Source organism: Chiroxiphia lanceolata, chromosome 11, assembly GCF_009829145.1.
Source record: "Chiroxiphia lanceolata isolate bChiLan1 chromosome 11, bChiLan1.pri, whole genome shotgun sequence".
Lineage (NCBI taxonomy): Eukaryota > Metazoa > Chordata > Aves > Passeriformes > Pipridae > Chiroxiphia > Chiroxiphia lanceolata.
This window is the reverse complement of record NC_045647.1, coordinates 4738548-4879909: the sequence shown is the minus strand read 5'-3', so window position 1 is coordinate 4879909 and position 141362 is coordinate 4738548. Positions and strand designations below refer to the sequence as shown.

At 40.2% G+C, this 141362-nt stretch overlaps 1 protein-coding gene and 1 long non-coding RNA gene across 2 annotated transcripts; one reads left to right on the top strand and one right to left on the bottom strand.

The window, feature by feature from the left end:
- Window positions 1-37006: 37006 nt before the first annotated feature.
- MDFIC2 (MyoD family inhibitor domain containing 2) lies at window positions 37007-80342 on the bottom strand. Its single transcript, XM_032699202.1, has 5 exons — window positions 80243-80342; window positions 79474-79561; window positions 46646-46714; window positions 41469-41690; window positions 37007-37636 (listed from the first exon to the last, which is right to left on the bottom strand). The coding sequence occupies exons 2-5, from the start codon at window positions 79559-79561 to the stop codon at window positions 37377-37379; spliced, it is 639 nt and encodes a 212-aa protein (XP_032555093.1). The 5' UTR covers window positions 80243-80342; the 3' UTR covers window positions 37007-37376.
- LOC116792328 lies at window positions 38279-43728 on the top strand. Its single transcript, XR_004359075.1, has 3 exons — window positions 38279-38420; window positions 42726-42866; window positions 43597-43728. It is a non-coding gene; the product is annotated as an uncharacterized LOC116792328 (long non-coding RNA).
- Window positions 80343-141362: the final 61020 nt, after the last annotated feature.

Genomic DNA, 141362 nt, shown 5'->3' with positions numbered 1-141362 from the left:
GTCCTGCTCCTATGTAATTTCCTCTTCTCAGCTCCTACCACCCTAGATCACCACCTAAAAACCTACTGAAAACAGTAAGCATGAGAACACAGTACAATTGTCCTGTCAAACACCTCTCCTGATTTTTTGGTTGGTGTTGTTTTGTTAGTTTGGTATTGGGTGTTGGCAGAACCTCACTGCAATGACTCTAATCAGACACCCAGATGCTTCAGCTGATTTTGAGTTGGAGGAAGTTTCTGAAAAGCCTGGAGAAAGGAGAAACTTGCCCATAGCAATTGGTAGGCCTTGTTCCTGGAAATGCTTCAGTGCCTGATGGACAAAAAGCCACCCTGGGAAAGCAATGCAGGTTTTGCAGACCTGGCCTCACACATAGGAAGGGTTTGGCTGTGTAAAGATGTCATAGACCAGTAAAAACAACTTTTAACTTTGGGAATGAGGCTGGGAAAACTTTGTGCAATGCAACAATCTAAAGTGTTATCTGCACTGGTCTCAGAAGGAGGCACATGATGCTTTCCAGAGATCCTGGGTCTCCCTGCTTCAGGAGCCAAGAGAACTGTTAGCACTGACAGATGAGAGCTCACACAGAGTACAGCCAAGGATTTTTCATTAGTCTGTGGCCTCTGCTTTAATGACCTCTGATTTAATGTCCTCAGGAGCAGAGAAACTCCTGAAGCTCTTGCTGAGATGATGGGCCTTTGCAGAGATTTGGCTCTTTACTGCTATTCAAGCCTTGGAGGGGTAATTATGCTACAACTGACTCACAAGCAAGAGAAAGCTTGTAGGCTTTCAGCTGTCTTTAATTTTACATTAGACAAAAAGTGATAAAGAACTTGTTTTCTGTAATCTATGGATTTAACTTTGAATAGCAGGTGGTAAATGTTCCAACAAATATGTATATATATATCAAATCTGTGAGTGCCCAAATATTTACATCTTCAGCCAAACAAAGGCTGGAGACTCACGTTGCCTGAGGGGAAGATTGTTTTAGAGAAACAGGTTGAAAGGAAATCAAGAGTGGGAATTACAAATCTTCTTTCAGAGATGAGGGGTTGTGGTAGGGAGGAATCACGTTCCTGATAGATCGCTGGCTTAGAGAGATAAGCCGGCTTGCGAAAAGGGGTGCCCCGTTGTCTTTTGGGCCATGGTCTTGTTTCTTTGAGTACTGTGCACATTTGAATTGAAGTCTGTACAAGGAGCACGCCAGCATTAGTCAAAGTTTGTACCAGCTTTCCCAGCATGGGCTGTCAATCTGGTTATATGGCAAGAGGATGTGATCTGTAGCTGATGTATCTGTGTTAGATGGCAACACTAGTAAGTCTATCAGTTCTCCATTGCTGGGGTGGGAATCCGTAGGAACATCAGTGGATTTAATGATGGCCCATGAGCCCCAGAAGTCTGGGAATTCTCACATTCGTGATGTAAAACCCAACAATAGGGAGACATGAGATTTTTGCTTTTCTCAGTGGTCTGCCATTTACAATCTAAGAATGGCTACAATGATGATGCATTGAGTTTACCAGATGGCTGCTAAGGAGAGCTAAAACTTCTCTGCATAGTGAAATTTCTACAGATGTCCAGTCCCTTCTTGAGTCTCACAAGGTTGTAGGTTTCAAGAACTTTCTACTGCACTTGAAGAAATTGGGAAAATATGAGTAACCATCAGTTTTTAATTTCCCATTTTTAATGTTCCCCTTATGTTTTCAGTCAGGAAGACTGAAAGTCCTAGTCGATCTCTATTACCCACTTCTCTTGTATGCCCTTTTCTTTAAGATAAAAAATCCCAGTCCTTTCCAGCTCTTCACATAAGGATTTTTGCACAGCTTTGATTATTCTATCACTCACAAACTACGTCTGAGTAATTCAGGTGTTCTAGCCCATAATACATGTTCTGATCCATACACTGGAACTGTAATTCACCAAGTTTTGCAGTTTTTTCTCCAAAAGACTGTACATCAATTGCATATGCAGAAGTTCAGTTGGACTTACAGAACTCAGAGACACTGTATTTTATTCCTGAAAACTCAATTTTTTTTAGGTAGTGTTGCATGTCTCTGTTACCAGATTATTGCTGCAGAGGACAAAATTCTGTGTGTGTCTGTGCACTGGTGGGAATTCTTAATCTCCAAGAAGGTTTACTAGAGTGTCAAGAAAAATACCATTAATGTATGAGACACAAGGTTTAAAGACTGCCTTTGGCCTTTGTTTGTGGGCTATTTACAAGGAGCTGGAACAGACTCACACTGTGCTGCCTGAGCAGTGCAAAAATAAGGCAAGTGCAGGATAAATGCCAGGACGAACAGGTACACTGTGCTATGCCTTGGACGTGTTCAGTGACAGATGCTGAAGCTTGGGGGTTTGCATGGGTATGTGTCACCTGTCATGAGCTGCAGATAGATCCAGGCCTTTTTTAAAGAGTTAGGGAAATGCAGGCAAGCACAGTACTCAAAGGCAGAAGGTGAAAAACAGTGAAGAATGTCACTTCTCCTCGCATCAAGCTGAGGTAGCCTCTCCTGTACATCAACACACACTAAATTTCTCTTGTCTCTTTGTCTCCTCTGCTGTTACACCTTTTAGTGCTCTACACAAGCTGCTGATTTTCCTATTCAAGGCTGCTAATGGTCTGTCTTGATCTATGGGTTCATCAGTGGAATTCCGTGATTCCACCAGTAGATAGAGATGGGGCTTTTTTTGCCAATTTGATATAATAATAGAGAGGCTTCCTTGTATGTTGGTTGAACACTGTGTAATATTGTACAAGTCTCCTTTTCTTCTTCCAGATCCTTCCCTTGCTTCCATGCTTGCAAAAATAGTTATGGCTGGAGTTAGGGGTTACCCACCCATTTCCATCCAGGAATTATTGACACAACCCTTACAGTACTGAAACCTGGTGTTTCTTGACTAGTATGCCTGAGGTAATAAGGAATGTATCAATAATCCAGACATAAATTTAGGAGTTTGCATCACATAAAAATGAACTTGGACAGCATTTACTGGCCATGTCACATGGGCAGGATTCTGAATAGCTTGGTAGAAGAAAAAGAGTAGATTGAAAAATGAAATGATTAATTATTGTACATCTCTGAAGTACAGCAAGTAGGAAAAAGCCTGTGAAGTTAAAGGGACACTGATTTTTTTTTTTTTTTGGAATGAGATTCCACTGTATCTGTAATTTGATGAAAAGAAAGATAAAAACATTGTGGAATTCAGCTTTTCAGTTTGCTATATTTTAACATATGATTGAGTTTAAATGTATTGGTGTACTGGATATGTTTTTTCCATTTAAAAAGCTCTTGTAAATGAACTATTTATTTACATGAAAGAAAAGGATTCCCAGTGCAGCCCACAATACTTCTCCCTCCAAGCCTGCCTTGAAAGAAGGTTGTCTTTTCATATTTGGCTCTAGCTTTCCAAGTCCTCAAAATTAAAAAAAAAAAAGTATTCTTAAAACTAAATAAAACATATATATCAGTATTTCTGACTGAATGAATAAGCACTTCCCCTGAACAGACCTATTTGAATGGCTACTCAATGTTTTGTAAGAAAAGTATATTAAAAAGTTGAAACAGCCTGCTGAATGAAGGTGAGGAGAGAAACAAAATATAAAATGTGTCATGTCAAAAAAGAACCCCTTATCCAAGAAGATCTTGGTAAAACTTTAAATGGAAAAGTGACACTCATCAAACGATTCCTATATCATCTGCACTGAATAATTTACTTTTGGGTGAGATTCACTAACATCATTGCAGAGGAAGTGTAATTGAAAATTATGAAAGCTATATCTTTATTGTGTATTACAGCACATGCCTTTGATATGGCGTTATGTCTGCCACAGCGGGAAGTGTTTTTCAGAAAAAGTCAAATCTCTGGGACAGATTCTCAGCGGTGTAAATCAGTGTTACTGCACTGACAGCATCTTATGTGAGCAAGCTTCTGCCTGCTTCTTACATGGTGAGACCTAGGGAGGAGCTCTGCTATTTTGTTTATTTATAATGGACAGCTCCAACTGATTTTAAAATTTCAGAGTCTTCTGCTCAAAATTTATATAAATATCTATTTTTTCCCAGTGAATTTAAGTAAGCCTCGTTAATGATCACTATACAGTGTCACAGGTCCCTGTGGCACCATGTACATCCTCGATCTAAGCAGCCTGTTATTCAAGGTCTTGACCGTGCACTGGCTTTGATAGCACAGACACTTCAGCTTCAAAAGGTGCTTCAGAAGTAGGGTCTGAGTAGGAGCCAGTCTGAATACAGAACTGGTGTCTAAATCAATGCAGATATGCTGTTTAAGGACTTGCTAAATGTCTTTTACAGTGTACATGTCAAGTCCAATGTACTTCTTTAGTTCCTTCAAGAGCATCTGAATGGCTAAGGCTCCATCCCCAAGTGATTTAGAGAAATCCCCCCCCCTTGCCAAGGGCTGGCAGGAAGGGGCAATGTTGGTTTAAGGCACTTAAATGATGTTTGAGCAAAGTGTTTTAGCCTGGCTCTGTGTGCCTGGGTGAGCTCCGGCTGGGCAGAGCCCCAGTGCCCCAGGAGAGTGCCACCAGCTCCTCCAAGCTCAGCTGTTTCCCAAATGACTTGTGCTGGTGGAGAAAGTCTGCCCAAAGTAGAACACCATGAGTGACATTAGCATTCGGAGAGCATCTGTTCACCCATCCCCAGTTAGCGTATGACTGTCAAACTGAGACACACGTCTATTCCCAATCCAACTCCTTAACCCCTGCTTTGCCTAACCCACTGCCACATCTCCCAGGGCTGTTTCTCATGGGAGAGGCAGGCCAGTGCTGTGCTGATCCACAGGCACGCGAATTAATTATGAAGGCCTGACTACCTTATTAGAAAGTATCTTGCTTGCCGTTGCAAAGAGAGGGTGCCTGACCCCCCTGTGGACAGCTCTTTCTTGGCCATATGCCCTATCCTGTTCAGGGTCGTGTTTTTACTGTTCTGAAGGAAAGGTGGGAACGTTGGCAGCCTCGAGAGCTAGGAGGTATTAAATACCATGAGTGAAAATCTGTGAGGGTGGTGTAAGGAGCTGGACTCAATGAGATGCAGATTTCTCCTTGACTTCTTCAGATGAGCCTTGGCTAAAGCAAGGCCAGCAAGCCCTCTCTTAGTCCACGTGAAACAGCGCCTGAAATGGCCCAGGAAGCAGAATAGCACACCAGCATTTCCAGGAGTTACTGGTACTTCACAAAGGGCGGTGGCACAAACCAATTTTTTTAAATGCAGGTTTCCATGTCTCCTTCGTGCAACTTCCTTTTCCATGGCTGAAAGAAACCCTAATCTGTCCTCCTCTCCTGAAGTGTGTATGTATGTGTAGATGAGCAGAATCTGAATGTTAATTAACATTTGCATGGTACTAGAGAGCACCTCATTAGCAATTGTGTCTTTGGAAGAAAGGACAGTATTTTTGTTACTTTTAAAAAGAGTTTGATAGAGGACTTGTCTTACTGGCCCTGTGTCGGAGGTAACTCCAGTGCTGTCATCATTTAACTCTCAACATTTACCAAGAAACACCACGGAGTAACCACAGGTTTTGCTGTGCTACCCACCATGGAGTGCTGGTTTCCCCAGGAACTCAGTGCAGGATCAGGACCTGTGGTATTGATCCAAAGAGGGTTTTGGCTTTCAATATCCTTTCAATGGCAGTCATTGACAGTCCTGTGAGACAGGCATCACACGGCCAGTGAGGATGTTCAATTAGCAGCTGCCTTGTGGTGGAGTATTGGATTGAAACCCTCAGGGGTGCAGGTTTGACTCTCCAAAGGCCTCCCCATGTGACCTTGGGCAAATGCCTTAATCCCTCTGCTCATGTGGCCATCGTCACCCTACCCTGATGTTTGGGGAAGTTCTGGCCCATTTGTGCCCTGATCTTGTTTTCAGCTCTTGCAGTGCCACTGTGACATGAACATCAGTGCTTAGAAGGGTGCATTGAGTGCTTTGCTTCTCTTTTAAAGAGATTTTGAACTTTCTATGAGTTCATTTATTTATTAATACAGAATGTCTTTTTAATCAACTTTGCTACTTAAAACTTTTCAAGCAATTAAGTGGGTTTACTCAACAATGACAAATTATTATTTTCCAAGACTTGTGAAAAATTCCAGTGTGCTTATATTCCGGTCCCTGAGCTGTTAAAAAAACATTCTCATAGGTGTTTTAAATGTAATGCATTTTCAGATACCATTTATAAGTGTCCAGTGGATAGAATTTTATTATTTTTTTTTAATTTCCTTCATCTGATCTAGGTCTTTGATAAACACTACAGACAAACTGAGTGCTGTAGGATCAATCTTGACAGTTCTTCAATAAAAGGCTGTGTGGTTCTTCGTCAGTGTCTTCCTTTCAGTGACAGCTGCTTTGTTCTTTTTCAGTCAGATTTTCTAGTTAACACATCAAAAGTGTATCTGTGTACACGAAGTACTGAGAAAACAGTTCAAAGAGGCAGGAGATTCACTTTTAACTCTTCGCTGCATCTCCCTGCACTTGTCACAGAAGATAGCTTATACAGAAAGCTTCAGAACAAGGTGAGTAGTTCACCAAGGAGCACTGTGAAGTACAGCACATGTGGATTACTCTTAAAACACAAACTGGTCAGTCAATCCACTTACCATCCCAAATCAGCTTTCTTTTGAGCCAAGCCATTAAGTGATAAGAAGTTTTCAGGTTTAGGCAGCAAAAGGCTCACACTGGACACAGATAAAGCCATATGTTTGATCCAGCACTGAAATTCTGTCTGATGGTTCTTACTGTGGTGTCAATACCTTAAAACTAATTAAACTGAGTTCAGTGTTCAGTTTAAACTCATTTCTTTGGAGAGCTACCATCAGCTTCTACACCAAGGTAAATAGTAAGGACAAGCAACTGCTTTGCATATCACTTCTCTTATCTATTGTGCCTGAAAACTTATTTCTGACTGCATTTTTAATTGCCCACGCTTCACCCACCAGCTCAGCAGCGCAGCACACAACTTGGAATGCTCTCTGCTGCTTTACGGCTATTAAGCATTGCTCAGGTAAGGAGCCAGATCAGCAGAGAAAGTGCTAACTCAGGAGAGCATATTCCAAGCATCTCGTCCTAGTCCAAGCAAGGTTTCAAACCTGTGCTACAATCCGGTAATGTTAAGTCTTACAGGAAGATCTGTTTCTGAGTGCCTGTTCTCATGACGTCTCCTGAGTAAGACCAGGGAAAGTAGTTGTGATTAGCAGTGATGGAAGCTTCCTCCAGAATTTCTCACAGCCTTATGGCACTACAACAGTCACAGCTGCAAACTGTTGCTTGTTTGTCCCCTCAGGCAGCCCTGGGTAACTGGAGAGCCTGTTTGGCTCTGGGGCTGTGACTCTCAGGCATCAGTGGAGGCAGCAGGATAATTCCAGTAAGTACTTGTGTCTGGTGGTGGGAATTATTCACCCATCGTGATGCTCCACTTCAAGCCCCGTTGATGGGATGGCTGCGCCACTGAGTCTCTGCCTCCAGTTTGGAGACCAAGTCCTGCCTTGGCAGGCAGGGGTGGCAGTGACACCCTGTAGTGTGGGCTCAGCAAAGGGACCCACTTCATGGCTTCCTTGCCAATACCCAGGGAGCGAGCACATCCCCTAACAGCTCAAGCTTCTCCTTTTTCTTTTATTGTTCCCTTCACTTTTCCTATTTCCCTCTTTCATCCTTGTATTAATTGTTCAACAGTTTGGAGCACCCATGTGCCTTTGTACTTAAAAGCTACTCTTTGTATCTTAAGCAAGAGGATGTGCCACACATTGGTGGGAAGCAAGAGATCTCACTGTCCCGGCAGTGCCAGGATGCAGAAGGTGAGCAGAGACCCCACCCTTCCCTCCCCATCCTTCACCCAGCACTGTTCCATTCCCCTGGGTGGTCTGTGCTGCAGGTACGGGCAACAGCGTCTGGTGGGGAAATTTCCTGTCCTAGCCAGACCTTGCCTGTGAAGTGTAAGCTGCTAAAGGCACACAGGAGCTGTGTTTGTTCAGAGGCAGCTCTGTTCTCCCTAGCTCAGCACTCCCCATCAGCTCGCTATGACATGTCCTCTGTTTGACTCCTGCAGATAATGGAGACCAGAAACACGCGTCTTCCTGGAACGAGCCCCACCAGACAAGCTCTCCTCAGGCTGCCCTTGTTGTACCCTCCTGTGGGATGTACAGCCTCAGACACGAGGCGACAGAGTGTGTGGGAAGACAACATCAAAGCCGGTGCTTGTTACAGACCCTTCCTCGGGTCCTGTCATCTCAGGAGCGGGCTGGATATCCCGGTGGCAAAACCACCACATTTCCACAGGATGGGATTTATGTAGTCTGGGGATTTGTGTAGCAGGTCTGGAAGAAACCATCAAAGGAAGGACAACTGGTTATAGGAAGAACAAATAAGGAGGTATGTACCACAGAGGAAGGATTCTTCCAGGAAAACAAGGGGGGTGCTGGTGATTTATGTGTGGTGGAAATTAGTCGTCATTAAAACAGATGGGTTGCAGGAATGAGAGGGTGGAGTCCTGGGAGGTGGAGAGTGAGTCCAGCAGACACATTCTCCAGGAGAAACATAAAACTGTTCTGGGCTCCTCTTGGGTGCAAAGGAAGCAGAAACATGTGCAGAAGAGGTCCTCTGGATCTTAGCACATGGGAACCTCCATTTGCTCTGCAAACACTAGAGAGCAAAGCACCACTGCCTCAGCAAGTCTTTATCCCGGTTTCTGATGGGACATAGAGCTTTAATCAAGGAGACAACACTTAAATGACTGGAAGATAAAGATGGCCACATCTAAAATGTTATGTGGACATGTTTTCTTTACAGAGGAAGAGTAACACAGTGAAAATCGTTATAATTAAAGAGAAGAGGTGAAGAAAACACTAGTGAATGGTACAGAGCCTCTGGTACAGAGGATATATTTTCTATCAAAGGGATAATTTTTAACTTAATGTTTCTGGAACACATTCAAGCAGGTGACCAGAAATCATTATTTGTGGAAACTAGGCTTCTCCCTCTCATCTATGCTGTATCACCAAACGTTAGATGAAATTTGCCTAAACCCAACAAAATTTAGGGAGGAAAATGAGGCACTGAACAGATGTTATAATTGATTTTAATATTTAGAAATGCCCAATCGAAGACTACCTTTGGGTAGCTGGATATTTTTTTATGTATATTTGTTTTGCAGAAAGATGACTTGGCAACTGAGGAAATACCTGAGGAGTAGCTGAAGGAGATACAGTAATGGGCAGTCCCTTCCAGAGAAGACATGTGAGTGCAACAAAGAGGTGCTGGAGCAACCAGGTCTGTCACTTTGTCCTCCCTTCACCAATTCTGTGTGCTCACATTTCCCAACAGCTGGGAATTGTCCAGAAGGTTGCATCTCCTTAGTTGGTTCCTTACACCTCCACCCCCATCTTGCCTTCACTATATCTCATCACACTGGCTGAAATATAAAATCTTCAGTGCTGGCCCCATTTTAAACAAATTCCTGAATTCTTTTCCCACAGTGAAAAACGCTGGTGGGGACAGCCCCATTAATTTCAGTGGTCCTCTGCCTTCAGCTGGCATTAACAATGGTGAGTGAAGGATTTGGAAAAATGTTTTTATATGCTGTCAGCTAGGTAGAAAGGTGGCAAAAGGAGTGCATTAAAAAAATCTGCATTTATTTGTCAATATCAGAGTGTGCACTGTCAGTAACCTCTGGCTTACATTGTTTTATCATGTCAATATTTCATAGCATCATAATGCTATTATACGGCTGACTAATGGGAATGGCTATTAGCAGTGTTGATGTAGTTTGAAAATAGCAATCCATATTTTATGGACCAGAAAGAGACCAAGCCTTTACCTTAGACCTTAGCAAGCATAAAAAGGGAGATAATGTAAATGAAATTTACCTTCTCATTTCCATCTTCTCCCAATTAGTTCATAATTCACATATTGTCTGTCTGCTTTCATGCTTTGAATGCACTTACACAAATTAAAATATCCTGAGGAGGTCTGTTGAAAACTCATCCTTTTCTAGCTTGAGGTAACACAGACAGCTCTGCTCTGCAGCCTTACTAAATCACAGCTGTCCTTTATGTTGTGGGCTAGGCAGTATTTTGAATGATTTATTAAAGTCACCAACTGAGTATATGGACTGTTGCTGCGGGATGTCTTGGCAGGGAAGAACATGGGACTGCGATTCTCCAAGGTCTCAGCTGCTGACCATAATATCTGTGACCACAGTCAGGCTTGGGGCAGATGGAATAGTCTAAATGTGAATGCACGTGACCCAGACCTTATTTACACATCACGCATTGCATTGGATGTAGCGTTTACTTTCACACACTGGCCCTGTTTACCTGCCTGAGTATCCAAATATATTCAATACTTTGGTGCCTAGCAGAGAAACACATAGTTCTGCCCAAAATCCCAGTTTCTCTTACCTGAAAATCCAACTCCCCCTTAACTTGGAGGACAGGAGGAGACAGACACATTACTGCTCTGAATCTGTGCTGGCTTCTAATACATCCACTGGAGGGGCCAAGAAAAAAACCCCTATTAGGCTGTAATCGTCCATCTTCTGCACTAACCTGCACTAGACTTTCATGAAGTTATATCTATGACATTAAAGAGAAGAGAAATGAACATTGCAAATGGCCTGTGAATAGCCTGACTCTGAAAAGCTGCCATAATGCGGTTTTACACAGGCCAACTAAATATACTTTAATAGTAACCTAATGGTGGAGTTAGAAATTAAATAGATGGTGTGTTAATTAGGTATTGGTTAATGCTATTATTTCACTTCATTATTCCATGTTCCACCTCTGAAAACTGGAGTCCACCCTAGTGCTGAGACACTGAAATTGTCCCAGGCAGTGCAGAGATGAAGAGGATCCCATACATGTGTCTCTTACACCCTATTGAATCTTTTGGTGTGCAACATAAGTGCATTTACTCAGTGAGAAAAACTGCAATAACACATCTGAACTTTGCTACTTCAACAATTAACAGCATATTATTAGTACATTGTGAACTTGTTTCTAAGAAAAAAGAAATCTCCCCAAGCTAGAAGATCATTAGTAAAGTATTTAGAGAAGGTGATGGGAAGCTTTCATCAAGACATTCCATTAAAATGTTTTACATTTTTTACCTTGGCCTTTATTGTCCTCATTACACAGTATGCATTATTTATTAAAAATGCTGGCCACACAGTAGTGGGCAGCAAATTGCCCTTTAAGCTAAGTATTAATGAACAAGTGTTAAAACTTCCTGAGAAGGGGAGGATTTGGAAAGCCGGTGGTCAGCCTGCTGCATCCCAGAGAGCCAGATGACCTGTCAAAATTCATTTTACATGATGGCCACGCTTCATGTGAATACGGTGGGTGGCCAGTGTTGAGATAATCTTGTTGGAAAGAGGGGTAAAGCAGCTTAAATTAGTAAAACTGAATTTGTCCCAAGGCTTCTTAAAACTTCTCTGTCATGAATGTTTCCCTTTGGATCAAGGCGCTGACCACACACAGCATTTTCCTTTGGTACAGTCATTGATGGTCCAGTAATGGCCAAGATTTGCACTGCATTGTCACAACAGTCAATTCTAGAGACAAAAGGAGAGGAATGTAAAAGACAGTGAGGTTTTCCCAGGGAAAAAAAGAAAAAAAAGTCTTAAGCTATTTGAGTCAGCATTATGTGCACTCAAAGAGTAGGTCGTTTTCTAGTGGGATTTTGCAAAAAAAGTCCACATTTTCTTTTTTTTGCCCTAAAATCAGATATCTTTATTGTTCTGATTATGACCAAAACTAGTGTCTTTCTTTTGTTTCTTCTTTTTTTTTTTCAGTAGTCATGTCCTGTTTAAAAGCCTACACTTTCAAAAACAATTGGCGTGCCTTCACCTGTCCCTTGGGACATTTTATTAGCTCCTGATTCACAGTCAGCCTGAGCCTTTGCTCTCTGGCAATCAATTCTCTTGGGCAGCCACCCAAAAAGAGCAACTAAACCCAGCAATCTTGTTCTGAAATCCAGAGTGATGTGCTGCTCGTACCATCAGCTGTGCTGGGGAGGATTTTAGCATTACTCTGGCGCCCATGTGGAGGAGCTGCCTCCTCTCATGGGCTAACGTGGAGTCCAGTACCAGGGGACAGGCCTCCCCAAATTCAGTGACATGATTTTTAACTCCTCTGGGATCTGACCCAGCCTGAACAATTGCAGATGTAAATTTGCAGGATAGGATGGCCAGATTATTTTCTTCCTTGACTGTTTTGCTAATAATCCCACTTAAGTGTTTTGTTCCACGCAATCCATGTGACTGGAGTCTATATTCTTTCTTAAACTTTGTAAAAACATCCTTTGTGTACGTTAAACTTTTAGTACTTCTAGGTAAGTTAGTTTTCAGTCTTTGCTTTGTTAGTCCTGGTTTATCATTTCCCGTCTCCTGCCCTGACACAGCTACAAATCCTCTGATTCAAAGTCTGCACCATCAGAGACCAACAGCAGCTTATCCGAGCAAGAAGGAAAAGAACCTCGTCTTCAGTAATTATTGCAGGAACCACCAGATCATATGAGACCCCAGGCTATAAAGGCATAATTCTGCAGGTAAAAATTACCTGAAAGAGCTGCCCTGGAGCTAAATGTAGTTATCTTTACAGTAGGTCAGAATGAAAGAGCAGGCCAAAGGAAATGCCTCCTCCTTGCCTCACTTTCTTTACAGGCTGGCACATGTCTTACATTTTAAGACATTTCAAACCCTTTCTGCTCTAATTATGTACAATGGTCACTCCCTCCCCTATTAAAATTTTGCTAAGATCTGCCTTTCAAGAGGATCTTTCTGTTGGCAAAGGGCTCTGTCAGCTGCCAACTGTGCAACATTCCTGTTTTGTCTATTCCAAACTAGTGTTGCTCTATTAACACAACTCTATTGCTTTTCATCCCTCTCAACTAGCTGGGTTGAAGTGCTGAAGGAACAGTCTCGAGTGAGCTTTAAAACCATATGATTTAATCTAGAAAATTTGAATGAAAATATTTTAAGGCAATGTTTTCACTTCTTCTGGTAGTTGAAAGGAACTGGAAAATGTTATCTTGAAGAACAGAGTGCAAATAAAGCATTTGTACAACATAGACAAATTATTATTACTCCAGTCCACTGAAACAGAAATCATAAGTTGTTGGGGGTTTTTTAAAGGAAATTGTAAATATGGATTTGTAATCCAATATTTATTGGCCTGGATTTCTTCAAAATATATAGTTTCTAAATCTGAATTTAAATATTTATGCAGTAGCACATATTTCTGATATAGCTAATATAAGTAATATATTTATCTTTCAAGGCAGCAATATTTTTTCACTCAACCTTGACTTTTAGGTTTAAATATGCGGATAGGAAGTGGTGCTATCTGGAAATTGTTGTCAGTTATGTCTCTGTACAAATCAAGATAATTCTGACTGCTTTTTTAAGAGATAGCATTATTTATTTCTATGCTCCATCTGATCAAGCAGGTTATGATGGTTTATTATTAGTTTTTATTTTTCTACCTTGAGTTATACAGATTTTTGTATGTACCTTCCAAAATGAGGAGGTGAATTTCCACAGCCAGTGGAACTGCTGGGAAAAAGTTTAATGATAAATTATGCTTTTCCCTGTAAAAATCCAGGAAAAGGTTTTCATACATGTGAAGTCTGTCTTGCATCATTCTCACACTTTAAAGGGCATATGATGGGTATATATTTAGAAGAACATGAGAGGGATTTAGGGTAACTGAGACTCTTGTCCATATCTCTGAGTAGGTGGAAACATCTGTTTTTGTAGGACATTTTTGATAGATCCCTGACATATTCTTGTTTGGTATTAAATCCTGTACATTTATATCCATTTACCACTGCTGAGAAGTGATCCCAAGACCCTCCACTTCTTGTGTTTCCAGTCCTAAGTTTTGCTTTGGCATTGAATTTTCTTTTTATCAGACGTAATACCTAGATACAATAAATTTTGCTTTATTGTCCTACTGCTTGACGAATAACTTTCTCCCTAGAGAGGCCTTTCTTCCATGAGTTTTTCTTCCTCTTCTTTGTCTCTCACCCAGTTGTACAGCAAAAGCAGGTGGCAATGGAGTATTTTTCTCCCCCTCTTGAATAGGCCACTTTCGCCTGCATTGGTATCTTGATGACCAAGGGACCATGTCATCCCTGCCTAGGGAAGGGTTGGATCTGTGCTACAGCAGATTCACTGGGTACATGGGGAAGGAACATGCCAAATGTCATCCTTGTCCTGGAAAGCAGCTTTGTCCTTTCTTGGGACTTGAAGATGTTGGGTTTTTTTCTTTTCTGCTGAGGAGGTTTGAGCTGGCTCTGGCAAATACCACAGTTAGTTCTTAAAGAAACGTGGTTCCAAAATTGATCTTTGTCCTTATCACCATGTAGCAGAACATGTATGAAGTCTCATGTTCAGAGGTGCTGATTTGTAGGGGGAACTCACACTGGTTTTCACTGAATCTTTGAATGTGCAACCCACCAATTAGTCCAAAAAGAATTTCATGAGCTGAAGACTCTGTGGCTGCACCTCATTCACTGTATCTTGAGCTCTTCATCCAGTAGGGCAGCACTGAAGAGTCCTCCCTTCCCCCTTCCCAAAATGGAAAGTCTCTCCTTCAGCAGCGTTGCAAAAGAAGTATTATTCTGTCAATACAGTGGCCCTTGGGATGTCAGTGCTAAAAGTTAAAAAAACCCAAGTCAAGAGAAAAGCCTAATATGGTTGCACTGACTTTGCATACACTTTGAATGAGCCATCACTGTGTCAATCAAGTGTCTAAGACAGAGCAATCTCACAATGTCAGTGCAAGCTCTGTTCTAAAATCAATGGCAGAGTTCCTATTAATATTTGGAATTTCTATTTTCTTAGACTCTTAAAGCTATTTTCATATCTTTTGAATATTCAGTAATGCATGTGAGAAATGTTGCTGCTCTTCAGCAGTCTTCTTGTTTTCTGCATTAGAAGTTGTGTGACAGTAAAGGTTTTTTTATGCACCCACTTGCTGTCTCCTTTTTGTACAAGGATGCCTTGAAAAGATCTCTGCTCAGCTCTGTGCACATATGCTAAAAGAACAAAATGTTCCCTATGTGGTGAAACTCTCTGTGGTCTCTAAACCTGCCATCGCTATCCCTTGCAAGCAAGAGTCCAAGCAACCTTAGAGAAGATTTAATTTGTGAAGGCTTGAGTGTTGGTGCAGTCAGGCTTCTTTCTGCTCCACTACAGATGACAGCCCTGACCTAAATGCCTGCAAGAAATCAGTGCATAAATCCAACCACCTGTAGATACCTGACTTCTCACGTAATTTTGTAAACTATGGGGAGACTTATGAATGGCTTTAAAATCATTACCCAATGCCCCATCAAATCTCCTTGCAGCTGAGTTATAAGATGGGAAATAAGAGACAGCAAGTAGAGAAAATCATTCCTTGGCGTGGTAGAGCCACCTACTATACCAAGAGAGCAGAAGGAGAAGCAACACTGGATTTCTGGAGATAGTGCCGGCACATGAGCATTAGGCAATAATGGAGAATGTATTCCTCATCCTTCTTCTCCCCCAGACAGCTAGAGGTGATATATCTTTTGGCGCTGTCAGCCTAATCTAGGTCAGTCCTATTGTCAGGCTCCTCAAATAGTACCTGTCCACAGTTAAAATTTATGTTGGAAAAGCATTAATGCAAGCTTTTAATAAGATGAAGAATTTAACAGTATGCTGCTATCTGGAGATGATATATTTTATATACAGGAGACATATTTAATTAGCTTTCGAATAGTCGAAGTGTCTCATGCAGAGGCAGGCATGGCTGTACTTCCACCCCTTCCCTCTTGTAATTAGTGACTGCAAATGCAAAGCACATATTAACTTTTCTGGTGGCTGAGCTGCCTTGCGTAGACCTTCACACACACTGCTGCTCAAATATAAATTAGCCCTTGCGAAGTACAGTCACTGGATAAATAAAAAGGAGGAAAAGGACTCCTTGAAGCTTCACTGTTAGGTAGCCACAGCAAGGGAGGAGCCAGGAGCTGCACAACCTGTGGGCAGCTCAGGTCCTGCAGGGAGGAGGGTGACCCGAAGAGGAGGGTGAAATGCTCTGGGTTCAAGGCCCTCACTGCACTCAGGGACACCTCTACAGGTAAACTCTTCTCAGACATCACTTGATGTTGTGAGCCTGGTGGGAATGCAGGGAGCTGGGCTGTCCCCATCCTTGGTGCACTTTCCATTGCCTCCTGCTCAGCCTGTTTCAGAGGAATGATGTACAGGCACTCATCAGAAGTGAGTGGGTCACCTCTCTCCTGCCTGGGAGGTGCTCTGGAGTCACCAGTGTGGGTGAAGCCAACACCGCCATTGATTGGAGCTACCATTGATGGTCCCGAGCAGGTCATTACAAGCACAACTTCAGCTGATCCCAATTCTCTCTCAGCCCTCCTCTCTTCCTCTCTGTGCATGCCAAACCCTGTCAGGAAAATGCACATTTCACTGCCATGTGTCTCCAGAGGCCCCATGCAGAGCGGTGGCCAAGGGCATCCTTGAAACCCTGTGAGCATTTCTCCTTGTCACAGACAGCCCACACCAAGGTTTTGCTCTGGACCGTGGCCCACCTGTGCATCAAAATGAAGTCCACACAATTAAGAAGGTTGCAGGGGTGTGATGCTAAATGATCCCACACTTGGCTTCTCTTCCCTTATCTTTTCCTTCCTGGGAGACGGTAGATATCCTTTCTTTGAGCCACATCCAGCCCACTCACCCCACATGCATATCCCAGGCCTCAAGGTGCTCTGGGCCACCATGGATGGAGTCACATCTGGCATCTGATGGCTGAGGGACTACTGCCTTGGGACCCCACAGCAGTGTGACAGCCAAGGTAAGCACAGCTCTGCTGAGATCTTTATCTTTGGACAGATTCCTGAGAAGACTAAACACTCTGTGAGGGACAACTTATTTATTTTTTAATACCAAAACACTTTTTAAGGACTGATGATAGCTAGCAAGTCTGTTTCAGAGGAGACACGTTTATTAATGCATAGCAGCAAAATATCTGTGAAAAGTCTGGAAAAATACTTTAGTCCTCTTATAATGATGATACATATGAGGTTAAATAGACAAATACGTTTTATAAATATAGTCTTCTAGGCTATTAAAGCTTTTCTCCTGGCTGAAAAGATATAAGAAATCACCATAAACTAACTAAATTTAAATGGCTTCTGTTTGAAAAAAACAGTTCGCTATTAATAAGTTGTTGAATAACAGGCATTTAAAGAAAGGCATAACTATGATATTAAATAGATAAATGTAAAATAATCTGTGTGCATTTAAATGTGAAGATCGCATTAGGAGTAGAAAATTACAAAAATTTAAATACTGTAGGAGGTTGTTATGTAGGTAGTCTATAAAAAACAGGCAATTTGGAATTCCTCTAAAGAACATAAACCCTAGATAGAGCTGCTAGTTCCTTTGATAAAGACAGGTCTCAAGCTGAAGGTTTGATGTTTAAAACCCCCAAAAGGTGTCTGAGCTATCTTTTTCTAAGGGATTATATAAGATAAAAGCTTGCACTGTGAGTCCCTATTTTAAGAAACAGAGTTGCTAGGAAGTTGCTAATACGAAAAGGCTAATTGTGCATGCAATGAAAGTACTGCTCCATTCACAAAATAAAGTGCTAACGATTTAATAAGGGTTGAAAATTGTCTGCTCAGGAGCTTCTACAGGGTGTGTGTCACTCAGGGGCTGCTGCCTCATTCCCCTGGCACTCCTGGCTCCTAGTCCAGGTTCAGCACTGGCATGTACCATGGACATCATGGAAGTGCTGTTGTCACTTAGAGCAGTGTTGAGGGAATAAGAGGGATATCTAGGTTTTGTACAGCTCAGTCTTCCCAAACTGTCCACATCTCAATTGCCTACTTCTTTTATTCACTTCATCACGTTTTCTTCCCCTTTCACCTCCAGCTTCTCCCCAGAGTTCAGATTTACCTGCATCAATTAGCTGGTTTGCCCTGGAATATTTTCCCTTTCAGATATTGGGACACAGCTGTCCAAGATACAATCAGCATTCTCTTTACTATCAGTGAAACGAGGTTTTCACCCCTCATTTAATGTTTCATATCTAGAAAGGGCTGCATCCCCATCTGGCTGTGCCCACCTCGTGGATTAGGAGCGCAGACCTGGACTGTTAATTTAAGCACTACCATTATTTTAATTTCTACTGTTTGTTGAACTTCATGTATGCTTCAGGGGCTGAATCCAAAGCTGGGGTGCAATGTCATTCCTCCATTGGATTTGCTGATTAATGTAGGTTAGATCCAGGAAGAGACATGTATTTTGTGGTGATGCACTGGCGCAGGTTGCTCAGAAAAGCTGTGAATGCCCCATCACTGGAGGTGTTCAAGGTCAGGTTGGACAAGGCTTTGAGCAACCTGGCCTGTATCCCTGCCCATGACAGGGGGTTGGAACTAGATGATCTTTAGGGTCCCTTCTAATCCAAACCATTCTATGATTCTATGGTTTTAATGTGGGATGGAGGAAAAAAAGAGCTTAGCATGACTGGAATAATGGGAACTCTACATGCAGAGCCACCAAATGACCTCGTGGCACAGGACAGACCCCTCTCCCTTCCCTTCCTTTTCCTGGGATGATGAGCACATCTGGTTCAGACCCCGCAGTCATGCATTCCCACCCATGGCATTTAAAGGGCTCATTTGAGTCATCGAGGTCTTTTATTCCTGGTGATGCAACAAGTTGTCTCTGTGTGTAAAAACTTGTATCAGAATCAGGAACTAGATCCTCAGCTGATGTAAATCAGCATCACTTCATTAATATGGCTACCTCCGTGCTATCAGTGTAGCTGGGTTGATGTACAGCAGCTGAAAACCAGGCCCCAGACCTTCCTTTTATTAAAACATTCTTTATCTGTAAAATAAAGTTGTGAATAAGATGATGGTGACAGAAGGGGATAGCCTGCTTTGTAGTCCCTTGTTCACTAACATTATAAATGGTATGGAAATTCAGTTGATGTTTTCCCTTTAAAATATTAGTTAAATCATTCTGTCAACACATATTTTTAATACATATCCTCCCTGTCAGATTTTACACTTAATCTTGGAGTCTGTAGACAGCTCAAGAGCATCGCTTTCTGCAGTGACTCCTGCATCAAGGTCTCCTTTTCTGTTATATTCAGCTTGCATCTGTTTAAACACAAGATACGAGATAAATGATAGTGCCAAGCTTAAACATACATCATCAGGACTCTGATGTGAGGCTCTGGAAATGGCAGGCCAGATGGTGGAACACAAAACTCAGACATCACAGTTTGTCATGCCGTGCTCCAGTCCAGCGGACTAAAAATGGACTTCCCTGTGCACTTAGTCAATCATCTCTCCAGTGACCAGAAAGCAGGGGTCAAAGCAAGAGATGGTATGAAACAAAGGTTGTGGTCCTGCTCGGCAGCTGTTCAGCCCTCCAAATCTGGCCATTGTCCTTTCTGGCTGCAGAGATGGAATTAATAGTGGAAGGAGATTATTCCAGATGATATTATTGGGTCAGAACAATCACTCTAACTTTTTTATTAATTGACATAAAAGAAAATGTGCTTACTAATTTTGTAGGACAGAGTCAAGAATATAAGAACCTGTTTGAAATAATGTTGTATTAGGGAACTCTTTTTTGAAGGACACCAGAGATCAACAGAGAAATAAGTTACTGTGATGTTTGCTGAAAGGGAACTATGTAAATGCCATTCAGAGGAAAAAAATAGCAACTACCTCACTATATTTAGGTGAAAAACATTAATCAGAGAGAGGAGAGGCAGAGCCAAAAGACACTAATTTGAATGAAAGTGGTAGGTATTAATTTTGATTTATGATATACAACCACTTTTGAAATGTGGCCACACTTTACATTTTTTACATGCTGACCTCAAGACTATATTTAGAAGCTACTCCTGCTGCTGAGCAGGACTCAAGGTGGTATATAAGGAACTGCTAGGAGTAATTGTACTTCATACCCATTAATAATCAAAATACTTCTATTTGGAGATTTATTCATCACCACCTTACTTCAGTTTTTGGTGTGTGCAATTTCAGTGAAGCTTCACACTTCAATTCTTTTGAAATAATTTGAAAACCACCAGTGCAGGTGCTTTGTCCCAGTTGTGTAGCAGTGCAAATCCTGGAATAACATGGCAGTGAACTGAGCTTGTGGTGCTAAAGGCAAGGAAAGGAAAGGAACCACAACTTTCATCAACAGAACAAAGACCTCCCAGTCACAACAAATTTGAAATGTTGCTCCTAGTTACTAGAAAAGTATTTGTTATATTATACAGGGCAGGTTTGTTTGCTAAACTCTGTCAGCTGGGGAAAAACATTGTATGGGAATTTGCTTGATTTAGCAAGGTAAGTTACTTGCACTGTTACACTTTGCTGCAGAAGAGAAGATTTCTTTGCTCATAAAATGCTCATTGCTGTGAGATTTTGCTTTATCAAGCATCAACTTCAATATGAGTGTGAGGAGTGGGAAAGATACAAATAAAATAGACTGGTGTTTTAAAATATTTTCTTCAATTTACTATTCTTATATTTTCAAACTGCCATGAGCAAAATCAAGGCTGAATAAGAGGCCAATGTACCTCAAAGCTTGTTTGCTAACATTGATTTGTGTACTGTGAAATCCAGTTTAACAAAAAATAAGACTACAAAAAAGTTAAATGCTTTATCAGACTCCTGCTATCACCACACAGAGGTTATACTCATTCAGCTGTGTATGTCCTTTGAACAAGGTAAAGGATGCACTGGGGCAGCAAAGTTCTGGAAAAAAAATCCCCCAGCAGATTCAGAGTTATTCCCTGAATACAGGTAAGTGGAACTGGTTTTTATTCTTTATTTTATGAAGAACAGATCATTATTTGTTGCCTAAAAAGATATTTTTGGAAGTATCCATTGCTGATACAGTTAACTTGTTGGAAGAGGCCAATAAATGTAGAAACAGCCTGTTTCAAAAGCGTAGAGTTGAGCTGAATTGTATTTATGGGAGCAAACCACTGAGAGCCCATTGGTATTTTACAGAGCTTTGATTTGATAGGTTATTGATTTTGGCTTCGGGGGATATAGCCCCTGTTGAGAAAGTATCAAACTCACACTGAGTAAAATTGTCAAAAGCCTTAAAACCAGTAGTGAGGGACTGGCTAGTTCTCACTGCAGCGTTTCAAATGGAGTGGGGAAGATATGCCTTATTGCCTTCAGACCTCTGGAAGCAGTTATATGTATTAAATACTGGAATAACTTGATATTTTAAAAGCTTATACATTCATCCAAGTAAAATGGGTTTAGAAGACTGCTGGGAGTTCCATTATTTTATGACTAAATCGATACCCAGATTTATGCCTTTTGGACACAGAAACTTGAATTTAATTGAGAAAATGGATCTAATGAGGATAGACATTTTTTACACAGGTGCCCTTGTTTAAAAACACACATGCACACAGTTCTGTAACACATGAAAAATGAAAAAAGAGCAACTTAGTTTTAAGAGTTGAATAGACCCACCAAAGAGAGTGACACACCCTGAATATTAGAAAATAGGCAAAGGCAAAGAAACAAAGGTACTTCTGAACTCCTGAGAATCCAAAGGACTTTTTCTTTTTTGATCCTTGAGTCAAAATTAATTAGTTAACGCAGAAAAGCAGATTATTTGCCAACATACCAGAGAAATTAATGGCCAAATGGCAATAACCTGGCCATCAAAATCAGCACTACTCCTGACTCAAGTGCAGTGTCAATATTTCCTAGTTGCCCGTTCTCTGGCAAATGTGTGATATTTATGGCACACTTTTCCTAATACAAGCTATTATCTGTAGTGATGAAAATCAGAAGGAAACTATATTCAATATATTTAGCTAAATTCTGCTCCCTGTATGGAATCAATTTAAAAGAAAAAAGCCCCAGACAAGTATGTATGCGTGTGCTTAATTTTATTCCCGTCTCCAAGACCAACTTTAGACCACATGCTTTGCCAAATCGAAATCAAAATGCAGAGTAACCCCATTGACTTCAGTGAAATAACTTGTGATTCAGTTCCATATATTTGTCTCAGTATGTGTTTCATTGGCTATAATAGGCAGAAACTATTTATGACACAAATTTCCTGGACTTTTACAGGCACAATTAGCACTCTGAAGGACAGAAGAAAACTAGTAGGAAAAGCTAACAAGTAAAGAAACAGAGATGGAGAACTCATTAACATTTCATTTCTTCTATAGATGTACTCACACACACACACACACACAAAAATGGCTCTCCACTGGGAATGTACACATCCTGAGAATCTAAATTACACACTGAGAATAGGTTTATGTTGCAATGTACTGCAAGAAATTTTCAAGTTTATAGTTGGCAAGAAATTAGCATTTACTATATAGAGAGACAACATGATGGAGTATATTTTGCTCTTTATGCTAAACTTCCATTGATTGCCATGGGAATATTCTGTGTGTGGAAAGGCAGTAGGAGCTGTGCCTTTAACAGTAAACAACAATGATAGTCAGAGATGTTTCTGTCTGCAGTGAAATGAAGTGCTAATAAAAAAAATCTGTGTTCTTATTGTTTAAAATCCACAGTCGATAGGTTTTTATTTTCCCTACTGACTTGAACAGTAAACTTCTATAAACAAAATGTGACGTACCTACCTTATTACATGTAATTTAAATGAGTACTTGGAAAAAAAACCAAAAGATACCTTCAGTGAAAAGATTCAAGGATGGGACTTGGAAAGTATCAACTGGCTCTACTTTTCCTATGTAATTTCAGGTATGGTCCTTGAGTTCTCTGTTCCCTGCAGAAATATCGTGGAGCCGTGTTCACATGGCTTACTTGGGACAATGAGGACAAGTTTTGATGGGGCTTGGCATGGTGCCCATTGGGGCTGCTGTGGTTGTGGGTCCCATGCATTGGTGACCTGGACCCAAACCAGGTTTGACCCATAAAAACACCCCCCAGAAGATCAGGATTGGTGCCTCCTCCTTCCCCTGAACAACCCTACATACCAATCCATGCCTATTTTCCTTCCAACCAGCTGGGAATCTTAATGGCCAGTAATGGGATTGATGCTTAGGCTTCAAGGGTGATGCAGCCATGGCACAGGGTGTGACCTCCACCCACCCAGCTCAGCAGACCTGACATCACTTTATTTGGCAGCCAAACTTGTCCTTGAAGTTACTGGAAGGGTTTGGGTGCAGGTACAAGCCTGCACATAACACACAGAGCACAGGCTGCAGCAGATGATGATGGGGAGAGGAGCCAGTGTGACTCAGCGGCGCTCGGGATCGCGCCTGGGGATGGGCTCCATGGTCCAGGCTGCTCTGAACATCCACAAATGTGCAGCTGCAGATATTTCTGTAAATAGCTCCCAATAAAACTAAATTTCCAGAGTGAATAACTGCAGGCTGTGCACTTTGTATCTGTTGCTGCTCACTGCACTGATAGAAATTGCCTGGCAAGTCCCTCTTGTTTTATTCCAGCGAGCAGGTTTCTGTTTGAGTTAATGGCATGACTGTCATGTACACTGAGCTGGATTTGGGCAGCGTTTTGCCCCAAGTGATTTTATAGGCAAGTTGCATCCCATGATGTCCTGCACAATGATATAGCTTTGTCCCGTGACTCCTGTGAAAGACTGTTGCTAACTAATTCTTCAAGTGTAGTGTGCTCAGGAGGAATTAGCTGCTTTTTAAAAATAGATTATTTCCTGTCACATCCCAGTATTTTTTACTGAGTGTTTTTCACACTAGTTTTCTGGTTTTCTGTGTCTTGCTGGTACTGACATTTCTGAAGATTTTTTTTTTCTTTTTAATAAACAACATACCATTAGGAAGAGAAAAAAAAACAACCCTGGAAGCAAATCTGTAAGGATAGAGCCAAGGAGCTGTGGAGTACTGGTAGTATGAATGTTTTTCTGCATTGATGCAGGTTTTAATGGATCTCATTTTCCTGAATTTTCTGCATGAATCTGGAACATCTGTGGAGAGAACTGACTGTAATGACTATTAAAATCTTCAAAGTTGGTTGCACCTGTATGATGTGCTGCAAGGACCAACTCAGCATCTCCGTGTCAGAGACAATTCTGGGGCAGAGCAGCATCTCCCAATGAAGGCCAACTTCTATGCAGGGGATAAAGGACCAGCCCAAATTCTAAACTCCTGCTGTAACATCACCTTAGCAAACCCACTCACAGGGATAATGGGATGTAAACCATATATTGGAAGACAAAGGATACACTTTTGCCTGTTAGTGGGATACTCAGAATAACTCTGATAGTCCCATCCTTTCTCCCCTACGAAGAACACCCAAATGAGGGCTATTCATCTTGCCTCTCCTCAGAGAAGGAAGAGGCTTTCAGCTTCATGATTAAATCTATCTAAAATGCTTGAAAAAGAGTCTGCACTTTCATGTTAGAGTAATTTGCATTAGGTTTTTGCCAAGAATTTTTTTTAAGGCATGTTTTTTTGCTTTATTCTGTACATGAATAGCGTCCAGGTAAAATATTTTTAATTCATTTCAGGCTGGATTAGTTATTGGAAAAAAAGAGATATTTTTTTTCCTTGTTGTTACTTGATTTAATTAGTGCTCTGTTTTTAAAGTAGCAAGCAAAGCTTTGCCAAGTCTGGCTCTCTGACTCATGCTAACAGGGTTTTATAGCCCCACCTGCACCTAAAGAAGGAAAAAAGCCTCAAACCTTTATTTTTAACTCCACATCCATACCTTGTCCGTTCCATTAAAACACACAAATGCCAATGCTGGTCTGTGGGGGGTTGAATTGGAGCCCCCAAAACCCACGGCATGTGGGGTCTGTGGGAGATGGGGCAGCCAAGAAAGCTCCTTGATGTGCTGTGTCTGCTATGGACAATGTGTAAGAGAGCTTGAGGGAGAGAGAGCTTTAATTTTGCATTATTAATTTTGTATTTTCTTCTTCTCTTAGAGTTACTTGCACCCTCCAGCAGATGAGCACTGTCAGGATGGAACTGGGGCTGCCTGCAGTGGGTGACACACAGTCTGAATTACTTACCCAACACCCAGGTGAGGTCTGTGAAAGAGAAAAGATGCACCTGAAATTACCTTTTTTCTCTTTTATCTTTTCCCTTTCCCAACCCAGATGCACCCTTGCACTCCTGGACCACGTGCAGATGCTGATGGAGGCTGTGGGAGTGAGGATGCAGTCCACTTCCCACCTCACTGACCCTCAGGCAGCTCTCCTTCAATTCACCAGAAAACTGGGTTTGAACCTTTATTCCCATTGGAAAAATGTATTTAACATTGCTGAGGTTTTTTGCAGGAGGGGCCATTGTGGTGTATATCTTCAGTTTGAAAAGTTTTGGGGTAAAAAAAAGGTTTTTTAAAATATGGAACCTATCTACGTTTTGACTTTTAAATTTTTCATTTTTCTTTGAAACTGTCATTGCTTTCCTCTTTAGGTTAAAAATAGTAAGAAATCTGTAAGGCAAAAAACTGAAGAAAAGGTTTCAAAATGATCAAAACTAGTGATTTGTTTAACTATGCTTTTTTCCAAGCAGAGAAATTTTTTTTTTACAGTCCCTTCTTTCTTCATCCTGAACAGAGGCAAAAAAACCCACCAAGAGGTCAAAACTCCTGACAAGGTGGGAGAACCCCATCTTCCCAGGCTCTTCATGGAACAACCCTCCCGTGAAGGTCTCAGGGTCTTGTCCTGCCGAGAGTCTCAAACCTCTGTGCTGGAGGACAGGGGATGTAGAAGTATGCTCCTGAAAGTGGATGATTCCTTCCTTCTGCATCTCTCAGGGCCAGAATAAGCTGGCACAGGGTTTGCTTGTCCACTCACCCACCACTTTGCCTCACCCTCTTGGCCTGTGACAGCCCCAATCCTGCTCTTCCCAACGCCGCTGGCAACCCCTCTACTGGCTTTGGCAGGAATGGGCCTTTTGCTGTTGATTTTTTTTTTCCCTGTCAATCAGTTACTTTGACATCTAAATGTCAAATGACACCACATGGCATTTTTTTTTCCTTCCTCTTTTTTTTTTTTTTGGTGCTTGTAATTTAATTGCAAGTGCAAAATGGTGGGATCGGCGCGAAGGGTTTCGAGAGAATGTATCATTAGCAAATTCAATTAGCTGGCACTTGTGTTTGCTGGCATGGAGGGCTCTGATGGTGCCAGGGAGGCTGCTGTCACGCAGAGGGGGCCATGGCAGAGAGGCAGCATTCCCAGGATTCCTGGCTCACCTTTTCTCCCCACCCTCCGGGAGCAGGAGAGACATCCCTCCTAAACAGCTCAGGATAAGAGGCTGTATAGTCAAATTCTCCCTCTGCAATGATAATAATACAAGAGCCTCTCCTGCTTCCAGGAATTGTCTTACTGTACCAGCAAATCAGCATTTCTTCAATTGTAACATCATTCCTGGAAATAGTGTTACATGACATGCCCTCACTGCCTGTCTCACTGTGAATGAGAATACAGCAAAGCTCATGTTTTCCATTGTTGAAATACGAGCATAAATCTTTCACTAATGCACTGCTGTCTTTTATTATAACAGTCACTGCAGCAGAAAAAGGTACGTCAAATCTCTCCTTGTTGGTACAGTCAGTTGTTGGCATTGCCCTGACATGTTGTTTCTTTCCTTAAAATGGTTTTGTAAAGGGACTAAAATGAGTTGCTCAGCCTCTGGCAGCACCTTTGCATGTTTTGACAAATCTGAGGCTTCAATGTTGTACGTAAGAAAGTTCAAAACAGTGGGGAAACAGAGTTGTAGTGATAGGTTTTGACAAAAGTCAGCCCCATGTCAGAAGTGATGGTTCTGGATCTCGTTATCGGGGCAGATTCTGTACTCGTGCCTGCACAAAGCAAGGGAGGTGATGTGAAGGATGAGGGCAGGCACTTGGGAAGGGATAACCCGTGGGATGGCTGAGACCATCTGTCCTGTGCCTTCAGGGTGTCCATCCTCTGCTTCACCTGTGGATGTGAAGGACCAAGTCCACCCTGGCAGTTGTTAGCAGGAACCCTCACTTCAGCTTGAGGATGACACCTTGCAGGAGCTAAGGCACAGCTGCCTAACTCAAAATCAGCTGCCCTTTGCAAAGAACAGATTTGGGCTGACCTGTGAGGGTCTGATGTCCCCTGCAGAAGACTGCAAAGCATTTGTCCTAAGTGGGAGGAAGCAGAAAGCATTTGGCAAAGCTCCTTGGCATTTTTTAGCTTTTTTCCCTGCTCTGCACAAGATATTTTCCAGCCTCTGTGAGTCCATAGAGAGGCTGGTTTTTGGCATGGGGTGTGCTGGAGGCTGTAGGCTGTGCTGGAGCCTTGGGAGTGCAGCTGGTCTTTAAAACCAGCTTTATAGGAAGGAGATTCTTTGGTCCCGCTGGAAGGAGGTACAGTCTTGTGACACTTAGTGGAAATAGAGCAGGTTTAGTTTGGTCAAATGGAGAGTATTTCCAAGGAAACATAAGGCTTTTTGGAGTGTCCCAAAGCTAAGGCAAGTCCAAAACTTTTCAGTCCAATTGTCTTGCTTTCCCAGGCTAATTTTATGAGGAGGCCCTAAAATGTGAATGAGGAGTGATCTTGTTCAGCCTGAAAAATAAAATTAACACCAGTATGAAAAGGGCTAAAGCCCAGAGAACTGCAAGTGTCTTATTTTTTTTAATGGAAGGATACAAAGGCTCAGCTCAAGATGTAGCTGAGGGGCATTTGGAATAAAGTATTTTATACTTGTCTATGGATCCAAGCCCTTTTTTGGTGCAAGGAAGGAGAATAGTGATGCTCTTTCTCTTCCTTCCCTTGTAGGACTTTCTACTCCATCCTAGGTCATTTTCCCTCAAACCTGCCATTTATAGCTCTTTTATGTAAGAAACTCCATCCCTCACAAGTCAGCCTGTCCTTCTTTTTCTTTCCATTTTGTGCTTGGCACCATTACAGTTCTCAGACAAAGTTCAACCAAAAGCTGTATCCCACTAGCCAGGAACAAGCCTGGACTGTACCACCTCCCTCCTCGTGACTGCTGGTAATATTTCTCTTCCTTGCCAGCAACTTTGGAGTTCATCTTGTGTCTCTGCACTTTTTGTTTGTGCCTTATATGCATTTTGATCCCCTCTCTCAATATTTCCCACACCAGCCCCACACGCTCTGGCTGTAGGCATTCCTGGTACGTCACCTCTGGGCTTCCAGAGGGATTGTTAAAGAGCAGTGATGACAAAACCTGGCTAACCTGGGTTGTGATGGATGGTAGCAGTGGCTGCCAGCAGCAGCTGCTGTAGGTAAACCAGAGCCCTGATATTTATACCATTTAAGTTGCCTCACTCCCCTGAGTGAATCTCCACAGAGTTGCTTTTCTAGGTGTGACTGTTTAGGGTACAGTCCTCCCTGTAAGTTAGATACTCTGCCATAAAACAGACTTCAGCAACTTCATTCAACTTCTATATATAAAGTTTCCCTCAAACCTTTTTCAAACTAAGTCCTGTCTCCTCCCTAGGAAGCATCTGCTCCCCATTGCCAAACTCTTCTGCGTTCCTGTCCCTTTGGTCGTGTTTTCTTTGAATCCTTTAAAAAATGTGCATTTTGGCTGTGCGGTCATGCCAAGGAGTGTGAGAGTTTGCACATTTCAAGCAGGGATTGGCCCGTCTCGAATTGGTGCATCCAGAGAACCTGTCACAAGTTCCTTGAAGCACTTCTGCCTTCTGTTGCGCTGGCACGGAGCTGACGGGCGCTCATTTTGCATGTCTCGGCTCTGCGCTTGGCTGGGGAGGATATTTGCAAGGCTGGATATTTCTGGTTCTACTCCACGGAAGCCTTAAATGGAGTATTTGCTGTGCCCTGCCTTATGAAAAGGAGCCTCATAATAAAACTTTGGAGGCTCCTGTTCAAAACCCTGATGTCAGACCTGCCTGGGTGGTGGTATGTCTCTCTCCTGTTTGCTGAAGGAGTTCCTGAATTTTTTGGCTGTTGCCACACTCCCTGAGCTCCCCTGCAGTTCTCCTTGCTTTGCCTTACCAAAGGCTTTCACAGGGTTTATTAATATAATTTCTTCATATACTGCTCAAGCCCTTTTTCCCCTCATGGATTCAAAGATTTGGAAGTGGCTTGCAAGGCCGTTTGGACTATTTGCCATTGTGCACTGATGCTGTTCCCTACACCTTGAACCACCCCATAGGGCCCACAGCTGAAAGTGTTCATGGTCTGAAACCCTAGAGCAAGTCCTTTTCCATGAAATGATGTCTTTGGAACCTTAAAAGCTACATTTCTGTTCATCCCCTTGGGACTTTTCCATCAGGGGCAGAGGAGAAGCTGTGCTGACTGATTAGCAAACACCAGCAGCTGTAGATCACTATCGTGCAGCGTGAGCCACATCCCTTGAGGTTACCAAACTAGCAGAGATAGCATAAGGATGCAGGTCTATCACCTGTCTCATCTGTCAGTGGTGACTTAATTATCTGGCACCTGGAATCCTCTTACTTACAGGAGTAAGAGGGAGGAATGACTGATTTAAAACCTCCTCTCTCCAAGTAGATGCCAATCTTATGTTGCCAGGTAGTTTTGCTGGTGCCTTCTGACCTTAAGAGAGATGGATTTAAGTTAAATATCAGGCGTTTGGATCTTGGCAAAGTTCAGATTGCCAAAATGAAGAAATACAAATAGCTAGAAAGGCGATGCTGCGCCTTCCCTGGATGGCTGAACAAGTGCCATTAGCGCTTGAGTATATTCCCAACTAGATATAAAAGGAATCGAGAGTGTTAAGGAAAAACAGAGTAAAGTGAATGCCTCTTACAGCTGTCGCAATAGGAAAGTTGCAACATTTGCTTGTAGGAAAAGATGCAGAAGCACACAGAGTACCTGTTAGTGCGAGCGGAGCCAGACTTGGGCAGGATTTCAAGTGTTACAGACACAATCCTGAAGGCTATATGCAGAGCAGCATGACTTTTCCATGATGCTGGTTAAGAAGACGTGCCATTGCAAAATTTTTTTTTTTTTCAGGCTGCTTAAGTTTTCTTGGGCCTTTATAGAGCAGATGTAGCTTAGGAGTGTTGAGTGTGCTGGGGGACTGAACCGAGGGAACGGCATCCTTGGCTGTGTTATAAACACGGCTTGTCCCTTGGCCTCCCTTGCTGCAGATCAGATTTCTAGCTGGAGAAATAAAGTTCTCAGAGGGAAAAAATCTGTCCTTGGTCCCTTTGTTCTGTTTTCCTGTGGCAGACTGTACAGTCCTGTAGTACTCCCTCTTTTGTCTTTAATATTAGGAGCTCTCTATGTCATACTTCCCGTGCCTACAAAACACTGGTTGTGATGGGGACATTGCACTTAAGGGGGTTTTATTCCGTCAGAGATACTGGAGTTTGAGTTAAAATACTGATTCAGATAGGTTTTAGGAAATGGAAAAACTCATGTAGAAGGACTGGCAAAGAAAATTCTTTCTGGAAAAAAATGAAAGGTTTCAGTTCTAGTTCTCGCTTTATATTTTAATGAAATGGAACAGAGGTTTGACCTGCATCTCCAGGACTTCTCAGGATCTCAGGCAAGTCCCTGGTCAATCCTCTTTCTCTGGACTGCCAAAGCCCTCCAGGGAAATGAGCAGTTGCCAACGCTACCTTGTCCATGACGCTGCAAGATTTACTTTAGCAAGTGATCCCTCTGCCATGAACAACTGTTTCACTGGAAAATTTCTCCTCAGCCTTAGATGGGATAATTATATAGCTTCTAAGGGTATTAGCAAATAATGTTGATTCTGGCTTTGTCTTAAGAAGGTTTGTACCACAATTAATCTTTGCCTACTCTCCATCCTTTCTTGTTTCTTGGAACACAGAGACATTGCTATAAATATATCTGAGAGTCTAAATGTGGATTTCTATGCACACGTATAGACCCAAGTGCACAAATGGACATTTTATCATATCATATCATGCTGTGTCATAGTATTAAATATAATATTGTCTGTCTGTAATGAGAAGACATATTTTTCTGTCCTGATTAGTCAAAGTGAAGTGTCAAAGGTTAATTTCTTTCTGTCTGAAATTTGTATGAAGCAAGTTAGTTCTGACTTTACTGTGCCACGATAAACTTCGCATAGTATATCTTGTATAAAGGTAAAATACATTTTCAATGACTTAAACCTTTGTGGATCAGTGCTATGCTAAGGGCAATTTGATTTAACATCCCTGGAAGCTCCAAAGGCATTTTAAAGGACTCACTCTTTTGTTCCAACTTTAGCACTCAGAGAGACTGAGACATTTTTGGAATAGGTTTTGATGGACTTATATGAAAATTTATATGACTAAGAATTGGATTTGTTCCTCTGGAATATTATGGATTATTTTTATGTTGGAATTACATAAGTGTGCAGAGCTGCATGCAGTTGGCTTAATGTAGCTAAAAATACATATTCTGAGTTCCATTTGGAAAGGTAGCTGGATTTTTCCAGCTTCCCCTCTCAGCAATGACTTTATAGTGTGTACAGGTTATATATTACAGGAAAAATTGAAATGCAGAGTAAAATCAAGGGGTTTAAATGGATTAATATTTGATTATATCTTTGAGAAGATGAATACTGATGTGCATCCTTCTCCACTCCTGATTTTGAACTATGGTGAAATCCCTAACAAATGAAACTTCTACCAGAGAGACCATCTGGATGTAAACAAGGACAGGAGTGGGCAGTGAGTGAGGAAACAGAAATCTCCAGGAGCTGGGGCAAAGGCTCATTCTGCTTTCATCCCATGGGTCATTTTCCTCTGGAGAAATCACAAAAATTACCCTGACAGGAGAAAACTGTTCCTCGGAACAATCACAGATGACAATGTAGGAACAATTGCTATCAGTTACATTACCCAAAGCTACCTCACCTCTTTCTGCTTCTTAATCTTTTACCTCTCTGATTCTCTCTCTCTCTATATATATATATACATGCAGTAGACCTAGTTAGACATGGTACTATCCAAAAAATGCTTCTTGGAGAAAGATTTTTCCAGCTATATTTTTGATGAAAAGTCTCATGAAGTGGAGGCCGAGCTCTCCCGTTCCAAAAGATAACAGATTAGAAAACCTGATCCTTTTATTTTAAACAATTGACTGTCCCATTTAACACCAACCTTTGGTACACTTTGTTTCACCCTCTCTGTAATGTGTCTTACGTTACAACACCCCAAAGGTTTTTAGGAGGTGGAATTATGGTTCTGTGGGCAGCTTTGCTGTTTCAGTAAAGAGTTTGTGATGACTGCATCAAGTGATACAGCACATTGACTCTCTGAGGGGATGAATGATGCAAATACACTGCAATAGAGATGAACAAAGGGTGTTGTTCTAAATTATCTGCACATCTGTGACTTACCTAGAACAAGTACAGTATAAAATTGAGGAGCTGACAGGATGCTTCCATCAGGTTTTTAAATGCTGTTAATATGGAATGTGTCTTACAGCATAAAACCAAAATTCTACTTTTGTTTTGCTTCTTCTGTATGTTTTCTAAAACGGACATGTCAGTTTGGCTGTACAGTCTTATCATATTTAGGTTTGATTTAAATCCTGTCTTTTCTCAGCTGTGCTTGCTAATGGAATCATTCATGCTTTTTATACATTTGATCTAATAATATTTTCTTCACTGCTCTCTGGCATTATTTTTTGCTTTGTAGAAATCATGGCAAAGCTGGCAATATAAATTGAGTCTGCATTTTAATGATATTGATAGTGATTTTCTTGAGTATTTGTATAAAGCAGGGGTTTTTTCCCCTCTTTGTACTGTGGTCACTTCTATATACTGTGGTATGAGCATGTGGATGACTGTTTGATTTGTAAGATTCTCTAATAAGGCTTTTCCTATATTACTTTGTCACTTAAACTGCTTTTCTCAGGAAGGCCATCAAACAAATATCCATGAGATAACTTCATTTTTCTCTTTTCTTTTTTTGAGCAAGATTGTCAAGTAACTTGTGAACTGGTCTGTTGGAAGTCCCTGTCCCATACAAGGGGAACAATGGCTTACCACTGGAAAGCACTGGGAGATGGTAAGTCAGTGACTTGCAGCATTTTCTGATTTGCAGATTTCTCAGACTTCAAATGAGGTTTCTTTTAGTGACAACATATTTTTTCTGGATACACTCAGAAAGAGGACAAATTATGTACTGTGACAATGACCATCTCTGCTCCATTTTATATTTGCACAATCTTCATGACGACTTTAACGATTGTGGCATCAGTGTGAGCCTTAGAGTGAATTTTGTCCTTATTTATACAGAGGATCCAAGATGCCAACTGCTACCTCAGGAGAGTGAAGTCCTTTACAGAGGCAACAGATGCAGTTCAGCATTGCTCTTTCTGTTGTGCTTCAACTCTGACCACAGAAGAGTGAGCTCTTGGGACAGAAAGTGCTCTGTTTACGCTCAGACCTTGGCATTTTTCCTGAGGGAACCAATTATAATGGTGTTTTTTGTGATATGGGCACACACCCATTATGAACTGGCTTGCACTCACCAACACGTTTTGCACAGGCCATGGAACATCCATCAGATGGCAATGATTCCCATTTGTGTGCAATATTAAGGAAATCTAGATCATTACCAGCAGAATAAAGAATTCCATAGAATTGTTCCATTGTGCAATTATATGAACTATGCTAAGACAAAGTGCAGTTTCTCAATAATTCCCTCCTTTTTTTTTTTTAAGCCACGGGAATGATAGGTTATTAATCATGATTAATACTCAGTTACAGTGAATTATAGTGGAGCAGTGCCTGGAAATCCCAGTCTGCTTGGTAAACTCATTTTCTTGCATAATAGAAAACTTACCTTGCATTTAAGAGAATCCAAATAGATGAAGATGAAAGCAATGGAATCACCCATTTCATGTAATTAAAAGAGAAATTTAATAGATACATACATTCTTAGTCCAACATTATTGAACTTTTTTTGATACTGTACAAGCACAGTAGGAGAAATACAATTGCAAACATTTTGATTGTTCTTGTACTTTGCTTTCTTCCTGAGAACCAAAGTCTTCTAGAGCTCAGCTGTAGCAGTCATCCTGAATCCCTAAGCAGCACTGGAGTTAAGGCAGAGTTGTGCATTGTCTTGACATTTGGAAGATGTTGATTGTTCTAGCTGATGATTACTTGAGAGAGTATGGATCATTAAAATGCTTTAGGAAGCAGAGGAAAGTTAAATGAGGTAATATAATATGCTCCAGCCCTATATTTGGGGGTGTACCTAGAATAATTTTTTTCAGCCCCTCATTTAGTGTGCATGAAGGGTAAGGCACCAGAACGAAATTATAGAAGGGCTCATGGCCAGTCAGAGAATTTAATTTCCTTAGGGATAACTCATCTTTAATCTTTTGGAAGCACCCTGAGGCCTTTCCCGTATTTAGCAAACGTCAATTTCCCTAAAGTTTACATCCCAATCTGTGTTGTGTTCTGAGAACACAGGGAAAGGAGGTGAAAAGACATGTTCCCCTCAAGGGTGAGACTGCTGGGTCATTTCCAAGAGGAGATCCTTAGAGAGCATCCCATGGGCCCCTCCTGTAGAAGGTAGCAATACAGCTCTTCGTTATTATCTCTGTCTCTCTCTTCCCCCAGCCAATCTGTCGGCGCATTCCTGGTGCTGAGGAGGGAGAGGCGTCGTGTCGGAGCGATGTTCCCGTTTGCAAAATGGTAACTTCTATTTGTTGTTCTGAGGAGCTGGTTTCACACACTGACATCTCCTGGGAGCACAGCTGAGTCCAACATGTTCCGAACAGCCATCCACCCAAACGCCTCCTACTCAGGCGCTCAGACCTTCCTTCCCAGTAAACAGAAAATACAGAGAGAGCCTTGAATTGTTCCAAATGTTTCTGTTTCACTGGAATGTCTACCCATGTTCAAATCTGATAAATGGGTATTTTTCTGCCCTAGGAATTCGGCTTAGTGTGGGAATAGGATGGCTGTTCAGAGAGGAAACCCAGTTTCTGGAATAGTTAATGGAAATGTCGGACTGACTTTCTCTGGTGTCAATATATTAAAATGTTCCTATATGTCATGAAAACACAATGTTGCAACTGACAATTTTATGACAGAAAAGAAAGTCATCATAAGCTGCTGCTTCTGCTGCATTGTATGAAATAACACATTTTTCAAGGTTTCATTGTTCATACAGAAGGTCTCTAAAAATCTACTTCCTACAGCAGGAAACTGAGCAATGTGCCATTGTACATTTTAGGCAAGGAAATATTGCTGCATTATTTAAAATACCACCATTCACTACAACAGCAGCCCTCAATATATCCCACAGTGTGGTTCCATTCATATTGTTGGGACATCCTGTCTACCCATCCTGTCTATGACCCCTGTAATTCTGTCTTTGACCTTACCCATGCCCTATAGTAGACATGACTTCAGTATCCCAACCTATGGGTTACAACATGATAAAAAAAGATCTTTTGAAGAATAATTCCTAGGAAAAGAGGTGAAAAAAACTCCGCATTTGTGCCAGTAGTCCTTAATTCAGCTCCACAGCTGAATGGAGACCTCAGTTGCTAAGGGTGATGCCTGTGTGGTCAATGCTTATTGCCTTGAAGGCTCAAAACTGAAACAAGACATCCTGGCTTGCAAGACAAGCTCTCCATCTCTAGGTCCCACACTGATAATATTTTGGGGTATGCCACCACCTGTTTTCCTGTCTTGGGTTCCTTCCAGCCATTGCACATAAAATCTCCCCTTTTGGGCAGCTGCCTCAAGAGCAAGGACTGCCAACGGGTGTCTCTATTGGTGCTTCTCTAAGAAATGGTATGTGGGCCAAATTTTCCCCTTTTCTTAATCTTAAGTGCCTTGGGTTGATGTTTTTATTCATACACACCCACATGCCACTTTGCCAAGGATAACCTGTGATAGAAAGGATAGAATGATCCAAGGCTCTGTGGCCTGATACGTTGCACTGAGAGTTTAGTTATGAGGCTCAGTACTGGAAAATTTAACATCAAAAATCTATGGGAGAATGGAAACTGGGCCATTGAAACTCAACATTGCCCAGCCCAGAGTGGGTGTCCCAAACCAGCGCCTCCTAAATGGCAGTGGGCAGTTCTTTGGGGTTTGGATCCAGACCCAGCCAGCAGGTAATTCACATGAATTTTTTTTCCCATTAAATATTTGTCTCTCAGGATTACTCTGATTAATAAACAAGAGGCTTCAATGATTTCAGCCATGCTCAGCATCCCAGCATCTTGCTCAGGATCTTTCCTTGGGATTCTCCAGGCACTTCTGCACTGGGATCAGTGGGGTTTTGGGGAGAAATTTTAGTGCCTGTGCAAAGCAAACACTGGTTTCTGGTGGTAGTCTATAAATATCTAATATGAGCAAGCAACTCTATGTTTTCCTCTGTGCTTAACACCTGTGTTCTGCACCCTCAGGCAGCTGAATTTATGTGCTTTTGTTGTCATACGTGTAATGTGCAATATGTATTTCCTTTTTATTAATCAGACCTGCCATCAGAAAAGAGATAGAGGGAGTTTGAAAGCACAGCCAGGATAGATACTGTCATTTTGTAATCCTTTGTGCACAGGTGGAGATGTCTGTTTGCACTAAAATAGGTGGTAATATTCTGCTGCTTGCAGAAATCTCACAAATGAAAATAAAGCAAAGGAGTTTACTGGCTATCCACAGTGTAATTCTCCTCTGGAAGCATGCAGTCAATTCCCATTTAGGCTAATTACACTTAAGGAGCCCTTTCCTATAACTAATGAACAATAGGCATAACCTGTTATTACATAACCATAGGCACACACATTAATACACTGTCGAATGGCACTACCCTGTGAAAATGCTTCCTCCACAAAATTCACTGGAGATTTTAGCAACATTTGCTGTAATTACCACTAGCATGGCTTCTAATTCATTTAATTTTCTTTTCTATCTAAACTGTGCATATAAGTGTGTTCTAAGAGATTGAATAAATAAATTTTTGATTACAAAATGATGCTATATCATAAATTATTTATAATAACCAACAATGTGTAGTACATATTTAGGTATGAATCCATTAGGAAGATGAAGTAATATATATATCAGTCCTAAAATAATGTCCTAATTTGTCCTGTGTTTATGAATGGGGAAACCTGTGATTAAAGGAACTACAGGTTTATAAAAGCCTTGGATTGACAGTGGGTAAAGCATGTGGCACACTTGGCACTTAGGAATTCTGTTGTCATCTATGGCAAAGGAGAAGACCCTTTTTTGTCCTTTATTGGTTTCAGCAGCTTGTGAAATCACACAACCAGGATGGTACAGATATACAGACCTCCAGGGAGGGAGCAGCAAGATGCTCACAGTCCTCATTGGCAAAATCTCTGGTTATTATTAATATCTTAAAAAAAAGAAAAAAATCTCCTTTGTAATCTGTCAGTTCACTTTCAGGTAGTTTTGAGGAATTTTGTCAATTGTTTTCCTCTTAGCGATAGCAGACCTCAGAAATTTCCATGGCAAGTTCCAGGCATTCCCCAGTCTCATGGCAGGACTCTAAAAGGCTGCAATCAATGTCACAGTCACAGTTGCAGTCGTTGTTGCCGTGGTCTTCGTCAGAGGTCTGGTAATATCTATTGGATGGACAACAGGTATCTGTCAGCCAATGTTCACAGGTATCAGGCAGCATTACAAGAAAGTCCCAAAATTGGCAGAACAAGCAGGCCAGGATAAGAGTTGCACATTCATCTAAGAGAGAGGAAAAGCAGGGAGACATGAGAACAAGGGCATGCTGGATTACCCAGGTTTAGGCTTGTGCAGCTACACAGAAATGAGATGCAAAAGAGCACACAGGGTGGGCTAAAAATACATTGATGATAACTACTTCCATAGAGACAAATGAAAAGTTTATTTTCTATGATATTTGTGTCTGGAAAAACAACAGCTGCATGAAAATAATTTGAATGGAAACATTCTACGGCAGTGAAGTTCAGAGGAATAAGCACTTTGAACCAAATTTATGATTGGACTTGATGATCTTAAAGGTCATTTTCAACCTAAATGATTCCATGATTCTATACTCTTAAAGTGTTTGAGCTGTAAGCTTCAGGCATCAGGGATGCTCTGAGGGGGGTTTGCAGCCTTTCAGGAGTTTGGAAATGCTGCTGCTTGGTGATGCCACATGTTCTACCTGACCAACTGTCCTGGTTTCAGCTGGGATAGAGTTAATTTTAGCTGGTACAGTGCTATGTTTTGGATTTAGGATGAGAAAAATGTTGATATAGCACACTGATTTTTTAGATGTTGCTAAGCAGAGTTTATACCAAGTCAAGGACTTTCCAGCTTTGCATGTCCAGGCAGCAAGGAGGCTGGAGAGGCACAAGAAGCTGGGAGGGGACACAGCTGGGACAGCTGACCCCAACCGGCCAGAGGGATGTTCCAGTCTATATGGCATCATGCTCAGTATATAAATTAGGGAGAAAATGATCAGGAGATGCTGCTCAGGAACTGACTGGACATCAGTCGGCGAGTGGTGAGCAACTGCCATGTGTATCACTTGCTTTGTATATTCTAATTCTTTTTTCATTATTATTTTTCTTCCTTTTCTGTTCCATTAAACTATATAATGAGCTCTCTCACTTGTACCATTCTGATTCCCCCATTCTACAGCAGGGCCGTGAATGAGCCTCTGCGTGGGGCTGAGTTGCAGCCTGGGACAAAACCACCACACCAGCTCATGTGACACTGGAGTTTATTTTCATGTTCACAAGAATTTGCACTAAAAATGCTTAATGACTAGCCAAGGACAGGGAGGTAGAGCAGGTCTGGAGAAGAACATTCACAGAGGGCAGCGTGATCATCAAGTCTCAGCCCAGAGTCCTCCTACCTCCCCACCAAAATGGGGTTCTCACCTTTTCATTCACAAATGTCAATTTTTCGAAGGAGGAGAAAGTTTGGAAAATAGGTCATCTAGGTTGTGTGTCTGTAACCAGCGAATATTCCTGAAAACTTGGTCACTATGAGTCAAAGCTTCGTGTTTTGTTTGTTCCCTTCAAAAATCAATGAATTGACTCCCCACTGCTCAGCCTCCAGCATCTGGGGAGGCTGCTCGGGTGCAGCAGGTGTGAGATTCCGACTGTGTGAATCCAGTTGGAGCGCAAAGACCCAGACCTTTCCTTTTTTTTTTTTTTTTCTTTCCCCCCCCCCCCCTTCTTGTTTTTGGAAGGGAAAAATGCCTTCAACAATATGAATGTCTTTTCATTGGTTCTTTCGGGAAAGCATATGGTTAGAACCACATTTCTTGCCCTGGGATGACTAACTGTGAACTCATTCAACTGCATTGGTTCTGTTGTGGCATTTTCTCTCTCACGTAACATTAAGTTCACTGCCAGGAAGTTTCCGGAATTATGCTCTTTTTTTTTTTTTTTTTTTAAAAAAAAAGCTTTCTTGCTGAAAAACAAAATTTAAAAAAATCTAGCTTCTTTATTTAAAAAAAAAGCAGTTAAGGTAGGTAGCAAGAATAAATAGCATATGATTGAACTTCTTTCTAAGTGTCATATCATCACCAATGTTATCAATTCTAATACTTATTTAAATATGTCAAGATCTATTTATGTTCAGACAAGCACAACTAACTTCTAAGTCAGTTCTGTCGAATAAGAATGACTAGATTTCGGTGATACTTGGTAAATTCATGCTTATGTTTTTTTTCAAACTAAATGAACTGAAATAATTATAAAATTGAAACATTTAATAAGATGACACCGCTGCATTTAATTGTACGAAATTTACACTGTAGGAAATGTAATGATTTTATTCAGCAGTCCTTGGTGTAATTAAGACTATTCTTTTTAGTTCTTTATGTTTATGAAATTTCCTATACATAGATGTGAGAGACAGAATTCAAAATTATGTATTAATTAAGGATTTTAAAAATTTTTTTTCCCTCTCCAAAGATCTGTTTTCTAATAACAGGTTTTTTCCCTTGAATGTGTTAACCATAAAGGTACTTATGTAATCTGGAGAGAATAGATATGATTCTGAGGGCTTCATCCAGGAAAGAGAGCACAAAAAAAGCACAAAATTTTAATAATAAAGTAATGTTTCAGCACAGACTCTGTGATGTGCAGTAAAGATGCTTTTAAATTCCCATCAGAGCACACACCATGAACTGTGATAATGGATGTAACACATTTCGAAAAATCTGCATGTGTGAGGCTTTTTGGTCCTGTTTTAAGTGGGGTAATGTATATAAATAATAGATATTAGCAATTAAACATCCATTCCTATGCATTCATTTATATATTTGAAAATAAATTAGCCACAAACTGCATAAAAGAAGATGCAATCTCCTGTTTTCCCCTCTGTTTTCCCTGCTGTTTGCCAAACAGCGTTACCGCGTTTATCTCAGTGAGAACAATGACCTCAGCTCTCATTCTCTACATTAGTAGATTAATTAGCACAAAAGAAGAATTTCTAATAATTTTTCTAGCATGCCTCATCTCTAATTTTTTCTACTCTTGTTTGGTGGCATCTGCTTATAGAGATGATGCTCTGAACAGCCGTGGTCCAACGCTCACTGAGGCCACACTGGCCACACTTAGTGACACTCATGTGGATCTGCTCCTCCCTGAGTGCACAGAACAATATAATCATCAATTTCCTCACCTATTCCTCTGCTTTCAGGGGTTCTCCATGCACCAGAAAACAGGATTGGGCCTCATGTATGTAGAATAAACAGTAAGTTGTCAGAGTAGAGTGAGCTGAGTATGCAGTGACAACCACAAATCTGGCTTCCTTTGGTTTTCTTGGCTTCCATCCAGCCCTTAACATTATTAATTGAGCACAGATTGGGGTTTTTTTGTTGTTAATTTCTTTCACTTTTAGCTTTCTTAAGGAGTATGAAATCTGTTATTTGCATCACATGGTACACACCTGTGTGCCAGTAATGGTTGAGATAGTCAGCAAACTCAGAAAATAGGGAGTGTCTGGACTAGAGGACAAGTCCTCTAAATAAAATAAATCCTTCAGATCCTTCGTTAAAATTAAGTACATTCTAATAGATGTATCAGATACATCAGCGATAAAATAGAGATGTCAATGATTCCTGGAGAGCATGGCATTTTATTGTGCTGATATATATTTAGACATTCTTAATTTAGGAATTGTTAAATGATATACAGGATATAACACACTAATCCATTATTGCAAAGGGTACACATAAGAAACTTCTAAAATACTTCACAGAGCCTTTTTTCACATCCACTGGAGTAATCAGGAATAGCATTTATTTGATACTGACACTGGTACCTCTGTGCAAACACTCATTACTGAAGTACAAATACTTTATGGCACAATAAGCTCTACACTCCTCTTGTATGACTTTAATATCACTGACAATTTAAGATCATCTTCTAGAGAATCTCATCTACCACACAAATGTCTGCAGGGCAAGTTAACATTGCTTTTGGCAATGTTCTTGAACCTCCTGTTCAACATGTGATTTCAAGTTGGATACACACAGTTCTTTTGCAATGGGCATTATTTAGAAATCAAATGTGATCTGTTTTATAAAACGTACCGTCACTGTCCCTCTGATGTACTGATGCGTCATCTTCAATGTAAGTGAATTCTCTGCATTTCTCCAGGGAAGCAATGGATGATCTGCTCGCATCTGACAATTTCTTCTCATTTTTGGTGCCCTTTGATGAAGCGTCTGTGATGCTGAATTCTGCGACAGAACTCATAACAATGCCTTTCATAGGCTTTTCATCTGTGTGTTTTTCATTTGTAAGCTGGTTGTCTGGTGGGATTAGGAAAAAAAAAATAGACTGTGATACCAAGATAGAGATCTGAAAGAATAACATATGCAGAATTTCCAAGCCTACAGTTGTTTACTTCCAAGGCCTAACCCTTCTTACCTAATGATTTCAGTCTCTTTACAGAGGTCTATTCATAGTATGGCATTTGTGAACTTGCCTTCTAAGGTTTTGTCTTAAACCCAGTGGACTTAGAGGCTAAGTAATAATTTACTTCCACTGGGTGAGATCAGGTTTTGAGAGAGAAAAGAACTATTGCCTCAGTTATCACCTATTTTGAGTATCCTATCATAACTTCAATTTGTGGTATAAAAGAATGTAAAACAATTAACTTGTTATTTTTCAACAGTAACTCTCTTTCCCTAAATTTACAGCCAACAATGTACACATAGGGGGTACCTTGATGCAGATGTGCCAGCTCACCATGGCTCATAATCTTGTAGCAAAGAAAGCCAGATGGTCTCTGTTTAACATCCAGATTCCTTATTTCATAACTTCATCCCCACTTGTGGTGTTGGCCTGGAAGTCAGCTAGGAGATGGGATACTTCACATGCTGTCAGCGTGCCAGAGAGGCAGCTCAAAAACCAGAGGGAGAGCTTAATTTTAAGCCCCAACTAGGGGAAAGGTTAAGAAGAGTTCTGAGTTCAATTTATTCTTGAAGAACTTCTCAGGCACAGATAAACATGGGCTGATATATAGTTTCACTCACTCTCTGAAGTGATCAAGAGGCCAAGAAACACAGTCATTCTCTCTATGGCGGGGATGATAAAACCTCATCAGTTCTTATCTACAGCTGATTAACTCCTGCACCTCACATCAAGCACAGCGTCACTTTTTATCTTACTTAAATCTTGTGATATGCTTGCTCTTGAGCTACATACAGAAAATCAATCTTTACAAACAACTCAGTTTTGCAAATACTACTTTCTGAGAGGAACAGTAAGTGCTCTAAAGTGGTTAGTTTGCACTTGACTGCAAGGACCCCGAAGAGAGACCCTGCATATCTCTTGTTTTTTAGGTACCTTTGACCTCTGACATATACTGAAGAAAAGCCAAGGAAAGGCTGGTAGAGAGTGAAACCTTGATGAGACTGCAGTTGTTCCACCAGTATCCTTGCAGCCAAGAGGAGGAAATGTGGATGGAATGGATGAATTACAAGGTAAGTGAAAAACCACTGGGTCCATAAGGCTTGAAGTGGGGACAAAAAAGGATTCGAGGTCTAAGTGGTGCCTGGAGCAAGTCCAGAGAAGGCCACTGAAGATGTGAAGGGTCTGGAAGAACTTCTGTATGAGCAGAGGCTGAGGGAGCTGGGCTTTCTTATCCTGGAGGAGAGAAGGCAAAGAACGGCGCTGGATGCTGTGTTCTACTTCATAGCCAGGGTAATGGAGAAGCCAGAACTCAGCTCCTCCCAGCAGTGCAGAAGGACAAGAGGCCACTGTCACAAGCTGCAGCAAGGGCAATTAGGATTGCACAGGGAACAAATTCCTCATCATGGGAGGTGTAAAGCACCAGAGCAGTCCCCGGAAAAGATAGGGAAATGTGTAGAGCTCAGCTGGGCATGGGCCCCAGCAACCTGCTCTTACTGCAGTTAACACTGGTTTGTGGCACAAGCAGATGAGCTGACTTCTAGAAGCCCCTTCTGAGCTCGTTCTTCTGGGATTTCTATGATTCTATTTATGCATAGAATGAGTGAGCAATTCATTTAAATTTCTGCTCACTGTCTCATTGTAAATTTCATGCCATTTTAGGCCATTTTTACATGGTGAAATATGTAGAAAGGTAAAGGTTAGTAGAGTAAGACCTTGTGAGAGGATATGCAGAAATACTAAGCTATCATTTTAATTTTCATTTTACATTTAAATCACTGCTTTAAAATTGTGTGTTGGCAGATGTATTGGCTTGATTTTGAACTTGTAATAATGACGTCTACTATGAAGAAAATGTGGAATTACCCTGTCCTGGAGAGCTTACAGGTTGGCCCTAGACAGGGAGAGAACGATGGGGTGGAGAGAAATAGAGGAAAAGAGACAGTAAGACAGCAGTGGCACAGAGAGAAGTCTCAGAAACCTATAACTGTCAGGTTTTATGAGTGTTATGATGAAGAAAAGCCACAGGCAAGACTTGGGAAGGGCAGGAGAGATGGTGGCTCCACTGGGTGTGACCCAGCAGTGCAAAGCACAGCATTTCTTCCCTGCAGGCTGTGCCCTTGGTTGTAGGAAACCAGCATGTCAGACTGTGCATATCTGGTTTTGCCCATCTGTGGTGATTTGTTGATGGTTTTCCCACCAAAGTAAGTAAAAGCTCTGTTTTTTCCTTCTCTGTCTTCTTGGCCAGCCTCTTCAGTCCAAAATGTGAAAACTCATGCATTTTGGATGTACTTACATGTGCAGTAATCACTATTTTCCAGTGTTTATAAATCAGTGACACACCACAAGTTTTCCTGCACTTTCATTCAATAACAAACCACCTCCAGGAAAAGTTGTGCTAATTGAAACAGCAGAGCTCTAGAGGAAGCAATGTCCTGCTTTTGCATTGGATTTATTGGATAATAGTTGATTTGTGAGTCCAAAAGACACATGCCCCACCTGCTATTCAGGTGCCAATCTTACACATGGATCCTGTTTGTCCAGACTGAGAGCTGCACACAAGCTGAGCCGCTGAGCACACATGGATCAGATCCAAAGGCGTAGGCAAGAATGACTATAATTTTCCACTTTCATAATTGGCCCAAAAATCCAAACTAGATATGTTTTACTTCACAATATATCTGTTGACTTCCCCAGTTCTGCAACAACACAATGGCCCATGGAATGCATTTAAGGATTCAACAAGCGAGATAGAAAAAAAATCAGACAGAAGTAATCAGAAAATGCCAGACTAACATTTACTGTATCCACCGACTTCTACTATTCATACTTCGAGTCAATTTTTATTCTTGAAGTGCTGTTGAAGAGAAATCAAAACCAGAAATAGAAAGGCATAGACATAACCTGAATTTTTCAATACAGCACCATCAAACAAAAGGATAACAAAAGCTGTCACTCAAGGACTCTTCTGTTTGTTAAAGCATACCACATCTTGGAAAATACAGTACATTTTAGTGTCAGACTCTTAGTTTGAAAAGCTCCCTTTCAGTAATGTTATACTTGTCTTGTACAGCTAGATCAAGTCTTCATGCAATCACCGTAACAAGCAACTTGCTATGACAAGTGAGATCCTTGCTTCCAGAAAACACTGCGGGAGAGGCTAAAGCACTGTACAATTATAGGTCTCCATTTCATTTGTATGCAATTACCTTCAGTTCAGCTGTGGGTCCATCTACATTATGTCTTTTATCAATTTAATGTTTGCACAAAGTGTCTGAAGAAATAAAGATTATGCTAGACCAGCATAAAAAAAAAAGGTGGTTAGCACTTTTTTTTCCCCCCTTATTATAGTTTGTTGCTGGATGGAACAGTAGTAGATTGAGAGTTTGGAACAAGTAAGTGCAGCAAAATAAACTTTAAAAATATGAACAACTGATATTATTTATTATTACTGCTAATTGAGAATTTAAAAAATTAAATTACAATGAAAGACGGGCAGAGGGTCAAGCCTTGCTGCTTCTTTTACGAGCTTGTGTTCAGCTTCAGCTGTCTGCAAATTTCTGTGTTTTTAACATGTAGATATCATCCACTGAAGTGAATTTAAAAGAAAAATAAATACATCACGATGAAGAAATCTCAGACTATTCCGTGTTAGACTGTTAGGCAGAGGCAGCTAAAGGTACACCCCCACAATGTGCCATTTTTAAATAGTATCATGAAGTAGCAACTTTCTTCCTCATATGGGGAAGCTGGGACTTGCCTTGGCTGTTGCAGTAGAAGACTGGGATTGTCCACCCATGTTTGTATTAAAGATATATTCTCAATACTCACAAGTGTCTAAATTCATGACAGCACAAAGTAAACCACTTATTTTCCACTGAAGCCAGTCTCAGATCCCTCTGGTTAACAGGGAGGAGCAGTGATACCAAGACTGGCATTTGCAGGAGGTCCCCTGACTTCTATTTTTCTTCATAGGCTTTGGACACAAACCAGTGTCTTGCAGTCCTGGAGAACAGGAGGTTGGGGGTTCCTAGCATGCTTTTGAAATTAGATTTTCTATAGAGGTGTATAAAGAGTCTGGTTTTGATGAGAGACAGGGGGAATAAGTGGTACTCTGTTCTGCTGGATAGGGACTGTAGCAATGTGTCTAATCCAAATAGGTCTTGGAGAAACTGGTTAGGGGAAGATGCCACTGAAAGAGAAGGAGAATTGATCTGTCACGATCGTGGGGCTCCTCCACATCTTACAAGCAAAAGACAAGGGAGCCTGTGGCTCTACCTTCCAGTGGCATTTGTTCCCAGTCTATCCTGGCAATGGCCCTTTGCCTCACACGCCTGTGGCAAGGAGTCCCAAGGGTTAATGCTAAACTGTGTGGAAAACTCTAGCAGTTTAGGACATGTAGCTTTTTAATTTCACCGTGAGGCATCTTGGTGTATCAGTGCAGCAAAAGAACCGAAGGAATGCCTGGTTGCTACCCCTGCCATTTGTTATCCCATGCACTGCTGTCACTACCTGTCTGTTTAATATACCACATGCTCATCACTGGAAGAGTTGTGTGCCATGTCCACTCAATCCTGAGATGAAGCGGGCAGAGCTACATCAGACCTGATGGATGATAACTTGTAAGTATAATGGCTTGATCTGAACTCACTCGGTTTGAAAAGACTCATAGTAAAATGAAACCCAAGCCTCAGGTTTCGATGGGCAGGTTTAAAAAAAGAAAAAGTAAAAAGAAAAACAAAATACTTTTTCTTGCTAGTTTAAAGGACATAATTGTCTTCCAGCAGCAATGGGAGGGAATGCCAGGGGTATCTCTGCACAATGTGACACATGCACGGGGCCAACAGCTTACCTGGATGGTCCTCACTGCTCGGCGTCACCCCAGGGAGTGCCAGGAGAGGCAGGGAGCTGGTACGGCTGTCTTGGGGGAGAAAAGAAAAAAATGGCAGAGGGATAAATGTAGGTAAATGTGTTTTGGCACAGCTATCATCCTCAACCACTTAGTGACAATCATTGACTTGGGGAGTTGGTGCTTTGAAGTCAAACAGAAGCAAGTGTGCTTCCTTGCAGGGGGAGATTACATGGGATGGTTCACTGTTTCTGTTATCTTCTGTGTCATTTCTGGAAAGGAAGACAAATTAAAACAAATTGCTAAGAGAGTAGGTTTCATCTGAGAAGAGGTGAAGAGGATCACCAGCAAACGCAACAGTTCAGGTAGGACTAAACAATTTGAGTGCTGGGAGGTATGCGATGAAATGTGGGGCATCATCCACACCCAAACACCGCAGAAGCCTTACATGAGATTCCAAAACCATCAGCAAATGAGGAGAGAGGAAATTTCAGCCCATGCTCCAACCTCCATGGCTTAGCAGTCTTGGTGGACAAGATGGCAAGATCCCCATGGTGGTAAGCCCAGATGCCCACATGGGTGCTGAGCTCCTCCACCTGGGCTGCCCTTGCCACACCACACATTCCATGCCTAGGGCTTGGAGGCTTAAACATTCTCTCCTTCTCTCTCCAACTGTCAGGGAGGCAAAACAGGAGGACATGTGGGACTATCCCTACAGTGAGTGCAGCAGATGGAGCAAACTCCATGGGAATTGCTCTTATCCACGTGGGAGAGGCCAGAGGGAGAGCAGGCGCCGCAGCAGTGAGCTGCTCCAGACCAATACATCACGGGTGCTTTCATAGTTCTGTGCCCATTACACTTTGCTGAGCTCAGGCATAAGGATGCAGGGGATTTAGAGACTGTTTATTTTTGTCATAAGGAAACAGGAAATAGTACACAAGGCTATAAATATATCTTGGGCTTCATATGACATCATGAACTCGTGCAAGTGCTTCGCTTCTGATTTACGATGATGGACTGGTAATTCACAGGAGCTTTGGGTTTACTTTATTTTGCTGTTGAAGTAACAAAGCTAATGGTGCAATCCCGGGAGGGGGTATTTTATCAATAGTGAATTTTTGACCTCATTGCATACATTTTAACTTCATGAATTAGTGACCCAGCTAACTGTAAAGCCTTCTATAGGCTTATTATAAATCTATCACAGGACTGGCAAAAACTTTTGGCCCAGATCCTAAGCTCTGACAGGCATGTGTTGATGGACTGCATAGCAAGCACTTCCACTAATATTTCTCACTAATTATACCATATATTAAGAAAAAATGAATGAAGCCAATGTTTATATGCAGCTTTAACTGCTTTTCATATAAGAAAGCAACACAATTCCTAATAAATTTTCACCTTCAACATTTCTATTCATTATAATTTTTACCATGATGAATGAAGTTAGAACTGGAGAGGGAGGGGGTTCATCTTGAAATCTGTTCAGTGAATGACTGAATTTACTTCCCTTCCCCAACTTGTGTCGAGGAAGGAGGGAACAGATGGACACAGGAAGAAGAGGGAGGCGAGTGCGGAACGAAGGAGATGGGTGAGGAACAGATGGAGTTGGGGGAAAGTGGAGAGGAGAGTCAGCAAGGATGGTAGGAAAGTTTTCCACTTGACCTTGAGTTGAAGTGAAGATCTGCATACAGCATGGGACAGCTAGATTTTTGGGATGCATCCTTTTTTCTCTCTGTGGCACTTATGCTGCAAAGATTTTTGGGCCATCCCAGCAGCCCAGTCCATCCCAGGGGACCTGCAGAGCCAGGACTTAAATTTTTTCAGGGGGTCAGTTGCAGAAAGGCCCCTGCACTGTGTTAAAGTTCCATAATGGTAATGGCAGGGGAGAAGTGTGTGCAAACAGGACCCAAAATGAGTTGGGATGTCATAAGTCTCTCACGCATCCCAGATGCCAGAAATTGGAGCTTATGGCTTTGAAAAGGTATCCTACACCCAGTTTGTTAGGATCCAATGGCCAAAATACTGAGTAATTTATGATTTTACCTGCCTAAAGTAAGGCATTCGAGATGGCCTGATTTTCGGAATATGCTGAGCATCTGCGTTTTGAGGTGTATTGAATTATATATCCCAAGTCACTAGTAAGTCCTGGAAAATCTTGATTATATTCTTAATTCTATTAAATTGCCTGCATATACTCCATTGGTTCTGGCTTTGCTAGCTGAAGAATGGAAGAGGTGAAAGTTAAATATTGGCCATGTGTGTCATTCCCTTTGAAGAAAATGGGAGCCATGTGCACTCACCTAACAGCAATGTTTGGCCCCAGCTATGATTTCACAGCTGGGCCCTAACTTCAGGAATGCCAAAGCACTAAATGACTCAATTGGAGTAATCTGATCAATGCTGTATTTTTGCTGTGGATTTAAATTGCACACACAGCAAGAGCAGAGTTAGTTTTCTTCTCTCTCAAAATCACTTTTCTCTGCAGATTTGATAGCATAAATATGAAGTATTGCTCTCATCACACAACTAAGTGAAATGGCAGAAAACGTATGTCAAATAAAATGCACAACATTACGTCCTTTTTAGTTTTTGGAGGCTGTTTCAGAAAACGGCTTCATTAATTTTGACTGAATAAAAGGTTCCTTTAAGGGATTTCAATAAGTGACATGAAAAATGTTAATACGAATGATCAAGACAATGGAGGTTAAAACTGTTTTGAAAATATGTTTCTTTTATAGATCTCAGATGTTGGAAGAGTTACAGAATAAATATACGGTAGTGCTGACATTCAGTGCTGTTTCATCTTAGCGAAAGAGTTTTTAATAAAGAAAATTCTTTCCAAGGAATGCTTTCTGCAGCCAGTCTTCAAAAAGAGGTTTTCTCCCCTCCTAGTTTAATAAAAATTAAAGTAATTTATGTCATATTGATATGTCGATATGTTTTTCAATAAACTTTTTCACAGAGATTTTTTTTTAAATTCTCTTCACTTTAAAAATTATAATTATATGTCTTCCTCCCACTTTGAAAATGGCACAAGGTGCTCATTTGCAGAGCTCTACTGTTCAAATCTTCCCTGAGAATAGAAATGTCATGACTCAGTTAACAATGCTTTATTATTCACATTGATCTTTTTTTATAGTGTTCTTTATCTCAAAAACATTGTAAATCAGATATCTTCCTCCCACTCTTTTGTTCATTTGCAAATTTTTATTATTCTAGTTTAAAAAAGCAATGGAGTGTCAAGAGTCAGTGTATATTGTTTATGTTCTTTTTGCTTTAAAATTACTTTTAACTATAAAAAGTAAGATGTATAGCAGGGAGAAAAAAAGCTGTATTTAAGGATGCTTAAAAAAGAATCGAAGGGATCAGTGTGAATTTTATGCTGTTCGCTTACACCTTGGAGTTGTAACGACTTTGCAAGAAGGGGGACCAAGCACTTTATGGAAAGGGTTTTATGTGCTAATTCAAAAGTCCCTGTTGCATCAGACATCATCGTCCACATTGAACACTGGACATAATTCACCCCCTAAATGAACACAAGAGCAAAATTCACAACTGGTTTTGCCACGTGTTCCCTGGGTGGTTTACAGGCGCCTGCCCAGAGCCCTGCACTCCCATTGCTCCCTGTCAGAGCCTGGCGTCAGGTCCTCGGGAGCCCTTGGCTGATAAACACCGTGATGAATCACGGAATTCTCACAGGAACCTCACAGCTTTGGTATCAAGTGTTAGCTGCAGCAGAAACATAACCTCAGCTGAGCAACAGGCAAGGCAATCCCTGAAACCCATGGGCGCAGGATACAGCCGTGCATCCTTTGGGAGAGCCACGCTGGGGAACCCCAGGCCTTGTTTCTAGATTGGATCTCCCAAATTCTCCTTCAGCCACTGTTTTCTTTCCCTATCATGTTTTTCTTTAGATCTCTATTTCTGTCCTGACTGCTGTGACTGTATGAAACGGCTTCCATGAAATAAATCCATTACAGGAATCAGGGTTAGTCCAGAGAGCAGCAGGATCTGGTGGTATTTCACATGCTACTTGTTGTTAGATCATTTTTTTTTCTTTTGCCTGTTTTAAATTTTCTGATCAGAACATCCTGGCACCCCATTGTTATTTCAGCAGCTCTTGAAAGAGATCCTGCTCTCTGGGAGTCTCTGAGAATGAGTGGTTATTCCTGAAGTTTTCTTTAAGCCCCAGATTGGATTTTTTTGATCTTATGGAATCACAGAGTAGTTTGGGCTGGAAGGGACCTGAAAGACCATTTAGTTCCAACCACCCACCATGGGCAGGAACACCTTCCACTAGATCAGGTTGCTCCAAACCCCATCCAACCTGGCCCTTGAACACTTCCAGGGATGGGGAGGATCTTGTAGGTGGTGTGGTGGCTCTATCATATGAAACAGCCATAAAAAGTTTTTTAAAGGAAACTATAGTTTGCTTTCCATATTCTTTTGTTTCTTCTTTTTGTTTCAATGCTGCACTCTGCTGATATTTTGCTAAAAGGGATAATTAAAAACCTCAGAGCAGGTAAGTCTCAAACTGAACCTGAACTGAAAACACACAGCCCTGTCCTTCCCTCTTCAGGTGGAGGCCTTGGTTTTATTAATGTCACCCCAGACACCATAGGGCCATGCCAGTCCTTGTTCCCTCCTTGGGCTGCAGGGATTTGGGATGCACAGCACCACACAGAGCACTCAAAGCTGCAAGGACACCCTGCACTGGGTGCTGGAGCAAGTCCATCCCAGAGCTCATGGGCAAGTGTTTGTTTTGCAGGGTTAATTCAAACCTCTCAAATTCTCTTTGTTCTTCACTGCAGAATGTGAAACTGGAGGTTTTGATGTGTTGTCTTATCTGAATTGATCTTATTTTCAAAGTAAAGAAAAAACAAACATTATTATCATTGTTATTATTATTATTATTGTCCTTGCCTTGACAGCACTGCTGCATTAATTCTCTTTTCCTTCCTTCCTCTCATGGTTAATGACTCACCACACAATGTGGTTAAGACTGTCTGCAAATATGATCAAGTTTCAGAAACAAAATCCTAACCAGAGCAGAGTAGCCAGAAGTGGACAAGGCTTTGTTTAATACACTAGCACAGTAACTAAAGGTGGGTCCCACTCATGGACATCCTTGTGTAATTGTTTGCTGTTCAGTTTGGGAAATTTATAGATAATGTAAAACAGAAAATGCTGACTTTATTACAAAAAAAAAAAATTACATGTAAATCCCTGTGTCATTACATTTGGAAAGCACTTAAAATGCTGTTTTATTTTTGGTGAGCACCATCTACTGAAAAGTGAAAATATCAGAGGGATCTCTAGGCAGAATTTGTGAACTTTCCAGTGAAAAGATAGCACAGTGTCTTCCTTTCATGTCCCAAGGTCTTTGTCAGCTGTGCCACTTTCTGTATGACACCGAAGTTTTGTGCCAAGAGTTTATTCCCAAAGCAGATATTACACACAGTTATGGACACAAAGATATCCCTGCACAGCATTAATGCCAGAGGAACTTCGAAGTTGTCAGCATTTTGATTTGGCGGAGGGATACACCATCAAAAGCACGTATATTAACACCATCAAACCCATACATATTCTTAAAATATATCCAAACACTTCAAACACCAGGAAATAGAGCTGCAAATCACAGAAGATGCAGCATTTCTCACAGATAGTCCTTAAAGCTCTACTTGTGGTAAATTGGCACATGATAACATATGACTACAAACCCCATGGCTTCTAATAAGTTATAAAGCTTTTCTTTGATTTGAACCCAATGGTGAGTGACAATCTTTGAGAGTCTTATGTGTTCTAGAGACTCTCCTTGCAAATGCTTCCTTTTGTTTCTCTCTAATCTGCATGCCATGCTGGAACACAACTGGGAGCTGGACTTGTCCAATATAACAAACATTATTAATCTTATTGCCAACTGAGAACCTTCCCAGGTGTTGCAGAACAGCCTGTGCTGCACTGCACTGGAAAACCACTTATTTGTCTTCCCCAGGGCTTGATCTGGTATAATCAGATGTCAATGAAAAGAATTCCAGGGAACTCAACAGATGAGGCTCCAAACCAGCCTCCAGTATGGTAGCCTTGTCAGGGTTTCTTTGCTCTTTTCCTCAGGAAAAGTCATAGGCAAAGCAATTAGTGATATCTGAAGCAGAAGATGTCTCATGCTGTGCATCTTATCACAAATCAGTTTTTTCCCTGCACCGAAGATGCAGAATACCTATTCTGGGGGCAGACAGATGACATCCACTGTTACTTATGTATGTAATAAGTACTCTTAAAACAGTGTAGTCTTGCCTGCTCTGGCAAAGGCAAACATGGTAACTGTTCTGCTCACAGCATTAAACACACTTCTCTCGCTGTGCAGTGGAAGAATGTGTTTAAACTCGCAGTCTATCACTATTCCTGGATAGTGTAGGAGAGTCAGGAACACTCAAGATGTCTTTTCCTGTGTATATTAACTTGTTCAGAAGAAAATAGTGTTCTTAGAAAACATGAATCTTACAGCAGAAGAAAGTTTCCTTCATGAATGCGTTACAAAGGTTTCCGAACAGCTGCTTGTTCCTTTGGGCGCATGAAATATGAGGTTCAGCCTGCTCAGAAGTGCAAACACGTAATTTCTTCTCACTGTGGCACCTTCGCTGTGGTCATTTCCACCTGGCCTTGTGATGTTGGCAAGCACAGTACTAGCACAATGCCTTCATTGTACAAGCTTTTGGAGGAGGACTGTAGAACTCCACAGCTCCAGTGAAATGTCAGTGTCTCCCCAGGGCTGGCTGTTCATCCTGCTTCACCAGGAACTGTGCTCCCAAGGAGTTTTGTCAGAGTCTGATGTGAGCAGTGAACACAAGAGGTTTCAGGTGTTGGTAGATGGTAGGGTAGCACACTCCCACCAGTCTGTGAACCATGCACAAGGATCAAAGGGTTATTGGGCAACTTTCAGCAGACTGGGATTGCCAAAGCCCCAGGAGTGTCACCCCTTGTCTGTCCCTCTCAGGGCTGCCTGGGCACGGGGATGAGTGAGAGCCCAACCCTCTCCTCTAAGCTCGCTCACACTAAAACCTTCACTGGAGCTTTTGCACGAGACTCAGGTGTACAACCCCTCTCAAGCAAGGAGGTCACAGCCCAGGCCCTGAGAGGAAGAAGTGGGTATCAATGAAATGGAAGAGATATCACTGCTTTAACACAGATTAGCAAAATCTAACCCCCATTAATCCTTCAGAGCAGGGCCGCCGGTTTGTTCTTTTTTCAATCTGTTCTGTATTCAAAGCAAGTACTTTTTTTTCTGTCACTATACCACTATTGTTAACAACTATAAATGTATTAAAAACACAGGGGCATTTTAGTATGTGTATTGTGCATAAGAAATATTGTTACATGACAAGCTCCAATTGGCAAGTGAAAAGAGGTTTTATTGAAGGAAATAGCAGTAGCAAACAGTGAACTATGCAGAATAATGGTAATTGTTCCTTTAACATTGGCAGCGCACGTTCACTTAATATGACTGCTCCTCTGTCTCTGCCTCATCCAGACCCAGAGGACCTGTTAGACAAGCAGGCAGCCACCTCTCTCTGGGATCAAGCTGTCAATGCAAACTTGCTTTCTTTCTATTTCTCGGAGCTAAGCTGTACCCCCAGAGCTCCTGAAGCTTCTCCTGAGTGAAAGCTTTAAAAAAGCTCCACTCTAAATTACATCACACGAGCTGTTCTCTTCAGACTGACAGAACAAAAGCAGGGGGGAGAAACGCCAGAAGTACCATCTGAATGAATTCTGAGGTGCACAGGATGATTTACCTCCTCATGCTTTATCAGAGGAGATTAATGTTGTCTTGACCTTGCCTACCAAAGCCCAGCAGTGTCCTCTAACTAGCAAAGAAAGTTTGCATCATGTGTGTTTGCACAGTACTAATAGAATCATAGAACCATAGAAAGGTTTGGGTTGGAAGGGACCCTAAAGATCATGTTCCAGATGGGACTCTCCAAATGCCATTATCAGAAATAATTGGAGCAGGTGAGCATTACCCACTTCTCCAATGGCTGGGTAGAAAGTAGATAAATTGGCATATCTCCCCTTTCTAAAGGCTTTCAGGTGGTATGAATTGGTGTGAGAACCCTCACTTAGGAAAACATCCTCAGCTGGGAAGGGAGGGGGCTATGGGCCTTGCCCCTTATTTAGCAGATAAACAGAGAGAAGGGGAAAGGGTAGCATCATGGCAGTTTTCCAGGTAAGGTGCAGGTTTAGCAGCTCTGGAAAGGTGGTCGTTTGGGGGCTGCCTGATACCAAAGCAGTTCACTGAGATCTTGCAAAAGGAAATAAGCAGGTCTCATGTGGCTCCTAGGCTGACCTTATTGGGGTTCCTTCTCAGTTTTCATTAGAAGAGGGCAGTGAGGTGAAGAATTTGTTCTCCCACTCAAAAGCTTCTAGGCTTAGCCCCCTGTACAGCACTTCTGTGCTTGTTCTGCTGCTTTGAGCAAACCTTAAAATGTTTCTTTAGAGTCATTAATACAAACAATATTCTCATTTTAAAGATGGGCTGAAGGCTGAAACAGGTGAAGAGTAAGTATTAATTAAAAAGTGCTGCTTATATCCCCCAAGGAAATTAGACCTATTAAGCTAATTTTTTGCATGGAATGTGCCACTTCAGTAGTTGAAATGATGTGGTGCCATGCCCTATGTGCTGTAGGGAGAAGGAGCTGGGAAGTTGAAGACCTTACTGGAGTTTTCAAGGGGCTGCCCAGTTTGAGAAAATAAGAATGGGAAAGGAAGGTTTCACTAAGCAGGAAAAGCTCCTCAGCTGAGGAAGTGCCTTTGTTATCCAACATACGTGTTTTGTAAACACCTCCAAACTATACTATTAAGAGAGAAAAGTTAAGCTATTGGGGCTGAAGACTTAGTCCCTTAAGTGACTTCACAAGTATGGAAAAAACCAGTTCTTAATAGGAATTGGAGATACTCCTTCCTTTTAAGAATCTAGTGTCCTCTGGTCTCTCACTGAGATGGTCTTGGCAGTGTTTTCCAACCTAAATCATTCTGTAATTCTGTATTTTCCACAGGGGACACAGGGTGTTTTTGTACAGTCAACACTTGTCCCAGCCAGGAGAACAGACACTACTCGAGGATCCTGACTCAGTGATGCAGCATTCAACCCTGAGCTTCTGAGTGAGTGAAGTTTGGTTTTTGTTCTCTTTTTGGTGGCTCAAGTCCGAGTTGTCTTCATGCACCTGGCCAGAGAAATGACTCTGCCTCAAGCTGTGAGGGACCATCCTAATGCTTATCAAAGGTGATGGAGGTGTTTGGCTACAGGGTATACCATATCAAGTGTTGTATCTGCTTTCTGTGGCACAATGAAAATCTTAATTGGGCAAAATCTGCAGTGAAATGATCACAACTGAGGCAAACACTGGTAGTGAGCCTGAATACAGACCTTATCACAGTAGGCTTCATCACATCCCCTGTCCTACCAATGGTACAGATGAAGGTGCTGGACTTGCAGGTGTTAAAGCCAGCAGGTTTAAGTTATTAAACATAACACTAGTCTAGTTCTCTGAACCATGGATTTAGAATATGTTGAAGGTTCAAGTTTAGCTCACCTACCTTTATTTTTCTGTTTCATCGTAGTGATGCTTCCTACTTTTTTAGGTATATTAGGGTTTTGCACTGGCTTTCACCACCATGGTATCTGAGTGTCTCAAAATCAAAAATGATGGCAAAACAGAAATCTTGATGGTGTCTGTAGCACTATGCATTTCTCCTCTGCTTGGAGGGGAAGGCGTAGATCTTATCTATGACTGAATACTTAAGTGTTATTCTGGTCCCACTGGATGTGGGATTTTGTACCACACAGGGGTCACTCAAAGAAATAATGTTTTGCAGTTTCTTTGGTACACCTGGATTTGAAAACAAGTTGTGGAAAATACTAGTCTACCTTGAGGTTTACAAGTTGTGCTTGTAATAGTGGCAACCAGAAGCTGTCTTGCTTTAAGAAAATGAGGAAAATATGATTTGGAAATAATTTTTAGACAACAGACAGGGTACCACGATCCTGTTCCCCAGGCTCTTGATTGAAGCGTAGTTGGCCTTTCCTCGGGAGAGCAGTGAAGCTTCTTTATGGCATGGGGACAAGTGTGTTTGTAGGTGAAGACTTGTGAATCTCTGACACTGCACCACAAGCAAGACCTGGAGTCCCTTGGGAACCGTGTGTCTGTGAAGAGATTAATTTGCCTGTGCACTATGCAGACCACACTACCCTCTGCTCCCATCCCTTGGTGATTCACATCCTGTGTTGCTCTGTCTGGTACACTACTAGCTGCAGGCTTTGGGGAGAGAGTGAATTCCTTGCTCTCATCTGGAGTGAGAGTTAGAAAGTTTACTTGAAAATCTGTAGATAACATTTCTCCCTTTAATTCTCCAAGAATGTGTAAACCGAGCTTTATGCTGTCTTTGAACTTCATTAAAAGAGAACAGAAATGCCTGCTTTTATTTCCCATGCATTTATTTCAAGCCATGATTCTTCTGTTTGTCTTTCTATAACAAATGACAATGGTTCAAGCTGCATCTCTGTCAACCTTTTTCTAAGTGGTTTCAAGTAGTTTACTTAGAGGGATTATTTCATCTGCCACAGAATGTGAGGCAGGTCTGAGGTAGTGTCTAGTTTGCAAAGAACAAGACCATGGAACATTAAGGCAGGAAATTTAAGGTTCAGTAGACAGTAGGATCACAAGAGGATGGAGTGATGGTTTGCAAGTGTGCTGCATTTGGGGGAAAAAATAATTTGACTTTTCCTCTCCTGGTGGTATCAGAAACACTGGGAAAGGTTTGTGATATTGAATGTGGCAACTGCTTAAATTCTGACTGTCACTTAATGAGAGCTTATACTACTTAATTATTGTGTGGTTTAACCCTCTATAAAGTGGGAATGTGTATAGCTCCTAAGCATACATGATTGGGTGCTGAAGTTGTTCTATAAATTAATATTTAAGCTTTGTAAATGTCATTGTCAGTGTCTTGTGGTTGCCTTGCTGAGCCTCAGAAAGAATCTTAAATTTCTATGCAGCAAACTTCTCCAGCTCTGAGAGCTTATGGTCACTAGTTAGCTACAGCAGGAGGGTCAGACTTTGGAGACTGTAGCTTCTTTCCAGCCTGCAGGTTTCCTCCCCCTTCAAGTCTGTTTTCTACTCTTGCCAGTACCCTGCCTTCTGTTTAAAAGCATTAGTAATACCAAATAAAGCTAAAGATGCTTGTTATAACAACTAAGTTGTTTCCATTTTAATCAGAGCACATGCTGATGCCAGGTTTGGCATGAAGAATCTGTGTAAGTGTCTGGTTCAGGGCACAGTAAGCTGATCATTTGTTAGAAGACTAGTGCATTACATATAATTTTGGTTTCAGTTGTACAATTTACTGGGAGGTTGGTGCGAACAAGGGTAATATAATTTTTGCTTGGTTGGAGGTGAATGAACCATAAAGAATGGGAAATAAGGCTATTGCCATGTGTGCTGAATTGTGGTTTGGTAGCAGCAGTTGTCTGTAGCTAAGTGGCCATCAAAACCTTTCTTGGGGTGGCAATAAATTATAAAAAAACCCTTCAGAAAATATATCAGTTTTCAAAGAGTAAAGAAAGATGCAGCAATTATTGTGACACAGGTCTGCAGTCTGTTTCTGATTATCCTTTTGGCTGGAGAGTTGGGGTTTCTAATTGTAAGGTTAAGGAATCCTTTTTATCTATCTCTTGCCTCCTAATCCTATGCTAGACAGTATTGATTTCTGTGCCTTTTGTCTTCTGGGGAAGGAGACAATCTCTGGCTCATGTGAACATCTTGTTAGAGTCTGCTGAGGATTAGGGGGTGTGACAGTTTTCTTGCTGAGCCTTTTTATTGGGGATTTTTATGCCTGCTTTTCTGGGAGGTCTTTGAAATGTCTTTTATGTAGCAATCATTTCACTCTTTCTTTGTTGTCTCAAATGTTGAGGCTGTATTCTTCTCATCTGTTCCTGTTTATATTCCATACTAGCTGGTCATAACAGTTTAGCTTGAAACTATCATCACACCGTGTGCTTCTGAATCACAGGAGTGTTGCTAACTGCTCTAGGAGGACTGCAAATTTGAGCTCTTTTTAGGGCATCTGAAGTTTTAGCATGGTAGTTTAGTCTGAAACACTGATAAAAAGGTTCCAGATGAAAAACAGTCTGGGAGCTGGACTTCTGAAGCATCCACAGCTAGGTATAGGCAAATAAAAATGCTCCTGCTATAAATGTGATAGGTCCCCCTTAGGGTGGTGGTCATGGTAGCATCTGTGCCTGGCAGGTATAGTAGGTGTTCAGTCTGGCCTAAATGTCTACAAAAATCGATGAAAGACAAGCCCATCCTGCAGGCAAGTCATCCCACCTTGATTGAAGAGTTCAAGCCAGAAGAAAATTGCATTTTGAAAGTCTGGTTTTATCCCTGTTCTCACCCCCTTCTCCTGGCAGCTGATTACAGATAATTATGCAGACCAGAAACCCAACTCCTCAGTGACTAAAACTAGATGATAGAAAGACTAACCTTGGACAAAGAAATTAAGGAATTTAGCTTTTCGCAAGAAATTTGGTAATTTCACATCTCAGTTTCAGAAAATGTTGCAGTCAGTCAATGTACTTCAATACCGGTGAATCACAAGGTTTTGTTGCCTGAAATTTTTATTAAATCAGTGCTTCTATGTCTTGAGTAGTTATCTTAAAACATATGGACTTCTCATATCTTTTTAAATAGGAGAGTATTCCTGACAGTGTCTAAGTTCAGGTACCAGCTGGGGAGATCCCAGATTCAAGGTTAGGCAAGGTGCCAGGGTTATGTAGTCTTGTGATAATGAAGGCATCAGAGATAGGTTTCCAAGACATTCATATGGGAAAACTGGTTGCATCACCTTTGTCTTTGAGAAGACTGAGGTAAAAACTTTGGGTTTGGAATTCATTACTAAAACTGAGTGACTAATGTCCATAAGATGCTTTCTCAATTTTTTAATCTAACTAAACAGTGTATCATACCTTTATGGAGGAAAAAGCTATGTGCATAGATGCTTGTCTTTTACTGCAATAAATACCTTCCTAAAAGCTCCCTATCAAAAACTTGCCCTGTATAACACTGCCTTTCCACCTGCTTTTGCTTACTGCCTCTCCAGCCTAATTTTTAGTGTCTAAAGCCATATTTAATATCATTCAATTTCACACTTAACCACAAACCCCACTCTTCCAGATATGACCTCAGTTTATTTTATATCACACATCTTTTTCTTAAAGTATTTTATACATAGCATAATATGCAATGATACGGCACTGATGTTTATCAAAATTGTTTCACACTGTACTTATTTCTATTTCTGTCTTTTGGATCAAGTACAGTACAGCTGCAGATTAATACCACCTTTTAAAATAGGCTTAATGTGTTTATTTTCTTACCACATTCACTCCATCCACTAACTCGTTCTATGGATTATATTTAATGGGAATCTTGTGGGACTACCAAAGGGCATTTATTTTCTATTGAAATAACAATTAAGATAACACTCAAACTAATATAGTAATCAAATAAACCTGACAAATAACAAAAACTTTTTTAAAGCTGCAGAGGCATGCTAACAAATCTATTTGATCAATATATGGGATGTGAAAAAAGAGGAGACAAGATTGACTGATGAATAAAATGGAACTGACACAAATAGGCTGACAGCCAGTCGCAAGTCTCTTTAGGGCAAATGCAATTAACTTAGAATAATAGACTCAAATTTGATGGTTAGAAATGCATTTTTATTAACAATCACAGCCTGAATCATTATGTGCTCTTATGAATAAAATTGTAGTTATACTGGAAGTCTGTGTATACATGTATGCACGTGCCTACAAAAAAGCCTTGTTGAAGGAGAGCTTTATTTTTGTGACAGAATAGCTATGTGGGATTTAAAATATAAAGCATACACAAGTATAAATCTAAATATTCAAACCAGTGATATAAAAATCACATATGTGGTATGTTAGTGTTAATGGTAAAGGCAATAAGCATCAGTCCCAGGACTGCTTGTTCTTTTGGGATGTGAAATTGCAATCAGGGATTTACAGATTTCATTCTGAGGCAGAGAAGTCATTACTAGAAACATAAGCTCATTCTCTTTACTTTAATAGCTATTTTAAATCATTCATTTAGAAAATACATTAACTATTTATTGTATAGGCAGTACATTTCTATTGGCATTCCATTTTCATGCTTTTTTATAATCCTTTTTAACAAATTATTTTATTAAAAGAAGATTAGAATTAGCAAAGGATCCTACCAATTTTTGAAAATGCTACTCTTGAAGAAGGATATTTTCCATTATTAACAGGTATGCAGTATTAAAACTTTAAAGGGAGGGAAGATATTCAATTGCTAATGTGTCCTTTTTCTTTTGACCTTCGTTGCAGTGGCTGATTGCTATTTGTAAATTGCTTTCAAAATTATTAATCTCATTTAATTTCTGAATAAATACATAATTTTTTTTCCCCAAAAAAAATCCTTGGGTTCAGATATGAATAGAGCTGCTTGTAGGATATGTTATGGTGCAGGGGTCTCTTATTTGTGGGGGACAGATTAAAAAAAACCCCACCATTTAATGCAGAGAAACTCTACCTGGTCTTAACAAAGTATAATGCGAACGTGAAACCATGATACCTGCAGTGTTTGGTGCTTAAGTATCCTGAGAAAAAGGTGTAATGGAAGGAAGCAAAACTGCACTAGGAATGATTTAAATCCAGTGTTCTCCAGGTTAGTGTTTGTAATGGGCAACTGACTGGAGAGGGACAGGATAGGAGCAAAACATGATGCTCTGTGATTGTCTGAAGCATGAAGAACCTGGTGAAAAACATCACTGTGGCTCTCAGACAGTTTCTGGCGCTGCTGAGATGGATTCAAGAAGCATCCATACTTGGTTTCTCTGCTCTGAAGGTGATTTTAGTCTTCCTCAATTCTCAGAAGTGAAAAGTGCACAGACATACTGGGAAGGCAAAACGCCTCCTGTCTGGTGGGGAGAGGCTCATGGAAACCATTGAGAACAGGGACGATGTCTGGCTGGGGAACAGATTTTTCTGGCAAACACCTGGTGTCTGGGGAATTTGTAGGCTACCATTTTGGTTTTCTGCCTCTAATTAGCCTTAAAGTCATTGCCATGAGGAAAAAACCTCGTTGGGAACTCCAACGGTTGCTGGAGACATTCCAGCCATTTCTTTCGCTCATGTTCTACTCTAGATAGTCACAGCAGCCCACCACAACACTTCCTGAGCTGGCTGCTTGAATGGCTGGCATTGCCTGTTCTTAGAGATAAGATGGATGGATCACATGTTGTTCTAGCACCACCAAACCTGGTGCGTGCCTAAAATCGCAATAATCCTGTCAGTTCTGGCACAGTTGTTTTACTTTGACGCAGAAATCATTGCAAAATACTCCAAGACTTGGATTGCTGAAGGTTTCTCACAGATCTGCATTTGGTGCAGAGGGAGTTTGAGTAGTCAAATTTACATTATCTATTTAATGTCTCCTTACCATCCCTGTAGACATGTCACTGGAACTTTATGGAAAAAAGTTACTTTTTTGAATGTGATGCCAGAGAAATAATGTGTTCTTTGACCACAGTTACTTCACACTTTAAATGAGAAATAGGTCTTACTAAAACTTTTGTGTAAGCTAGTTTAGGTAAACAGACTGAGGAAAAAAGACCAGATGATCTGTTGATTTAAATGGGACAGAACTGTGGGGCTGTGGGCTCAGTTCTGCTGTCTTGTTTGTTTTAGGCTACTGAAATACCACACAATATTTCCTGATGGATGCTGATGTAAGAGAAAGGAGGCTCAGGCCCTGCATGATGATAGACTAATTCTCCACTGATATAATCATCCAACCAGAACAGGAATGACTCATTCCATCCATAAATATCTTGAGGCCTTTGTATGATCATTTAAACTCGTTCACACCAACCTCATCTCGTTTGCTTGAATGGCCTTACTCCTGAGTTAGAATGATACATGTAAGAGAAAATCCAAGCCCTTAAAAATAAAATCATAATTAGTTTTTCTTAATAGCTGCTCTATTAAAAAAAAATCAGATCTTTCAAAATTGTATTGGAAAGCAAAAGACAATGCTTCTGAGTACAGGTTTTTTCCTAACTCAGCAGCCGTAGGCTTGTTGGTGATGTATCATACTTGCAATATGTTTCTATTGACATTCATGTTCCATATATTGTATATTCCCTTTTCAGAAGTTATTTTGTTAAAAGAAGATTAGAACTAACCAAATGTAACCACCAGGTCTTGAAAATACTTATCCTGAAAAGAATATTTCCCCCTAGCACCTGCTGTGTTTGCTCTGCTCCCTCTTAAACCTGTTCTAGTTAAGAACTCTGATTTCACGATTTCGTGCTCCCGAAATATTAAAAGATTACAGTCCCCATTGGTTTATGCTTTCCTCAGTTTTTATCTTCTGCAAATATGGCTTGGCCATAAATGTTCTTGATGAAATAAAAATACTTTTGCTTTGCTTTCTGTTCACCTCATCCTCGAGCAGGTGCCAGGCAATCTGCGGCAGCTCTTCTGCTACCTGGGAAGTGCTCATATATAGAAACACTGGGCCAGCCTCTGTTGTCACGGCATGGAAAGCCAAAAATAGATGACATGAGAACATATTTCTTCCAATGAAAACTTTTTGCAGCTACGCAGAGTCTTTCAGATAAGCAGGTTTTAGTGTTGGAAGAGAAGAATAGTGATGGAATGAAGAATCTAGACTGCACATTTATAATATAAAAATAGTCTCTATAATACATGCTTAATTAGATAAGGATAGACATATTTGAATATTCCTACTTCCCACAGTGATGAACAGTTGTGGCAACAACTGGTCCTCCATGTCAGGTGTATGATGTTTCCTCCTATTATTATGGTTGGAAAGCCACAAGAAAGTAAATATCTTACAAAAGCCATATTTTTAACTTATTTAATTTGCACTTCACAGGTTTGCTGTGTGATTAAGGGCTATCCTGAAGGCTGGGTTGCACCAGACGTCGTGTTGTGTTAGAGCCCCTGGTATGGGGGAAGATGGTATATTTTAAAGCCAAGGGATGGTGCCAAAAAGAATTAGAGGTTATTCGCCTGCAGAGGACCTCCTAGTTCAGCAGTCTCAGTCTCCATGACATAAAAATCTCTGTGGGCTAAACCCTTAGGTGTTTTCCCTCTCATTTCTTCTTAAACATCATCAAGTGACAGTGCCTGAAACACTTCCTGAGGCAGACCATTGCCTAATCATCCTTGCTTGGAAAATATTTCCCTACCATTAAAGCTACATTTTATTCCTCCCACAAATCAGCATAAGGGCAGGTGTCCCATTGTGAAAGTGGAAAGTTTTATAACGGGGTGAGTAATTCCAAGTAGAATAAAGCAGTCAGCACTGCAGGTTCTTCAAAACTTGATATTTCTGCAATAATGTATTTCTTCCTGGTCTTGGTGGAGAAGCTTATTTATGCTTTTCTTCACAGTAAAGGGTCACATTTTGTTCTCTTGTGTGGTTTTCTTTTAAATCAAATTACTCTTAAGGACACCCAAGGCAATTACCATTTCAGTTGGGATCTAAATATGCTAAGGCTCAATGGAAATTTTATTTATACTGGGCAGTGTCAGGGACACTAGAACAAGGGGTTGATTCTGCTTTAGCTTTTATGACAGTGCGAATAAAGTTCTCTGGTTCCCAGATAACATATAACAGGCCCACTACTGCAGTGCAAAATTATGGTTAAGGCTCAGCTGGTGGTTATTGTCCAGTAAATGTTCAACATATTTCAGTAGTGCATTAGTACATAGTTACTGTAGTGACTGGTGATTTCTGCCTTGGCCAGGAATCTGTCAAACTAAATGCTCAGTGCAGATACAGGTGAAGTGTTTCTGTCCCTGAAAACCTGAGATGATAAGCTGCAGTGTGGACACAGATTTATTTTTTTCTGAAGAACACAATAAGCAACCTAGGGAACTGTCAGGTACAAAACTATGCTCACTTGAGTGCTAAATGGATAATGAAAAGCATATTTTTCTCCAGTTTTAAATAGTCTTAGTTATAACCTTTATTCTTTATGTTTCTTAAAAATTCTTGTTTCATTTTCTGCTGTCATCACGGAGAGGACCATGTTGATTCACCTTCTAGGTGGCTTTCCAGATGTTTATGGTGTATATTTTTAATTCCTTTAGGTTCAGTTTGAATTGTTCATAGAACACTTACGTAATTTCAGTGAAAGTTCTAATGTTCTCCCAAGAGAAGGTGAATTCGTGAGGGTTGTCATTATGCTTCTTTTCAAACAATCTCTCCCAAAACCTTTAGGAAGGAAAACCACAAAATTGCACTAAAATGGTAAAAAAACCCCCACCTATAGAAAAATGTTGCTTTCTTGTGAAAATAAGCAAAAGAACTGTAACTACCCTGGAATTCAGAGCAATCTGTAGAGTTTTGTGGTTTTGGGGAGCAGGCTAACCCAGCACAATTATCCTCTCTGACTGGGGCTCATAAAACCATCCTCAGTAACTTTTTTCTTTCAGAGGCATTTATGCTTTGCTGCATTGATGAACACAGTCACAACCCAGCACATATCACCAGAGACTCCTGTGTCTAAATCTGGGTGCTGCTCCCTAAAAGCCAAAGGGAGTTTTGCCATTGACTTTGAAATAGGAACAAGCCCTTCATTTGTAACTTAAAGCAAGTAGGTTGGAATTATGAAGAATGACTATTTAAAATAGCAATGATGTAATATCAGTGTCAATTCCATTATTTTAACAGATGTAAATTTGCTCTGCTCTTGAACTCTGGTGAATTTTAATGGCAATATTAAAGAGATACTATTAAGACTACTTAAAAGAACTATTTGTAAAAAGTGTCTCCAGTTAGGGGGGGAAAAAGTTTAAATTGCTTTTTTATTCAGTCTGCACAATTATTTATTGAATGGTTTTGTATATTACAAATTAATATGCATTAGAAGCTGAAAAGATCACATAATAATTCCAGTAGTCATTGAATATGGGAGAGCTTGCACTGTTTAGACAAAGCAAATAGACTCTTTATCCAGCTGTAGTTTGAGTAGTCTTCACCATAGAGAAAATAAGGATTTTGTGATGTACAATATGGACAACATAGATGAAGAAAGGAGTTGAAAATCACTGCCTGAGTAACTTTAGGGTAACTTTACATACGTTTCAGGGCACAATCCTTGTCAGCTCCAGTGTTGTACCTAGATAATGAATGACTAGTCTATCTTTCTAATTTTACACAATTCCACTGTTCCAGTGGAACAGTGATGGAAAAAGGAGGTCACAGTGACCAGTACTGGAGAGAGACCTCTTAAAACTTATGTACAAGGCTGGTAGCCTCTGCTGTCTCAAAAATGTTTATATTCTGGAGGGAAAGCTTAGTTTTAAAATCAATTCTATGGCTCCAATTCAGAGCTCATAAAATCAACTGAAAGATTTTGGACAGGCTGGTATTGCACAAACACAGGCCAGAAAAGTAGGTGTTGGCACAAATATTAGAATATGAAGCTGAGAAACAGGGAATGCCAGATTCTAACAATTCAGTACTGGTGTTTTTATTAAGGGCTCCTTTCTCTCAGTAAAAGCAATGTCAGTCCTCTGTGGTTTTTACATCATCTACAGCTATTAATTTTGGGTGCTAAAGTTATTTGTTTATTTCTTGGAAATACGCAGAGCTCATCTTTATTAAGAAGTGCTGGCCTCTGGCAACTGCAGTCAAAGGTCTCAGCTACACATAAAGTCAGATATTTAGTATATCTCAGAATTACATATACCTAAAGTAATCACACTTCTAAGTAATTGCTTCACCTCCACTCCTATTAATCACCTTCATGGAGCAAATAGTGTTAGTGCTTAATGGCTGAAAAGGATTTGAGACCTCAAGAGAAAAGTAAAAAATTTGTCAATTGTTTTTTACCAGATAAGGAAAAATACAGTGCCTGAGCAGAGCTGGATGTTGTGAATCATTTGACCTCACAACTGTTTTTCCTGAGTACAGTCTGGGAATGCATTCTTGGAAGAATTCAGCTTTGATCCAAGAAGAAATGCCTCTTTCCATTAGTTTTTATTTCCTCTTCTTGCTGCAGACAAACCTGAATATTACAAAGGGCAAATCCATGAAGCTTTCTCCAACTTTCCCTCGGGGGGGTAAACCAGGCTTTTTCATCTTCAAGCGACAGTCTTTCAGTTGTGCAAAAAATGCCTTTCATTTCAGTAAAAGCCACCACATGGGAAGCTCTAGGCTGACCTGCTGTGGCAGAAGAGAAGGTGAGGATGTATTTGACTGTGTCTTACTGTGGTAAACTCACATACAGATAGATTTAGACATTACTGAATATAAATACAATCTCTGAGTGGAAAGAGCTTTTTTTTCTGTTGATGGAAGCACACTATGACTAACACTTTTTTTTGCTGTTCTGTCTGGATCTAACAAGGTTTTCTATATTGTGCAACAAACCATAATGGTCAGCTGCTCAAAGTGCATCTCCTTGGCCACCAGGTCACTGTGATTTTGTCACAGCAGAGTACTCGTGCAGTTTTTGTAGCACAGTTGACCCAAGCAGCTACAGCTCAGCATAAAGTTTTAAAGCAGAGCCAAATGCAGCCTAACAGGCAGGTTTGGAAGAGACCTCCTGCCAGAACTCAAGCCCTGTGCTGCCAGTTTGCTTGTAACTTACTGGTATGGTCCACACAGTGTTCTTGAGATTAATAAATATATAATCCCATATCCCATTACCACACAGTGTTTGAAACATTTCCCATTAACAAAATACAGAACATGCAGGTGAAAATATCAATGCATCTCATTAGAGGGAGAAAAATGGAAAATATGTATTATATTAAAGCCAAGTTTTGGGCTCTTGGGAAAAGCTGGGGAGGGGGGAGGAGGAATGTATTTCTCCAGGTGGTCTCAAGTGGAAGGAAGGATCCAGTTTCTTGGCTACGCCAGCAATTAGAAACAGGGCAACACTATAGCCAAGATGTGGCCTCTAATTCTTCATCTTCCTATTCTGTCAGAGGCAGGTTCAGCAACAGGCCCAAGAACAAGCCTAAGAACTTCAGGCAATCCTGGTGACTTTGCTCTTGAAATCCTGGTCTAAAGAATCATATCTGATGTTTGCTTTAGGCCAGCATTTGCATAGGTTGTTTCAGGTTGCACAGCAACCTGTAGAGTCCTGTGCTCTGATTTTCTTCAGCAATAAAAAAACCCCTTGAGTGTAACAGAGATGAAGGTGGAGCTAAAGTATGGGGGGATTGAACCCTTGGGGAAAAATAATACAGGAAAACTGTATGTGATGAAATCATACATTGCAGATCTGTGACCTGAAAATCAAACAGACCAAACCACTCAAATCTTTGAGTGACAAAACCTTTTTCTACCGCTTTATAGGAAAGCTGGGGACTGAAGTCAGCACTGCAAAATACTGTTAGGGGGAATGGAAGAGGAGCATTGATATTATTAATTTCAGTGAACAGCTTATGTTCTCTAGGTCTTGATGGCTGGACCAGCTGTTGAGCCAGCTATGCCTGGGCAGGTGTTCAATTTGTGTCCTGGGTCTGGGAGGGACCTTTGTAGTTGCTGAACTCTGTCTGAAAGAGGAGATTCAAATGGACCAAAGTCCTTTTATTCTTGTAAGTTGGATGGAACAACCTGGTGTAATGAAAGGTGTCCCTGCCCATGGCAGGGAGTTGGAACAAGATGATCTTTTTTAAGGTCCCTTCCATCTCAAAGTAATCTATGATTCTAAGTAGATAAACAGCTCTCACCTACTCGTTCCTTCCTGAGGTTGAAATAATCAAACCCATAATTCAGTGGGAATATTTTAAGGGAAGCAGCTCTATTTAGTGTAGGCTTAGAGAACCGACTGCCCCATTTCTTGGATAAACACAAGCACACAGTAAATCCTAACAGGTTTCCCACCATGCTTTAGGGTACCTTAGGCAAAACCTGGTGTATCAATTTTTACCTGAGGTCTTCCTACCTTGCTGTTAATGTAGTGTTTCTTGGGGGGGGGGGGGGGGGGGGGGGAAGGCAGCCAAAGAAATCACGAGCTTGGAGTAGGAGGTCTGTTGGTTTTCTGCTCACATAAATTGCCTGCTAACCACACGTGGCCCTTAAAGGGCAGTGTTGGGGGGGATAATTCCCCTGGCAGTGCAGACCACATGTTCCTGCTGGTCCATGCACTCCATGCAGCTGTACAACATATCACATAACACGGTCAACTGCAGGCATGCTGCCCTGCCATTCCAGGGGGGACCCAAAACCGTAAATAGAAGGGGCAAAGAAACTCCTGGAGATGTAGCACTAGCTAGGGGAACAGGAATGCTTGAGCCAACTGCTCAAGGTTTGTAGTCAAGGTCACTTGTCAGGGGACCAGGCCTGGCCCAGGGTGCTCAACTTGTCCCAGGCTCTTGCCATGGTTGCATGTCCTGGTCTTGCTGACATTGCACTGAAAAAACCTCTTAATGGAGAGAAGGAGCATGCAGCGTTGTGCAGCTAAGATTTTGTTGTCAGTCTAGTTAATATTTTATCAGTCCAAATTCTCTAATTGAGAAAAGCCTTTACTACACAGTCAAATTGTTGTACCAACCTTTTCAGTACCTGCCCTCTTACGTGGTGTTGTGCTCACCCTTTCCACGTGTGACATCCCATCCCACGTGGTGTCCTGAAGCTCCTGCTGTGTTTCTACCTTGACCATCTTCTTACCTTGTCTCTGGGTAGCCTACTCAAGGGGCTCCAAAACAAACAAGGGTACTAAGGAGCCAGCAGGGATACCTGGCTGTGGGAGATGTGACCTTGACTAACACACCTGCAAGACTCTTCAAGCTATGGGGCAGGAGGGAAGGGAGAAGCCATGTCTGGCAGACAGGATGGGAGCCAAGGGAAGGGTAGGTTAGATGTGGCCCAAAAGTCACTACTAAACATGTGCACAATTTGTTTTCCCAAAACTGATGAGGATACATCATTACAGTTCAATCATCCAGTGCTCAGTTATCTGATAAGTTTTTTGTTTTTTGAAAATGTTCACAGATTAAAAAAAAAAAAAAAAAACAACAAAAAAACCCCAAAAAAACCCCAACAACTTGGGAAAACTATGGTATTTTACATATAAATCTGTTTTATTTTGTGTGAAATTTAACTGAAATGATCTTAATGATTTATGTGAAGTGAAATATTGGGGTTTCCTTTTTCTTTCTCTTTTAGACCTGGTCTCACACAGGCATATTAATGATTATTTGTCAAAGTCACACTGTTTGCTTACAAGGTATGAAGGCTTTTTAGACACTATAATGACAGCTTTTGATTCACTTGATAATATTTAGAATAAGCCATAAAAGCCAATCTCTGAACAAACAGACCGCTTTTATTGGCTTTTAGTGCTATTACTGCTATCATAAGTGGTAAATTGGCCTAATGCAAGTAATACTGCTGTGTCATACTGTAAAAACCACTGCTTAGTTTTATATTTTATTTATTTTTTTTATGAAAAAAATTTAAGGCACGGGGACTCTACTATCCTTCTACAACTCTTGGTGATTCCCTCCAAATTAGAGCTGGTGAAGCTTCCACTGCTCTTTGGAATTTCTTTGCTTGGTGATTACCGCCTCTAATGGAACAGGACTGATCATAAAATTAGGAACCAAGAGTGTGAGTGAATACCTTGCTGAAGCTCGTAGGCTGTTTATTTATTTAAATCATAAATTAACTAGAAAAAAAAAGATCATTGCTTAGCTGGAAGCTGAATTGGACATATTTCAAATCCTTTATGCTACATTTTTATACGGCTTGTTTTATAATAGCAATAGTATTTTTTTAAATAGTAAGCACTTAAAATATCTGCTGACAATAAATTTGGTCACTACGTCATCCAGCCAGAATGACTACCAGGTACCATAATTGCTTTTTCCTATGATTCTTTTGGCTTTCTTCCCCTACTTCTCACCATGTCTTCTATTGTTTTGCCTACTCTTGGAATAGAAGCATGGATTTCAGAGACTTAAAATTCCAATAACATACAATTTTTTCTTTTAATCGGGGAAAAAAAGAGTTTATAATAGAATTTTATGTTTTTCTTAGTGTTTATAAATAAGGAAAATAGTTGAGAAAGTGAAACTGAAGATATTTGAATTGACTTTTGAGTTTCTGTTCTTTTATCTTTCTCTTTCTTTGCCTCAAAGTGGACACTTTTCAGCAGTTCTTGTTTGGAAAGGAAAAGTGTAGTGTGTTTTAAACTTAGTTAAAACTTGAATATTCTAAAGTCAAATATAACTTTATCATGATATACTCTGTGGCCATTAAAAAATTAGTCTAATGATAGAGAAAAGTCTATCCTAGTAATAATCACTAATTTAACTTGAACGCATGCTTGAAATAATCATTCACATTCAATATGCTGTGGGAACAGGAAGAATCATATTCCAACTTTAATTTTGGCATCTAAGTATTTGTGGATACATGATAGCATTTTGGCACATGTGTTAGTTGCCCTGGGTGCGTAACAAAACAACTTGATGCTAAAAGTGCTTAACTTCTTTTTAAGACACCTATCCTGACAAGGATCACACAGAAAAAAAAATTCTTCCCTAATTCTGATATCTGAGTTTTCTTCAGTTGAAAGATACTGATTTGACCTGTATTTTACTCTGAAGAACTCAAGTGGTCTTAATGACCCAAAATCTACACTCCTTTTAAATTCCAAATGTCGTGACATAAGCCAAATAATGTTCCCATCTGCATCTCTGCTGCAGTAACATCTTCTTTCTTTTGAAACTGTTTGTAGACATATTTCAGTAAGGAGAACATAATCTGTCAGTAATCAGTTCTTTGATGCCTCAACACTATTGTGGCAATGTTTGTTTTTCTGTAGAGCACAGCAGTGAGAGGTGCATCTATTCCTCTATCTCTGGAGCCTGCTGACGTATTCAGGCACAAGTTTTTCTTCCTGTGCATATTTCTGTGCTGTGTATATTCATTTGTGTGTGAGAGAAGAAAACATTATCATGTTTAACTGCTGCAATCATAAGCACATTAAGTAGACAGATAATAAACAATCCGTCTGAATTTATGATTAAGTTAATTGTGTCTGTGTTTTTCTAACGTGTTTATTCAGATTAAAGACTGAAATTAGAATGAGACTATATAATCAAGAGACCCTGAGAGACTGTTTGACTCCTACAAAATAAAAATTAATTTAGTTTAGGGGATAACAAAGATCTCTGTAGCACTTAAATATCACTTAGGTGGTAAAGAGGTCTTGTGCATCTCTTTGAAGAGATGAATCTCAGTAGTAGTAAGAGTTATTAAGGAACTCAGCTGACACTGAGGGCTTCACAACCTAATTTTTGTATATACCCTTCTGCCCAGCAGGCACCAGACTCACAGATTCAATTTCTGTACAGCATATGCAGGGGATCAGGTGACTGGGAGCACCAAGCTGATGGCAGAGGCGAGGAAACAAGGCATTAAAATAGGAAAAGCACTGGAAGGAATGGGGAGAAGGACCAGCCAAATTTACTTAGTGTTGCTCCACCTGCATTGGGCTCCTTCACCAGTCACTGCTCCTGAGGCTGTGCGGGAGGAGATGCTCTAGTCCCTTCCCACCTGCTCACATCCACGATTATCCTGCCTTCAAGCTTAGGGTAAAAGTAAATCAGGTCTGAATAGTTGTTGTTTTGATGGGACTTCTATCAAGGAATTAAGCTCTATAAACTAACTAAATGCTCATAAATAGATTTGAAATATCTAGGTTTCATGGCATTTAGACATCTAATACCCACTTATATTGAAACGTCTTACTGTCTCCCTCCAGGGGAAAATGGTAATAACACCAAGTTCATTTGTGTTACTACTCCAGATGAGAAGGAATACAAATAATAATTAATTTTTGAGCTTTCAGAAAAAAAGTTGACCAAAGTAAGCAACACTGGGCTTCACTTTTACCTTGAAGAGAAGCAATCCACTCTTGTGAGGGTGGTGCATGTATTGAATCTAAGGCCAACAACAATCCTGACAGAGAGCAGTTATACAAACAGATGCTATAAATTACGAAGCTTCTAAAATACTAAGTGCTTTTATTAGTTCTGTATTTTCTTTATCAGGTTACTAAATTCTGTTTAGTACAGGCATCTTTCTGCCTTGTAGTGCCTTAGATCTAGGAGACTAGTTTGGCATTTGACCCTTCCCTCTATGACTTGAAGCGGTACAATGAGACATGGTTTCATTCCTCCTGCTGCAATGATGCTCTAAGATGATTAGAGGGATCTGTCTTAAACACACTGGGACAGATCAAATCTTTTGCAAGCCAGTGCAGCTCTGTTGCTTTACTGGAATTACTCATTGCTTTGACACTGACCCTTAGGCTAAGATTTTCCATGCACCAATTTGCCATCTTAAATAGGAAGTGCTATTGAGGCCCTTGGATATGTGGATTTTGCTTTAACATCTGTATTGCTGAGAAACTCAACAACTAAGGAGTGTCTGTATCGTTATTTTATGTTTTGCTCTACTTATACCACTGAGAGCAAAATTCTGAATATTTTGCCCAAGTACAGCAAAGAATAGAACTGGTCTGGAAAACTTCCAGGAGTGAATGAAACAATATCTTCAGGTCTTCCCCAGAATTGGCAGTTGAATGAAATAGAATTTTCCTTTGTTGAACAAATTTACTTAAGGCAATCAAACCTAAATAAACCTTCACTTATATTTTTGCAATCAATATCCAGCATAGGAGTGTGACTTTAAACTTAACCCTATGACCCAGGGAAGTATTTCTGTCGTTACTGTACATCCAAAGTCTTACATCTCCAAGGATCTGCCAGCTCAAAGATCAAGGACCCCTCAGTTTATAACACTGTAATTAGAAGTGGTGAACTGGGACCATTGCGGATTTCATATACTCCCTTGCCATTGGAAGAGTCTTTAAATCTGCTGGTTTACAACTTAAAGCAAGAGTTGTCTTCATTAATTCATCTGGTCATAGTCCTGAAGCTGACAAGGCATCTTCCAGGAATTTGAGCCCCCTGGGATCCTTGTCATCAGTTTTTAAATGTGCTTTTTCTTGTGTGTGTGTGTGTGGTGTTCTTATCTGGAAACAGTCTGCTTGGATTACAGCATTCATCTTAGAAGCATTTGGCATTTTCTGTTACACGAAACTGAGAAGTCTTTCTTTGCTATCAGTCTCCTATAAAGCTTTTCAATGCAATGACTTAATTCAGGCTGAAAGAAGAGAGTGAAAAAAGCTTCTGGACCAAAGTCAGCAAGATTCAGGAAACAAGTGTCCAAGCGTGTATGTAAAATTGCATTCACTGACTTCTGAGACTTTAAAAAGAAATTCTAAAAATGTCATTTAGCTCCCTAAACACAGGGATGAAAGTCAGATCAAAACACTCTACTGAGAATAGTCTCAGCAAAGGTACAAGCCTTGTACTTTTATTCCAGCCCCCGTAAACCAGGTATAAAACTGGAAGGTGATGAAAGAATTGGGAAAATCCCTGAGTGTCTCCAGGACAACTCTCCTTCTGTAAAACTAGTCTTATGGTGTTATGTCATCCTTCCTGCTTTATCACTGCTTGTAAAAGTCTCTCAAAGCCCCTGGGTAACAGAGAGAGGTGTGTTCCAAGGAAAAGGCATTTTTGAGTGCTGCCATGTAGAAAACTTTTGCTCTTACCCCCAGGAATACAACCTCAGGGCCAGGCTGTTGGGATGTTTAGGTGTGGTACAGTAAGGAATAGTCTGCTGGGATGTACCACTCTTAGAAATGTGGCCCAATCTCACCCAATGGGATTAATATTGGAATAAAGTGTTATTTGAATAATGTCACTACAGCCAGGTCCATGATATGAGTAAATCTCCCTTTTCATATGAAATGTAGTCCTTTTAAGGGGTGAAATATAATCCTGAACAGAGACTCTATTTACCACTTAAGCCCTATTTTATGGTTTAAGTGTTGACCTTGCACTGACCCTCAGCACAGGGCTGAATTTCACCCTACAGCGAAAATCTGCTGGTTAGAGCAGTGGATTAGAGAAATTGGGGCTAGACATTTTACTATTTGCAAGACAATGAAAACAGGCTTATTTTAGACAAAAATGTTTCTGATTTATGAGAATTTTAGTGCAGAAAGGGGCTATTTTGGAGAAAGTCTTGAGATTAGAATTTCAGTTATATTTTTGGCAGGAGAGCAAGGAAGCCATTTCATTAACTTTTCACTGGAAGTTATATATGGAGGGCATTTGTGTACACAGCTGGGCAGCATAAAACAGGAGGGCTTTGTGTGAAAATATCCTGAAATGAAATTTCATTTCTGTATGAGTTGGATCTGCGTTCCTGGGCTGCCGTGGCCAGTTTTGGATGAAACCATGGGAGGGCAGTGTGAGGCCCTCATACATTTTCCCTTGCGTTTGCAATGGACGTAGAAATAGTGAACAGACCACTGTGGTCTCTGTGCAAAATCAGTGTCACCTTTTACAGCTTTATGTCAGTAGATAAGCTCCTGCCTGCTCCCACGTATCCATATGGCTGTAATCATCAAGTGATACCAAGAGATTTGTTTGTAAAGAACTCCAAAAGCCACATGCTGAGGCTGGTGTGAATTTAGCTCTGCTTTGACCTCCCTCCTTTTCCACCAGATGGCTGCTAATCTGGCACTAAATCACTGCCATGGTGGAAAGAGCCCCTGGTCCATGTGGAAGAGGCTGTGGCTGTGCTGTGCAAAGTGGGATCATCCCTGAGTCAGCCCTTGGGAGTATTGCTCATTCTTGAGTATGACCCTACTAAAGAGCATATCTTGTGTAGCTTCCAGATTTTCCTCTAATAACTGTGCTTGATTAGGAGCCCATGCTCTTGCTTGGGGTGTGATGATCTGCTCGTTGCACATCTTATCACAGAATCATAGAGTGGTTTGAGTTGAAAGGGTCCTCTAAGGTCATCTTGTTCCAACTCCCTGCCCATGGGCTGCTCCAAGCCCCGTCCAACCTGGCCTTGGACACTCCCAGGGATGGGACAGCCACAGCTTCTCTAGGTAACTTGTTCCAGGGCCTCACCATCCTCATAGGGAAGAATTTCTTTCTAGTGTCTCATCTAAATATCTCCTCTTTTAGTTTAAAACCCTTCCCACTTTTCCTGTGACCATCTGCCTGTGTGATCTTGTAGGGACATGAAGCAGGGAAGACAGAAGCCCCTGCAGAGGACTCTTCTCTAATATTACCTCCAAGTTACATTGGTCGTCCTTTTCTTACCCATGCATATTCATATTCCATACACTGTCATTTATGTTATTTTGTGCTTTTCAGGACAAAATGCAAATAAGTAGGAATAACACATGCACTGAGGATTCCTGCTCTAGTTTCTCGTGGCAGATGACTTTGCAACTGCTTCTTTGCAAATGAACTCGTGTTCCCTTCTGCCCAGAGGTTTTACAGGTACTGGCATGGGAAACTCTATATCTCTGCCCAAAACTGCCTCCCATCTCCAGCAATAAGCTCTCCCTCATGGGAGGAAGCAAGAAGACATAACTACCTCCACTCCTACACAAAATAGGAGTCGTTGTCTGCTTTTGCTCCTGTGTCCCAGGCTTTCCTTGGGTTGGTTCTCATCAGTCAGTGCTAAGGTCAGACAAGCAGAACTGCCTTTTCTCAGTGCTCATTCATACTGATTCTGGTGGATTCGCGTGTGATGGTCTGATGCATAACCTCCAAATGCAGGGTTTCTCATCTTTAGAAATAACAGTCTGAAGAATATTCCATACTATCAGAAAACACTGCTGGTGTATATATTCTTTACCCTGAGACATCTTGGTATAGAACTGTGATCATTTCACTGTCCTTGTTCTCACTTTCAAGCCAGGGAGTCTCTCATGTTATCTACATGTAGACTTAAGTGCTAAGTGCCTCAAGAGGTACAGAGATGGTTTAGGACTTCCTTAAACTCTAAGCAAACATAGAGCATGCGTTTACCAGTCTGCTCCCCCATGTACATTTTGATTATTATTTGATTCTGTGATCTGCTAGGTCCTGTAGACTATCCTTCACCAAAAAAAAAAGGCTTGTAGGACAAGCAAGAAACAGCAGGAGAAGGCAAATATGGTATTATCCTCTTAAAAAAAATTCCAACTGGGGCCATGATTATGTACATGTTTCTCTCCAAGACTGTGCAGACTTGTGCAACATTATTTTTTTCCCTGTATCATCTTTAACTCTCATCAATACAATCCTATATTCCCAAACTACTGTTTTTCTGTACTTTTCACGAGAATGGTTTGGTTTCTCTTTTCCTTTGGGGAAGAACTTTTCCCTCAGAATGAGGTTTTGATTTCTGCTTTTAGATGCTTCAAGACAGAAGCAAACTATCTTCATCCAAGAAAAAGGAGATGATAAATAACTGACAGCCAGATTAAAATCCCACCCCACCCTGATTAAGCAGTTTGTGATGTTGAAAAACAACCAAAAAAAGTTATAAGTTCCTTATTTTGGTGTTGACCCACTGTACTACCAGTCCATAAGCTTTTACTTTACAAAGCATTAGGAAAAATTGAAGTCTAGGAAAGACACTAAAGCCACAGCCTAGTCTATATATTTTTGTTTATTTCTGATACTATGTGGTTCATGATTGTTTCTTTTAGAAGGAACAAATAATCAATACAAAGCCATGAATAAAAATAACTTTTCTTTAACACTGGATGCTAAAAGAACATATAGTCTTCTTACTGTGCCCGATGGAAACAGTACAAGTCTGTTCTCCACAATTCGTTGTTTATTGGAATGCCTGAAATCTATACATGAGGTATTTTTAAAACATTTAAACATAGAAGTTAATCTTCTGCTCCAGACAATTTGTTTCACCATATTCTAAAAACCCGGTGCATACCACAGAAGTGCTTAAAGCAAAGAAACAACAATTTTTTTAAAAGTAAACTTCAATATTAGATAAAATAATCTCCATATTCTCATCTCAAGGAAAACTTGCTTTCGTCATGAGACAAGTTCAGTTACTTACTGACTCAGCTGCTGTACAAGACCCTCAGGGCCCCAATTCTCTCTGTGGCACTATGGAAAGATGTACCTATAGTCAACACTTGGCTCTTTCTGAAAGATTATAGCTCTTCCAAGTACAGAACAATCAAAAGGTTAGTCATGATCTAGAAACTTTGGATGGTGTCTCTCCTTATGAAACGGAGAAATAAACCATTGTGAAGTAGTGTCACTCAGTGAAATGAACTCAGGAATGTGCAGGTCTGGAGCAGAGGATAAATAACAATATGGGACTGTGAGAGCCCCTGCTCAGAGATGTGGACCAGTCACGGTCCTCTGTACCTTTTTACCCCTTTGTAAAGCTGCAAATATCTTGTGTTCTACTTTCCCGTGATGGAATAAATACTCAATTCAGTTGCATGTTTGCTGTTTGCAGGGTAAAGTCCAGTGCTATCTTGTAGGCTTAGACCCCGACCTCACTCAGCTGTGTCTCTCTCTCTGATGCTCAAACTACAAAGCTTCTGCTTGCAGAGTTTTTATTGAAGTTATCTGACCCCTTGCAAGCAGAGGATTTTGGGTGTCCAGCCAAGCAAAACTTCATCTTGGTCAATCAGCTCGGCTTCATTTCTGCAGAAACGCTGCATAAACAAGGAAAGCTGCAAGGCAGGGACATTATTTCAGGCCTACTGTATTGCAAACTCCCTTGCAGCTAAAATATCTAATGTACAATTAACTGCATGAGCTTAAAATAGTGATGCATGTTTCACAGATGACAGTGGCTAAAAATGAGCCTTTTCCCCAATATCCCCACAGTTAATGTTTCAAAATATGAGGTCACTTGTTGAGTCTTTCCAAAATACTTTTGTTAGGATTAGAATATAACTGTTCTAATTAAAAACCATAATTTGCACCACACTATGAATATTTAATTTCTTTCTTGGGTATCTTGAGAGTGTCTGCTTTGAAATTCTATTTAATTAGAATTCTACTTGTCTGTATGACATACAATAAACTGATTCTTCTATGATCAACAAACATACATAAACACATAATAAGCCATGTCCTAACTTGGCAAATCAATTTTTTCAGCAAGAAAGTATCCTAAGGAACTTCCCTCTTTATGTGTACAGGAATATGAAATATGAAAATCTTTACAATTTTATATCTTTTCCTTCTTAAGTAGTTTAACAAACAAAATGTAGCACTTGAAATACTGGTATTTGTTGCAAATGAGTTACTCAACTCCTGCTATTTTTCGACCTTCAAAACTGGAAAGGTCCCCATACTTGTCTTTCATGACTTCTCCACTTTTGAGACTCTATATTTCTATACATACAAACCACTGACAACTGATGCTACTTTTTTCTCAGATAACACACTGCCAAATCCAAAGAATCAGGCTTAACCTTTGCTTGTATTTGAGAAAATCAAATTAATATTAATCTAATTCAGTAACAATTTAAGTGACTAAAAACCTTTCGTCAGAATTAAGATGATGATCCATACTTCTTACTGGCTTACAGTTCAGGTCAAATAAAATTTTCCCAGGAATGTGAGGGTATTAGTAAAATGAGCTTTCAGGTTACTTTAAAATTTGGTAATTTAGGCCTTTCTGCAGCATAAAAAATTATATGCGCATGTCGCGTAGAAGTCAAGTGATGGAATTTGTATGGTAGAAATTTCTGGTCATGTTTAAGCCTATAGGGCATTTTTTTGCATTTTTCTTTCAAAAAATAAATTAATAAACGCAAAACATCTCTGAACACAAACCAGTAGCTAATAACTCAGTGAAACTTACCTTTTTTCAGCCAAGAAATATTTTGCTTCTCATGTTCAAAACTTTCTGCTGATTTGATTTTTACCTTGTCTGTCTTGTCTTCTGACATCTGTGGGGGAGAAAAGAATTTTGGGGTGTCAAGTTCTCTTAACAGAAGTTTGACAGAGAAAGATGTTCTCTGTTTATGTTCCTGCCATAATAAATTGTGCTTGCTCACACAGACACTTTTTTTCCTGCAGATTATCAATACTTTATAATATCTGAACCATTAAATTTATGTTCTGTTCCTAAATGCTTTATCAATATTACATAGTTGCTGTTTGTAGAGGGACGCTTTTGTAATGTAACTATAAATTACATTGTGAAATAAATTATAAGCTCACAGCATGGTGGTAATAGATAAACATATAACACAGGGTAGATACAGTCTGGCTAAAAAGGAGGCACCCAGGCTGCCTGTTTGTTCTGGTTCAAAGTTACTGTAAAGCCTACTGTCAGAGAGGTATAATTATACAAATAATAATAATAAATATTTATAAAGGCAACTTGAACAAAGTGTACCCAAAAAAAAAAAAATCTTCACTGCACTTGCAACAATTTATTTGCTGTAACGCAAACGATCACAAACAGTCACGGTACCTGAGGGCATTGTGTGCACAGGAGCTCTCAGCCCAGGCACTGTGGTTTACTTCCACTGCCCGCTAGGAATAAGATTAGGCTGCCCAGGCTTCTCCTGACTGCTTTATATTTTCACTGAATCCAGTTAGGTAAAGCATTTCTCTATTTTTACCTGTATCTTCCGAGCGGGGGGGGAGCAGTAGGGCTCAGTCACAGGAGCAGCGCTTGCGGCCGAATCCCTCGCTGTGTGTGGATGTCCAGCATTCCCATACACCGACAAACCGAAAGGATGAGCAGTGCAACTCCCTGCCTGCCTGCTGTGTGGTGCCAGATTTGTCTTGCTGCCAGAATCAGTCAACTTATTGCTGAGGGTTTGTTTTTGTTTGTTGGGTTTTTTTCCCCCCCCTTGCTTTTTGTTTGCATGCACTTCTAGAGCTGAGTAGGGTAGGGAAGGAGGGGGCTAATCAGCACCCCAGCACTAGTGGAGTGATAATAAAATATCAGAAGCTTTTCAAAAAGGAAAAATTGGTTTGGAAATGTTATTACTGCAGTTCATAACCCAGTGAATCTGCAAGAGGAGGAGGAAAATAGAAAGGGAACCAGGAAATTAATAGTGACAAATCAGATAAACGTGTCAGTTTTTTTGGCTAAATATAAGTTAAGATACGGAAGGATGTAGAAATCAGACATTAAAAGTCTATTTACAGCTGTCACTTTGGCAAAGAAATGGTCTAAGCTGCTGGGGAGCTGGGCGCTGTGACCCTCCCCAGCTCAGGAGGGTGAAATCCATCCTTATCCCAGTGGGAAGGTCAGCCCTCACATCCACTGCCACAGGGCTGAGTGGTCCCTCTGGGAACAGCACAAGGGCTGGGTGGGCTTGACAGCAGCACAGGGCAGGGAACAGCCTAGACTACCCCATACCTTGAAGGCACAACAAAGTTAAGGTTCTTAGGTGGCTTTAAAAATTCTCTTGACTTAATTGCCAGCAATATTGCTCTAATGTCAGTAGGAGCAGGGTGAAACCTAAAGAGAACAACAAGATTTTAGGATGTTCAGATGTTTAATCTTTTCTATAGGACAAAAAAACCAAGCCACTCTGCTTCCCACAACTGAATTTTAAAAGTGTTGGTTTTGGAGTAGATGCAGAATTACTCAGTTATCTTACTTTTTAAGCAATATTTACAAAATTTCAAGCAGCATTTGTCACCAGATACTATAATCCAGGATCCCAGTGCTTAAGTGTGGCCAATAAATAATAACATATTCCCTTTGTTATGACAATTATCTTCCTCTACTCTCCCATCACATGTCATTCTTGCAAGAAAAAAAATGTTTTCTTTCTTTTTTTTTTTAAATCTCCTGTGCCAACATGACTGAGATTCTTCTACCATCTTTAGCTAATTGTGAATTGCATGGTAAGTGCCTACTTACCTCTCCAAATTGAAATGATTAGTCTTGCATGGTTTGAAAACCTATTTTAAGCAGGGTACTTTGGAAATAATTGCAACCACAGGGGGGAAACATCTAGGGGTAATATTTTAAGATCTTTGTTCCATTCCCTTTGGAAGCAGCTTTGAGAATTATGTATTTTCAATTGCAGTTTCTCTCTCTTCCAGAAACACTTGCCTATTTTTCCATGTTGTTGCATCTGCAATGCTTTAAATTTATCAGTGGTGCTGGTTCTTCAGCTGGATTTGTCAGGACAGTCTATGGAGCTCCTGGTGGGTCCTGATAAAATCAACTGGGCTCCACACAGAGCAGTCTAGACCTCTCTGATTGCAACTTGGACCTGATGCTACTGTGCATTTCAGAAGCGCTGTTCAAAATGAAGATATGGGTTGTTTCCAAAACAAACTAGAGAGAAAATTCTCTAGTTCATCTGGCATACCCTCATTGCTTTTCTAGAGGTTTTGTCAAAATCCCAATGCCTCCCAAAGAAAGCAAAACAGATGAGAAAAAGCCCCTCTAAAACCACAGCACTGAAAGCTGCTGTTGCTCGATATAACAGCCCCTGAAATCTTGTCCTTAAGGGTTTTTCTCTCTTAAGCTTTCCTTGAAACTAGCAGGAGCTAGAACTGAGCCCAGGCTCAACCTCCTGGTGTGTAAGAAGCCAGGGTGCTTCACTGCTCAAAGGCAGCCCATTGCTAAATGTACCCTCCACAGCATGACAGTACCAGTTTGACAAAACCGAGCAAACACAAACCTGACTGGAAATCAGATTTTACATCTTAATATCTGACCTTATACCTGACTTTGAGCTTCAGCAAAGATAAGGCAGATTAGTGCTCTGAGATGTTCTCTTCACCTGCTGTCCTCAGCTAAGGTGCCCTGAAGGACCCCTGGGTGTTGGTGGCATGCAGACCTACAGAGGCTAGTGAACCCAAACCTCAGGAAACATCCCACCAGTGAATTAAGAAAACATTAAATAACTGTCCTGTTCTGAGTATTGTCCCTTACTGACATTTGATTAATGGTCCTAATGTTTTCAATCCAGGAGTATTAAATGCAACCTTTCTTAATCTTGGTCAACTCCAGTTTTCTACTGAGACATGTTCCCGTGTGCTATTTTTGGCTTTATTTAATTAAGTTATTCTGGATAAATGCATCAATATTTCTGTTTCCTAATCAATCTTAAAGTAGTTAGAGGAAAGGCAAGCTTGCCGTGCATCCTCAGTAATGCCAGGTTTTACAAAGGAAGAAAAAAACATTATGAGAGAAGGTTATTAAAATATTGAGTAAACTTGTTTCTGTTAAAGCTGTAATTGAATTTTTAAAGCCCTGGCCCATTTTAAACACTGAACTTTAGTTTATGGTTTGATAATTCATTTCACTTTCATTTTATAGGCTTTATTTTATAGCTACTAAATATCTATGGGCCATCCCTTGTTCTTTTTCCTTTCAGATTGTGAAATAGGGCATTTAAATGGAGGATTAAAAATAAAAATCATAATGCCAAAATAGATGTGATATCAATCGGTTCCCAGATAAATGTACTGTATCAAGTGCTTGTTGAGATTTAGGAGTATATTTTTCTGGTCTGCTCAACTGGGAGTGCAATCAAGTCTTTGCAGAGTTGGAGAATAGGAAACTTTAATAGGTTGTAATAACCATCAAAGCAGAGGAAAAAGCTCACTGTTGGTCCTAGCAGGAATCAGACCTCTTGGTTTCCTTAATGTTAGGTCAGGAGTCTGGTGCTGGATCCTGTCCTGAGTCCGAGGGTGGATGTGTAGCCATAGTCAGGAGAGTTTTTGGTTGCATCCATGGGTGCAACACTTAGAATATTTAATTTCACTACCTTTGACTTTTTGCTGGAGGATATGAACTGTGTGCCTAAAAGCTGATTTTTCCATGTGAATTTTACACAGCCTAGCATGAAATTAAGCAGTTACTTTTTTCTTGCACAATCCATGTAAAATATAGCCACTTGTCCACGGGCAAGTGGCGCTCTGTAGCTTTGGAATACCCCACACTGTAGTAAATGTGGCTTATTAAAAAAAAAAAGTGTGATGAAACTCTGTCTTTGCTCCCTTTTGCACCCTGAGGTGATCATTTCCAATAATAAAGTGAGTATAATGTGATGTGCCCTGTCAAAGTTAAGGAATCTCTTCTTGATCATGCATCTGTAAGTAGAATATTAAGTTGTGGAAACACAAAATACAGCCAAATTATCCTGGTGATTACATGTAAAATGCACAGTTTTTTAGCCAAACCATCATGTCCTGTGAGTGCTTCAAATGCAAAACAGGCTGTTTATAGAGACTACCTCAAACTGGCACTGACAAATGATCTGTATGCTGCAGAGGCTCAGAGCAGTTCAAAGACAGGATTTTACTCCCCATCACTCTGCCTTGTAGACACTCCAGATAATTTTTCAATAATTCTGTGTCCTACAAGAGGAGACACAGGGTTTTATTTCACTTTTTCACTCAGTGCCACTGTAGGTCAGTGAAAGTCTGGGAATATGTTTAGACTGGAGGATGGAATAAAAGCTTGAAAAGAGTTGCAAAGACAGGTTAGCATAGAGGTCACTAACATGGAGAAAGCCCAAACCCATGAGATTGAGAATGCTTTACTGAACAGTAAAGAAAAGAGATAGATTGCGTGTCTTTCATTGTCCAAGAGGGCAGGAGGGAGGTTACTTGGTGTTCATGTGAGAAAGTGATGATGGGGACACTGCTGGGAGAAGAGGATGAAGGTCAAGTGTGAAACAAAGTTGAGAGGATGATAGAGTGGAACCGGGATGGGGAAGGCAGAGAGACCCTGGAGCTGTGAAAGGCCCGTCCAAGTTGGGAAAGGGTCTGTGAATGCAGCAGGGAAACACTCTCACTGTTTTCTCCCCTATCAGAGGCCCCAGTGAAATTAAAGCCCAGAGTTTATAACATACAAGCTATGTGTGCCTTTGTATATCCTGTCCTTAAGCAGAAAATCCTCCCATGCTGTGTCATGTTTTGTCCATCACAGGCCATGTTCTCCATGACCTCTGTATGTGCTGTTCTGCATTGCCCTGTCATTTGAGTAAAAAGTATCTTAAACCCAACAGATTTTCAAAACACTGATATATAGTGTTTTATGGGGTTATTTGACCTTTTAAAGGCTCAGTGGTGCATTTGGAGAGGCAGGTGAAACAGCTCCCTAGTGTCCCTGGGCCTGGAAGGATCCATCCCTGCTACGGGAGACTTTTCCGGACAAATATTTAAAAGTCTCTTGGGCATTACAGCAAAAATTGAGAAGGTTTGTTATGATGAAGTGGAAAAAAGCTGAATAATTGCTGCTATATCACAATGTATGCTGTTATAAGGGAGACAGGAATATGACCATCTCATGGAGGCATTGTATCCTTTGGCAGATGAGTGTAACCAACAGAAGTTAGGAGGCTTTCATGTCAGGTGTAACAGGTGCAAAAAATGGTTATATTTTCATTGCAGCAGTTCATTACTACTGTCTAGGAATTGGCTATCTTGGATTACTGCAAGGCCCCTGGCTGAATGTTTTTACAGGATTTTTAAAGGCAATGATCTCCTTCTTTAGCTCAATGCAGGATTGATTTGTGTCTCCTTGCCAATGCTCAGACAACCTGTTCTTGAAGTCCCATGAAGACACACAGGTACATGCCCTTTCCAGGTAGTCCAGCACTTTTGTTTCCTGATAACAAATACATAAACTTATCATGATGTCTAACCTAACTCTTCCTTCACTGTAGATTCAACCCCCTAACTTTCATCATTTCTCTTATGCTTGTGCAAAGCTGAGTTCCTTTTCCCTTTGTAAAAATCCTTACAGCAAATAAAGGAACACTATCACGTGTTCCCTCAGCTGTTTTCGACACTTACATTTAGATAACGTTCTATAGCCTATGATCAGTGTCATGATCTTTGTTGGAGTGTCACCTTTCTGGTAATGAGGTGTCTAACAGTGGTCACGTTCCTCCTAAGGCTTTGCCCACATTGGATAGAGCATTGAGGTTACTGGCATGTTTTACAAGATTTCCTGCTGTTTGCACATCATGAAATTTGTTTCTTTCATGACAGTATGAAATTATTAACTTATGTTTGGGTTTATCCTGTTCCCCAGCCTCCCTTCTGCAGCATAGCAACGTAAGCAGTTGTTTTCCTTTTCAGTGCAGCTGTTTACTCCTACCTAAGCATAGACTTGTGCAGCAGTGCCTCCTGAATGTCACCCTAATCTTCTCCATACTGTTTTATTGGTATGTGAAGATCATTTTGAACTCTCATCCTGTCCTTTAAAGTGCTTGTTAGCCCTGACCTGTTGTGGTCCACCATCAGGCTGGTGAATGCTTGCAGAATTCCTGTGGAAAACACTTACTTCTGCAATATATGTGCTTGGAGTAGGTCAGAAATGAAGCTTTATGTTTCCCAAACAGCACTTTAATGGATGGCTCCTGTGCCCCCACAGTTTATTCCCTTACAGAAATCCATGAATATCTCTTATTCTCTGGCTCTTCATGGTTTGATAAACTACAGAGGCAGCTTCTTGAGTACTGGTATGACACATGTGGGGCCACAGAGAAAAATCCTTCATGTTTTCAGCAAGTGCATACTGGGATCCTGACAGGCAGATCACGCTGCCTTGAACATTATTTGTGAGCCAGGTACGAACAGCAGTGACTTGTTACATGTTGCATCATATGTAACAAGCCAGTGGCAAGTATTTTCTAATGAAGAGGAATCTGAGCACTTACGGACTCCTTTGCTGACTGGCAAAGCTTGACAGCACCTCCCTAAATAGCACTACCCCAGACAAGATGTCAGTGAAATCATTGTGCTTTTTAAACAGAGAGAAAACTGACTTAAGTGTTTTCCCCTCATGCTTTTAAATAAGCTGATTCCCAACAGTGGTTGAAATGTGGTCGCTTCTCGGAGGTGCTGAGTAGAGCTGAGAAGAAGGAGTTTTTGTCTAAATTACTCTTACAAGAAAAAGACAAAATTAGATCTCTACCTTATTTCAGGAAGCTGTCAAAGGAACTTGTAGCCGTCTTGAAGTCAGCACTGTTATTTCTCAGCTAACCGCTACTGAAATGAGTTTCTTGGCTTTTCTCTAAGTTTGTTTTGTTTAAATTCTGATCAGGCCAGATAGAAGGCAGCAGCAATGAGAAATCAGCAACCTGGTGAACTCTTAGGTTCAGGTTTATGCTCTGGGGTATAAGAAACCTCAGGTCAAGCTCCCTCTGCACAGTTGTTTTCTTCCAGCTGGATCAAAACAGGTTTGACAGGAGAGATTAAAAACTTGTCCTAAAGGAACCAATAGGTTGCTGGTCATGGGGGTTACCTGGGATCTTTCCTGCTAATGCTTCTATGAGATACTTTGTGAAAATCCGTAATTTGGACTGGCGAAATGTTGGTCTGGAAGTGTTCAAGGCCTGGTTGAACAGGGTTCTGAGCAACCTAGTGGGAGATGTCCCTGGTTGTGGAAGAGGAGTTGAAACCAGATGGTCTTTAAGGTTCCTTCTGACCCAAATCATTCTATGATTGTATGAAATGAGAAAAATTGTGAAGTCTCAAAACTCTGTAAGAGGGAACGTGTTTCCTGCCCGAGCACATGCAACTGCAACCAAAGAAAACGTGAGATCTGGGAGTTCAGTGCCCTGAAAATAAGACCTGATGTCTAACTGAAATTGAACTTCAAAAAGAAAAGTAGTTTTCTGGCCCTTTTGGAGCCAAAACAAAGAAGTATTTATTCTATTTGATCAGCTATTCACAAATGATGCCTTTGTATCTTTAAAATAACTACAAACCAAATTTAGAACTGGAAGCTCTCATCTTTGATGTTATCTGCAGATAAGATACAGCTTTGAAGCACTAACAGAGGCTAATTGGAACAGAATACCAATACAACTGAAAATTAATGGAAAACACAAGAACTGTTTGGAGCACTGTCACTCTAAACTGGGACTGTTTCTTTTCAAATCCTATAGAATTTCAGGAAAAAAGTGCAGTTTTCTGGACTGTAGATGAAAGAGGAGAATTGTCCTATTCAATGTACAATGATACTTCAAAACTAATTGTAGACTTTAGTTACTTGTATGTATTCATTGTATTTTTAAGTATCAAAATATTTTCCATTATGTAAGAGGCTGTAGGATGTGGGGAAAGGTGTGCCATAGGTGAAGTAGTATCAAGTGATATTTTTATTTGGAACAGGTCTTTTTTTTCCTGTTTTGTTTTGAGTACAGCATTTCTTTCCATCCTGAGCTTGAAAAGAATTTGTTAAAGTTGCTGGAAGGAAAAGAAATAAAAATAAAATTAGTGCTATATATAGGAAAGTATGCAGATGAGAAGAGAGCAAAATTATATCTGCAATCAACCCTAGACCTGATAATAAATTGCCATCAGTCCTAACAGTGGCACAAAGGAGACTAAAATTTACCCTGGAGTTTCAATTTATCTCTCTTAGGCCAAGGCTGTTCTGATTCTCTCTGAGATTCAGTCGACTCCTGATGAGAGAATCCAGGGAAGAGCAGAGCACAGTGGAAAGGGGGCTTGGGACTATTTTGGGGAACAACTTGCCCCAGTGCATGTTCAGGCAGCACCTTGGATATGCTGCTTTGCCCTGTGGACAACCTCAGACCCCAATCTGGGATGATCCTTTCAATGTCTGCCAGCAGTGGTAGTAAGATGTGTATGTTTGAATCCTTACATCTGCAGCGTAAGTAGGCAACGTGCTCTCTAGATTTGTCCAAGAAACCCACTCAGTAGTAAAAGAAAATTATTTCTGTTGCTTAGCCAAATACTCTGATATTAAGCAATGCCAGAACTGAGGTTGCTCAGGCAACCTTATTTGTACTCCCTCATTCATTAACATATTAACTGATCATATGATTGAAGCTACTAATTTTTATTTCAAGCCATATCTTGGATTCAGACAAAGTTTTGTGCAAGGCAACTTGTCCTGCCATTGAAAGTCTTAGGACAGGGTCTCAGAGTTTTTCAAATACTTCACATGCTTTGCTGAAACTGTGAGGAGCAGGAGGTATGTGGTCATTCTGAAAAAAAATAAATCTGTCAAATGTTAGTGAAATCTCCTTTGAGGAAAACTGTTTGTCTGTGAGGTCCCAGCATGGAGACCCTGTACCTTCTTGGGGGGCACCCCTTCACCCTCTGCTTTCCTGCTCTCTCAAGGGTCATCCAGGCAGAAAAGCCTCTGTACCCACAGCCCCATCTGCCCATTTCTTTTAGCTGTGATTCTCACATTAGGCAGCATCTTTCTGACCAGATAGGTATCCACTGACTTCTGGGGAGCAGTCAGCTCTTTGTCTTGGGTCTGTTGTAAAGCACCATCTATCCTTGCCAAAACCGCAATTGAAAATACTGTTGATGTCATTGCCTGCAGTGTTTCAAACCACTCACCATGGCTGTTCTATTTCCACAACTGGTTTGCTGCCTCAATAGTCATTAGTTGTTAGCTAATCCAACAGTGACTCTATTTTCAAATATTACCTAGGTGGTAAAACTTAGGATTTATGTATTTTTGCAAAGATTTCCTTCTGTTGTGCAGTTTGGATGACAAAGCACTCTAAAACTATGCTTAGTTTTCTTCTTGAAAGCAGAAGATATCTCTTTTATCTGTAACAGTGAGAAGTTGTACAGTATCAGCAGCTTTTGTTTTAATGCCTATTGCTTTTCCTTCTTGAGAACTTGGAATTTTGCAATCCTGTTAAGTGTCTGTATTCTCCAATAAATATTCTGCATTGTTGCTATACTTCAGTTGTTAGGTTTCTCAGGGGAAAAAGGCAGTTAAGAAAGAAAATGAATAAATAAACAGCTCAAGGCCTTGAGTGTCCAAAAATATTGCAGTATCTTGATTTGAATAATCGAAAATTGCGACACTTTATTTGGGTGCATTTCAGCACATTGGAAGCTTTGCACGCAAATCCAAACTCTGCCATTCCCTCCAATTCTTTTGAATATTTTCATTGCTCATTTTTTCCTAATTTGTCTGTTCCAACAAAAATTACAAGCCTATTTGTTATTTTCAAATAAAGTTAACAACTCTTGTATTAAATGAAAAAAATTGCCCACCAAATAGAATGGGAGGTTTATCTTCCCACAAGTTCACAATGACTAAAAATCCCTTGATTTTCTTCTTTTATTTAACTGCAGGAGTACAAGAGATGCCTACACAGGATGCAGATCTATTTCAGAATATTTTAAACCGTACTTTTCTTAGTCTTAGCTGGAAAGACTGGAAATCTAAGTAAAAACAGCAACAAGACCCCTGCTCCAAACACTTTGTTTGGAAGCTGGACTTAGAGAGGACTTAATGCTGTAATCCCAAGTGAGAGCGCTTTAATGGAATTTTGTTTCTACTTAAAATCCAAAACAAAGCCATATATCAGCAACATCTGACTTCTCTCAACATCTGAGAATGCCAGGAGGGTTCATTCAAACTACATCTTTGGTCCAGATCTGTTCTTTTCCATGTCTGATCACAAAACCAAGGAAAACATCACAGGCAAACTTGAAGAATGAGGGGAAGGGTCTCATTCCCGCCTCTGGCCAGACCGTGATTCTTCAGACAAGCTATCCCCATAGGCTCACTGTGCCTAATCCTTTATTTCACACCTCCACCTCCTTTACTCTAAAACTCTGCTGACCCAGAGTACAGGAGAACCCAGGACCAATTCTGGACATCTTCAGATACACCTGTTTTCTGTCCAGGTCTGTCCCAAACACAGGGAAAAGAGACCCAAACCCATTGTTTGGATGGGGCAGTGACATGCACAACCAGGACCTGACCAGGTCCAGGGCTGTGCTGAACCTGACCCAGCCCTCAGAGGTGGTGGTGGCTGATGTGAGGACATTGCCATGGGGAGGCTCCAAGGGCTCTCATTGCCTGGCCCAGCCTCTTTGACAGTACTTAATTTTTAACATGTGGAAATTTCTGAAATATGAATCTTGAAATATCTGCTTAGCTTGCCTAGAAAGCTTTAATAATTAATGGAAATTCAGACTTGAGGTATAGTAATGATTCATATGGGGAACTGTCTTTACACAATCTGCTCTCAAAGCTTTCTCCCATATTACTCTTAGTGTCTAATTAACTTCCGAAGAGTGATACTGCTACTTTCACTACACTGATTGATCAAGGGCTTAACTGCAAGTCATATTTTCCAAGTGATTCCCCAGTGTTTTCTCAGCTCTTAGGAGTTCTTACTGAGGAATAGACCTGTCTTGGACATCAAGAACTACTTTCAAGTTTTCAGATACTACATCTTACTCATCAGGGTGTTCCTGTTGCTGCTTTGCCCATATAGCCATTGCACAGAAATTTCTAGTCTTTAGATACAGTTTTGAGTTGTGTGGTCTAAAAATCTTTCTCTTCTCCTGTAGCAGTTCTTCCTGGTACATCTTTTGGAGCATGTTCCTTTCACTCTTTGAGACTCATGATGATAAAGATACACTAATATACTCAAAGACACTAAAAATTCAAGTAACTAATAATGATTTAGGGATAAGATGTGGCATTGAAAGTACCAGCTAAGGGGGTTGAAAATAGAGGTTCACTCCCTTGTTTTGCCATTTGCATAGTGAGGGATCTGTGTAAATCATCTATAGAGTCCCCAGGACTATCATAATTAGTACCATGTCTGCTTTCATGCTGTTGAGTATTTGTTTAAATCACAGCTGTGTGAGAGTGAAAAGAAAAACTGACAGGACAGTGAACAGCAGAGAAGGTCTCATGCACCTCAGTGTTTGTTCTTCTGTCACTAAATTTGACTGTCTTGGGTAATGCAAAACCTTAGAGCCATGGACATAGGAAACATAAAGTGCAGCACAGTTCTTTCCTTTTTGTTTTTTTTTTTTTTTTTGAACAGTCCCTTCCCAAAATCATTTTTAGGGTTACCAGAGGATGTTGGGGGTAAAGAAAAAGCATATTTGCTCAGCAGTTAATTATCTGTTTAAGGCCTGTTTGTCCCACCCTTCCCTGTTCCTTGCTTGTGATATCAATGAATCTCTTAGCTGCTGGCAGAAGTTGCCTCATTATAGGTAAACAATATGTTTTATAAATATTTTCTCACCCGTAGCTACAGTTATATTTGATGTTGGCAGCTCACGGTCAGCTGATGCAGAGACCTCAAGGGGGGGCAGTTCTTGGGCCACAGGCAGACTCTCCTGACCCCAGGAGATCATGCCACTGGTACCTTTCTTCAACTATATCACCACCTACAATCTGCTACTTTCTTAACCACTTTCCTCATTATTTGTGGTGATAAAAGTCTTCTCCAGCGTAGGTTGCTCTTACAGCAGTCCTGGATATGCCATGTATTCCCAGGATAATTTTTTTCATGTATTTTATCCTTTATAAAATCCTTTTCACAAAGACTTTGCCTTCACCTTGCGCTGAGGGATTTGCAGTGATCCACCAGCTTCAGAGGCCATGTGTTCAGGCTCATCTGTAACTGACAGCCACCAGCTTGAGAGCATCTACTTCCTTGGGATCCAAATATTCCTCTGATGGGATTAATGGCCCCACCTTTTAAGAAATTAGCTATACCTCCATTTCCTCCTTCCATCCAAACAGCATTTCTGATACTAATAACACCAGCCAGAGCAAAAGAGGAGATAAAAGCACTGGTGGCAGAGTTCCATGTGTGAAGGAAGGTGTCATAAAGTCTTGGAGGGCTCATCCAGAGTTTGTACCAAAATTAATGACTGGCTTTGTCATTTAAATCAGCCTGGAACCCGAATATATTTATTCTGAAACATCACCAAAAAAAAGTGAGTCTGAGAGTCCTACATTGGAATTTCTTAGAGTATTTAATTTCTCTGGAGCTAAAATCAAGATACTTAGTGTATCTTCGTAAGTTACAAGCAGAGGCTGATAACTGAATTCAGGAATTTTGTGGGGTTTTTTCATTCTTTCTTATATGGAATTGTGTTGTTCAATTTTCAGCTCATTCTGTTCAGGTATGAGTAAGTTTGGGAGCTGCTTTGACAAATGCCTTATGCTGGAATTCCCCAAGGAGAGCTACATAAGGACAGATGAACCTGTTGGTTCAGCATTTCTTCCAAACTAAAGCATTAAGACTTCAGGCAAACTATATCAGGGTTCCTATGGACATACTTCTACTAAATTCTAATCTACTTTACCAATAGGAGAGAATACATGGAAAGAATCTAAAGAAGAAATAAGGATCTTCCACACCAATTTGTCCTGTTAAAAAAAAATGGAAAGTATATAATTTTGACATCTGAGTATCAATGTTTTGTGCTCCCATTTGTATCATTCCTTTCAGAAAGAAGAATTTTGCCATGATAAAAGATGTGCTTGGTATAGGTGGAACGTAAATGTAATGCATTGTAGATGATAACGCTTTGTCCAACTAGGAAAGTGTAACACTGGAATTATCTAGTGTTTTGTATTAGCATAGTCCTGATCCCAAGGAAGGATAAAACTAGGGTTAAGTTTTCTGCTGGTTTGTAAAGCTAATCTCTTGTGAAAATCTCACTGAAAATCAATTGCAGAATTAGTGCCATGTACTCAAAGAATTATAGGTATATTTCTTATATGCCATCTCTTAGCAGTATTGGTAGAAAATCTTTCAATGTCATCTCTTAGCAGTATTGGTAGAAAATCTTTCAGTGTCTGTATCCTAAATCAAAAGTTTCCAAAATATGTCATGCCAGCAATGCCAAGTAGGCACACAGTTTGGTATGTCCCACTTGCTGGTTCTGGTGCTACTTCCAACTTCTGAGTGACTACTGAGGAAAAAAAATTGTGATTCCCTGTGCAAAAATAAGCATTTTCAGGATAAGAGTAAATATTAGGCCATGTAAGAAAGTGATGTTTCGATACAAATACCTGTACCTCCTACTACAGATGTCTTGTTTATCAGCCTGCCTCCCTCCTCAAGGTACAGCAGAGGCTTAGAAACAAAAAAGGTGGGAGGAAAATCCTTACAATTCCAGGCATAGAGTTGTCTTAGTGCACCTATGAATCACTTTGAAATGCTCACATTCCTATTACAGCAATTTTAATAACAAAATACATTGCCCAGACAGCCTGATGTTAAATGTGTGCAGCTCTTTAGAGGAGAAGGGCTGCAAACAGCAACATTTAAATTGAGGGGCTTCTTCAGGGTGAAGCTACACAAGAGCTGATCAGTAAAGCAAGAAATCACTGCTCTAGTGTGTGCAAGGGAAGGAGGTAATAGGGATGCTGCTACCTGAGAAAAAGGGCAAGTCCTCTCACAGATAAGGGAAGAGAGATCTGTAAGGGGGGGGAAACTATGTAAGGAAAGATTAGAATTTTTTAAAATGGGGAAAATTGTTTAACATTGAAGTCGTATCTCAAGCCAGTCCTGTCTATCCCAAGACCACTGCACGTTTGTAACCTCAACTTTGCAGACCACACTGTTTCTCCCAGATAACAGGGATATGCAGATAGTAAGAGGCACAAAAATAAATTAGAAAAGGATTTCTTTAATGCTTCTAATAATGTATTTGGCCATGATTATCATAATGAATCTTGTAAAAGGAATTCACTGTTTCCCCTTTTGTATGATGTATTTCTGACCTTCACCCACTGGATATGCGATTCCTATTCAGCAAAGGTGCCCATAATAGAGGGGCAAGAAGCATGATCAGAGTTCAAACAATAGGGTAAGAAATGCAGAGTAGTGGGAAAAAGCTTCCATTTTCCCATAAGCTGGGGCATACAAGATACTGCAGCCTCAGCTCTACAGTATCTTATGAACAAACAAATTATGCATGAGTTTGCTCAGGGGACTACTCAGCTACTCAACAATAATGGGTAATTGCCCTCACAAACTTATCCTCATATCACTCATACACACCAACACTTATACTGAAAAGAAAAGACGCGAAGAACAAATTTCAATATAAAACACATTATTATTATGAAAATGACACATTTCCATTTAACCCTTTTCTAACAAAAAGAACTCACTGTGTTTCAAAGAAAATGGGGCTAGGGAATTTTAAACGTTAGTCTCAGTATTTTCCCTTGGAAGGCACACTCAAGATTGTTTTACTTGGCACATTCTGTACTCTTCATTGTAGCAAAGGCTTGCGGGTATCTAATGACACAATCACAGAATGCCATAGAAATTTGGAACAAAATCCCCATCTTCGATACAATTCAGCAGATTCACGCCATATGGAAATCCTGCTGTTTAATGTAACACCATTAAAAGCCACATATTGCTAAATTCATCTCTCAAAGATTTTTGCAAAAGTTGCAGGAACAATATTATTTCTGAGTTTTTAACCTTTATTCAGCTTCCAGCATTCTTAGGAGTCAAACGCATGTTTCATAACTGGAAATTCAGCTACTTCATATGCTGGTGATATTTTGATTTCTCAAACATACGTAGTAATATAATGGTCTTGTCTCCTTCATAAAGAACTACTAAGTTACAACCTGATCAATAACTGGGAAAGAGATGAACCATAGCTAGAGCTTGGGGTCCTGAAATATGGTAGATTAATTTAAATTTATTCAATACATCTTCACCCTGAGCATCTTACTCATTCCTTTTCTTTACTATATACTATCAGTTCTATGTGGCAAATTCCCTGGGTCTGAGATTGTATGATAATATTTTGATTTGCAAAGCTCTTTGGTATTTCTGGACTATAAATGAAATCATTGATAAATCTGTTTGCACAGCCACTCTTATGCATTTTCAGTCCACCCCTTTTGGAAAACCTACTGAAGGCAGTGTTAAGGACATGGAATATGAGTAGACAGAAGGTAGTTCTGGCTGCTGTGTAGATGCTTTACCCAACATTTTCAACCAACCTGCACAGATCTCAGCTCTCCTTACTGGACTGCTCATAGGTGCAAGGATTTCCCTGCTTGCAGGAATTGCATCAGAAAGGACACAGAAAGTGGTAAAGAATCCAGCCACTTGTTACAGTGTGTTTTCCTAAATTCCTGCTGAAACCTGAAGCAATGTTTCTACCCAATGTGATAATGTGACTAGGGAGACATCATGAAAATGGAGTATCTTTTAACTCAGAAGTACCTTGTGTAAGATCTCTGTACCAGGGAGCTTACAGGCACCTGAGAGGAGTCCTACACCAGCTGTGAGCTGCCTTTTCAATCCTAACCTCTTTCAGATTTATCAGTTTTCTTTTCCATGTCTAAAACTGGGGTAGGGATTATCACAAGAGGTTGAGGTCAGCATCTCCAGGCAGGGCAGTTGCAGCCAGACTCCCAAAGAGCCAACCTTTCTGGATGTTGAGCCCTCCTGAACACATGGTGACCACAGGTGTCTAGAAAAGGATCAACATCTTTCATAAAATATAATTCAGGAAGGATCCAAAATCTCTTCGAAGTCAGCAAGAATAATGGCAGATGACTTGAAGCTTGAGAGGTTTTGCAGTCTTCTGTTATTTATATGACTGTGTCAGGGATGAGCAAGATGAGTTGGGTCCAACACCTCCAGGAGATGACAGAGGGGTTTAGAGAGGAGTGAATGGATCTAAACTAGGAAGGGAGAGGAAACATGGATAGCTTTTGTTTGTAAATTCATGGTTTATGAGAATAATGCCCTTGATCCCAGGGGCCAAAGTTCTGGTAAATTTTCAGAAATTGTTGGCAGTCTTGTAAGTCCAAGATTTCCACTCCAGATTTGCAACAAGACAATTGCTCTCACTTTGTCAATATGATCCTATCAATTTCTGCATCTCTTTAGGGAAAACTAGCACAGTAGCAAACAGCTGTAAAGGGAAGAATAGCTCTTTTAATAAGATCAAAACACGCTGAGTAAGAAATTAGCTGGGTAAGAGAGGAGCACCAGTCCTAGGAACCCTCCTGGATTTTGGCTGGTGCACTTCTAGCAAGTAACGATGTGTCTCTGTAGCAGGAACTGGTGAAGCTGTATTTGAGGGCTGTGATGACATTTGTATGTCCCTAATATATTTATAACTTAGGACAGAGTACCTGTGTGTATGCCTCACATTTTTTTCCTGGTAGATATGCAGAGATTTAAGCAGGTGAAAATGTGTCCACAAAGGACCATAAAGAAGAAAAGGAGTTATAAGGTAATGCAGCAAGAGCGCTGATGCATGGTTATTGAAAGTAAAAATGGTTAACATGTGGAAAGAGGTATATAAGTGACTGCAAGCCACTTTTTCAAATGTCTTTCCCTGTTGCTCTCAGCAATATCACTGAATATGATCAAATCATTTTTCCGCTCCTTTGGCACAGTACCTTTCCCAAGTTAACAGCCACCTTAAAAAGAGGGCACGGGGTCCACCACAGATAACTCACGTTCTGTTGTGTGATTCCCAAATGCTGTTAGGGCTCTTCATGGGGGAGATTAAAGCTGCTCACCACTGGTTTGCCCCTGCTCCCACTGGTGTCAATGTGAGGATCCTGGGGGCCATGCACAGGCTCCCAGCCCTGCTGATGTGGAGACTGCAGGATGAGGCCCTTGGCTGCAGGTTTAGCAGCACCCAGTGTGCGTCAGTTCCCCATGTGCAAGCACTGGTATAGTTTTAATTTATTTTTAAGAACACAAAGATACATGATTTAAATATTGTGAAATCCTGTATATATTTTGGCTCAGTCAGTCATATGCCTGTTTACTCACAGATTCCCCAAAATCTGCATTTCCTCAGGCATTCATGTCTTTCAGATTCTTTATGCTGTTTTTCTGCCTCAGTTATTTCTTAACACCGTGCTGCCTGCTTTTCCCTAAATCCAGTGAGACGTGGCCTTTTTGGTTAGGCTTGGTTTTACCACACACAGTCAAGTGACTGCTGCTTGATTCCCTCAATGCAGAGCCAACATACTTATAGTCAAAGTGGGAAACACCTTTCTGCCCTCTGTCTGCCTCCATCCCTCTCTGTGCAAAAAAATAACTTAACAAAATGTAATTGTGAGCAGCATCATAACCACAAGACAAAGAATGACAAAGGAGCCCTGCTTGGTAACTGGCTGCAGCTGAGTGATGCAGGCTGTGTTCTCCCAAGCCGGGAGCAGGCCCAGAGCTTTCTCACATGCTGGACAAGTACTGTTTAACTAAAATATGTGGTTAAATTTAAAATGGCATCGGGAAATGTCTCCCTCCTTGGGTCTTTGTGTACAGCAGGTTTAGGATGCTGGATTTTGGATTGTGTTTTGCTTAGAAGTACCAGACCAGGAGCACAGATCCATTGCTGAAGTATTGGGTTTCCCTTCTATGGGACAAGCCCACCTCCCAGCCTTGGTCTCAGTCTCTCTGTGCCTCTCTTTCCTCGCTGCAATTTGGAAAAGTCTCTCCCTTTCCTTTCTCTTTCTGTGGATGGGACCCTGTGCCTGTGCTGCACTTCATGTAATGGGCTTCTGCTTTGGGTTGGAACATCTTAATGTTAATAAATTAAGAAGGTTGAATGCTTTTGTTTCCCTGGGCAAAGTGGACTGCAGGAACAAGCACACATGTCATTGAGAAATCTGTCATTGAATTCCCCTTTCCCTCTCTTACCAGGAGGAGTTTTATTTTTATTTTAATAAGAGTTTAGGGTACTTGCATCATCAAAGAGTTTGCAATCCTGATTAGGAAATCTATTTAACCTGGTGTCAATTGGCCTCCTTGATGTGAAAATACACCTGAATCCTGGGAGAGAGGGCAGGCAGTGCCCCAGTCAAACTTTCCACAGGAATAGCTAGTTTTAGGAAGAAGCAGAGAAAAGTAAAGCCATGCCAAACAGTCAAAAAGTGAGTGGAATGTCACAGTGAAGCATTTAAGGGAGTAGATGCTCATGCTGGTGATGAGATTTTGTTTTAATCATAGTGATGAACCTTTTAATTTTGGTGCACAGTAGCAGCAGCTTTAAAAATGAAATAAAGGGGTTGTGACTAGTGAGAGTCCTGGGTGCTGCTTCCAGAGCATTGCTTGGGCTGTTATTAAAGCCCTGCCAATGGTTTCAAGTGGAACAGCTAATGTTTCAAGTGTTCATAAATAATTGTTTAATGTTCCAAGCACTTTAGGAGCAGGTTTTCAAAACTAGCCTTGCACTGATTATTTCCACTGCTGTAAAAACATTCTTTTGACAGTACCTTTGTCTGCTGCTTAGAGCTTTCTGTGAAAAAAAGAAAACAACCACCATCCTCTCTGTGCCGATAGGGGATGCACCTAGTGATGGACCTGTAAAATAACCTAAAAGATATTATCTCCAAAATTTGCCAAAATTTGGAATAACTTTGTGGTGCTGCAAGACCAGGGTCACATCCAAGGCTGGTACTTGAGGGGTGATAATGGCCCGTCTCTGCTTTGGGGGATGCAGGAGGGGTGTGTGTGGGTCCCTGTTTGTGGCCACTGTGCCCAGGGAGATTGTGGATCACCTTAATTTACCCATTTCTATAGGTGACATTTTAAAGCAGGGTTAGAGGTGAGACTTTGTTCCCAAAAAACCCTTAGTGCCTTTAAAGACAGCCAAAGTGGAGCCAAAGACTGGACCTGGTTGTCTAAAGAAAAAAAAATTACGTGATAAAACCCCAGGGCCAGAAGCCTGGGAAGCAGAAATCTTGGAAAGAGATGGAGGTTGTTTGCTGAGGCTGTACTCAAACCAAGGCAACTCATCATGGGGCACATTCTGGTTCTCCTTCCCTGGATGGGGGCGGTGAGGAAAAGGAACAGGAGAACAGGAGGTCCAGCAGCATCCCTGTTGTCACTCCCATGCTCTCAAGGTTTATAATCAGGAGGAAATTGGGATGGGGAGGGAGTAAAATGTCCAACTTAAAGTGATTTATTTTGTCAAGGTTTGCACTTCTAATTAATGGGTTTGGTTGCTCAAACTAAGACTTTTTTTCTTTTTTTTTTTTTACTTCTTTTATTTTGAAGCTGGAGAAGAGAGTAAGAAACTTTCATAAGCAATCATCTCATTCAAGTAAAATAGGTTGGAAGACACACTGACTTCTTCTAACTATGCTGAAAATTTCCAGTAGTTTAGAGAGAGCCTTTCAGCTTGTTCCCTGTAACTTCTTATGAGTTTTCTGAATGCTTTCCCCCAAGATAGGTGATGTTTCAGTGTTGTTTTGCTGTTGTGTATGTCACATTAATTTCTGAATGGCTGAAATCCTGTTTCAAATATGATTTTTCCTTAAAAAGGGAAAAAAATTCCTTAAAAGGATCTATACAAACACGCACACAAATTTTAAGGAATTAGAAATTTCTATTTAGGAAGTAGGATTAAGAAATTTTGTGTGTATATAAGTATGTTTGTTTATAAATATCTGTAGAACCATATCCCCGTGTAACTTCATGAAGGATGGTCACAGAAACCTCAATCTTTCTGTGCATGAGTGTTTTCAAGATCGAGTCCTAGCTCTTAGCCCTCCTGAGAGGATTTAACTACCACTACTTCTGCTGCAAAAGCACATTCCCCTTTGTTTGCTGTTATAATTTGAAGATAAAAAACATGACTTTATTCCTGCAGTTCGTTAGAACAACATCACACAGTAGAACTGGAAGCTTGTGCAAACACCAGTTACAGCTCCAGTGGTCGATTTTTCAGGGTGGATGTTAGTAGGGGGTTTCTTCCCTCTAGTAAATCTGTCTTTTAAATATCTCATTAGTTATCTGGGAAGTGCAGTGCCTCTTCTTCTGCTGTAGAGAGCTGGTTAAGGAAGCAGTGAGCTGCCCTGCCAAGGATGTGCGCGTCGGGAAGGAGGGAGGGGAGAGGAAAAAAAAGGGGGGGGATAGAAAAAAAAAAAAGGTTTTGAGGCCAATTGTTTGATCTGAGAAATACCTAGAGCCAGTATCCCTGCTCGGCTGGGATTATTCCTGCTTGGCTGCCCTCTGCCGGCATCGCCGATCGGTGCAGAGCGGCTGGGAACGGGCTCCGCGCCCCGCGCAGCGCCCCGGGGACCGGCTGCGGTGATTACGCATAAAAAATAAGCAGCGTTTGTATGGACCAAAGAAAACAATTAAGCGGAATGGTTGACCAGAAAACAATTGGCTGTTATTGAATGAGAGGATTGCTCTAATTAATCCAAAAGATATCCGCACTGCTAAATGAGGTGAGGAAAGAGCGCAGGGATAGATTTAACTCCGGAGCAGAATATAGCTGAGGCAAGGGGGCAGTTTATGACTCAACACGGTAGAATTTCTGCTTGTAAATGGGATCGCAAACGTTTTTTTTCCCCCCAGCCACAATTTTCCTAACTTGCAAATGAATCTGAAATATCTAGAAATAATAGTGTCTGTCGTGTAAAATGAATGCGGGCTTTTCTTCTTTAAGGTTTTATTTTTAACTGTCTCTAGTAAAAGTGCGTTAGTCATATTTATCTCACTCATGACAGAACCTCTTTCTGTAACTTGTTTTAGATTTAACCCCTTTAAGGTTACCTACTGTGTCAGCATGCTGTCTGCTTTAGGACATCAGCGTCTGTCCCTGACCCTTTATGGATGTTTTATTGACATTTGGGAGGCCATGCTGTGTTAAGGAACAGCAGAATATCGCCACCGTCCTGTTTGTGGTCAGGCAACCTCATCAATGCAGAGGGAAAATTAAGGCTGAGGAGGGAGTGCTGCTTTCTCCTCCTTTCTCCTGCATTTCCTTTCCCCTCCTCACTGTTCCATTTCCTCTTATATTTCCCACTTTAAAAGATGGACGATCAGTACCTGTGACCCTTAAATATCTTACTCTCTGTTACATTTACAAGGAGAAGATTATTAAATCTGCAGATAGAATTAGAAGCCAAACTAAATTCTTTTGTATTGATATAATCATGGGGGTTATTTTAAATGTGATGGATGTAACCTGAGAGCAGAGAACGTCCAGGATGTCTAAAAGGCAGACACTGTATAAGTATTTCTGAAAAAATCTGTGTGCTCTTAAGATGTCACACATAATCCGCACTGTGTGTCTCTTCAGTGTCACAAGCACATTTACATAGATTGTCATGAATTTCAAATTGCACCTCAAATCAATGCCAGAGTAAAATTACCTTCGAGCACAATGCAGCCTTCCTTTAAGAGTTAATCATACAGGTCTCCCTCTGTTCAGAGGCAGTGCTGGCCCTGCAGTGACACTCACAGCTCACCACTAACGTCAGGTACCCCAACACATTCATGGCACCTCCATGGGACCGAATGCCACCGGTGTCTGGTGCCACCTCATGCACTCTACAGAACATGAAGTGTGAAAACAGCATATTACAGATGCAGCCATCACCTTAACTGGTGCCAGCCGTGTCTCCCAATGGTACCACGTACATGCTTAGGGCTCTGTTTTGATGAACCGTCCGTAAACATCTAATGGGGACTTTGCTCCAACAGGTATGAGAGCTATGATCAAGCATTTTCCCAATGCTGTAATGCTGCTGCCGTCATCTAATTGCATATGCCTCATTGTGGGGAAAGATGCCTTAAGTATGCTATTCTCTGGTTCAGTCTCACCATAAAAGGCTAAATACAGCCTTGCTCCAGCTCCATTGGTTGCCCACATCTAAATGGGATTGAGGCTTAGGCAGCAAGACCTTCTGGCTGTGGGGAGACAATAGGAACTGGGGATTTTACAAGGACCAGCTCAGGCTGACACCATGGCACAAGGTAGGAACAGTTGAGTTGTCTGATCCCAGGTTTCTTGCCATGTCCCAGAGTGTGTTGCATCCCTCCAGAGAGGATAAATGCTTCCACTATGACCAGAAACAGCATTTAGCTGGTGTAATGAGTTTATTTCTGGAGAGAGACCATATGGCTGAAGCGGTTCCTTATGGCAGATCACCAGTTGCAAGTGCTGCAAATCATGGCACATCCCATATTTTTGCCATGGGGTCTCTCTACCACAGGCCACCCTTCTACTCTGCAAATCACTGTACCCAGAAGCAGGCCTCCAGCAAGCAGGGTCGTTCAATCCAGAGGCTGGAATTACCACATGAACGGGGGGGCACGACCCTCCTTGACTGCTGCCACCACTCGGAAACCCGAAGGGAAGGGAAGGAGGAGTGTCTGGGCCGATGGCATCGCAGCAAGGAGGCTTGTAAATGCCAGCAATGCTATTTAGCATTTCTCAAGGAAGAGAATGGGCCAGCAGATACATCGTGGAGCCTCGCCAAGCATGTAGGGGGACATGTTGTTAACTTGCTGGTGGCTGCTGTAGCCAAGAAACCGAGTAGCCATGTAGGGACTGTGGCGGGCGGGAGAGAGAGAGAGAGAGAGAGCACATGTAGAAATAAGGCTTCTCACTCAACAAATTCTGCTGTTTGCATGCAGAAAAAGAGGTATTTTTGCAAGCGGGGACTTAGGAACAAGATGAAATCTTCCCACTTTTATCAGCAAGGCAGTTAGTGACAAGCACATGGTGAAAGGCTCAAATTCTGGTGCAAATTATCATGAAAATAACTGAACACACGGAAAATTCGGAATTGCAAATATCAGGAAGGCATGGCTTTGTGGACTGACAAGATGGAAAAGACATTAAGGGTATTGAGGTGTAATTTAGTCCTCTGGGCACTATCCTCACTTCATGGTTTTGCTGCAGGTTGAGACATCACTAAGAGAGACAACTGGTATTTTATGTACATAGAAAACATAATAATCCCTGGCACTTGGGACATCTAGCCAAGTATGGAAACAGTAACCAGGACCGGGGTGTGCTGTCCTGGAGATCAGCCCCCTGTGTACTGAACTGCTCACCTGAAACGATGGAGAATTTCTTTACCCTTTCCAATCCCACTTTAAAAGATGCAGAGAGCTGAAAGCAAGTGTTTTGTTCTATCCCTAAGGTAGCCACAGTTTGGTGGTAGGTGAAGTAATGACTATATATAGTCACTAAAAGGCCTTTGGATAGTTCTGGAGAACAACTGCTGTATAAATTTAAGGTATTATTATGATTAAGGTATTATTATCCCAAGTTTACCGCAAGTTGCAACGAGACTGCAAGAATTACCTGTGAGCACCTAATACTGGCACAGTTGCAGAGTTTAAAGTTCTCTTTCTGTCAATATTGTGTTAATTTTATCAGGTGCTTTTGATTAAACAAACTAACCTGGAACAATTTCAGTAACTGATTTTCTAAATAGAAAAGGTACTAATAAGTGAACATCAAATTGCACCCCTCTGGCATCCAGAGAAAGGAAAATCCTTTATGAACAAATCAGATGTGGTCACACTGAGTCCTAAACACTGTTCAACTACCATCATGCTGATTTAATCAATCCTCATGAGGTAAAAGAGGTAGAAAGTAGAGAATAATACCTCTGATGATGAGATATTTTAATGAAATACTTTGGGATAATTTAGTGGGGAATGAAAGTACTATGGATAAAAGAGAGTCAGAAAGCATGAAAAAACACCAGACGGATCAGAACACGAATATAATATCAAACAAGGGTTGAACATCCTAAATCTGCACTTCACAGGTCAAGGGATGAATTAGGGGTGATTTGGCTATGAGTCAGTGGGGTCAGGGAGGAGGTGGCGTAGGACTTAAATGATGGCTGTGGTCTGGGAATCAATTGGAATAGGTCTTTTAGGGTTCTGTGGTTGCTGTGTCTCACTGGTCCATTAGAAATCTTGCAGGGTGAGCTCCTGGAGCAGGGAGATGTGTGGAGCTGATGTTCTGTAAGTGTGAGCCCATATACTTTTTGTACTACTGACTGTGAAATAGGGTCTTCAGTATCTTCATAAGAACCACTGTGGACTGAGCTAAAATAAGTGGCTTTGCATACTGAGGGTAAAGCAGATATACTGACCTCTGTGGACCTGCAGCCCCTGGGTGAATCATCTTTCTTCATGTGTGATATTATCAGTGTAAGGAATGCAGAAGGGTGTTGATGTTGAGGGAGTAAGGTGCTTGTGCTTTACAGCTTGGACAATGATCCGAAGGTAAAGAAGTTCGCTGCAGTTTGTACTTCAAGCTTTTGTCAATAAAAGTGATCCAGGATAGGCATTTAGGGTATAAAGGCCCAACCAAAATGCACATTTAGGTAATAAGTTGTTGGGCTGGTATGTAATGCTGATGTGTGTGAACAAGACCTGGACCAGGGTTGTAATCGTCCCATCCTGTTGACAGCTGCACAACAGGAACTTGTAAAAAGACAAAACCAAAACAATAAAAGACAAAACAACAAATTAGGGAAAGATTAAAATATATGTACCTGTGTATGTATTATTTACGTGAGCTTAACAAATTACAAAGGAAAACCACGGAGGCGGGTCTTGAGCTGATGTTGCATTCCCAGACCTTGATTATCCATCTGGAGATTGGGTCCATAGTTTTTCTGAAGTAGCTTTATTTTATTTTTTTTTTTCTCAGAATGCATAGAGGGAGCAGATCTTTTGAGTAGGAAGGTGCCATTTTTACACAGTCACTGTTCAGACCATAGCCACACTTGAAGCCAAAAATAGAAAATATATTTTAGAACTTGTTAAATTAAAGAAAAAAAAAAGAGAGAGGAAAGAAAAGCCTCCAGCAGAACTTTGCATTCTCTGACTTTTCAGACTTTCAGGTCTGCTCTCCTGATTACACATTTTCTAGCTGATGACATGCCATCAGCTAAAGATGGATTTTAAACACAAGTCATGTCAAAAGTTTCATTTAACCTCTTCAATATAACAAGCTGCTGATGGTTTACATTTCTGACAGTAGAGGTAAATTAATCTGTGATGGATGTTTGGAAGGGGGAGAGAAGATTTGCAAAGAGTGAGGAAGAAGTAAGACGGTAACTGGTGAAGGCACTGGACATCTTCTGGAGTGTAGTGAGGGGTGGGTGGGATGTGGGTGTGGTGATATTTCTAGATCTCCATCTATAAGAATAGCTGTATCACATTCTCTATGTGTATGTATGTGCAGTTTTTAAATAAAAATAGTTTTCCATTATAGTGTGCAAGTCTGACATTTGATGAGGTAGAATATTTCCAGATGGGTTGGATTTTGGAGAATAGGGAGCAGGTTATGATTTGTCTAATGAAATGTTAATTTTTTGGCAGTCGGAGGGGTTTAGAGTAAATCAGTTAAACCCAAAGATGATTAAAAAGGGATTTGTGAAACTTTGGTGTAGTAATTAGTATTAATTGAGGCCATCATTATTTTATATGATAAAGGTAGCATGCATGTGTAGTTGTACAACAGAAAGAATACCAGGCTTATCTTCCTTCTTTCTGGGGGTCATAAAAGTTTGGGAGGGAGCTCTTGTTAGTAAGTAATCCCAAGAGACATAACACAGTAAAACCTTGACACAAGAAAATTCAGCCAGGAGACAGTTGATTTCTCAGCTGGGAGGTACTTCAGCAAGAGATGGCATCTTGCCGTCTCCACCAGGACTTGGTAATAATTCTCACTATTCATGAACAGATGTCTTTGGTTGGATTCCCTAGGTGCATTTGAATTCATTAAAGGATCTAGGGAATCAAGATATTAATTCTAAATTATTACATATTATAGATTTTATTTTCTGGAAGAATGGGAACATGGCAAAAAAAAAAAAAAAAGGGGGTTGTAGTAAAAGTGGTAAATGATGTCAAGGTAGCATAATCAGAGAATGCTATTAAGCCACTCTAGACTATAGTGTGTCTTTTTTGTTTTAACACTGGCTATCTAAAATAGTTTGGTGAAAGAGTGACTTTTAAATTGTATGTGCTATGAGAATAATGGGAACACTCATAAGTGATATTTGTTCTGATATTCAACTGGAATAAAGTATTAGAACCCTGCTGGAATCAGTGAGGGTACCAATTTACAGCAAATGAGGATGTGACCAGCTAACCTAAAGCATTCTGTAATTCCAAGCTCATCTATTTCATATCTAACCAGTAAGGACTTAATTAAAGGACCATTAGGTTTTATCTCATATGAGATCTCACTGATGGGTACTTTTGTATTTTAGTGGGACACTGGAGGATTGATACAAACTCCCTGCAGATGGATCTTGTACTTTTTAAGAGCAGCCTGAAAGCCTTTCTTTCCCAGGTCAGCTACTTTAGGAAACTTTGGAGATAATATTTTGAAACTGAACATCCAAAAGCTTTTCAAATCTTCCTGACTAAAACTCTATTCTAGTACTTAGTTGCATTAACAGATGTGATTTTTGTCAATGGGAACTTGGCAGAAGAACAAATTTCATCAGCTAATATTTGTAAACTGCTTTGAAATCCACTGATGGAAGGAAACCTGGACTGAGAATAAGAAATGACAACTATTGAAGTTTGTTTGCTGAATTTTCCATCTTCAAATCTATATTTATAGGATTTCTTCACATCTCTTTAATTATCGCCTTCCAATTTTATTCCTATATATTTCTTCCCCATTTCCTGCGTACAGACTGTGCTTTAGTCATTTTTCTGTTCACCCAAAGTTTTTCTAACACAAAGAAGGGCCAAGTCACTTCAATTGGTCTTACACGTATGCTCATTTGGGGTTTGTCACCTCCTCTACCTCTTATTAAAGACAATTTAACCATTATAGCAAATATTCTGGACTTTTATTCTGCTTGATAGTAAAATATTGATATTAGAATATCAAGCAATGTCTTGTTTCAGAGTTTACCTCAAAGGATGGAGGTTTTTTGCCAGTTATTTTGTAATTTCTCTGCTTTGATTTTTTTTTTAATCTTCTTTTCCTATCTCCCCATTTTGAAATGGACTTATGAAGAGAATCCTCTGCAAATGGCATTGCCAGTGAGAGAGAGCCTGAGAATGATGTAAATGATGTAAATGATGAGCTACCTTGGTCTGCCCATCTGCCCTAGTGATGCTTGTTCAGGTTGCAGCACAGCTTGCAAAGACCCTTTGATCATCCTCTTTTGATGAATTCATCAGCATGGTCATGACTATCTTCATCAGAGAAACCTTCAACGCAAACCTTGCATTTCTTCTACTTGCACTTGAAAAATTTCTATCCAGATACTTTTTCCTGCAGTAAAAAGAGTTATTGCAGCACAAGATTTTTATTTTGGAGGGGTTTTTGTGTGTTTTCTTTGCAAAAGAAATTGCTCTGTAAGTGCAGAATTTTTTTTAACATGAGATTTTACCTGGACAGACACCTCTTCTGAAGTTGGTATATGTTTTATTTCCCCCCAGCATTAATGCAACATATGTTTCAAGCCAGTCCTGATAATGTTTTTCAGTGATATTCATTTGTGCTGCTTGTAGTGAGTTTCTTGGTGTAATTGTAATTCAGAAGTTGTCTGTTGCCCTGTGATACGTGCATAATTGTCCCTGTCCACTGGAACCACCAGCACCTCTTGTCAGCAGGATTGATGGTAGTATTTTGGTTCCTTTTTTGATAATTAATTGCTGTTCCTTCCAACAACAGGGGATTCAAGCAGAACTTTTTGTTGTTCTAAATTTGAAATCTTAAGTCTGTGGAGATGTTTCCAGGAGGTATTTTCTCCGGTTCAACGTACACCATAACCACAGGTGTTGTATCATCAAAGAAAGAATCCATATGCTAATATAGAAATAACAGGCCTGTTTATTGTTGCAGTGCATCATCATCAAAGCAAACAACAACAACCACCTGTCTTTAGCTGTATAATTATACTGATGGGTCTGTATTCTGTGCTAAATGATATGATAATGTATGGAGAATAAGAAGAATCATCCTTTTAAACTTTTGAGATGTTTGCAGCACTTTTGAAATGTGCTTTTTAAAATTAGGGTTGTTTTTAAAAAATCTGTTTCTAATAAGATGTTTTTCCTGGTGTAGTCATGTTTCCTTTAGCACTTTTTTCCGTGCTGGAAATTCATCTTTCCGTAGCTTTGGATGGCCACCTGTTCTAGTATCTTTTTCTGTGAGGTCTTCACTGATTCGTGTTTCCCCAAGCATCTCCAAGTAAACACAAGCTCAGCCCCAAAGCTGGTCTCTATTATGATCAGATACAGGGCACACACTTGTCTTCCTCTCTGTCCCACCACAGAGATGCAGCAGTGATGGTTCCATTCTGCACACAATAAAAATCTTTTAAAACCAGCATGACACTGATGTTTTCCCTGCCAAGCTCTAGCAAATACCTCAGACTTTAAATGTTGACTTCTTGGTGAAGGAATCAGTCATAGAACATGTATATACATTTCCCTTGGGCTATTTCCACACATATTCCATCTCCAGAATGGCCTGGTCAGACCTTCATGACCAAATCTTCTGCTGGTTGACCATGTTTCATACCAAAACCAAACCCTTAGAGAACATGCCTACTCCTACAGTTACTTTAATTGGAGAACAAATTATAAAGTTGTTTTCACAGATCATTCTTTCTCCAGAAACTCTTTTGACACAGAAACTTGCATAACTAGTGCTCTTAGATGAGTAATCTGAATCGTATTTTCTTTGAAAAGGTCAATCCTAAATCCCTTTTGCTATCCACTAGACCTGTTAGTGCAGGCAGAAGGTTGTGTTGCCCTGCAGGGATGTGTCATATTGAACCTGTCATATAGGACATGTCTCACAAAGAATTTGGGGCATTAGGAATTTAAAGACTTTGACAAACTGGGAACTTTCATTATGAATTATGTATTTTTGTTCGAGAATTAGTGTGTCCTGCTTTTTTAATGATGCGTTTTTGCTATGCCCCTGTTTAAATACTTCGGTCTGATTAAAGAGGAAAGGTATGGCAGGTCAGCTGGGGGGCTCTGCACCTTTCCCTGCCTTGCAGGGATGAAGAAGGGGGACACCCAGCTTTCTGAAATACCTGCTTTCAGAATTCAGCCTTATCTTTTCAGGCTTGTTATCACTTATGCTCCTTCCTATTGTCTGGAACCCTTAAGAAAAATGTGCCTGTCTGCAGTGTGTGCCTCCTGAGTAGAAATACTGCTATGAGGCAGTGGGTTGGTATCTTCACCTTGGCAGTTGTGGGTTTGTTGTTCTAAGGGCAGTGGTTTGGTTTTGAGCTGAGTTGCTGGAGCAGGTGTTCTTTACTGCAGGCTGGTACAAAGATGCATTTTCTTCAGTGGGCTGATATAAATGAGTTAATGCCAGGCAGGAGTGGTTTTTTTGGGAGTGTTTTGTGCCCAAGGTTAAAGCTGTATTTATAAAGTTGGCAGTGTGAATTTTGGGTCTGTTTATGTCTTATTAGTTCAGTTGCTATAATTGGACAATAAAAGTGATTCTGTGTAAAGAAACCAATGCATGCTCAGTCCTCTCTACACAGGCAGGAGAGGTGGTTGCAGAGGTCACACTAATCACTACTCCTGTTTCATGTGGATTGCAGTAAACCTGACAGTGTTTTCCATCTGAATGTCCAGCCCACAAATTAACTTCACTAGCCTGTTTAGGATTCTTTGATCATTTGCACTTAAAGTGTAAACTGTTTTACGCTTTTATCTCAAATACCAAAAGTGCTTAATTTTGCAGCACAGGTCCCCCTCCAGCTGACGTTCTGCACCTGTTTGCACTGGCAAATCTCTCCTGTACTTCTCTCTAGAACTCTGTTCTGTAGATTTATTTCTAATCATCCATAAATAGACTCATCTGTGTTAGGTCTGTATGTCTGAGTAAGGGAAGCCACATGACAGCACGCCTCACTTGTTGGAGCAACAGCAGATCCTGGGAGAAAACTTGGCTTCATGGGAGTGGATAGAAAATTCTCATTGAATTAAACACATCCAAAATCTCTGACAGCTTCTTCTTCAGACTCAGCTTCCTTGTGTGGGACGGGGTGAGCTGCACAGGCTTGGTTTACTCTTCAAAAATATGGCTAGTAATACTCAGTTCTGTAACAGCTCTGGATCTGGGGAGACTAAGAAGCTGAAAAAAGTTGTTTAATTTATTTCTTTCTATGAACACGTGCAATGCAGTTTGGTTTGCTTTTTCTGGATAGTGGTTTTTCCTACTTTATTTTATTGAATATGCCTGTTATAGAAACTTTAGGGATAAGACATGACCAGATAATTGAGAACATTATGGATTTAAGCATGTGTTGAAGGGTTTACAGGATGAATATATACATTTCACTGTAGAGCTGGACTAAGAGATAGTTTTTCATCAAATAATTTGACATTTCCAGCTTGTTTTTCTATTTTATTACTTCAGTGAATAAAGTATGTAACTGGCATTTATTGAAGATGATTGAGGAAAACATGAAATTAAAAAAAAAATAGAATTTTCCCAACTCTATTAGTCATTGAAATGATTTCTTTTCCTGATGCTTTTCCTTTTAGGAAAAATAATAATGAAAATGTTCCTATTAGAAACTGTAATCTGTCAAAATCAGCATTTTATTGCTTCAAGAAATCCAAAGGATTTCATCAGAGAACCACCAATGTTACAAAAACCTAAACTGGTGAAAATTAAAATCAGGACTGTGAAACAATTAGTAGAGCTTTACTAGTAAAAATGTATGTAAGTTTTGGGGTTTTTTTCCAAGAGGGCTACAATTCTGACTGTATTTTAAGTAGTTTTAAAAAGTTATTTAAAATATCTTTGCAGGTTGTGATATGATAGATATGAATAGATATGTTTTATATGCTGCCTATTTCCCCAGGCTGCAGAGCAGGTGTCCATCCCAAGAGACCTTCTTGCCCATCTCTCCACCTTAAGGGCAAGATCACCTGTACTTGTCAGATCTGATGGACAGTTGCCTAATCTATTCTTTAAGACCTCCAGGGGCAGAGTCTCTCCATCCTCCCCAAGCAATCTCTTCTTTTGCTTCCTCAGCCTCATTGTTCAGTAATTTTCCCTAATGTTTAACCTTAATCTTTCTTCCTCCAATTTAATCCCATTACTGCCTCTCCTATCTGCAATGAGCATGGAAAATAGTTTCCTCCCTGCTTCTCAGCAGCAGCTTTTTATGTGTGTGAGGGCTGCTCTCCTGTGCCCGGTCTGACTCCTATTCTTAGAGCTAAGCCACCCCAGTCTGTTCATTTCCTCAGAGGTCCTTGTGGTCTCCACTCCTGCAATGACTCTCCAGATTGCATATGGTTGGTTTGCCTCTTCCTCCAAACAATTCCTCAAGTTTTAGGGCTGCATTTTATTAGCTGAGGAAGCCTTGATGCTACAAATCTTGAAGAGTGGGAGAGTATTAAAGTGAGTGGGATGAGTGGTTAAAAAGCTTCACCTTTGTGTGTGTCTGTGGACAGGTGTCCCCACCACCAGAGATGTCACATGCCCTCTACTCATGCCACTTACTCCTTTCCTAGAGCGTAGGGGGTATGTTTTGCATTTTTCTCCTTTACAAAATTGGGTTTAGTTTCTGGAGCAGCTCCCAGAGGGCAGCCAGAGATGTCCTGCACCTCCCTGCTCCCGCTGCTTCCCACCCTCTGCACCTGTACCTGCCTCATGCCATGCTGAGGTGTTATTTTCTGCCCTCTTCTACAGCCTGGGCATATGGACCTGAAGTAGAAACTTACGGGTGTATGCAAATGTTTTAATGATGCTATTTGCATATCTGGAAGTGATTTACAAAACGCTGCACATGGAGCTGCTTAAAACTTGGCACCAATAGTTCGTAGAGGATCATGGCACAACACAACAGAAACTGAATATTCAGCTGGGTTTTGCCAGCTCTCACAGAGAAGCAGTGCAGTTCTGGCGACTGCTGAAGCGAGTCTGTCAATGAAGGAAGATGCCTGAGTCCTTATACAAGTTTCAGCCCTGCCCAAGGGGAAAACATCCCATCATGTACTGCCTTTCTCTGCTTTCTTGTCACTTCGGGATGAGCAGCCAACTGCAGTTGGTCCTGGCAGTGGGAAATGCTCTCTTGAAAACCCTCAGGAGTGCAGGCAGGCAGGGGGGTCTTGGGGGTCGAGCAGCCCAGGGAAGAGTGCTTTATTATAGAAACATAGAATGGTTTGGGTTGGAAGGGACCTTAAAGATCTTATTCTACCCCCTGCCATGGGCAGGGACACCTTCCACTATCCCAGGTTGCTCCCATCCAACCTGGCCTTGGACACTTCCAGGGATGGAGCAGCCACAGCTTCTCTGGGCAACCTGTTCCAAGGCCTCACCACCCTCACAGGGAAGATTTTCTTCCTAATATCTCATCTAAATCTCTCCTCTTTAGTTGAAAACCATTCCACTTTGTCTTTTATACTGAGATCTACACCAGTCTGACAGATTTTATTTATTTATTTGTTTTCCCCTCCTGGGACATACATTTGGAAGACTTGGAGATGTACTAAATTTAAATATCTGAGTTTGAATTCTTTTCAGAAACAGGCATTTTACATCGATCTGTAAAATTTGGTTTTAGCTGAAGCCTCTTTTCAGAACCCCTGTGTTATGAACCAAATTCACCTTTCCCATACCTATTTGTAACAGCTGATAGTGTCAAAACTGTTATCATGCAGTCCCTATGGAATTGCTGTATGAGGTGGGGAGCTGGCACAAATGAGCAGAGGCACCTAAACTCTGCAGCTTCACTTACTTATTTCTTTTAAAAATTCATTACTGTAGGAGAATCTCAAAAGGAAATGAGGGGAGGAGGCCAGATCTCACTTATTTGTGTTCACCTTTAGATTTGCCATCTCTATTTCCTCTAGTTTCCTTTTTTTTTTTTTTTTTTTAAGTTAGCACTAGTAAGAGTGAGGACATTGGCACTTTTGGAGAATTCACAGGAAAATATGCTACTGTAGTCAAAGGAAAATCTGCTCTCAAATCCCTGAAAGCAAGTGCATGATAGGTGGAGATCAAAGTAATTTAGCACATGCTGAGTTAAAGCATACAAAAAATTGTAGCTTTTTGTACATGAGAATCTCGTAGCAAAAGACCTGTAATGCCAAGGGCTTCCATGAGTCCATGGAAATATTTTTCCATGAGACAGAAAAGTTCTTGGAGGTCCACAGGTTGATATTGCACATGACTAAAAACCAGAGTTAAAAAATATTTAAGGGAAGAAGTTTTATATAAGCTTGACCTGTCATTGCACTCCTGTCCAGGCATCTGCTTGTGTGTGGAGATGGAGGCAGACCCGGGGTGAGAAGCACTTTTGCCCAGCACAGTCATTCTTCTGGTTGTTTGATTCCCTTGCTTTCAGACAGAAAATTTTGTGCCATCTTACAGAAAAAGGAAGGAGAAATATAACAAATTCTGAAGAGCATGTTTAGGTACTCTGAGGGTAGGAAAACCTTGTATGCTCATGATGAAAATATCCCTTTCCCAAATGCCCTTTGTTGTGGGAGTGAAGGGCGTAGCCAAGGGCCCCTGCACATTAAATCACAGGTTTCTTGCTTACTTATTTCAAGAAACAAGTGGTTAGAGCAGATGAGGGAAGTGCAAAGAAACAGGAAGGCAGGGTACCTTGCAGTGCACCAGCCTCTGAGCCAATACCAAGCATTTTGTCAGCTTGGTAGGGAAAAAAGACCTAAAAGAATTTTAAAGAGTGAGAGCCCAGTTCAGGGCTGATTCCTCCAGCTGCTAAAGGCTGTTCTTCACATAAATATTTACCTATTTCACCCTATTTACAGAGTTCAAATTACTGCTGTTAACTCTGTGTCTATGGGATGCAGTGCTCTGGTAGGATACTAGAGGCCAGATATTTTCTCTACAAGGAAACAAGAATGTCCTGTTGCAAAAGACAAAATCATTCCCTCGATTGTTCCTGCTCCAGACAATGCACAGCTCCCATACTGCTCACAGCATGTTTTGTTGCCATTCTGCTAACATTGCATGTACTTTATATTTTCTCTGCAATTGTATAAATAGCATATAGGAAGAGGGAGACTATTTAGGGAAAATACTAATTAAAGTGAACAATAGAAAATAGGAGATCTTATGTTTCTAAAATTAGAGGCTGGTTATTCAGTAATAAATAGCCCTGTCATTATTAGTTTGTAGTCCCTCCTTTCTCTTGCCTGACACACTCAATATCACTGTTCTCCATGGTTTACCTGTCTAAACATGGTTTCTTTCCAACACTCTACATTGTTTGCTAGCCCTTGTTAAAAAAAGCTCCCCAGTTCTGGGCTTATCTGGCAAAAGAAAATAAGAAGAAATATTCTTTCTAAACAAAATTAATTTGATGAGCGAATAAAAAGAGCATTAACAAAGATACTTTCATGTGCTCCCTGGTAGATATTGCTTACTGGTCTCTGGTAATTTCAGAATCCTGGGAGCATGGACAACAATTTTATTTCCTAATAATTAGCAAGCATATTTTTGGGTTTGATGGCTTTGTTAAGAATGTGCTTGCTTAACTTAAAGGGAAAGTTTGATTTGAGTCTTGGAATACAGTGAGTAATTGCTACATACAAGCATGGCTGTGCTTGTGAGAAAGGCAACAAGGTTTGTGCCTTAGTAAGGGCCTTGATGTGTGATTCTAGCAAGCCCCCTCCCGAGACCATGTGCAGCTTCGGGACTTTTCCATCCCAAGCAAAATGATGGAGACAGGTTAACTTTATGGTCTCTTAGTGTATGTAGCAGATCACACTTTTTGGCTGCTTGTGCTGGATCCCTGCTAAGGGCAGAGAGCAGAAATGTCCATTTGAGGGTCTGTTAGGACAGTCATGAAGTACCTGACTTTTCCCTTAATGGAAGATCAATTCTTCCAAGAGGTCCACAAACTCGTCCTCTTGTTGTGCTTTTGAATGAATGAGGAGGAGTCTTATGAATGCAGGAATGAGTCTTACCCACACCAGACCAGTCTTTTCTTGTTACTTAGTGCTGAAATTGTGTTGCTCATCACCAGACTGTGTTTTGGATCTGTTTGAAAGACGCTGGACTGAATGAAATCACCTTGTGCTGTCATTGCCTCATTTCCATTGTTGTCTGGAACAAAAAACAACCTTTGTGAAAGGTGAAAAAGGGATGTAGAAAGTGTAGGAATCTCTGTTGGCTCAAGAGACAGCAATAGGGGAAACAGAGAAAGGAAGAGAATAAAATTCCCAGGGAAAAAATAAGTACAAAGGAGGAGCAGGAAAGAAAAAGACATGAACAGCCATAAAAATCCAGTGCCGTCAGCTGAAAATTGGGGTGATTCTGTCATATTAATGACAGGAAACCATACCTCTATTGGCTTTCACTGGCAGAGCTGCAAGCAGCTGCTGTGGAAGGAAGGTGACTCGAGCATGACTGAAACTATCTAAGACACTCTACACTTATTTTGTAGAGAGTCAGTTTAGTGAGTATTCATCTGTCGTTATCATATCCTCTGTTGAATGTATTGCCCTTGGCAATAGGTACTCAGTAACTAATTTAGCTTTTTTTGTTGATCAGTAGCAAGATTTTCATGCTTAGTTCCCCTAGTAGCTGTGAATTTTCGGCAGCAAAGAACAAACAAATCCATGAATTACCAAATAGAATTTATGAAACACGTATTTTGGTTCCTGGTGCCATTCAATCTCATGGCATTTAATATATCAATTGCAATTAGACTGCTTGCTAATCATTTTTCTGGATCTCCTGTTTTCAGTCATAACTAAATATTAAGGGAAGCTGGTGATGGTAGCCAGAGCTTTCTGTTCTACTAAATGGGTTGAAACTGAGCAAAACTTCTACAAACCCAAAGTGTAGAGGTAAGGAAATATCAGTAGACATTAGTGCCCACTTGATTCTCATCACGAGGCCAAGCTTTTCCTGCTGTATGTCAAGGTGCCAAGTACAGGTGTGTAGCAGTCCAGATAAAGGGAAACCTACAGCTTTCCACAAAATAACGTATGGCTGTGACACCTGAAGCAAGAACAGCAAAGTAAATTTTTCTTTTACAAAAAACCCCCCACCAAACAAACAGAAAAACCAAAACAAAACAAATTGTGGTAGTAGATTTGATCGTATGAACAAGTTCTTTCTAAAGACAAGTGTGAAAGACCCCCTATAGTGGTTTATGTGGGGTTTAATTTATTGAAGTTCAGGGAGAAGAGCTGGCTTGACGCTGCTGAGATACGCTCCTGTGGGTCTGGCAGCCCAGTATTTAGGTCATTCAGTCATTCCTTGCTTTGCATTTATCATTTCACCAGTGTATATTATGTAATAAAATGCAGAAGTTAAGATACTGTGCACAGTAGCCTCATATTTAAAGCCCCGAGTGAAGGAGCAGTAAAATCCTCTAGGAGTGTAAAACCCAGACAGCTTCCACTAAACCTGTCTGTGGCAGCTCAAAGGATGAACTTGAAACAAGCAGCACATGGTGTGATACTGAACATTCTGTGATCACGTGCTAAGTTTTGTAGACTTTAAAAACTCCACACCAGTTTAGAAAAGAGGCATTAGTGTGGGATAAGAGTTTCTGGGAATGGACTCCCCCTCCCTTCACAGCACAGATTTCAAACCTGTGTTGAGTAGAAGCTGTTGCATTAGGTGGAAAATACCAATTTTGCATGAGTTTAACTTAATTCTATGCGGTAAAAGTGTAGATTGCTGACTTCTACAGTGCACTGACCCAGAAGACTCGACCTTTTCCCTTCAGTGGGGCTCCAGGGTGGCCCCTTCCTTAGTTTGCCCGCTTGGGTTTTAGCCCCCCTTGGGCAAGGGCTGTTTCACATCAGTGTCTGAGCCCTTTCTGCTGGAGGTTGTACAGATCTTGGGGGAAAACCCCTAAAGGGGCTGACTCTGGGGTGCTGAACGACCTTGACCTTTGGCAGGATTTGTTGCCCCTCATCTCTGGACAGCAAGTAACACTGTCCCTTCCCTCTGCATCATCACAGGCAGCCCTGCAGAGAGCAATGAGGCAGGGGACAGGCTCTGATGTTTTGGAGGACTGTCCTTTATATCTTGTCTGATTCACTGTATTAAGTCCTTCTGAGACTGTTGCTGCCTTTCCCTCCTCTTCCCACTCAACCTTTTTTCATTCCTCCTCCCTTTCCAACTAATTTAAAAACGTATAGGTTATTGAGGAGGTGTGGTGGTTTTCAGAGTTAAACAACACTGAAAAAAAAGTACTTTCCCTTCATTTAGTATTTTAAAGAAGTAATAAGTAACACGGCAGGATACGATTGTAATAATAAGAACAACTCTGAGGTATCTGGAGCTTTATTCCGTTGCCTCCTGCCTCTCCTGATCACTATAAGTCATGCATGAGCTATTACTTTTACTGTACATAATTTCTGGTATCCTTTGAGATCCAATCAGTCCCCCGATAAAGTGATTTTCTGACTTTTTCAGCCATGCTTACCTAGCTGTTTGTGTATGTGTGGATGTAATTTATCTGTTTATTATAATTCCAATAATGAAAAGAAAGTGAAATGCTATTATGAAGCTCAGCATGGTAATCAGTTTGTTGTTATTGCTGGTCATGACAATCATTCTAAAGACTCCATTTTGCTAATGGCACACCTTAGATTTTTCCAAGGTGGATGGGATTTAGCCACAGCTTTAATGAAGATATGTGATGGTAAAACAGGAAAATTGGGCCATAGTTCAACAAAACACTTCAGTGTGTGAATAATATTACTCATATGAGTATATTTGTATATTTCAGGTGGTCAATTCCTACATACCATGGGAATGCTAGTTTTTAAACCAGGGATTAGGGCCTTTATGCTGCCTTACAAAATCTAAGACTTGTGAGGTCTTTGTAAACAAGGTCATTAAAACTTAGGTCAATGAGAAATAAACTTATATCTAGAGTACCTTTCGAAGGAGAGAGAAGATGCATTTCTAAATCATGCATCCATACTAGAGTAAATTAAACAGAACAATACATAGTTTAGGGATAATGGGTATTTGCTGGTTGCAGTAAATACTTCCAAGAGAACCATCACAAAATTAGTTTTGTAACTTGAACAGTAAATGTAGTCAGAACAATTCCTCAGTCAGTGGTCAAACAAGTTTTCTAACATTGATGGATACAAGCTAGGAAAAGTATTGAATTTTTCCTAATTAGCCTTTTTTTCCTGCAAAATTGCCTCTTAATAATTTCCCTTCATGTCCAGTGCATAAAGGTATCTGTGTATATGAATTTAATTTATATGCCAATGATGTTTTATACATTGTCTTGTCTGCATCTCATTACTGTCATTAATAAGCACTCCAATACATCTCGTTACAAGGTTAATTGGGACAAATCTAAAATACGTCCCCTTTTATATTGTAAATATGATATCTCCTGGCAGCACATTCCTGGTGGATGGACACAAAAATTAGGGTGTCTTATTAAAGGTTCCTATAAGGTATCATAGCTGCATTCAGTGACTACATTATGCTGTAAATACAGCTGTATGGAAAATTGTCTGCACACAACATAATCAAAATGAAACATGCATTTTCCTGGGATTGGATGGAATATAATTGTGTACAGCAACTCTGCTTTTTTTTTTGGCCATACTTGTGGGCCAAAATCTTTTATATTATATTATATGCATTGTTCTTTTTCCTAACAGCTGATTTTTGGGTTTGAATGTATATGTTTTAAAAAGTCCATTCCTCTACAAGGCTCAGATGCAACCTGGTATGACCAATAAAAAAAGGCATTTTGCAAGGAGATGGTGTTTTCTCTGGGCAACAGATAAGAGCCTTGATGTTTTCATATCAAAATGCATCTCATGTCAACATCTGTCAGTGTCAGCTACGATAACACACTGTAACAAGCACATGGGTCACATATATGCCTTTATTCCACAGGACCAAGGGTTAAAACTCAGGGAAAATGAGACTTTCATGGAAAGTCATCCTGCAGATATGGCTCACACTGCCAGACCCTCCTGTCACACCAAGCAAAAGTACAGAAAAAGTTTTTGCAGCATGGTTGGACAACAGGAGCTGTAGAGATGAGGGACCTCCAGGCACTATGTGCCTATCCACTGTTTATTTTGCCTGGGGCAATTGTGGAGTCTCTGTGGAGACTCACTGAACTTGGAAGTGGTGTGAAGCTCCCAAGCTTTGGTGGCTTTACCTGAAGTCTCCGTTCTGTAGCACACAGGTGTGGAAAGGATGTGCTGCTGCATAGATCTGGAAGTGCAGAGTGGTTTGTGTTTGTTTGCTACCTGAGAGGTCTGCTTTAGGGCAGGGTGCACTGGAGTTTCACCTGGAAAGACACAGGACTGGTAGTGTGCAGATCTGTTAGCTGTTATCTTCCAAATCCTGTATTCTCACACCTGCACTGGGAACTCTACTCATGGTACTTTTCCCATGCCATGAGCTTTCTGGATGCTTCCCCTGAGAAGCACAATTCTCCTCACAAGTTTTGGGACTTGAGTTTGTCAATTGTCCATGTTGAATGTGAAGGGTGAAAAGCTTCCATAACATCTATGAGTTGTGTTTGTGATGTTTCTTATGGAGAGATTTATGTCTATACTACGGATGAAACTAATTCCTCTCCAAAGATCTGTGCCAAGACTAATACACCGACTAAATCCCTCCAAAAGAGGGCTGTCCTGGCCTTTGTTTTCTCTTTCTCACCTCAGTGATTCTATATCCCTTAGTCAGGGGATCACCCTGCAACAAATTTTTCATTATAAGAAGCCCCAAAATGGAGACATGATCAGGAATCTGAAAAAAAAGGGCTTTCAGGCAATGGCCTGAAAACCTGCAGCTCCAGTCTTTCCTATAAGTTGGATGCCTGGATGTTGGAACCCTGTGACTTAAGCTTATCTTAAGTTCAGTCAAAATTTAATTTAGTCCACTGGATACCTGGAAGAAAAATAGACTTCCATAATGCTGTTTCTATGGGAGGCACAGAAATATTGTTCATGTTCTCTGTTAAAGAAGGAAACAACAGTACAAAACTCTGGACAAGAAAGTGAATATATTATTACAGAAAATGGTAAATTCCAGCTCCTCATTAGCACAAGTCCATCCTTTTTTCTCTAATATAGAATGTAAAGTTTTACATCCCCAAGCATAACTTAAATAGTTTAGGCAGGCTGCATACCATAGCTCCAATCTAATTGATACAGTATTGTCACTTCAAACAAACCACATTAGTGGCATGTTATCTCTACTGTTGTTTGTTCCAGACCCTAGGCAACAATTAATTTTGTCATGCCAACAAATATTTAATTTGATTTCTAATGTACCATTGCCATAACAACTTGGATAAATACACCCTAATAAAATCTAAAAATTAGTGGTTTTTTTTAAAGGCAGCTAGTTGATAAAAATCTGAATAAAAAACCAAACAACCAACCACCAAATAAAACCAGAAAAAAACACACCCCACCACCCTGTACTCTGATACTGCTCAGTGGATCACAGAATGGAAGGTTGGAAGGGACCTAAAAGATCATCTTGTTCCAACCCCCTGGCATGGCCAGGGACACCTTCCACTAGACCAGGTTGCACTTGTTCTTCGTGTGGGTGTGACACCCTTCATATGAGCAAAGGATTCTTCTCTCATCAAAGTGAAAGTTCGAGGTGAATTGCTGGATGTTCTAAACTCTCCTTGTTTGCTCACCTGTAGCCAATGAGACGGTCACTCGTGTGTTTTGGAAAGTAACTTTAGGGCATTTTGATCCCTTCAGACAAGGGAAGGTCCCTTTACCAGGAGATGCTGCTTAACAGGCCGTGGGCTCTATTTTGTTTCTGTTTACTGCACTGAGGGCTCCAATCCTCATTGATACAGGGGAAATCTGTGCGTAGAGCACATGGGACTTCCTAATAAAATGGTAAAATTTGTGAAACTCAACTCAGTGTTTTTCTAATTCCTGCAGTTGGAAGGGAGCAGTGTGCCCTGAGCCTGGGACATGGTAGGATGTGTATTGTCTTTGTCATCAGGTAGCATCTCATTCCATCTCTAGATTGCTACCCAAACAAAACTAGACCTTGAATGTCTAATCAGTGATGTTGTTTTGATTTTTCTCTCAGCCCTAAGTATCACCAGGCAATCAGCAATGAAACAAAAAAAAACAACAACAACAACAACAACAACAAAAAAAAAAAAAAAAAAAAAAAAAAAAAAAAAAACAGGGAAAAGCATGTTCTCTCAGTCTATTTTTAAATGTAAGTAATTGGCATTTTCCCATCTGCTAACACAAGTTTCAGGTAAGCACAGCTTAAATTGACCTCATCACACAACCTTCTAGGGAGGAGAGGATGGAAAAAACGGTCCAAGCAGCTGTGGCTTGTACCTGAGAACAAGAGAAAGCCAAGCTCAGCACCCTGCCTGCCCTGGCATGTATTAGGAATGCCTCAGCCCTGCAGCCACCTCAAATCCTTTGCCCATTCTGCCCCGCCCTGCAGCAGAGGGACCAGGAATACCTTCTGGCTGAGTGGCACCGGGCAGAACATCCCTTGATAGCTCAGAGTAGCTCTGCATCCCTTCCCCATGTGCCTTGCTGGGCTCTCACTACAGCACACAGTTTCTGAACAGACCCTGCATCCAGGGGATGCCTCAATAAAGGAAGCTGGCAGAAAGAAAACGCCTTTACTGCTGTTCTTTGGGCTGCCAAACCTCCAGGAGGCCTTGTGGAATCATCTGTGATGATAATTTGGTGGTAGATTCTTGATGTTCTACCTGAGTCCTTGCAACACTTCCCAGAGCAGGAGAAGTGAACATATCCACAGCAGCATGGGATCTAGGTAGTAAGACAGTAGTTAGATAGAAAAACTTTAGAAAACAAATTCCTGAAAAAGTTGGAGGGTGGCAGAAAAGAGAAGTGGTGCAGGCTCTTTCTACTGAAGATTTGATTCCCACCTCAGTTCTGCTGCTGCTGCAGAAATCAGGACAGTGATCCCATGGTCTCATGCTTACTCAAAGTGAAGGGATTTGTTACAGATCTGTTATGTATATTTAAAGCTGGTAAAGCAGAATTTTGCTGTTAGGATGAGTGTGGTGCTTTGGAAGCCAAAGGTGACCATGTGTGCTGCAGAGCAGATGAGAAGATATTATATCCAATCAGATAAATTCTGCATTTTTCTCCAGAAAAAAGTTTCATTTTCCTCTAGCAAAAAGAAAACTTTATCACTGATGTTTCTGCCAACCTCTTCAAACTTACTTTATTATTGGGAGACAAATCCCAATGCTCCCAGTTTCCAGGGCAAACTGGAAGTAGCTCCTAAGCTGCTATAGCACTGGTGGAAGTGCGAATGCAGTCAGACTGCTGCAAAAGTAGGAGGTTTTTCTGTCACTCTCAGATGTACACTTCTGTTGCTGAGGTTTCTTATCAGAAAAAGCACAGTAGCACTGGAGTGTACGAAAACGAGAGCTCCCACAAAATGTCAGTCACTGCTGATAACAGGAGTTCCCTAGCAAAACCAAGATACTAGAGCTTGTTTATCTTCTTGTTTCGTTGTAACCGTCCCTTCCGAGACACAGAGCTCGAGCCAGACAGGCTCTAGCAGCCACTGCATAAAACAAACGAGTGGGTGGGTTTGTGTTCAAGGGAAATGTGTGTATCAAGAAGTGCAGGAGGGGCAGCAGAGGCCCACCCGGGAGGAATTGGAGATAACGGTGTTGTCTGTTGATCTGTCCAAGGAAAAGTGTCTTTATCTGTAGACTTTGTTCTCTGCTTCTTTGAAGGACTAAAGGAATGTTTTGTACCTCGTTGGATCATAAGGCAGTTTCTACTTTGAGTATTTTGAAAGCAATTTTTAAAAAAATCTGTATTTAAAACAACTCTCACCCAAAGTCTGGGCTGGAGTGAACTGGGCTGTTTGCACTTGTATGGCCAGAGGTGGGAAAAGCACAATAATTGGGGTAATCTGGGAGTTGCTCCCAGTAATAGACTTGAGTACTTACAGGCAATGGAAACAGAAGGTAAAGTGCTATAACTTAAAAATCTTACTCACCTTCTGCCAAATGCAGGAGGCACAGAAAGTTGGTGGCTGTGGAGAGCCAGTTTTGCCTTTGAGGATGCCAAGAGCTGACCTAACTTTGATGGACCAAACTATTTCCATGTGTGCTCCTGGGTGAATGCCACAAGAACAGGTCAGGCACTGTCTGTGGCACAGTTAGGAAAGTCTTTCCTTGCTAAGTATAGTTTGGAATTCCATTTGATTTATCATCCTACCTGTAAGCATTTCTTTGCAAATCATTTTATAGAGTCAGTGCTTCAGTTTGCAGGAGAGCAGAGCAGTGAGTCACACCACAAGCTGGCACTGGCAAAACCCGTCTGTACTAATGAGCTGCACCCAGGAAATGTCTCCTCTGCCTTGGGGGAACTGCACCCTAGTCATCCTCCCCTGCAGCTTGTCAGAGCCTTGGTGTGGTGGCTGGGAGTGTTGAGGGACGTGTGGGACAGGTCACACCTGGGCAGTGCTGGGTTGTACTTCCCAGACATCATTTCCAACACAGGGAGGCAAGGCCAGCATCTCTTCACCTTGTCTTGCATTTCTGGGGAATGAATACATGCTGCTCCATGCTCAGGAGGAACTGGTGTCCCTCCCAGTGAAGATCAGGAGGGGAGCACTGGCTCTCCAGGTGATGTGTTTGGAGTGTCCCTGGAGCAGTTTGGAGGGGCAGCAATGATGAGCAGTGTCTCTGGCTGCTGCCCCCTCCTTGGAGGCTCAGCACATTGTCATGTGCATGTGGATATAGAAAGTGTTCCTGGTTCTTTTCTCCCTTTTTTGTGCTCATTTTGCACGTTGGATCATAATGCTCTTAAAACATAGTAAGGCTCTTAATGCTCTTTAAAATCACTTTTCAAGGAAAATAATGCACTTTCTGTGAACTGATGCATGTGTTTATATAGTAGATACATTAATATGAGGGGAATCTTTTCACAACACAGTGAATTACAACATTATGATAAGTGATGTTATCTTTTTAAAACAAATGTTTTTGTGTACTAGTACCTTATCAGACATTATACCAACAAAATAAAGTTCCTTTTCTGAGGCTGCTAATACAAAGCCTTATACCTGTGCCTATCTTGAGTGTTGCTTAAGAGCAGTGGAACAATGAAGGCATTTGAAGACTATTAACACAAAATGAGCTCAGCCATTGATTTTATTTCACTTAGTGTTTTAAAATAGGTTGTGTGTTTTCTTCCCACACCACACATTTAGTGTTCATGAAACAAGTTTGTGAGTGGTTTGGTTTGAATGCTAAGAAAATAAATGCACTCAGGATACTGTTCTGTGACAGTTGAGATGTTCTCCCTAACTGATCACACTGGGTTGGATGAGGGCGGGTTCCTAATGTTAACCAAAACAGCATTTCAACTACACTGGTGAGGAAAATCCCACACTTGTCACTCAGAGAACCAGCCTGAAAAATGCAGGATACTTTCTCTTACATTAGTTTCATCAACCCACTCTCACAAGTGGAATTTGCTCACTGCCGTAGTTTTAGGGGAGTCATAGACTTAGGGGGTACTACAGTATGAAAATATAAATCTACTGTATTTTAATTGTGAAAACAATAATTGATATTAGAGTTGAGCAAGTATCTGCCAGTTCAGATTATGCTTATGTTGACATTTTTATGAAACACTTTAGAGGTATTTTTCTATGAGTACCAATAATGGGTTTTGTACACGTAAATTAGTCATATGGGTTAATACCATTATCACAAAGTACTTGTGAAAAGCTACAGTAAGGAAACTGAACTGAATATGGGTAGGCAATATTGCTAATAGCATTTAAATTTATGTGGCAAATTTACTAACATGATGTTGAAAAAATATACAGTATCTAATTAGAGAAGAAAATCCTTCACTTCACATGCATTTTATTTTATGCAGCAAGGACTGTCATTCCTCCTGTGAAGTTTATGTTGGTTGAAAGCATAAATTTTGCTGATATATATCCAGGTTTCCGTTCCCAGTGGTGAACACTGTTACATTTAGAAAATTGACAAAATCAATGGCAATAAACCAAAGATCAATTTAAATTTCACATTTAGCTACTTGTTTTAGAGTCTCTCTGAAATTTACAGTCACTAACATGTTTTATGTTTAGAAGAAATAAATGAATGCAGCTGCTGCCAATTTGTAGCAATTGTTTCCGAAATCTGTGAACTGAGAATATATAAATACACATATAAAATTAGACATATAATATACGTGACACTGTTGTTCTGACATATTGTTCTCTGCTCTCTGCAGGTTGTTTCCTTATCTATTGAAAGTATTAGAGAATGGTCACTAATAAGTGTTATAAAAGTAATGAATAGTAATAGTTTTAGCTATCCAAGCTTTCAAAGCTGTTAATTTACTCTCCCATTCTGCAATAGCTGTCACCCTAAAATCAGGTCACTATAGAGGTAAGAATCTATAAATATAGTGCCTATGTCATATCCCATCATCTCCAAAAAGATCATACTCTCTGTCTGTTTAAGAGGTTTACATGCTCCTTATAATACACGTATGATAAATTAAGCACTCTTTTCTGGGCCCCTTTAAATGGAAGGAGTTGAAAACACAATTAATGATATAATTAACTACGGTCTTATACATGTAGAAAAATTACACCTTTTTCGATTAGTGTGAAATATAAGTGTCAAATCAGTAATAAAATCCTGATCAATAAAACAATAATAACGATGTTGTTAAAAGTGGACCTAGAAAGGTGTTCATGGCAACGTATTTTAGGGGTTAGAAACCCTTTTAAAATAAACGGATTTCATCTTTACACTGTGTCATCTAAATCATTACAATGTTTGTGTATACAATTATCATCAGACGATAAATTGCAGCTATTGAATGGATTAAGTTTGAACTGTTTGACCTCATAAATCTGAGTTTGTCATAGTTTAGCAAATGCTTGTGTAACAATCAGTTGATTACATGGCAGAGCAGATGTATGTATGTTAACTGGAAAATATGAAAGGACAGGGGTAATTCAGATATCATTGGAAGAAGTTTATAAGCATCTGGCAATATCATAACATGTTCTCAATATACCTTTCTAGTTGGTATCAATTTCTATTCTATTTTTCTTCCTATTTTACTGCAAGATTTAAAGTTAATAGAAAAATAGATACAAATAAAAAGTAAAATCTTGATGTGATTGGAAGAAAATTTAATGCAGCAGGGGGAGTGAAATATTTTGGTAGTCTCTAGTAACTCATGGTCTCAAAAAATCATTAAAAATGGACAAAATAGCAATAAGGAGTAAACAGCATCTGGGGAAAAGGAGAAACACATTCTTTAAGTGCAAAAATGGTGTGAAAAAGCATAAGCCACTTCACAAAATGGAGCAATAGATATCTGCAGGATTTTTTTAATCTAAGGGTTATATCCCACAGACAAGGACTATGGACCTGTGTGATGTGTTCACCCGAAATAAGCATGGACAGAAAGTTAGCGAGAACAGGACCCTCCCTCCAAATTTTTTCCATTCCTGTTAGAAATCCAGTCTTTTTTTCAGTAGTACTGATAATCAAGAAAAGGGAATAGATAAAAATAGTTAATATTACACATTGACATTTCTAGTTATGGGTAACAATTTTGTTATTGGACTACCTTTTAAAAAATTTTACCCAAAGTTTCCTCATGCACACACCAACTGTGTCTTTGTCTTTTCAGAAGAAAAGAAAAGAAACAACCACATCTTTGAGTACTTGCTATAGGAAAAATCAAGCTCAAATTATTGTGTAGATCAAATATTTTCTAGAAGGACAACAATTTGTGAAATCAGCTCAAAAATTATGGTAACCTGCTTGATTGTCAGAATCCCACTGGTACCAGAGGCAGGTTGTACTGATTTTAGCTAAAATATTCAGCTGCAACAAAGTAATTAAATCTCTGTACACATCTAGTCAAAATCGATTTTTGACCACTTTAAAAATATCTGTTTATGGTATTCTTTAGTATTTTATTTTAAAAGTTACATGTTTTTTCAAGGTTGAACTTAAATTACTTTCATTTTTATATTTTTAAAGATCTCATGTTCGAATCAAACCTTCTGACAGTAAAATATTTAAATAAATCCAGAAGAAATTTCCTTTTTATGTTTTCATTTAAGCATTAAATTATTTAGTTTTAGCTCCCACATGAAAATGATTTTTTTTTCCCCTTTAACTTCTTAGCTGACTAATCTAATGTAAAAAAACTCAACTCTTTGAATAAGAAGAGACATGTTCAGAGTGCACACCCACCAAAAGGTATGTGTAGTGTAAGTGCATTCTGTGCAATCCACGTCTCTTCCTATTTTTGTTCAGAATGCCTTTGAAAAAAGATTTTCCTCTTTGTGAGAAATACCGTGCTTAACAAGTGTCACTTGAAATTACTATTTTTGTATGCTCCTATGAGAAATATTTGCAAGCAGTGCAATCATGCTGCTCTTTTTGAACAGGTCTGCTCTGCCCAGGCTTCAGAACAGGGACTTGAAGGTTGGTGAGGGTACAGCCTTTATGTCATAACGTGCCTTTTATTGTGAGAACCTTCAAAATCCAGCCAGGTTATACACTGACAGAAATTGCAGTTTGCACTTGAACGACAAAGACTTTGATATTTAGCAGCTCAGATTTCCATATGTTCTGTCATTGTGGAGCACAGACGAGCCTCTGCAGAGCAGCAGAGCCGCTGCCCCCGCGCCGAGCCCAGCCCTCCGTCCCCTCCCCAGCTCCCACCTCCAGCAGCTCTGGGGCAACTGCACCCCCAGAATAAATCAGAATATATTCCCATAGCTGTTCCTAGATGTACTTAATTTATCATTGAAATAGTAATACTAATTAGAAATTGGTGATAATCATAATGTTAATAACAATTTTAATATGGAAGTTTTATTGTAGGCATTTTCCTTCTCTCATTTAAGGTTCCTACATGGCTGTCTCTCTTCTTAGCTTTAAATTTATCTGCCTTTAGATAGTGAAGGCAGATTCTAACTTTGGGGAAGATCCTTAGGGTGTAAGCTGCCATTACTCCAAGGAAATTAGTTAAGTTACAAATTTCACCTCTGCAGGATATTGCTCTTAAGTAATGCCATACTAAATGCAATAGGAAGCACTCTATCGGGAAATCTGCCTGTTGTGGGTGTCGCTGTCTCTGTGAAGTCCCTTATAAAAGTACCTGAGATTAGATTGTTTTGTTTGCTTAATTTTTCTTTTCACCTTCAGCCATGTGGCTGTGGAGGGGTTAATTTGGAAGGCATTACAAAGTCATTTCTCTGTAGCTGTTGAAGTAGAAGTCTGCCTGAATTTGTGCTATTCCTTCACATTTAAAAATAAAAAAATAAACTGTCACAGAGATAATGTTGTGGTATCACTTGAGTTGCCAGTGAACAATAGTCTATATCATAAGAAAAGAAATATACATATTTTGCCACAAGCCTCTGATCAGTAGACACTCCACACAGAATGAGCACAGCAACTACATTATCTTTCACCCTGAGGTTGAGGTCATTGTCAAGGATTTGAGGACAAGCTTGTATTGCAGCTGCCTGCATTTAGAGCTGTCAAAGCTTAGGAAAAACCTGCCTGATGGACACGCTCTTGTTTTGTATTAATTTTTTTTTTAAAGCCCTGCAATCCTATGGGAGATTTAATTAAGACCAGTGCGGAAATCTCCAAGAAAAGAATAGCACCTTTAAGTACCTGTGGTTGTTTTTCATTCTGGTCCTGTGAACCCCTCCAACTGAATTTAGTGTAAGAGGAAAGCAAATGACTAATGAACGGTACCTACTCTCCAGAGCAGCTCCCTATTCTTTGCTGATGTCGTGGCTGAAAGGCAAAGGCTCCCTAAACTTCCAGCTTTGGAGGGGCTTGTTTCACGGATATTCAGATCTCAACAAAACAGCTTGCTGAAGCCCTTAACTGTGTTACAATTGGCCTCTTAATGAACAGATGAACTTTTCTTTTCACCGTTTCGAGTCTGTTATCCAAGACTAAAGGGTAGCATGGCTATTTCATTTCTGACCTGCCTAACATATAATTAGAAGGTTCCTGGAGGTACTTATAATTGAATTATGGGTTGTTTCATGAGCATTCTTGCTGGTAGGTAGAGATGTAAAAAGCAAAGCTCATCTGGAATGCATGCAGGGAAAACGGATGATTTAGTAGGTCTGTATATTGCCTGAAATATTAGATTACAAGTATGAGTCAAAAAATCCACTGGTTAAAATTTATTTTTATTAGGAAAATTATCTGAAGTCTATAGCACCAATTTCTGTGACAGTATAACTGGATACAGCTCGATTGATTTTAGTGAAGCTCTACTCATTTATACCTACCTCAGGTTAGAGAGGGGTCCAGTGAATTAGTCCCAGTCACATATTTATCAGACATGAAACATTCAGCTAATCTCTTGGAGCCCTGTAATTGGCTAACATAAAACATTACTGGATGATTAAAATTACAGTTGACTTTCAGATTTGTTGTCAAGTAGATTTGAAATGTGGGGAAATAACTTAAAGGGTCTCTTTTGCACTCTCTCTCCCATGTTTATGGATTGATTGTCAGATGCACAGCCCTTGTAGGGGAGCAACTCATGATTGCTCTCAGCAATAAATGTCCTTCACCTCCTGTGGAAACTGCTGCTCTCAGTGCATGGGCAGGATTATTTAGATAAATGTCAGCTTGGAAAATACAGGAGTATTAGTAAAGGGGAAGGACAGCACCTTTCAGATATGACCAGATTTGTCCTCTGCATCATTGTGGATTTGGTTTTGATAGAGGTCCCATCTCCTCTCTTTCAAAATGCTGCCAAGCAAAGATTCTTACTAATTTATACTTTGACTAAAGATAGCTAAATAATAGGCTATTTCATCCTGTCAAGGATGCTTTTGGAACAGGAACAGTTACTGTTCAGACATCAAGAATACCTGCCAGATAGTCTTGGTTTGTCTAAAACAAACCCAAAAGTCCCCTGTATCTTTATCCAAATATGAACTTGTCTTTTCTCGTTCAACTACCTTTTAGTATATATATTCTATTTTTCCCAAAAGATAAATTAGGCAAAAGATTGAACAAAACACAGAAATCAGAATATTCCCCTGCTGTGTCAATCTCTGCATAAATGTGGAGAAGAAATAAGAGGTGGTTTGAGAGTAAAAACCTTGACCTTTCCAACTGCAGAAGAGGAAAAATTAAGTTCTCAGGTCACATGATAGAATAAGAGTCAAGGAGTCACCCCCTACAGCACTACCTATGGGCTGGGAGCCATCATGGTGGCTATTCCAATCCTTAGAAACAGGCCAATAGTGGCCTTTAATTTAGAACGTCGTATTTAATGGATTTGTAAATCCAAGAAAGCCTTTCTATAATCTGTATTAAACCATTTGATAAAGGGGGAAAAAATCTGATTTCATGAAGCTAATAGCTATTTCATCTACCTTCAAGTCCTATTGCAGAGGAGTATTGTTTTTATCTGTGGTACATTCTTCACAGGAAGCTTTGTCCCACCTTACCTTTTAAACTAAGAGCATATTGATAACCTTGGCATTCCTAGTTTACTATGCTCTAAGTAAAGAGTGTTTAAAAAAATCTGTTATCTTCAAGTATAATGACCTGTGAATGTTTACTAAGGATCTTCAAATAGTTTCTGATCTGTTTCCTAACAAAGCACTGAGTAACAATAATAAATGCACTGTGCTGTAGTCCAGCAAAATTAGCTTAATAAGTAATATCAGCAAAGCAAATAAGAATCTGATAACCCTTCCCTGGCATCAAAAATCATAAATCTGTTTGTATTGTTCCCTTTGGGAGATCTCATTTGCTGAACAGTCTTGTTGACATTGACAATTCCTCTCTCTTTGAAATAATCAATATTTTAAATGCGAAACCAAATGCAGACTGGGAGTTTCAGACATGTATAAATTTGTCTTTTTTTTTTTTAACAGTTGTGTGTTACTCATTTCAGTTTGAAGGCTCTTTGATAAAAGTATAACTTTAGGTAACTGATACCTGAGTATCAGTATCCTTGTCAAATATGGTAATGGTAGATATGCTTACTTTAAGGTTAAAAATCACTCTATGTTTGAAAGATGTTTAGTAATAAATTGCATCAACCTTGTGTCTGTACAGTCTCTGTACCATCTATTTGTGGTAATTCCAATGGAGAGACTGTTCTTTGTCACTTTGTCACTCATCTTCAGTACTTGTGTGTGTATTACCAGTATTTATGATACTTTTGGGGGGCCATGCTGTCAACAGCACATTGTTGCATTGCTCATGTTCTCTCTCTTAAATTCTACCAACACCAAAAAGCCTTCCTTTTTGCCTCTGGGCAAATCCACAAAGTCACAATTTCATGTTCTTGTGAAAATCAGTTATCTTCTCGCTATTTCTTTATCCTTTAAACCACTTTTAAGAAATGGATTGTTGATTACCATTTCCTGTTCTCATAAGAGCCTCAGTGTTTCAGGAATGGCCAGTAAGAGGTCTGCATCAAACCTCTTTTGCAAATGGACTGAGGAGGCTTTGTTTTTGTTTTTAAAAAATGTTTTGTTCTTTTTTGAAAAGCAAAACACTAATTCATTCTTACAGCAATCATGTTAGAAAGATGAAATATTGCCAGGAAACTATTTTCTTATAAACGTCGTAATTCCCGTCTCCTCATTCCCTCTTCAATTTCTCTTCTTGCTGCAAACATCTAGACATTTCCTGTCAGAACATCCAAGTCTTTGCTTATGTCTTATTTCTTCAAATGATTCAAAATGTGCACTCATTGAAATACTGAGATCCTCTACTGAGTATTTACTGTTTTTCCTACAGCTGAACGATATTTCGGCAGCTTTTAAAATGTTTGCTTCTGTCAGTTCTTTTGGAACATCACCTTTGTCCACAGAAGGAACCATTAAAGCACCTGGTTCCTGGCTCCAGCATTGCTGTAAAGAGCCATCAACTCCCCAAAATTGCTTTATTGAGTGAACACCTCCCATGCAACAAATTGGGAACCATAAGTTCCCACATAAGGTGCTTTCATCATTATTGTACCTTGGTTTCATCTGAGGGGAAATGTACGATACATATTGAGTTTTGGAGATCAAAGTTTTATTGTGGTAATGCTTGTTCTGATTTTTTTAGGTATTAGTGACATCACCATTCTACCAATCTATGAAATACTTCATTGTTACCTGTTTCTAAGACAAGGCATAAAAGAGTAATAAATTTTTCAAAAGCTGAAATTCCAGAAAACTTCTCTGCCGTCAATTTTTTTTTCCCAAATGAAGAATAATATTTGTGGACTTCAATCTATTGCATTTGCCATATTTCATAGAGATGTTTGTAGTGCAGAAGGCCCTGCTGACTGCTTGAAGGTTTAGTTCAGTGCACTGTGGTTTAAATGTTTGGGGGCATGTGTGACTGTGAGCAAATGTTCAAGAGGCAGTGTTTTTATAGGGTGCAGGGGGACACCTCATTGCTCAAGAGTGGGCTTTTTTTAAGAGCTTTTAAGATGGTGTTGAGGAACTGATCAGCAAGGGGTAGTTTATCATAGCTGCATATGCTAAAAAACATGATGTCTTTTATTTGATGAAGAAATTTGGAAGATCATAAGGTATCTCTCAGATGCATCAAGTTCGGACACCTACAACTGCAAGTTTTGAATGTCTTAACTTTGATATTTTCAGTGCCCTAGGCTGGTACCAGCATCATTTCACTGGCTCAGCAGCCACACGAAGCAATGAAGTTGCTTCATTTGTTTTACTGCTTCTTTTAATTTCTGTGTAAGAACGTTTTAGCCTTGTAGGCATTGGACATGCCAGTCAGCCATGCTGTGTGGTTTCACTGGCTCTTAATTAAGCTGATGGTCTCTCAGTATCACCTTTTCAGTCTCTGTAATATTAATTTGCTGTTACAGTTAGGCCAGTAATCAAACTACATTTCCCTCTAACTGTGAATGTTTGCTATTCTGAATTTTATTCGGTGTTCCCGTCTGTAGCTTACATTTCTCTCTACTTCTTGTTTCTTTATTTAAGAAATTACTATCCTTTCCGTTTCCACTCACTGCCTCTCTCCTTATTATTTCTTTCTGGCTCAGTGCATTTACCTGCCAGCTGCTTCCCTTTGAATTTTTTCAGCTTCCTTTGTATTCTTTCTCCACCCATCTACCAGAATAATAATATATCCTGTTGCAGCAAGTGTGTCTGATCCCATGCACAGTAGTTAATCCGTGAATTTCCTTAAGGATTTTTTCATGTGCAATTTGCTCTGCACATGCCACTGTAAAATTATATTTTAATTTGTTAAAACCTCTGATAGTTATTAATATTTAAATCAAATCAGGTTAAATGACTAGGTTTTCCAAACCCAAGCCTGTATACAGAAGGAGGCTGTAAAGACTATCCCTGTGTCCTGTAGAAGGCTCACAGAAAGTTTTCAGCCATCTCAAAGAAAGCATCAGTATTCATTTTTGATGCTGAGCCTTATGAATCCTTATGTTTATAACACTCCTCAACTGGAATAAATCTTCCAGCTGATTATCACAGCATTTGGCACAGTGCCACAAGCAGTTCTGGGAACAGTATTCAATCAATGCGTAAACTAGTGAAATGCCAGGAACTTTTGAAAGACCATGAAGGATGATTAGTTAGTAAAGAATAAACAATGTTCCAACGTTGAGTACAGCTACCAGCTAATGCAGGGCTGAGAAGAATTTTCCATGACTTAAAATTAATATAGAACTTATAATTTAGGCAGGTGTTTATATTTTGTTATTTCACGCTCTGAAGTTTGTTTAACTGAAGACAGGTATACAGGGGTAAGACTTTAAAAAGAAATAAACACTTTGATTATGCTGTAGTATGTTTGTGTTACCAACCATTCACTCACTCTTGATTTATAGATAAATAGGAAACTAATGGAATATAAAAAGTGAAAAATTAACAAAAATATTTTAAAATCTTCAAGAACTAACAGAATAAAAAATCCCTTTCAGTCTTACTGGAATAGTCATGCCTTAGATTGTTGCCCTTCAGACTAAGTTTTAGTGATTGATTTTATTCTTATAATAAGAATGCATCCTTTCTAAGTTAATAGCATTTGTTCTATTGGGGAAAATGAATTTTCTGTCTATGTATGTTTGAAAGAATCTCGTTTTCAGACAGTAATAGACTTCTGCATTTCCTTCAGAAATTAGTACTCTTCTGAAGTGCTCACCTAAATCCTAAAAACCAGAATAATCCATGAGACTCAAAGGACAGAGTTAGTCCTATGTACTTATACACTAAAGTTCTGGTTTCCGCAGCTTCCAGATTATATACAGTGATGCCTTTCATTTAGCTATGCTCATTCCAGTGTTGATGGGATCCATGGGGGTTAATTAAGGGTAGTTTATAATCTTTAGGAGATCCTAAATTTTCCCTTAAATTTAATAACCAGTCTTGTATGCAGAGCTCAATCACTGAGATATGTAACCTCTATCTCCTGGAGCACCATTTCTATATATAAAGTTATTTTTCATGTGATGCATCAAACTTTGGCTCCCTGTTTACTAGTCAGGCATATCAAGAGCTAGGTTGAAACTCGAAGCCCAATGTATTTTTATATTATTTGAAAGAGCAACGTTAAGTAGGCAAAGTATGTGCTGACAGCCTCTCAGACACACTGTGGTAGCACAGAGTCAGTCTGTTGCTGCATCCTGCCTACTGTTTGGTGCATAAAAATAATATCTGCCTTGTGTGTGACAAGAAGGTGTCGGGATATTCTCTTGGTGGGGCTGGAGACCGGAGATGTCTATATGCTTCATGTTATGTCGTTACATTTATTGACAACTGTAAATATAATACAGCTGAACTCTGCCATGCTACAGAAAAAAATACGTAGGCTTGCATTCCTCTCACAATAGCATTTAGTTCTTTAAGTCCAAAAACTGCACAGGGTCATGCACTGGGCTTATTAGATCTCGTAGTTTTTTTACTTCTATACTCAAAAGTTCAGGTCAGCTGTGTGGTTTTTCCCATGATCTCATTATGTGTGTCAGCAGCAGACATGCATACAAAAGCAAAATCATTGGAAAATATTTGGATAATAGAAGAGTTCAAGTTTTCTATTCTCAGAAAGGATTTGTAGTCATCTTTTGAGCAGTGCTTTACAGTAGTTACACTATATTCCAAATGGGAATAAATACATGTTTTCTAGGGACAAGAGTTAATATTATGACAGAAAACATAATAAAACATTGAATTGGCAAGATGCAACAAAATAGGGGTAAAAAGAGGACTGTTCAGTCTGGTTTGAAATCTCTAATTTACTATATGGCTGTTCAGAGATATTACAAAAATAAGGAAGTAACATAAATTACAAGTGTGTAATGCACAGAGAATTGATACCCTCCAACAAATAAGATGTTTTGCTGTGTATATCCCTCTTTGAAACATCTGCCCACATTATCTATACACAGAAGTGCTGTACCTCTTTTTTTTTTTCTAAGTCCTTGTGCATGTAGGATTTGTACTGTAATACACTAGTGAGATGTTACAAAATGAGTGGAGCCCAGAGAGGAATAGGGGGTGTGTGCAGAATTGTTTGTGCGTGAGAGGCAAAGAGGAGATTTGGCAGTGGGCAAAATAGACTTATAAACAACAATTGTATTTTAAGATACTTCAGCATGTACCTTTAACACTAGATTTTTTTTTTTTCTAATGGATTTGACTTTTTTAATCTATGAAGAAGGTTAAAAGCGGTATCTTTGTTGAATAACTACTGTATATCTAATTCTTAGAGGGGTTTTTTTTTTCCCCTCATGATGTGGAGATGGTTTCAATCCCTTTTAATATTCATTTAACGTCAGTGCAATATATATTGCCACCTTACTTACTGCATTAGTAAAAAATGTGCTTATGTGCTATGATTCTCTTATGATAGAAACATAAAATCTCGGAAGGATCAAAGTCCACCAACATTCACCCTCCTGCAACAGCAGGAAATTGATCATGCGAGAGATGCTCACCTAATGCTAACATATTATTATTATTTATTATCGCACTAACAGCGTGCGAGGTGCATTAGACGCCAGTATGAAGATGAGGTCCTTGTCCTGGAGTGGCTTCAATCTCCGGGGTGATCTTGCAAACACTTAACTATATGACTAACTATATATACGCATGAAATCTTTCTAGCTCACGTATTTAAGTGATTTTCTTTTTTTCGTATGTACAGGACATTCCTGCAGGGTCCACAGCAATAATTAAACTTAACATTTCTCCTCTGCATCACAGGGAATGGGAATACTTAAAGGGGAAAGGATCAAACTCCTCCAGTGCCTTGTGATTGTATAGAAGTTTTATTAAAAAAACACCACTTCTTTTCACTAGGTGCCTCTTATTTCCCTACGCTGTATTTCCCACTCAATATTTTACAGCCAGTAAAAGCTATATTTTGTTATGGAGCTTTTTTAAAACAAAGATCTTACTGACCACAGTGAAATTCCCAAAAGGCACCACTCTTGGACCATAGTCTACAGAGGCAGTTATGTAAACCAGCTCAGAAAAAGGACATACATTATACTCAGTCATGTATATGCTAGGCTGATTCAAATGGCAAATTCTGATCTAAATCCAAACTAAAGTAAGTTTTGCCCAGACCTCCCTAAGACCTCCCTCTTTGAACCCTTCTCTGTTTGCCTGCTTGCTTTTAGTGCATCGAGGAGGTCTTGCGGAGCATCGCCAGCGTTTCTGGCTGTGCTGCTGAGGTCTGTCAAGGCAGGAGCTGGCATCTTGTTCTCTGCAGTAAAATTATCCAGAGTTATCAGCAGATAGATTCACTTCTCAGCAAAATTATTCAGCAGATTTCAGTATGAGTGTGGTAGCTCTGTTAATCTGCATTGCCTACAAACGTATGGTTTTGTTGCATGTTGTTGGATGTTGTAATAGCTTTCATTTGTGAAACATCTTTTTTTCAGAAGTCCCAAAAATGCTAGCAAATGTGAATAACTTAGATCTCTCTGTTTTGGACATATGAAGCTTAGAGATTGCCAATGCCTTTTCAGATGTTGATAGAGAGAAACGTAAATCCCTCTTTTTCATAGATATATCTGGATTTTTGTTCTGCTTGTTACAGTGCAGTCCCATCAACAGATCGATGCAGTGGGACTGATGGACCATACTGGCTTCCTTGACCTCTGTGGTCACATCCCAGCCACTGATCCATTTCTCACATTTCTGATCCAGGAATTTTATCCTGATGACAGTCATGGACTACTGAGTCCTGGCTGTGGATATCAGGGCTCTGAAATGGGCTTCTACTTCTCCTGTAATCCACAATCAAAACCTCTTGTCACTCAAGTTATATTTCCTGTTTTTAAAAACAAAGAAATAAGCAAACACAACAAACTAACAACATGCAAAATATATTGATAATGAGAACAATTTTATAATTACCAAATGCAGACAGAGATATCAAAGCAGTGTTCTTCAAACAGGATATTATTTTGTAATTAAACAGAACTTCAAAAGAAAAAAGCTAAAGACACAATCATTATAATGTACATTAAGTGCAACTGAAACACTATTTGAGTAAAATTATGCTGGGTAACAGGGAGGAGAATATAGAGGGAAGGAAAAATTAAAATCTCTCAGTGTTAAGAGAAGAGGTCCAATTATATTTGGATAATTATGTTTTCTTAATATCTGTGTTATAAAATTATTCCTTGCATTATTTATTCTACGAGCCTTAATTGATAAATATTAGGTGACTGATTCTCACAAAAGAGCAAGCGCTTGGTGGAACGTATTCTGAGCTGGTCTAGTTCATACTTATCATAAAAATGAAAACTACTGGAGCATAAAGAACTTACAAAAAGGCAGCATTACTGTGGATTTAGTACAGTTGGTGTTTGATACACTAAGTTGTATTCATCACATACACAGTGTCAAGGCATTGCTTACAATGCATTGGATCATCTTACAGGCCATAAGCAAGCACAATATTTAAATTGAATGATGCATTTGGTATCATTCTGCATTAATTCTTATATAATAAAGTATAAAAAAAGCAAGTAGCATCCATTTCCACATAATCTCTCTTCAAACTTATCTGTATTTGACTGTATTTTCCCCATCAGCTTAAAAAAAGCAAATATAACTGAGAAGCCACCGAATTTAAAAAGGGTGTTACAAAGACATTTAGTGAGGACATGCTATTTATTGGCTTTTTGATGGCTATAATGTTTAAGCACATCACAAATAGAAATAGGCTTATTTCACATCTTCCTGAGACCAAGAGGCATTAGTAATATTCCCATTTACAGCAACCAAAGCAATACAGTGAGACTCGGTGACATGCCTGCACCCTGCGGGGAGTCTGTGGTGCAGCTGGAAACAGAACCACAATGCTTTTACTGTTTTAACTGCTACTCTTAAAATTTTTAACTGGTTTTGGACCCCTGCTAAGGGATGCCTCTTTCCTTGTTAAACCTGTCTATCCATCTCGACACTGTAGCTGTGAGTGCCACTATACAAATCCAGACTCCTCTTCATATTTGAAAATGCCAAGGGAGAGACAACTGTCAGCAGAGCTCTGGGAATAGCAGAGTTGTCTTTTTCCTGGTGGAGGGTTCCCCAGTCCCACTACACAGAACAGAAGCTTTGTTCCTCTTCACTTAGACCTTTGCTTTACCCTTCTTTTGCATGATGTATCCCATCATTGTGGGGTCACCCAGACAGCAGAGACACAGGAGTCTTGAATCATATCCCGTGCTTCCCCTGAACAGGAGAAGTACATTTTGATTTATTCTGCAGGATGAGTAGTTCCAGAAAGAAATCTTTTTATTACATGTTCCACAGGTCAAATCCAAATCCATGTATAGTTGAAGCTGTTGGTTGCCAGCCCCCTGCAGGCATATACTACTTCTGCTTGAAAGGATGACCTAAAATTTCTTCTTTTTCAAAGTTATGTCAGGATGTATTCTCATTAAAAGGTTCTTCTGTTGAGAATTCAGATTTTTTTTTTCCATGCCTTTATGTAGATGATATTCTCTTGAAACACCATGGACTTCAGTAACTTCTGTAATAGGGGTCGAGGTACGAAAAGAACAGTTTAAGTACATTTGAAATTTTGGCCAAAGTTTACTTTTTCCTCCCCCATTTCAAAACACAAACAGGCTGTCCTCACTTTTGGAGCGCCTCGTTCTCAAGGCTCTCACCTTGCAAATCTCTACGTATGTGCTTTATTTCTTAAGTGTACACAGACCACAGCCAAAGCACGGGCATATGTGTGCGTAGGACTAGGATGTCGTCTGGCAGATGGTGCCATGGCACCTAGATTTGTTCAGAAGTCAACTGAAGCTTCCATCATTTCATGGAGATAAAGAGGAAAGCAATTTCTGAATGCATTAGAAAGTGTTATTCACTCAGAGTTACTTAGAAGGAACAGCTAACATAGCATATAGGAAACTGTGGGTAAGCCACACACTCTGTGGCTGTGTGTGCAAAAGCTGAATGCCATTTATTTAACATTTTTGCATGCAAATGAACGAGGTATTATACCATCAAAACAAATATTTTCCGTAGAAGGAGAACAGATACATCAAAAATCAAGGAGAGTAGCCCTGAGACTTGAATCTTAATATAACTGTTAGCTCATTAACACAAAACTTGGCGGGTTTCGTACGTCCCAAAATGTCCTTATCTCTGCAGAGCTCTGTGCCGATTGCTGAAGGTGATTTTGAGACAAAACACTTGCAGAACGGTACAATACAATTTGTCTTTGTGTCAGAGGGAACTGTTTAAATGACTTGAGGTAAGTCGGCAGAATAATATAAGCACATGTTTGCCCATAGTCTTACCTGAAGATATAGTTGAGCTTGTATTACAAAGAATTCAGCTGTATAAATACCTCGTGCCATCTGTGTATGGCAGGGGAATTGAGCCAGTAGAAGCTCAAGACCTGTGTCAGTGTTCTCACAGAAGGACTGTTTATGAACAGATGTTATGTGGTGTTTTTCACAGAAAATGGGCTCTGGAGAGAGAAAATGTCTATCAATTACTGAGGTATTATGTATAACAGCAATTTTTAACCTTGAGAATGATACTTAAAAGTTCTCTGTGAAATATTCAGCCCTGTGACCACTTCCTTTGTGTAACGTAACATATGCCCTTGCCTATTGCCCAAATTCTTTTTGATATTGCATTTTAAGTTCTTTTGAAGAAAATATATTAGATATTGCAGAATTCATTATTCCCATGGAAAAAACCAAACCAAAACAAAATAAAACCAGGGCCTGACTGAAAAACTTTTTCTACTAGCTGATCTCAAAACCAAGCTGAGTTTTTAAGATTGAGTGCTTGTATATTCTGTTATGTGCTTCTCAGACCTGTCTAAGGAATAGGCAGATTAAAAAACTGTCATTTACTAAGCAAATTAGAAATGGTAAACAAATGTAAAAAATACCTATTCTGACTAACCTGTGTTTAAGCCCTGGTAATTAACACTAATTTCGGTAGGGTATTTGGAGGAATGAGATCTTAATCTTAGTCAATAAAGATGAATTTACTTGCAACTGCAAAATCGGGCAATATTCTGTAAAATTTAACAACTATTATGTAGATGTCTTTATTTAATAGATTGCCAGTGCTAGTTTGATTAGGCTATCATATCTTACACTCCATTTTTATCGCTTCTTTAAAACTCTTGACTTCAGAGGATCTTTGAATTTGAGCTTTCCATGATAATAGAATGATAAAAATGGAGCCCCCAGTTGTTGCTAGCAATTACAGCTATAGGACTTGGACTCTGTTTTACCAATCTGCACTTGCTTCAGGAGGCAAACTGTATCTTGCAAAAATGCACCATTATTAAATATTCTCACACAGGATGTCTATGATTCTATAAGACCCTTACATGACCTGTGGACAGACACTGTGTTTTGCATAATATATATACTTTTATTTTCCTTTAACTTTCTTATTATTTATTCAATAAATCCTTTTTTTTTCTTGCTGACAGCAGTTGTATTTATAAAGCTAAACCCAACACAGCAAAATGTTCATCACTTTATAAACTAAACGCTAATGTTTTATTTATGTGCAATGAACAGAGAAAAAAGAACTGAATTGATGTTTACCTAACAAGCTGCAAAAAAGTGCAGTAACATAATAGTGAAGTTCATAAGCATTCTGGCTTGTAATTTTTGGTGTCAACATTTGAATTGCAGAAAGAGCTTATGCAGACATAGCACGTATACAAGTGCAGTTTAGATCTACATCTATAAAAATAACATCTGTTTAAGCATACATTACATTTAAAAATAACTG

Bases quoted from the DNA above. Each gene is read 5' to 3' on its own strand.
- MDFIC2 (XM_032699202.1), bottom strand. From the start codon at position 79,561: ATGTCAGAAGACAAGACAGACAAGGTAAAAATCAAATCAGCAGAAAGT. The intron at 46,715-79,473 runs GTAAGTTTCACT...TTCTCCCCCAAG, and splicing joins TATTTCTTGGCTGAAAAAAG to ACAGCCGTACCAGCTCCCTG. The intron at 41,691-46,645 runs GTAAGCTGTTGG...TAATCCCACCAG, and splicing joins GAGCAGTGAGGACCATCCAG to ACAACCAGCTTACAAATGAA.